At 44.0% G+C, this 144179-nt stretch overlaps 5 protein-coding genes across 5 annotated transcripts; all 5 read left to right on the top strand.

The window, feature by feature from the left end:
- The first annotated feature begins 54154 nt into the window (after positions 1-54154).
- LOC110564365 (C-C motif chemokine 2-like) lies at positions 54155-56029 on the top strand. Its single transcript, XM_021661815.2, has 3 exons — positions 54155-54317; positions 55038-55155; positions 55482-56029. The coding sequence occupies exons 1-3, from the start codon at positions 54242-54244 to the stop codon at positions 55696-55698; spliced, it is 411 nt and encodes a 136-aa protein (XP_021517490.1). The 5' UTR covers positions 54155-54241; the 3' UTR covers positions 55699-56029.
- Positions 56030-65689: 9660 nt separating this feature from the next.
- LOC110564368 (C-C motif chemokine 7-like) lies at positions 65690-67537 on the top strand. The gene is made up of 3 exons (XM_021661817.2): positions 65690-65823; positions 66526-66640; positions 66997-67537. Exons 1-3 carry the CDS (start codon positions 65748-65750, stop codon positions 67100-67102), a joined length of 297 nt encoding a protein of 98 aa, XP_021517492.1. The 5' UTR covers positions 65690-65747; the 3' UTR covers positions 67103-67537.
- Positions 67538-78258: 10721 nt separating this feature from the next.
- LOC110564367 (eotaxin-like) lies at positions 78259-85304 on the top strand. Its single transcript, XM_021661816.2, has 3 exons — positions 78259-78494; positions 83661-83772; positions 84207-85304. Exons 1-3 carry the CDS (start codon positions 78419-78421, stop codon positions 84352-84354), a joined length of 336 nt encoding a protein of 111 aa, XP_021517491.1. The 5' UTR covers positions 78259-78418; the 3' UTR covers positions 84355-85304.
- A 33713-nt stretch (positions 85305-119017) lies between these two features.
- Positions 119018-120636, top strand: LOC110564371 (C-C motif chemokine 12-like). The gene is made up of 3 exons (XM_021661822.2): positions 119018-119185; positions 119834-119948; positions 120333-120636. The coding sequence occupies exons 1-3, from the start codon at positions 119110-119112 to the stop codon at positions 120436-120438; spliced, it is 297 nt and encodes a 98-aa protein (XP_021517497.1). The 5' UTR covers positions 119018-119109; the 3' UTR covers positions 120439-120636.
- Positions 120637-131125: 10489 nt separating this feature from the next.
- Positions 131126-133116, top strand: LOC110564369 (C-C motif chemokine 8-like). The gene is made up of 3 exons (XM_021661818.2): positions 131126-131283; positions 131994-132108; positions 132840-133116. The coding sequence occupies exons 1-3, from the start codon at positions 131208-131210 to the stop codon at positions 132943-132945; spliced, it is 297 nt and encodes a 98-aa protein (XP_021517493.1). The 5' UTR covers positions 131126-131207; the 3' UTR covers positions 132946-133116.
- The last annotated feature ends 11063 nt before the right edge of the window (positions 133117-144179 follow it).

Raw genomic sequence — 144179 nt, 5'->3', positions numbered from 1 at the left:
AATTGCCTTACTAACTCTGAGTTCCCTGAGGACACGGAACGGGCAGTCTTGCATCTAAAAAAATTAGTAATAACTTCATACAGCAGGAGGCTCAAAGTTAAGGAAGGAGAACAGTAGCTTCAAAGCAACAGGGCTGTGGCATGTCACTTGTGTCTTCTCTTCCTTTCTAACACCCTCCTGATCCTCCCCCTGTTCCAGGTCTCAGGTGCACAAGACTGTCATGGTCCTCGAGACCATGTAATGATGGCTTCTGCACAGACAAGCTGCTTATGGCCACATAGTCCCCGACACTCCGAGGTGAACCACAGGCCCTTGAAAACAATAAAACTCAACAACGGCATTCTTTGTGTTTCTTGCCAAAGTGGACGAGGAACTGCCAGTAATTATGCTGGGGCTTTCGCCGAAAAGCCTGCTTCCAGAGCTACAGCTGCGCTCCAGAGAGATCATTAGTCAGTGTGCGCATGCTATTGAGGGCAGTGGTGTCATCGTCAGTTGAAGATGCCCTCAGTCGAGTGTGAGAGCCGGAAATGGAGGTCAAAATAATTAACCTCATGTGATTTTGGCAGAGCTCCTTGCAAAAAAAAATCGCCCACGTGCATCTCATATTTCAGCAAAGAAATATATCTATTTGTTCACAAGTCTCTCTTTTTTCTCTCTCCTTCCCTTGCTCACTTTCAAGCTTTCTGTCTCCCAATCCGTGTCGTTGGCTTGCTTCTCTTTATCCCCTTCCCACCTAGTCACCATCATTACCACACCAACTCTTTGAAGAAGGGCAGAAGGTGTCCATTTGCAAAGGCTTCTCTTGACCCCATTTCAGTGTACCCAGCCTCACCTGCAGCAGGTTCGCTGCAGGAGTCGTGGCCAAAGCATCACAGACTGCTCTGCTGAAGGAAGACTCCTACCTGGCCAATGGCAGCATTGGGAGGGGCCAGCCTGGGGCTGGAAACAGGCTCTGTGTTCAGATGCAGTTTCCTATTTGCTGTTGAAGGTGCATCGCTGAAGGGTTCACACGCAGATAAAAGCTGAGAGTATTTGCCAAGTTTTTAGAAACGCATCGCCTAACACAAGAGGTTCCCTTCAGGGTGTGGGGTTTATGAGTCTTAATTCTGTTCCCTCATACACACAGCCATCCCCTTCATTCAACAATGTGTACTGAATGTTGGCTGCATGGCATAGTGTTCTCTGTTGTGTGCTTTTTGTAACTGGTATGAACCATTTTATTAATTAAAGATGTCATTAACAGCCCCATATCTTTGTTACTATTAACTGGAACACTTGAGGACTGCGTCCTAATTAGCACAAATCCCAGGGTCTCCTTCATTCTTGACCTTAATTTAGTTTTCCTTCTCCTCATCCTCATTGCTTATCCAAGGACTTCCCAGTCGCTCCAGCTTTTGACTATAAAGGCTCTTTACACTCTTAGTACTATGCTCCCCATCACCACCAGAGGCCGCTGTTGAGAATGCTCTCACCTAAGTGTATGGACAGAGGCACCATTGCAGAGCCTGGGCTATTCTGTGGCTGCTAAGATCATTGAAGGGGACAAGGTTCCCCAAGTACACTAATGAGCGTTGTTCCTAGCTCTGTACAGAATGTCAGGGGAACAAGTGAGACACTCTCCGCTACACAGGGTGCTTCAGGCTTTCCTTAACCAACTCACTTGACCTCTCCTATCCTTGAGTCCTGAAGAACCCTCCACTCTGCTCCCCCAGCTCATCTTGTGTCTCTGGGATCAGGGCGGTCCTCTTGTTCTCTTCTTCCTGTAGCTCTGCAGCATCTCTTTGCAGGTTGGTCCACACTTTCCCAGGTCTCCGCAGAGCAGAAAAACAAACAAACAAACAAACAAACAAACAAACAAACACAGCAGCTTCTGCAAGCATACAAAGCCCTCCAGCAATGTGCAAAGTCCTGCCGCCACCGTCACCTGCCACACCTTCACATGGGGGCCATTCCTGAAAAAAATTCTTGTCCAGTCCTCGGTGTGGCTAACTTGTCCTTCCTAGAGACATTTGGAGGGTTTTCCTGAACATGACAGCTGTGTCTGTCTCATGCTTAGTTATTAAAACTATGATGATTTGAAAGCAAGCAAAATGTCTGCCTTATAGAAGCTCGCACTCTAGGGAAGAAGCTCACCCCCATCTACACATACACACACACACACACACACACACACACACTTCAGTCCAGGTACAGTGGAAATTACTCTACTTGAATATCTGGACATCACTCAGTCTGTGCTGCCTGGAGGAACACAGAAACTTCAGGCACCCGAGAAGATGGCCAAGAGGACAGATATAGGGTATAAGGTGACCCTGAGCAGCCAAAGACAGCTTTGAGCCCCCTCTCCTATACACACACACACACACACACACACACACACACACACACACATCACCACTCCACTAACCCATCAGGAATTGTTGATCCTCACTTAGGGAAAGACAAAGACCATGAGATAAGTAGGAGAAGGATCAATTTCGAACATAGTCCCCCTTTCCATCGCTCACACTTTATTTGCAAACCACGGCAGAATTGGGACGTGAAGGCATTGGCACACCAAGGACAAGCACTTCCACTTTCTAGTAAATTTGAATTGAAAACACAAGGTCTGAGGCACTTCCACTGAAACTATGCCGTGTGCCTCGGTTTCCCCTCCAGGGAGCTGTTGCAGGGATGAGGCCGTGACTGGGGTGCTCCCGAAGCAGGGTCACGGGAGGAGAGGAACTCCTGAGCTGTACATAAATACAGTAGCCGGAACTGAGCAACTGTTTAAATATGAGAAAATTGCTTCTAGCAGTTTATACTCTTGGCTTGACTCATAATTTAACCTTGAATACAGTTTTCAAAAATCATTAAGTCTCCAAAGCCTTTACCCCTAGCAAATGATTATCCATGATGTAGTAAGCAGGGAGTTCATATATTTATCTCTGAGGAGGTACACCATGAATGCAGAGAATCCATTCTCTCTGCACTCAGGGAGGAGAGCTCCCCTACAGGCACTGGGCCATACACTGTGGGATTGGATGTTAGACAGGCCCAGACATGTCCCCTCAAGATGCTTCATGTCTAAGGACAGGAGAGGACAAGAATCTTAGCAACCACAGTAGGAAAACAGGAGCCACATTAGGCTGTCTGGTTGCAGAGGACTTTGTACAGGACCGGCTTTGTCCCAAGAGGTTGCCATCCAGATACCTGTGTACTCCCAGAGACAGCCCAGTGAAAGCAGTAGCTGTGTTTTGAACATGAAATGTCTCACACAGGTTCATGCTTTTGAACAGTTGGACCCTAGCTTGTGGTGCTGTTTTGGATGGATCTACAACATTTAGGGGATGGAGCCTCACTGGAGGAAGTGGTTCACTGGGGGTGGGGGTGGGGGCTTAGAGTTTCCACAGCATGTATGGACTTCCTGTCTGCGGTTCTTCTTCCTGACTGCAGAGGTAAGCATCTGCCTCATGCTCCTGCAGCCCAGCCTTCCAAACCACGATAAACAGCTACAGAATGAACTACAGTAAGGTCTTCCGGTACATTGTGTTTATTGGGTATTTTCATTGGCAATGAGGAAAAACAACTATTCCAGACATGGTGATGCCTCTACTTGGCTGATGAAGAACCTGAAGGTCAAAACTGCAGAGCAAGACAGGAGACATCAGTCTGAGTGTGTGTACCTTAGTACTCCTTTCCTCTACTCTCCCTGCCAGTAGCAAAGGAAAAGTATGATTTCTCCCTGATCCTGGCACCCAGTTTGTCCTCTGCCAGGGCCGTGGAGAAAAACTCACAGAGGGTCAGTCGGGAAGGTCAGGAGATCTGTGGGTCCACAAGATTACGGTAGGAAACTGAGACAGAGTCCATCTAGTGCAGATCTCTTTGACACGTCATGAATCTCTGTGACTTGGGGATGGGTACCCACAACCTGGAGGGCACCAGTGAGTAGTTAGCTGTCCCTTACACTGCTGTACCCACTTTCTGGGTGAGCCCATTACATCCTTAGTTAGGGATAAAACTCTGCAGAGCCCTGTATCCCAGCCTCCGCACCTACCTAGCTGGTTCCTCTGTATCTCCACAGGAAATGATTCAATGAAACCCACGAAGCTCCTGGGTTGCCATGGTGATGACAAGGCTGCATCTAACCAGAAGCAAGGAGAGAAGTTGATCATACAACTTCCCTGGGTCATTCGGGAGCACATTCTCCAATTACCCTTCGCATCTGGAGTCAAGGACTGTCCTGGCTCTCCTGAAAAGCCCCAAGGTTTTGAATTTCCTCTGCCTGGCCAACAGGTTACCTCACTCTCACCCAGCTCTGCCACAGGCCCTTTACACGGAGCAAGTCAGTTCCCCTCTCAACCCATTTGTTTTGTAATTCTGCAACACCTGGTGAACAAGAGCAAGAACAGCTTTTCAGTGGTTACAAATAAACCGTTTAGTGTCCTGTAATAAAGTCATACCAGGGCTTTGGTGGGCCAGACATACATCTACCTAGCACCTCCCCACAGGCCAAAGAGCAGAGAGCTGTAACCAGTGTCTGGGGAGTCAGAGTGGTGGCACCCCCTGGTGCTGGGGAGATGGTTCTCTAAATAAGGTGCCTCCTACTCAAGAATCTGAGTTAGGACCCACAGCTTCCATATCAGAAGCCACGTACTGCCTGTACCTCCGTACAGCTGCACGTGTCTGTGAACCCAGCATTAGGAAGGTAGAGACAGATCGGTCCCTGGAGCTCATCGGCCAGCCAACTGGGTCAAACTGACAAGCTGCTGGAGCATCCTGTCTCAAGAACATGGGCAGCTGCCTCCCTTCCTCCACCCTCTAGTTCTTGTCTCTCCCGTTTCTGACCTTCAGAGACATCAAGATGTGGGTTACTGGAAGAAAATTCTAGAAGGTAAAGGAGGTATCCATAGAAAAGCAGCCTCGACTTGAGCTCTGAAAGATAGATACCACAGGGGAACAGTCCTCCCCATATTTTCTTCCAAGGCTCAGAAGTGCTGCTTTCCTGGACTGGGTATTAATCCCAAACTCCCTGATCATACATTTAAACTGTTTGCTTAATTGTCCAGCTCTTAATTAGGTGTGTAATTGGGGAGTCTGAGACAATGTGTAAATGAGCAAACGGTCCCCAAACTTCATTTCTGTTACTGCCTCTGACTTCCTCCCACACATATGGGAGCCAAGCTGGCATCTTCACTCTACAATCATTTCCTTTCCCGTCTCATTTTCTAATCCAAACATTTGAGGGTGAAGTACATGTTTCCTTGTTTAAGCCACCCCTTACCCCCGCCATCCCACCCCCTGCCTCTGCAAAGCACAGGTATAAGTAAAACTCAGAGCAGGCGCCCATGCAGACAGGTCGAAAGCTATCTCTGTGGGAGCTGAATTTGAATTCGATTAAACACTGAACCTGGCAGTCAAGGCTGTGCCTTCATGCTCAAAGCTGTGCCTTTGTCCATTCCTGCTGTGACTGCAAGGAGCCCTGGGCTCTGACTTGGCGAGACTCACATCCCACAGGTGACCCAAGAGGCTTTTGTTTCCCATGCTGCCACAGAAAACAGCCTAGGACCTCCAAAGTCAAGCCTCAGCTCAGAGGTAATTCCAGACTCCCTTAGAAGCGACCCTGTCCTCTGCTGCCTGTCCACTGATGTCCTAAACCAGCCTGTAAGACCAGGATAGACCTCCTTTCTTCTTTCTGACTGCTCCCACAATGTAGTTAGAAAATTCCCTTTGTATATATGCTCGTGAACTGACCTTGCCAAACTTTTGATATCAAGTTAGCAAGATGTTCCTATGTTCTGCAGCAAAGGCCTGATAGGTGAAGGAAGAAGGAATATGGCTAAAATAGCATCACTAACAATCAAACCCGTAATCTCTCTCTCTGTCTCTTCCTGTCTCCGTCTCTCTCTCTCTCTCTCTCTCTCTCTGTGTGTGTGTGTGTGTGTGTGTGTGTGTGCAGGCCAGAGGAGTGTCTTATTTCTCTCCACCTTGTTGCTTTGAGAAAGGGCCTTTCCCTGAATGCAGAGTTCCCTGTTCTGGCTGGCCAGCAAGCCCTAGGGACCATGTCCTCCTTCTGCAGTGCGGGGATTGTTAGAACAGCTCCTGTGTGGCCAGCCTTTCCCATGGCTGCTGGGGATATGAACTCAGGTCTTCTTGTTTCTGAGACATATGCTTGCCTGACAGAACCATCTCCTCAACCCTGTCAGCCCTTCAGAAGAAAGCTGGAGCTTAAGTCTGTGCTCTCTTGTACCCTGTTTCTGGGTTTTCCTGTCTTGACTGGCAGGGGATGGAGGTAGGGAGAAGTGGGTTGGAAATAAAACATATTCCAGACACAGAGACGCTGCTCCCTCGCTGCTGCAGTGTTTGCTTGAGTTCTTGCCTTTCTTGACTGAAAGCATGCATTATTTATCCCTCGCGCAGAGATTTTCTCAGCCATAATGAAGGTCAGGAGGGGAAGAGAGAGAGTTATCTAAAGCCACAGCCATATCCAGGTGCACGGAGAAAGGCAGATTGAGTCTTGAGAAGCCAGTGAAGAACAAGATGAAGACAACGCATGCGCTATTTCTTCTCTCCTCCATACCTCTTCCTTTCCTGTGAGAAAAAAATCACACGGGCGAACTCGAGACCCTTCAAAACTTGTGTCTATCCTCCCCACAACCCATACACCCCTGAGACAACCTCTCCAGTTCTTTTCATGCATAAATTAGGAGCCTGGACCAGGCTTTGCGGCTGTGAAACTCGCTGGCGGAAGTTGGCCTGCCTCTGATCTCTGGCTCCACCCCCTCTTCGGGTAGAGTCAGATTTTGCTTCTGGAACCTCTAGACCTATTCCCTTTTATGAAAACAGTAAGTATGCGAGCCATAGCATTTGGAGACAGTGACTGGGGACCTTAAGAGGGAGAGGCATGCAGATGGAATGCTGCGGTTCCAGCAAAGGCTGGTTCCCGGTTGTTGCTTAGCTGTGAGGAAACTCTATGGAGCAAGTACCATTCCTGGTAGGTCACCTCCCCCGCCCCCTGCCTGGGAGGCAGTGCCTGACCTGACTTTTCGCTGAGGTTCAGCCATAGCAAGCGATCAAGCTGCTCTGTCCACACTGGAACTGGGAGAGCCACTGCTGCTACCAACCACCCCGAGAGGGTAGTGCCCTCTGCGTCTCCATAGTAACCGAGAACACGTGACCCCCAGCAGAAGGGGCCCAGATGCTGCTCTTCTACTTCCAGTACTGGGTTCCAGTAAAAAGTAACTCCAAAGATAGAGTATTGTTTTATCGCTGGAGCAAGAAAATTGTTAAAAATCCTCCAAACGACAGGTGTAAATTATACCAAAGAGCTGTGGAATATTACACAGCCTTAGAAAGTACATCAACTACCGAGCCAGGAAAACATCGATGGGAAGTCACTCATACATCCCTAAGTGGAAGAAGACAATATGAAAAAGCTAAAACTCAGAGACTGTATCATTTCAACTTTCTGACATTTTGGGGAAAGGGAAACTAGATAGACAGCAAGAAGATGAATAGTTGCACGGGATTAGGACTTGAAAATGCTAAACTGCTCAATATGGTTCTAGGGTGGCCTCACTGTATCACATTACACATTTGTGCAAAAACTCTAGAAGGTAAGAGAGAGCCCTAGCCAAGCAGTGCCCTGTGGGTGATAACGATGTGACAATGCCCTGGCTGATATCAGGGTCAGGGGGAGGGACAAGGATGGATGGGAAGAGGGGGATGCCAAAAGTCTCTGCACCTCTCGTCAGATTTCCTGGGAGGAAAACACTGCACTAAAAATTAAAATCTTGTAATACAGCTAAGATCGTTACTAGAGAACAAGGAAGAGAAGACTGAGAAGGAAAGGAAAGAAAGAGGGAGGCTTGGGATTCAGAGAGAGAAAGCTGATGGTGCCCTGGGCCTGAGCCAAGAATTTTGCCACTGTACTTTAACTACATGTATTACCTTTGTTTACTGAGTAATGCACAATAGAAATGGCTTCTCTGTTTTACACGCAAATCAATGGGTATTTGTAGAGGTTAGAGCATTTTAATAAGGACAAAATGGAGCCATAAGCATGCATGCACGCATGCACGCACACACGCATGAGTGTGTGTGTGTGCTTTGAATGCGTGCATCATGGTGCACTTGCACCTGTGTGTGTGCATGTGGAGGGTCACGGTTAATGTCCAGCATCTTCTTTGGTTGCTCTCCACTTTGTAGTCGCCTGCGACCACCAATAGTAAACGCCTGCACAAGGGTTTGGGAATTAAAAGAGACAGAGAACGTGGAGAAGTGACACCAAGACAGTGCTCTGATCAAGGCGCCATCTTTATTACAGAGTAAACCACTTATATAGGTTTCCAAGTAAACATATCCAAACAAAACAGGAAACTTAACCAAACAGAACAGGAGGCTTAAGTAGGCAAAACAGGAGGCTTAACCAAGCAAAACAGGGGGTGTCTGCTGAAAACAAGAATAGCGAGCCAGCATGACTTACACGCACGTGACCGTTTCAGGTCCAATGGAACCTCGCACCTTAATTTTGAGGCAGAGACTCTCACTGAGCCTGGAGCTCAGTGACTCAGTTAGGCTGGCTGGTCAGTGACTTTCAAGGATTCACTCATCTCCATTCCCTACATCTTAAGGCTGTAGTTACAGAAACATGCCTTCACCATCACTGCCATCCTTGTTGTCATCATCATTACTGTCAGAGCCTCTTTATCTTCACTGTCACCAAAACCCAACGAGCACTCAGATGTGATATCACTGTGTGTTTGTGTGTGTGTGTGTGTGTGTGATATCTATTTCTCACAATCCATCTTTGCAGTTAAGAACGCTCATATTTGGAAGTACCAGTACACAACAGAGCCCAGCCCTGCCTGGTGGCTGGTCCTGACTAACTCTGCTCTCCTTCCATTTGCTCCCTTCCCAGCTACAGCCCCAGATTCCACAGACAACCAACACATAACTCTTCCTCGCCTAGACTCGACCCCCTCATCTACAACATGATCAGTTTGTACTAAATGAGTCAAGATTCCTTCCCAGTCTAGTCTGAGGAAATGCTCTCATTTCAGAGCAGAAGCTTGAGGAGGGGAACAGTTCAGGTTCCGGTTTGATTTCCCAAAGTAATTTGTCTTCTTTCATCCCAAGGGAGCAGCAGTAAATATACAGACAGACGGGGAGTGAAAGAAACTCCAAATCCTGCAAAATGAAACCACATGGCCAGACACAGAAACAGTGTAGAAAAAAGTGGTGTATTGTGTGTGGTGCCTTTTCCCCCAGGCTGCCAATCAAAGGTTCATCCTGGGATGCTCAGAGAATAGTTAACCTGTTCAGGGATCCAGAGGGTGTGGTTGGGAGCTTGGCACTGTGGCATCCCATAACTCATACCCAGACATCCAAGAAACCCTCCCACTGATGAATACTCATGAATGCAAGCTCATCAACTCTCGGATGAATTAGAATTTTTATCTCTCTTTCCAGTGCTGTTTGCCCAGGCTCTTACGGTATCTAAGCCAGACCGGCCTTTTCCAGTATGATCAGGCTTAGTCCGTCTTCAGTTGCTATAACAGAGTATCACAAGATGCATAGTTTATAAACAATAGAAGTTTGACATGACACCTGATGAAAGCTTCCATGTTGAGTCATGGAAGGGCAAACATGAAGAAGATGGAGACAGCTGAACTCAGTTTTTTACCAGAAAGCTACTCCTTCTAGAACCAACGTTGGAGGCAGTACCCTCATAATCTAATCACCCCTGGAAAGTATCACCTCTTAATACTACTGCAATGGCAGTTAAATTTCAACGTGGGTTTGGAGAGTTATTTGAAGCACAGCATAGGTAACATTTTTCAAGGACAAATTGGGTCACAGCAGACACGTATACTAACTATTTCAAACAATGAGGTGGAAAGATTGCTGGCATGCATCCAAAAGCCGTACACAGTCTGGTCTAGCCTAGTTGGCTTCATCCTCCTTTTACTCAGCCTCCTAAGCTACTCACACACTCAGGCCCCACTGAGCTTCCCTGCTCTTCTGTCATGTTTTATTCTCTCTCAGAATGCTGCCTTAGCTCCATCACTAACTGCTGGCCTCCACTGCCTGGAGAACTCTTCCTGATAGGTTAAAACTCAACCCAGCTGTGTGTGTGTGTGTGTGTGTGTGTGTTTTCGCTAGACTGTATCAACTTCACAGTGGTGTCTCAGCTGGAATCTGTCACTGCTGTAATTCTAAAGTGTATTTTGGATAGCTGGGATGAAGGTGGGCATTAATTGTCCAACTGACAGGATCCAGAATTACCAAGGAGATGAGATTCTGGGTGTGTCTGCAGGTTTCTAGATTGGGCTGACTGAGGTGGGAAAAGCCGCCCTAACTGTGGGTTGCACCTGGAAGTGGGCTGAGGCAGCAAGCAGGGCACAGACATTCATCTCTCTCTGCTGCTTGGCGGCCAGTGTCACACAACGGGCCCCCTGCCCCTCCCCACCGTGGCGCGTCCCTCCAACTGTGAGCCGAAATAAACCCTCCCCCCTTAAGCTGCCTTTGTCACAGTGAAGGGAAAAGTATCTGACGCTGTGGGGTTTGCATTCGGTGCTTTAACTAGGAGGAAGGGTTCCCAGGAAATAGGAGGAGATGAAGTAACAGGCAGTGGGGATCAGTGCCTGTGTAAGGTTACACTCTGCCAGGAGCCTTGGGGGGCAAAGCAATGAAGCTGAGAATAAAGGAGGACACAGAACCACCGAGGAAGAAAGAAACCCGCAAAGTTGTTTGGCAAGAGTTTGTGAGATCTATTTAAGAAACAGGTATCAGTACTATCTGCCCCGAGCATCTAGAAAACTGTAACCATGCAGAAAATGAAAGGTTATGGTGCCATGGAACTTCTCCGAAAGCAGCTGATAGCCTGGCAGGGAAATAAATATCCACAGCCATGGAATAAATAAAAAAAAAGTAATATAAAAGATTCAACATACCACCAATGAAATTATGGGATTAAAAAAAAAGCCCAAGTCAAAACTCCAAGGGGATATGTTTTAATCCTGACAGAACAAAATTAATTTGGAAGGGCCAAAGCCAGACAAGAGGCGTCTCAATCAAAGCCCAGCTGGGGCTGGCGTGATAGTTGATTATCGGAAGCTAAAACTTACGGAGAAGTAGGGGGTGGACGGGGACAGGGGGGTGCAAGCCACAGAGGCCACTGCAGAGCAGAGCCAAGCTGAGGGCCTACGGCTGCCAGGTGCTTCAAAGGTCTGCTTCAAAGTTTTAGTGACTAAGATGTGGGATCCGTAGGAGAATAAAATGAGCAATGGGACAAAACAGAGAGCCGGTCAACAGTCCTCTGCGTGCAGAGGTGTCTGCTCTATGATGCCAGAAGTCATCTCCAGCTGTGTTTGCAATGCCTCCTTCCACGTGGCTTCATGCTTGTGGGTGTCATCCACATTATGAATATAGTTTTGGATCGCATGTGCCCGCCACCGTATAGCATTTTTTTGTGTGGTATGTCTCGCCAGTGCAGGGCGGGGGAGGAGTCAGTCCTGTCAATAATTACTTCCGGGTCAGCTGTACCCTCACGTTGGTAAGAGCACATGTTGTTCCTCCCTCTACTGCACACGATACACAGAAGTCAATGGCCGTCGGAGCACAGGTGAATGGGAAGATTAAAAGTGTGAGCATCGTCTGAGAAAAACACCCTTGCGGGGGAGACAGAATCCTTGAACAGGCCAGCGAAAGTGAATCGTGAGAGAAAATGCAGAGGCAGCACGTGGCATCAAAGTTCAGGGGGTGCCGCCAAGGCCACGCAGGAGGAAAAATCATCAAAGATGGGAAGTGGTCTGCGACTGAGGTACATGTGAACACAAACCCCAGACGTGGGAAGGCTCTTTCACAATCAGGTGACTAAAAAGTAAGACACGAGCAAAGCACTAAGCAGATGGGGCACAGAAATGACCAATAAGACAGAGATGTGTTTGGTCTCGGGAGACATGGAAAAACAAATCCACAGTTTAGTCCCACAAGGATGGCTAAGCAGATATGTCAGAAAATATGTGTTGGCAGGAGTGCAGGGACCCGGTGCTGCTGGGGGCTTTGTAAATTGACATAGCTGCTCTGGAAAACCATTCAGCAGTGCATACCAGAAGGCAACTTTACGCACAGCGACGTGCAACAATTCTGCTTCTGGGGACAGACTGGACAACACGCTGACGTTTGCCCACTCGTGACTTGCACAGACATGTTCTCATTCGGTACAAAACCGTTCGTGGCAGCGTTATTCATAAACAGCTCCGAACTCGGAGACAACGCAGCCACAGATCGATAGCAGCATGAGGAAGGAAACCACAGTGCATTCACACAGTGGGAGATTACGTGGCGAGGGACAGGAGCAAGAAAGGCTGTAATCAACAGTGCCTCACGGACACACTCCGTGACCTGTGTTTTAACTGTCGGCAGCACCACCTGGGGAAAGTCGTACTTGAAGAGTTATCTAGATCACGGTGGCCGATGGGGGGGCTGAGATGATGGTGAATTGGTGTGGGAGGACTCGGCCTGTTGTGGGTGGCATCGTTTGGTGGGCTGAGCCCTGAGCTGTGTGAGGATGAAGAAGGCTAGCAGCAACTGAGCGACCTACCAAGCAGACACCACAAGTGCACTCGGCTCTCTTTGCTCTTGGCTTTGGGTATCATGCTTAAGTTCCTGCCTCCGTTTGTCTGAAATTATGGGCTGTAACTCGGAATCGTAGGCCAATAAACCCTTTTGGTCAGGATATTTTACCACAGCAGTAAAAATGAAACTAAAACACCATTCAACGTTGGTGAGGATGAGGTGAAATGATGGGGCTGTTAACTGGTCCTTCCTTTCTGGGGAATCAGTTAATCCACACATGCACACACACACACACACACACACACACACACACACACACACTCACAGCCGTAAAATAGCTATACCAGTGAACTAGGAAATTCCACGTCTATGATTTATTTCTGGGGAAATAATCAGATATTCAAAGATCCGGGTAAGGGAAGAGGAGTCACAGTACTGTGTAATAAAAGAAGAAAAGCCAGCCAAAAGTTCACTCTCCCACCCTGGCCTTCTGGAAGGCTTTAGTCAGGAGCTTCACAGACTTGCTCTTCTGTCAGTAACTTCTTCTACCACAAGGTGGCATCAGACAGCATGCAGAGATGCCATGCCTATTCAATCCAGCAGGGGGCAGCAAGGCCCCACCAACCTCAGCTCCAGACGCTGAATTCTCGCTTTGCCTTTTTCCTCCAGTTGCTGCCTGGCAGAAAAGGGAGATTTAAATGAAAGTGAATGGGAGTGCACCCAAGTCCCCCCATACACAACAAACACTGCTCTCCAGGCTTAATAAGCCGTATCTCATTGCCTCTTAACCTCACATCACGGGCTTGATTTCTCATCAAGTTAAACAAGCAGGCCCGGAGGAGGATACCCTCCCCATCACTGAGCTCTAAGTGATGGAGACACGGTTCAAATCCGATCTTTCCACTATAACGCCAACCAGACCTGAAGCCCCAAATGCCCTGTGTGGATGGAGTGTGTGCAGGGCTGTATGCGCAAACAGTTTCTACCACACCTGCCTTTTACTTGGTAATTCTTCACGACTAGATGACGCGTGGAGTGTTTGTGTGCTTTAACGGAAGGCACTGCTGGGAGAAGACTCTACTGCTGGCAGAGCTGGAGCCACTGTTGGAACCAGCGTCCTAGCTCCCAGTCTGGGTGCTTAGCCTGAGAACTGATGTAGGGAGCACGTAGACAAGGCTGTTTTTCACAGCCCCATGCCAGCTTCCAGGGTGGCGCATAATGGCCCCTTTCTTCTCCCTGCCCCTTAGGAATCCCAGCAGTCTCAGGAACTCTGTAATATCCATCAGACGCTCCCAACCCTTTTAAGACCTCTGACTGTCCACTTGTGTAGCCAGGCAGCCCGTATTAAGTATCTCCTAAATGCCAGACTTTATTTACAGAATCGCGTGAGTGAGTAGGCAAAACCAAGCAAAAAGAAAACCACAAGGACAACTCTGTGTGACTAAGTGCCATATGACCAGCACAGAATTTCTGCCAGGGTCAGCGAGGAGTTCTTGGAGTGGGGGAAGGGGCTTCCCCTGTGCTTTAGGAGTAAGTAAGGCTTGAAGCATGGAGAAAGAGATTGGGGTGCAGCTTTGGCATAAGTGGGGTGCTTCTGCGAGAATAGGAAGGTTGCCAAGCTAGATTGAGGGGTCCTGGAGAGGTGGTTTGAACTTGGGCCACAGTTGAGTTGGAACATAGTATGAGATCCTTGCCCCCCTCCTCATTCTGTAAGCAAGTGGCTCCTGATGGCTCCAAGCAATCTCTGAGAAACTACTGTGACAAGCCAGTGCAGAGGAGGATGGTGAATGGAGCCTTGGGGGGGGGGCAGAGAAATGGGTACCTGGGTTGCAAGCAGGGCTTCATGTATAAGAAATGCTGCACAGTAGCCTGTGTGATAGTATCTCTCTCTCCTTCAGACCATGGCAGATCTGTGCAAGGATCACGTCCAGAATGATCTGTAGCAGTGTCAAGCAGTTGAGGATGTAAGGTTCCAGGACCCAGACCAACAGAGCTGGGAATTAGGCTGCCTTGAGGGCAAAGCTTCCTGGAAACAACCACACTATCCGACCCTTGTATCATGGACATATCAGAACCTAGGTTGGCTAAACCTAAGAGGTGTTCAGCATGGGACCAGGCTGAACATGGAGGGCTCCAGGAACCCAGCATCTCTCTAAGCCAACGAGTGGAGAAATACTCCCAGAACTGTAGCAGGAGTGGAGAGATGAGTGCCATGACTGATGGTCAGATTTGGAGAGGACAGGAATTGATTCTCAGTGGCTTTGACCTTTAGTGGTGATAGGAATCTTGGAGGCAGGGAATCTTTGGGTCCACCAGCATCACTAAGGGCCCACTTCACCTGTCACCTGGAAAGGAGGGAGGTTGGGAGGGGTGCCTTAAAAGGCTCAGGAGAAAGGTGGGGAAGAGTCACTTTCCTCGCCCTTGGGAAAAATTTTAAAATTATTTATGTATTCACTTTACATCCTGCTTGCAGCCCTGTCCCTCCTTTCCTCCCAATCCTACCTTCTTCCTTTTACCCATCCCCTTCTCCTCAGAAAAGGGGAACCACCCACCCCATACCAATCTGCCCTGGCACATCAAGTCGAATCAGTTCTAAGCACAGCCTATTGGGAAGAAGAGCTTTTTAAAGAGCCTGGAAATGCTCCCTTCCAGCTCTGTGGGTGTGGCTGGAGGTGCGGACTGCAGAGCCGATGCCCTAGTTTGCCTGTAAAAGGAGTGGCTTACATCCCCTAGGCCATGCTAGACTCTAAAGGCATTCCCCTGAAAACAAGCAGGATCGTGCCTGTCTTAGGCAGAAGTAACAGTGCCTTGATGGTGGCCAGGGGCAGGCATTCATAGAGGCAGCCCAGGCTGGTGGGCAGGTCAGAACCACTGCAGAAGGGAATGAGGGCAGGGACAATAATGGGGTTGTGTGAGGGAGACCTGGAATTGAAATCAGGAGTAAGGCTGCACTGTAGTCATGAGAATTTAGAGAAAATTCTCTCTCTCTCTCTCTCTCTCTCTCTCTCTCTCTCTCGGTGTGTGTGTGTGTGTGTGTGTGTGTGTAGAGAGAGAGAGAGAGAGAGAGAGAGTTCTGTGTTCTCAGGCTTTCTTCCAGATTCCCAGAAGATAAGACTATCTGTGGACTCCAAAACAGGACAGCTTCTAATTGAAAGCTGTGCGGTCTGGGGAGATGACTCCGTAAGTTGCTTGCCATGCAAGCATGAGGACCAGAACTTGATGCCAAGAATCCACATAAAAACCTGCAGCTCTTTAATCCTAGTCCTGGGGAGGCAGAGACAGGCAGAGCCTTGGGCTTGATGGTAAGCCAGCTCAGCTCACTTAGTTCCAACTCAATGACCGCCCCTGTTTCAAAACCAAGAGAGACAGCTCCTGAGGAGTGAGGCCCAGGGTTGAGCTAGAGTTGATACACATGAGTATCTATACATCTGCACACGTGCACACTCATGCAAAGGATCGAGGCCAAGGGGTGGGCAGTGGGGAAGAGATGACATCAGGGCCAAGACTCAGCCTTGCCTAAGTGAGGCTCCATGGCTCTGGCAGGTTTGCATGACTAATGAACACATGGAGACCATCTTCACAAAGCCCAGGAGCTGTGGTCCATTCGCTCAGGTCACATCTGAAGGGAAAAGGGAGCATGGCCTAGTGAGACAACTCAGTTACAGCATGATGAGGGGAGACGCACGGGAAAGGGCTAGGTTGTGCTGCAGTAACAAGTGGTCCCCAGTGTCAGTGGCTGCTCCAACGCTGATTTCTCTCCATTCCCACTGCAGAGTCTTGGCATCCTCCTTAGCAGGTGAGGGAGAAAGGAAGACAAGGTGAGATCGGCTGTGGCCTTCCTGCTGTCGGCTTGTGCTCCAGTCTGGCCAACCTCCAGTCTCAGGAGCTGTAACCTGAGGGCTCTGTCTCCCTGCAGGCGTCCCATCCCTGCCCCATGCTGACCTCCGGGCCTGACAGGCTGACTAGCTCTGAGGAAAGCCTCTGAAGGCAGTGGGCAGAGAAGGCAGCTTCTTTCAGGAGAGGATGGAAGCTCCTAGCCCCTAACCCGAGATCATTCCAAGCCAGCCCCACCACCAGCTTCTCCTCTCCACACCACTGAACTTTCCTCTGACCTCACGAACATCTTGTAGCTCTTCTCTTGGTACTGAGTCCTTGCATTGCTGGCACCAACTTCCAAGTTCTGATCACATGTCCAGCCTCAGGACTCAGTCCTTTCCCACATTTACCGCCAGCACAGAGCATGACTCTGTTTTTTTTTTGTTGTTGTTGTTGTTGTTGTTTTGTTTTTTTAATTGATGGTCAGTCCAGAGCCTGACATTGAGCCACTCAATGATCCCTGATACTCAGCACCACAATTCTGAACTCAGTGCCTTAACGACAATAAGATGCCCCTAATCCTCATCCTCAACCAGTCTCCCTACACATAGCCAGCTTTTGGCTCTGAGCACCTGGCACAATGCCTCACCAGTCCTCTCATTCACTGAAATGATCCCCAGGTGGCCCCTGAGTGTTTTTCAGAATGACCCAGTATCCGCTACTGCCAGGGAGTCCACAGCCTCTAGCCACTGGACTTCCCTCTCTCTGTTAGGCCCTCCCATAGCTCTTCCCCCACCTCTCACCAGCAGGATAGTCCATTTGCCTCTCGGAGACACCTTAGGATTCCCAGGGAGGTCTCTCCTCCTGGTCTCTTTCCCACTTCTCCATCCAAAGTGCTGCTGTTGCATTGACAGCCACTTCTAGCATGCTCATAGCCAGCCGGAGGCTTGGCCATGTCATCTACATGGGAAAAGTCCCCATGCAAGGAGAGAGCCAACTAGACAGTGCTTAGCAGCTTCCACACAAGGGTCCTCTCCTACCTCAGACCCCATCTTGTCCAAGAGTCATCCTCAGAGTTGCACTTCTCCTGCACTACCTTTTCCTTCTTGTTTTCCTGGATGCCCCTCCTTGCACTGTTCCTGCTAATGGAAACTGAAAATACTTCCATGGTGAGTGGAATTTCTGGGCACAGAAATCACCCTTCTGTTTTATTAAATCCAGAAGAGAGCTCTTCTTTCCTGCCCCTTCCCTTCCTCTTGATGTCTTAAGATCTGAAATTGCTGGGCCCCAGGAGTCCTGGCAATTCCAGCCAGCATTACAGCCTGTGAGCTGTACAGTACAGGCAGGCCCGTGTGCAGCCCATGATCTTGCTCCTTTTGAGTCACTTCACAGGCATGTCTCACCACAAAGACCTCAAGGACCTCCCAGCATCCTCCAGACCCTGTCTCCTGGACATGGATGTGGGGAATCAGAAAAATAGGCAGAAAGGCAGACGCAGACAGACATCCAGGGACATTGGCTAAGGGCTCTTAGATCAGGCAGGTTTGTGGGTCTGGGTTTGGTCATAACATCACACCTTTCCTGGACACAGGATAAAGGAAATCAATAGACAGATGAGAATGCATATCAGAGAGGCTTACTGGGGGGAACTGGCAGTCATTTCACCCTTTCTCTTGGTCCAGTATCTTCACATTCGCCAGCAGAAGGATGGAGGCAATCCCCAGGTGGACTCTTGACTTCCAGCTCCAGTGTCCTAGACCTTGGTTCACACGATGGAGGTGAGCCCAAGGCCTGTTCCACTTGACTTTTGAGACCACCAAGATGATATTCCCATTAGAGACGCTTAAAGATGTGGAGGCCAGAATGTCCCTTTAAGGAACAGGCAGAGAAAGGAAGAAAAGGAAGGAAGCCACCAGACATGGTGTGTTACAGGTGTGCCGCTCAACAGCCAGAGATCTGCGTCTCTGACAGAAAAGCTTAGAAGCATAATTCAGCCATCTTTTTCCTTTGATGCTGTGCAAGGCAGCAACCTTAGCATATGCACAGTACAGAGTCAGGCAGCCGTCACCACTGTTAATGAAGATTAACTGAGAGCCCCCATAGCCTTGCACGTCCCTCTCCCTTTCCTAGGGTTTAGAAATCGCCTTGCTTCAGGCCCCCAGACTCCTTCTTCCTGGGGTTTCACCTGAGGCCTGCACTTCTCTGTAAGAAGCACTTGGCGCTTCTTTCGGTGTTTTGTAGTCTTTGTGGCATCAATTCAGTTCCCTCTGAAGCATTTTGGGATGCTGTCACAAACAAAAGTATTTCTTTATTGTCCCTTTAAGTTGATGGCATATAGATATATAACCAATTATTTACTTGTCAATCTTACAAGCCCCACAGCCTTGCTGAGTTCAGTCATTAGCTCTACCAGAAGTTTTGTGGAGACGCCTTAGGATTTTTGTTGTTGTTTAAATAACATTTCACAGTATATCTCAGGCTGGCCTCAAATTCATGGTAATCTTCCTGCCTCAGCCTACCAAGTTTTGGGATTATGTGTGGTGAGCCACCACATTCAGATTCTAGGATTTTCTTTATATAAAATTACATCATCTCAAATGTATTTCACTTCTTTTCAATCGAGACATCTGGTGGTTTTTTTTTTTTTTTTTTTTTTTTGCCTTGATAAAATCTCCTTCACAGTGATAAGCAGGAGTCTCGGGACACTGCCCTTCCGCTGTTCACAATAGACAAGGAATGAGTCAGCCCAGATGCCCTCGGGAGATGAATGGATAAAGAAAATGCACAGTGGAGTTTCAGCCACAGAAAGCAACAATTTTATAGCATTTGTAGGAAAACGGGTGGCATTAGAAAACATCATATTAACTGAAATAAACCAGCTTAGATAAATGTTTTCTCACACATGTGGAACCTAAAACAAACACAGGCACGTACCATATAGCTTCTTATACTGAAAAACACACACCACACAGCACACTCTAAACACACTCCAAATACACACCCACACACTATATTGTAACACACACAAACCAGAAAATACACCCCACCACACATACACAGATATCATATACAACACAACACATATCTCACACATACACTACACACAGACACACAGACACGCACACCACACACACACACACACACACACACACACACACATACACACACACACATACACCAAATAAGTAAATATAATAATAATTAAAAGAAACTTTGCAGAAGAAGCCATGATGGTCTTTTCCCTGGTCTGAGTGGGGTGATTTTCTCTCCCACCTGGATGGGGACACAAGCCGTGAACGCTCCTGCTGATGTCCACCCTGTGTCCTCAGACTCTTCCAGTTCCGGAGGTCAGTGACAATGCCGTCTCTCTTGTCCCTTATGGGAGAGATAGGGGTGGGTTTTTTGTTGTTGTTGTTTGTTTATTATTCATTCTTATTTTATATCTCTGAGTGTGTTGCCTGCTTGCATGTCCGTAAGCTACTTTTATGTTTAGTGCCTCCGGAGGCCAGAAGAAGGCTCTGGGTCTCTTGGAACTGGTGTTAAGAATGATTGCGAGCAACCATATGGGTGCTTGGGAACCAAGCGTGGGTCATCTGGAGAGCGATGGACACTCCCATCGGCTGAGCCCTGCTTCTGGCCCTCTTTTCTTCATTATTTTTATATTTTCTATTTCATGAGGTTTTGTCCTGGTATTTATTATTTTATTCTTTCTTCTAGATTTTGTTTTCACCCAACACCCTTTTTTACCAGTCCTTAAGGTAGAAGTTTGGATAGTTATATTTGAAACCTAATAAATACAAACCCCACAATTCCTCAGGGAAATCTGATGCTGAGTTCTTTTTGTTTTGCTCCATTTTGCCTGTCTTCATACATGCTTTAGTTTATTTTGTTTTTGAAACTACCTTAGGTTTAGTTGGAAAATGGTCATTTTAAACAATATGGTGTAGAACTCGGAAAATCAGAGTCTCGGGGCTGGAGAGATGGCTCAGTGCTCGAGAGGACTGGCTGCTTCTTCAGAAGACCTAGGTTTGGTTCCCAGCACCCATATGCTGGCCAGAAACCAGTAACTCAAATTCCAGAGAATCTAAGGCTCTCTTCCGGCCTCCATAACCCAGGGAGATCCAACTTCCGGATCCTCTCTTCTGGTCTCTGTGGACCCTCAGCACATGGCACACAGACACATATGCAGGCGAAACACCCACATACAAATTAAAAGATTAGTTTCCTCCGGGTTTTCTTGTTTCTTTTCTTTTCTTTTCTTTTCTTTCTTTCTTTCTTTCTTTCTTTCTTTCTTTTCTTTTCTTTTCTTTTCTTTTCTTTTTTAATGTGTGCATTTGTCTTTTCATTCTGTGGACTTTCAGAGGCAATTCTGTAACCGCTGCATTTTTTGGTATATTTGGTATATTTTTGGTATTTTTTTGGCTGGGATCAGGTGCGGCTGCCCCAGTCTTCTCTTGGCTCACTCAGGTCACGATGTCTGCAGTTCTCTGGAAGCGGTAGGTCTCTCAGGAGTTCTGTGTGCGTGTTGGGGCTCATCTCCAGCATCAGCTGTATGCTTCCTAGCTCTGCCGCAGCCTTTTGCACCAGGCACGCACACGATCCTATGTGCCTGCATTAGCTTTCTGGATTCTGCGTCATCCTCAGACCTAGACCAAGTGGTATTAAGTAACTTACTCGGGGGTCTCCTTCAAGCAGTGAGGGTTCCAGATGCAGGTCTGAAGTTACCCCCTTTCTACTCCAAAGAGCAGCCAGCAAGGGTGTGCTTTTGTTTTGTTTTGTTTTGTTTTCCACTTCTGCTTATTGGTAATCCTGGCTTATTTCCAGCATGGAAACTCTCCACAGTGTTATTTGGGAGATTTTCTGGATTGAAGGGTTGGCACCAGGGCTTGCAAGTGCCGGAGGGCAGAGACTTCAAGCTGGCTTCCAGAGACACCAAAGATGGAAAGAGAGCCACACTGGTGTGGGAAGCGCATACACCTCAGGGCTGGGAGTAATGCTGGGGACTCAAGCCACTTTCAGGCACTTTCACTGCCTTCTAGGGGTGAGATTTACAGGTAGCTGGACTTGTGTCAGTCACTTAGACTGTAGAAATGGGATACGATATGGGAGTGGAGCTAAATCAGTGACTGAAGTGAATCTAAGATCTAACTCCTAAGATCAACTAAACTGCTTAAATTCCCCCCTTGAAATCTTTCTCAGATGGACAAGTGCAATGGCAGAACATGCTGTTTTCTCAATTTCTTCTGCTTATTGATGGAGCTGGACACACTGCTGAGGGTTCTCTACTGAGCCCAGGGTTTAGTGCCTGGCTTCACACCTTTGGACCTGTGTGACTTTGCCTTGTTGCCTCTCTTGAGAAAGCTATTTTCACATTTGGAATTGGAGAAAAGAATGGATAATTAGAAGTTTACTGGAAAATTGACATCCATTAAGTACCCCAACATAGCCAGTGGAGAAACATGGGATCATAGTAGCTGCTACGAAGACTTCCATTTAAGGTATGTTAGCCTATATGGCAAGCTTCTACCCAATTTTTTCTTCTTTGGCTCACTTCCCCAACCCATGCTTTGAAATCATCACACACAGCAACGCGTTGCCTCTTTCCACTTCCCATCCTCAAGTCTGTGGTCTTGACTCTCCTCTCTATCCTGTGTCCTCATGTTGAACTATGAGATATACTCTGCTCCTCCCTGCTTACAGTGTGTGAGGGTTTCCAGCCTCCAAGTGAGTCTCTGACGCTCTGATGCCAGAACCCTGCCACACTGTGGGGCCATCCTGGCCCTCGTGTGAGGGAGTGAATGTGTGGAGTATGAGTTCAGTTTCCCCCTCATCCCTGTTAAAAAATACTCTTGTTAGAGCTGTCCCAGTGTCACAGGCTCCTCACTCCCCTTTAACTTCTCAAAGCAAATGGCGTAGGCAACTGAGCCTCTGAGCTGACTTAATAAGAAACAAGAGAAAAGTTAAGCAAATGGGTTACTGGGTAAAACGTCTGCCATACTAGCATGGGGACCTGAGTTTGGAGGCTCAGAACCTATGTTGATGGAATATGTCTGTAACCCCAGCTCTGGGGCGGAGTGGACAGGCAGATTCCCTACGTTCACTGGCCAGTAGCCTAACCAACTCCATGAGTGTTGGGTCCAATGAGAGATTCTGTCTCAAAAAATAAAGATGGAGAGAAAATACACAGTGTTGACTTGTGGCCTCCTCAGTCACATATGCATGCATCCACATGGATACACAACACAACACACACACACACACACACACACACACACACACACACACTTGGTTAAGAGCTCTGACTGTCCTTCCAGAGGATGCAGGTTCACTTCCCAGCACCCACATGATGGCTCACAACTGTCTGTTATCCAGTTCAAGGGGATCCAACATCATCACATGAACAAACATGCAGGCAAAACACCAATGCACATAAAATAAAATAAACCCCAAAGAGTATATATATATATATATATATATATATATATATATACATATGTAATATATATACTTATATGTGTGTGAGATATATGTGTGTAATATATATTATATATGTACATATATGTATATATATATATTATATATATATATGAGAAAAAAGAGCAACAGAATAGATACTCTGAATCTAAACTCACAAGCAGTCTTTAAGCATCTGATACAAAGCAGCCATTTGAATGCCTCCTCTTCTTGGAACTCTCACCCATCATTCTGGGCAGAGTACCCTAAAGCCATCGTACAGATGCAAACCTGTGAGGTCAAGAGACTGGCACACAATCACACAGCTAAAAGGCTATAAGGACGGGGGCCAATCTGGGGGCTCTACCTGACTGCAAAGCACATCTTCTTTCCAGGGTCTGTCACTTTGTTCACGGAGTCTGAATGTGTAATTCTAAGCTTTGAAGGTTATAGGAACCACCAAGAAGAACATATTCAAAATAAATCCCTCCCTCACTCATCAACCCACAATTCAGCAGGTCCAAATCCTACCCAACAATGACAACCTCAACAAACATGTTTATATGGAAGGAGGAAATTCCATGAGGCCCCACAGGCAGGTAACACCTGCTATGAGTGGGAGATAGCACTCTGGGTTTATCCAACACCAAGTGGACAGCCCTGAAATCATACACATACACTAGACACACTCAGCAGCTTCTACTTGCATATTTATGTGTTTATAAATATGCATGCAACTCTTAAAAAGAGGCCATGTGTTTGAGTAAGGACGGGTACATGGGAGGATTTGGAGAGATGAAAAGAAAGAGGGAAAATTATGTAACATTTTAATTAAAAAGATCTTTAAAAAGGAAGTATCAGGTAATGTGGAGGCTGGTCATTGACACAGCGCATCTACCCTGCCACCCCAGATAGCGGACACTGAGTTATAAGGGTCAAACGCAGCCACTGCTCAGCAACATACCGACAGATGGACAGCCTAGGGGCAAAGACTCTCCTCAGTCACTATGCTGTGGTTCTCAGAAGGGACTGCACAGTCTGGAGCCTAAACACTGCTCTCATTAGCCTCTGTTCCTGCTTTTCAGATCTGGCTGGAGGAGACGGGAAACCGCAGCATGGGTGTTGCGACAGCAGGTTACACAATGTCCTGAATCCCTAAATCACTGCCCCTGCCCCCAGAGGAAAGACGGCGTTTCTGGGCTGCTTGCCTGCCCTGCTCTGTCATACAACAAGAGTGTGTCCACTGCAGTTACCAAAGGCAGCACCACAGCCAGAAGACGCCTCTTCCTCCGCAGCCCCATTGCACTAATACTGGAGAAAACTCTGTCACTTAGGAGCTGGCATTGCTGACCTTGTAGCTTTGCCATCTTTACCCACTGTCATGCAAGCCTCTTTCTTAATGTCCTCCCTATTGGTCACAAAAGAAAAAAAAGAGAAAACTGCCTCTTCCTTCCTTTCCAGCTATGAGTAATGATCCAGCCTCTCTTGTGGTTAACACACAGTAACAGGCGTTCTGCAGAAACGGCCTGAAGTTTAATGAGACACTTTTAGACTCAGGCTGCGTGGTGTTTGTTTAGCAGGAGTGAGGGATTCAAAGACCGAGGCAGCCTGTCCCTCCACCTTTGAACACATTTACTCAAAGGGAAGAAATACTACTTCATCATCAGTAAAACAAGGAGAGCGGTCCTAACTGCCTCCTGGTGGCTGAGACTTGAATGCATACAGAAGGTGCAGCAAAGCTGCTACATAGAATAGAGCATCACTGCACGCAATCATCATTCATGTATACACAAGGTACAGCAAAGCATCTGGGTGCAGTAGCATGCACTGTCGTCATTCTCTGCATCTCAGTACACAGTGTGGTCCCCAGACAGGCAGCATCTGTATCACTGGGAGGCTGAAGAAGAATGAAGGACCTCAGATTCACCCAGACCCACAGAGCCCGAACTTACAGCTTTCACATGCTCCCCCTGAGACTGGAATATACTAACACACACACACACACACACACACACACACTCACACACAAATACATGAGTACACACAATCTACAATCTACACCAGGGAAATGGCCACTCCTCTGTCTAGCAGGTGGGAAAAGCTGGGGAGGAGCACTGTTCCATAATCTTTTGTTGCTGCTTGGCATCACAGCCAAATGGACCAAATCCATCCTCCATTTTCCCAAGTGACTGATCGGATCTCTGTTTCCCAGAGCACTAACTTTACAGAGAAGTGCTCAAGGCTATTGCTACCTGGCTACAGCCCACTGCGTCAACACCACTCTGCTCCCACATTCCCCACAGCCAGACTAGACAAGTCATGTCCTTCCCAAAGGAAGCTTTCTCCTCCAGGCTTTAGTTCCTGACCCACAAAATGGTTCCCTGCATGTCCCTCTCCCTCACCCAAGTCTCCAAGCTCCCTCAGGTCTTGTTTCCAGGGATAGTCTCTGTCTCCAGAAACCATTCAGCCTTCAAGGCTGGGCTCCATGGTCACGTGCGTAACAGTACAGAGCAAGGGGGGAAGGCTCATGAGGAATGAGCTACCCAGAGCCCAAGGCTTGTGTTTTTCTGGCCCAATGGTCACTTGTGACCTTGGCTAAGTTAAGCATTTGGGCTTTGGGCATGTCAGCCAGCCACATCTTAATAATGGCTGATAAAAGCCCCGAGCTCAGAGGACCGTTATGAGGGTACCTTGGGAGCTGCTGTACCCAGCACACTGGGACCCACAAGCAGTAAATACTCAATAGAACCCTGCCAAACCCATAGCCATGTAAGTCCCAGGGAGGAAGAGGAAGAGCCTATGTCTGCTTCTTCACCATTGTGACCCTGGAAAATGGCTCAGTTTCTACTGCAGCGTAAACACTGAAGAAATGCACTCAATAGTGCATGGCAAGTGGACAAACGTCTTAAGAACAGCAGGTAAACAGTAAGGGGCTGTTTTGTTTGATTTGTGGTTCTGTTACCAAGGTTTGGATAACAACATAGAGAAATAAAAAGGTATGGAGGGGTGTATTATGCATTTCTCTGAGGTTAACCTGCTGCTGTTTCCTAACCCCACACAGGCAGGATATGACTTTTCAACATACAATCCAAAGATACCTACTATGAACTTTTTTTTTTACGAGACACTATTTCAACATCTTGTTCATTCTGTTTTCAGTTCTCCCGTTGCCATGACAACCTGCACTCCCATAATAACTAGAAAGTGCCACAATCTTTCCTTGAGTCCCTGAAGTGGCCAATTAGGCCCTGAAAGCCCATCACCCTATCCATGTTCAATTACTAGAGGCCTGTGTCCGTTCTTGATCATCCTGAAGCTCTGAAGATTCCAGGAAGGGCTGGACAGGTGGCTCAGTCAATAAAGTGCATGCCTTGCCGGAGTGAAGACCTTCATTTGATCCCCAGAACCCACATTTTAAAAGGCTACTGTGGTGTCAAACATTTTGAAGTCCCAGTACCTTAGAAGAGGAGAAGGGATGATGGATGGGGCTTGGTGGCCAGACAGCTGTACCGGTATGATGAGTTCCAGGCCAATGAGAGACCATGGCTCAAAACATGGTGGGTGGCTCTTGAGGAATGGCACGTGAGGTTGACCTCTGGACTCCACACATATGTGAACCCACACACCTGAACACACACACATATCACGCACACACACATATCATACACATACATATACACACACAATGAAAGGGAGAGGAGAGAGAGATTGATTATTTCCTAAGGAATGCAGAAGGATGGTCTCAGTAGGGTTATGTATCAATTTAATGAGTGACAGAGCGTGAGAAATCCTTTAGTTAGACTGACAAAGACAGAAAAAGAAGCTTATGACAGGAAACGGCACTTCCTTTTTTAATTAATTAATTTAGTTATTCACTTTATATCCTGATCAGAGCCCCCTCCTCCTCTCTTCCCAGGCCTACCCTCCTCCCTCTTCCTCCACTTCTCTGACTCCTCAGAAAGGAGAGCCTCCTCCACCCATTAACCCACCACAGCTCATCAAGTCACATGAGGAATCCTCTTTCCCTGTGGCCTGGCAACGCATCCCCTCCAGGGAGATGTGATCAAAAAGTAGTCAACAAAGTCCATGTCAGAGACAATCATCAGCCCCCCCCCACTTCCTTTTACTAGGGGACTGTGTGAAACCTGAGCTACCCATCGGCTATATGTGTATAGGGGGCCTAGGTCCAGCCCATGCATGTTCCTTGGTTGCTTCTTCAGACTCCACAAGCCCCTCTGGGCCCTGGTGAGTTGACTCTGTTGATCTTCTTGTGAAGCTACAGTCACCTCTGGGTCCTTTTTTCCCTTCCTCCAACTTTTTTCACAAGACTCCCTACATTTCATCCAATGTCTGGCTATAAGTCTCAGCATCTGTTTCAATCCACTGCTGGGTGGAGCCTTTCAGAAGAGCTCATGAAATTAAAACCAACAAAGAAAATAACCCAATTAAAAAAAAATAGGCTACAGAGCTAAACAGAGAATTTTCTACAGAGGGGTCTCAAACGGCTGAGAAATGCTCAATATCCTTAGTCATCAGGGAAATGCAAATCAAAATGACTCTGAGAGTCCATCTTATACCGTTCAGAATAGTTAAGATAAAAAAACTCAAATGATAGCACATGCTGGAGAGGATGTGGAGAAAGGGGAACACTCCTTTGTTGTTGGTGGGAGTGCAAACTTGTACAGCCACTTTGGAAGTCAATCTGGCGCTTTCTCAGAAAATTGGGGATGGTTCTACCTCAAGACCCAGCTATACTACGTCTGGGAATATACCCAAAAGATGCTCTCCCACTTGCTCAGCTATGTTTATGGTGGCTTCATTCATAATAGCCAGAATATAGAAAAAAGTTAGATGTCCCAAAACTGAAGAATGGACAAAGAAACTGTGGTACTTTTACACAATGGAATACTACTCAGCTATTAAAAACGAGGAAATCGTGAAATTTGCAGGAAAATGGATGGAACAAGAAAAGACCATCCTGAGTGAGGTAACCCAAACCCAGAAAGACACACATGATATGTACTCACTTACAAGTGGATTTTAGCCACATAGTGCATACGACAGTTCGAAGACCCAAAGGGGATAAGTAACAGCAAGGACACAAGGAAAGATGCTTAAATCTCATTTAAAGGGAGAAATGGAATAGACAGCAGTAGTTGTTGAAGAGAGCAAGGTGGGGGAGGGAGCACAGAGTGAAATGAGGGTGGAAATGAGACCTGGGGGCGGGGGCAGGGTCAGGTCAAGGGGAGGACAGGGGCCTGCAGAGAGAAGAGAAACCATGGGCAGGGGTATCTCTGTGACAAGCTGGAGACCTAAAATGGAGTAGGCTTCTGAGAAACTATATGGGGGTGACTCCAGCTCAGATTCCTAGTAGCAGGGGTCATGGGGACTTGAGAGACTATCCTCTAACGAGACAGGACTCCTGGTGGAGGGAAGGGAACACCAACCCACCCACAAAAACATCCACCCAGAATTTACTCTGCCTACAGGATGTGCAGGGATAAAGACAGAGCAATAATTGAGGGAATATCCAACCAATGCCTGGCTCAACCTGAGACCCACCCCATGGGAGAGAGCCAACCCCTGACATGATTAACGATACTCTGCTATGCTTGCAGACTGGAGCCTAGCATAGTTGTCTTCTGAGAGGCTCCACTCAAGAGTGGATCAGAAATGCCAGTTACAGTGTCACCCCCAGTCCAATGTCTCTCCCCAGTCCAAGACGCTAGCCCTGTCCTCCCATTCTGCCTTTTGTGTCATCCCAGTAGAAAGACCTGGACCACACAGCCCAAGAGATGGCTTCTGTCGCAGGGAATCTCAAACCTCAATGTGCAGATCACAGCAGAAGATAGAATCCCCGGCAGAGCTTGCCAAAAGCGTGATCTGACTCAGGAGCTCTGAGGTGGGACCAGAGAGCCCAGTTTCTCACAGGCTCCTCATAACCAAAGGTCACAACCATGTATTATAAAGTGTCCACTTTAGAGCAGCCCCACAGCTTTGAATAAGGAGATGCTGAAGCCTGGGTATATTCACCAAGCATGTCATCTGTCAAAACAAGACTCGATGCTCAGCCCTAAGTAGGACATCTACATCATAGCCTTTTCCCCAAGCCTTAGAAAGCACTGTGGAGAAGGGGACAGAAAGAGCGATGGACAGAGGGACTGGAGGATTGCAAAACAGAACAAGTTTTCTGGTTCTATAAGGCCTGCCACACATACCAACTGGCAACGGTTGTGGCTGTCTGCTCAAGACTTGCGTAAGATCAGAGCATTCAACATCACAGCATGGGTAGCAGAGGGTCCCACCAAGCCTCACCCTCAGAGAAGGAGCTGCGGGCAACTGATAGCAGCTGGGGAAGAGAGAGGCAGTATTTTCAGGTATGTGGCCCGTGCGAGTTTGATCATGCTCTTGTCCATGGTCCTGCTCCCATGCACATACCGGAAACACTAATTAGACTAGAAGACTAGGTAGAATTAAAAAAAAAAAAAAAAAAAAGAAGAAGACTATGTGTCATTGGAATAGAGATAGGAGAACACCATCCCAGGTAAACTAAAAAGAAGTCATCGTCTTCTCCACTCTACTGAAGCCAGAAAGTGCTAGGACCTTAATTAACGGCTGTTTCTCTTACAGTGAACTCTCAGTGCAATGAGTCATCTTTTCTCTGGAACTTCCCAAGATTTCAGATGTTTCCTGCAGAGAGGACAGAGGGTAGAGGAAGGATACACCTGGGCTATCTCTGTCATCACCCTTTCAGAAAGTGAGAACAGACTACAGGGTCATGTAGTCCCAAGGGAACTTTGAAAACTAAAGCATTCACTTTCTGAACTTGAAGAGAGTGACCTCTGGCCTTTCTGAAGCCAAAGGAGGTGCCATCAAAGTCCCATTTTTTCACCATCCAGGCTCCCTTCATGCTTCTGGCCAGCACAGGGTATGCCCACCACAAAACACAAAACTCTAAGCAAAGCCAGTGATGGTGTTCTGAAAACTCAGAGCCGGTGTCTGCATCCGTTGAAACAGATCCTACATTCCAGATGAACCCCCTCCAGCAGCAGGTGACACGAGGAACACAGTTTCATGTTTGAGGCTCCTCAGCGTCCAGGACTTGGTCCTTGTCATCACTCTGTCACAAGAACATAGCAAAACCTCAGTGGCGTCTTTGGATGGGTGGATGCAGAGAATCAGGATTTGCTGCCAAACGCTTAGTTTCCAAGGCAGCTCTGAAGAACGGTCTCCAGTGCCTGCAAGGCATGGTGACCAACCATTTGGACAAAAGGGTCTAGACCCTTGTGCTCTTCACTGAATGTCTGAATCATCAAGATAAATAAGCTATGTCCAGTAGCCCCAAAGATTTGATTTGAGGTTAAAGTAGCTCCTATGAGCTCATTATTTTAAGCAGCCTCAGGCAGCTGGAATTAAACAAACCAAACCAGACATGGAAATTCACAAGTGGCAAAGCAAACCAACAGATGTGGGCAGTGAGCCAAACACCAAAATGGCCTTGGCGCTTGCATTGCAAAGCCCGAAGGAATAGAAAACTGCCAGATGCCCAGGATTTCAAGTGAAGTTGCATGTCTGAGCCTAACAGGTAGTACCTAAGGCACAAACAAGGCCCCTGTCCACACCTAGTTGTCTGCTCCAAACTGCATGGTACAACCATTGTTCTCACTCTCTCAGTCTCCACTGTCAGGAGTCAGTGTTGGAGAAATTATCATGGATACTTCTTGGGTTTGAAGATCTCTACAGCAATGGGGCTGAGTGCATAGAAAGTATCACAGTGTGTAGACTGTTCTGGAAGGATAGCTGGCAGAGGAGGAGATCTGTGGACCAGGAGTACCAACCAACACACTCTGAAGCTTGTTAGCATCAGTTCCTTGGACAGGCTGTTTGATGTCCCTGAGTCTTGGGTTCTTTATCTGTAAGATGAGACTAGTGATACCACTGGAATATGGGGCTTTTTAAGATCACATGAAATCTCATGTAAGAACGCTTCGCACCTAACATGATACACCAGCTAATGAATTTGAACCTGTTCCCTTCTAGTTATCTGGACCTCCCATTTCACAATTCTCTTCCTTCATTACCTCTTATTTCACCTTCCTTCCAGAGATCCAAATGATTTTGAATATCACGTAGATGTTCACTGAGGAAACCCTACATGGAAATGCATTCAATCAAATATCCTCTGTGGTCAGTTCTTTCCCATTTGTGATTTGGCTCTGATCTTTTCAGTTCCATTGGATTCAAAGTACCAAAGAGCCCTACTGTGTGCTGGGCACTCTGTGAGCTCTGGGTGTGCCCAGTTCCGACACAGATGCTTACTAACAGGGAAGGGACTTGGGATCAAAGTACCAAAGAGCCCTACTGTGTGCTGGGCACTCTGTGAGCTCTGGGTGTGCCCAGTTCCGACACAGATGCTTACTAACAGGGAAGGGACTTGGGACAGAAAGAGATGGAGATGCAGATCTCTAATTGTGAGCTCTCTTTCTTCTTCCTGAAATGGACATCCTTCCCAGACAGGTGTCATCTTGCTGTCTTGATTGACCATGGTAGATAAACATGAGCCCTCCCTTTAACAATACACAAAGGAGTCAGTATGTCCTCTCCGCTGCTAGTCATCTCCTGCCACAAATGACTTCTGTCATTTTCTTCCTAATGAGTCTATATGCACATACATAAAATGCACATACACACACACATGTACACACATACACACACATGCACACACACACATATACACACACACAGCTCCATAAATGTGCATTTGCTAGACAGACATAAAGGAATCACATGCCTTCTAGTAGGGATGGCCCTGATACCCCCAAAGAATGGGCCAGTTAAATCTAGCCGAATGAATGAGTTTCATTCTGGTTTACAGAGCGGTGGCTGACTCAGGCAGCTGCTCCACTCCTGCCCCCCCTCCCTTTGACTCCGTCTCTCTTTTATCTAGGGCAACAAGCAGGTAGTGAGTGTGATTAATGGTCTTTCCAGGGGAGCAGTTGTTTGTAGCACTGGCATCCCGATTCCAAGGAGGAAGTTGGCAGTCTCTGAGCAATTCTGCCATCGTTTCTGTGTAGAGTATGTTTATCTTTTTGCCTTTGCTGTGGTTCGGGTCTCTGATCATTCATCATGGAAGTTCTTGGTCCTAAATGGCCATTGATCACACACACACACATACACACACACACACACACACACACACACACCACAAAAGTGATGGTGACAACTCTCTGAAGACAGATGTTTCAGCTCGTTCTAACTGTATATATTCTGGACAGCTGTGAAAACCTCAACAATAACAGTGGCAGACATGTTTTCTAAACAAACTTCATTTTCCCACTCTGTCAGTGGGATTTTTCTACAGCATTGTGGGGACCGAAAGTAAAACAAATTGTGCTCATTTTTTCCTGTTCTCTGTGCCTCTGCATCTCTGGGCCAAGCACCAGGCACCGGGAGCTAAGAGCCAGCTCACTCTCTGCACCCTATTGTGTGGCTCTCTGGCCTGAATTGCTCTGTGTGGCAGTCTCTGCACATGGGCCCAGGAATGTGCCTCATTCCTCTTCTGAATCAGAGCCTCTGCAGTTCCCACAGGTTTCCCTTGCTGGAATACACCCCACCCCACCCCTCCACCCCATTCCCACCCCACCACCCCCACCTCCCACCATTGTACGTACACATACATGCCCACCTCCCACATCATGCGTACACATACATAAGCACATACACACAGTATGCACGCATGCACACACATGCATGCACACACGTGCATGCACACTGGGCTTGCCTGGGAACAGCTGGCCTAGTGTGACACTGCCTTATCTTCACAGCCCTCTAGCTTCCTGTGACATCCCTCTGTTGCCTAGCCAGGGTCAACCATGGCTGGTCAGTAGCACTGTCTCAGCAGGGTCTCACTCAGTGTAACCTGAACTTGCTGCCATAAGACCTCGCAGGCATGGGTAGAGGGTCCCTGCTCTCCCTTTCTGACTCTCTCTCTCTCTCTCTCTCTCTCTCTCTCTCTCTCTCACACACACACACATACACACACATAACCCATGCACACACATACACATACACCCGCAATGTTCATACACATACACACACTCACATACAAGCAGATCTACATACTGCCCTGTGACTCCACTTCATCTACAAAGCATCATGGGCTTCCCCTGGAAGGTCTCAGGGATGCTTGCAGCAGGACTTGTCCTTTCAGGCTACTTCTTGCAAGCACCACCTTGGCTCTGTTCTCTGCGTTAGGTGATGAGGCGAGGCCAGGAGATAAAGCGGTACAAGGCAGGGCCAGGAGCATTGATCTCATCACTCCCACTGAACAATGAACACCCACGAAGGCAGGTGACAGGACAGCAACAGTTTACATGTGTGAATCTCCCTGGCACTGTTCTAAGATGCTGGCAAGCATTTGTATCTAACCCACTGGATTCTGGCAGTAACCCGAGGTATCAGGAACTATCACTCCATGGTCTAAATGTTAAAACAGAGGAACCACAAGACCACATTACTTGGCCATGGCCACACTAAATAAGTGACAGAGCTGTGATTCAGACCCAAGGAGTCAAGTTCTAGAGTCTTCTCTCTTACATTCTTTAAACAGATAGGGATCATGCCCAGACAAGCACTCATATATAGTAAATTGGCCTTTAGAACTGGTGGGGTTTGTCTCTCACTATACTTGGCTCTGTCTTACTCGTTGCTCCAAGAGGGTAGACTGATCCCAACACATAGCTGCAGAAGTCCAGGCTCTGGGGCCTCTTGCTTGCCACTTATAACCCCTGGGAACTGGAGCCCAGTGGAGACGTTCTCACACCCTTGAAGATATCTGACCACAGGTCTTAGTCCAGAGAGCCCTCACAGTCTCTGAATGAGCCATTTTCTTAGACCTGGAAGTTTCAGATGATCATGTATAGTTTTCAGGTTGCTTCTGAGGCTCAGATGAAAATGATTTTAAGCACTTAGCACAGGGTCTCCAAGCAGGAGGAGCATGATAAATGGGGGCACTGGAGATGATGGCTGTGCCACTAAAGGAACCTGTAGACAGAATTAATGCCAAGTTGCTCAGACAAGCCTTAGTCTGGAGCCTTCCAGAGCATCATGGTGGCTAGGGGAATGATTCTGGCCAGCTCTACTCAGGCACAAAGACCCAATCCACAGACACCCTGGAGTCCAGGCAGCAGAGAAGAGGACATACCTCTAGGCCAGGGTCTGGAGCAATCCTGACTTCTGGCTCTCTGAGTACCAGGCCCTGGAGAAGCACATCAAGACAACTGTGCTCCTTGAGTCCATATGACATCTCCTACCCACCTCACACTCCATTTCCACCCAGCTGGATCCCCCTTCATGCTCTGAGCCTTGGAAACAATGTGGAGTTTCCTCCCCATCTTGACAATGGGAAAGTCCCAGTCCAGCAAAATATCCCCAAAGGCAGGATGAATTCCATAGAGAGGCCTGAACTCCAAACCCTTAGATTAAGTCACACCCCAGCTGCTTTCCAGACCAACTCGAAACGTCCAGTGGCCACAGGGAAGCTGGGCAGGCAGCCCTCCTCCTCCTAGCCTGGGCCTCATCAGTCTCCAGCAGTCTGGGAATTCCCAGGGAATTCTTAATCACTGAAAGACAGAGAAAACAGAGCCTCCCCCTCCCCCCGCCCACCCCACCACGCTTCAGTGAGTCTGGACACTTGGCAGAGTAGGAGGAAGGTGAAAGTGACTTCAGGATGTGGACACTATCTCTACAACCTCTTGACCTCTTGTTATTTTCACACCCCAAAAGGGAATAGGGGGAAGTTAGTCACTTCACACAGCTATGACTGTACCGGACGTCAGAGGGGCCCGATATTTGGTAAGGCACAAGCCTCACCTGCCCCACACTTCATCCACTCACCAGAGGGGGGTGGGGGGTATGGCCATGTGGGTCACTTGGCATCAATAATCCAGAACACTTCTTAGGTCCACCTCTTTTCTCCTATACATCCTGTATCAGTGCTAAGCCTCTCTGGGCCTCCGTATCACGTCAACTGACTAGTGAGGAAAGATAAACTGAGGCTTAAGGAAGCTCATGTTTATCTGGCACCTGCTTCTATGTATGGCAGTTGGGGTCCTATAGTGTGTGCCAGCTGCTCCCCTCCCAACCCCAAACCCCAGGCCTTGCCCTATTCATTGTTCTTCATTCTTCAGGTCCTTTCAGAGCCTGCTCTGCCCATTCTCACTCAGCACAGCTATGGTCTTTTGAGAAGTGGCTCTCTATATGAAATGGGCTGCAAATGGTGGCTTCCTATAAGAGGAAGTCCTGCAACCCCAGAGCCTTTGACCAATGAGAACAACTGTCCAGCCATGCAGAGGGCAGAGGACCTTTGACAAGGCTTCTCACTGTTTAATGCCTTTAGGGAATAGCAGTCAACTTACCCCTATCCCCCAGATTCTGTTCAGAGCACATATGGGAAGGAGAAGGAGTGAGCCAATCTTTTTCAGGGCTTCCCATCATTGCTTAGCATCATCTTGGCATTCTAGAGATGCCTGACTGGACTCTCCCTGGGCCCTTCACAAATGTGAGTCCTCCATCAGCTTGGTTGCAGGGTATCGCTGCTACAGTGAAGTCCGGTGGGAGTCACTTTGCTCAGTATCCCAGGGTGATGCAGGCTACGGCCTGAGACAAAGACAGGAGTCATGTTAACAGAGGGGCATTCTCTTACATTTCTCATCTGATTTTCCTATTGATCCAGGAGGAAAATGTCAGTGCTCATACTTGTTAATCCCTCCCTACCACAACTCTTCCTTCTATCTCCCTCCTCTTGTTCCTCCTTCTCCTCCCCCTTTTCCTCACCCCAGTTCTCCTTTCCCTTCTTCTTCCCTCCTCCTCCTCCTCTTCCTTCTCCTGTTCATCTTCCTCCTCCTTCCTCCTCTCCCTTCCCTCTAGTAAACTCATGGCTCAACACACTAGAGAAAGCTGCCTCTAGTTCAAACTGAAAAACAAAACTCTTTCTGATTGTACTTATGGCAGATAATATTGATTTGGATTTTACATTGCTTCCAAAATGATTGCTTTCTAAATGAATTTATTTATATTGAAAAAGAATACTTCTCAAGAAAGGCTTTTATATGTACAAGAGAACACTGTGACATAAACTTACTTATTTTAAAATCCCTCCAAATAGCAGGGTGCAGTGGCACACACTTTTAATCCCAGCACTCAGGAGGCAGAGGCAGGCAAATTCCTGTGAGTTCAAGGCCAGCCTGGTCTAAAAAGTGATTTCAGGACAGTCTGGGCTGTGTTACATAGAGAAACCTGTCTCAAAAAAACAAAACAAAACAAAACAAAGACAAATAAACAAACAACAAGAAGAAAAAATAATAAGATGGTGATATTGAGAATAAGTATTAATAGAAAAATACGCCATAGCCCCAAGAATTCCAGACTCCATGACTGGGTAGGTGAACAAGGTATCTGAGACACAGTTTCTTTTCTTTTCTTTTTTTTTTTTTTGAGGTGTAATTCTTTTTTTTTTTCTCTTATGATTTTTTTTTTCAATGCAGTTTATTCAGGAACCTTGAACAATCCTCGGACCCTGGGGAAAGCCAGCCCACAGCTTAAATAGCCTCTGGGTAGCCAACCCAGGCGTGCCACGTGGGCAATGCAGATAGGTCCACATACATGGAAGCAAGCCAGATCCTCAGCCTTAGCCAAATGTGGAATTGTTCGTGACAGAGAGCACTCACCATCGGGAAGGTGGAAGGCAGAAACCAGCTCCATCTTTAAGGCATAGCATTCCGCAGCTCTCTACAGTTCCCCCTTTTTGTTTTAGACGCATCAGGCAAGAGTAGAGGTCTGATCTCTGATATTTGAAATAAATCGGGACTTTGTACCGATGTTCATTTAGGTGTCATCCACCCAAAGAGCATCAGACCCGTCCGATACCTTTTTCTCAGAGGCGGGACCTGGGGCATCAACCCGCATGCAATCAGACATGCTCTTCTCTGGGTCGAAAGCGGCTGACCCTGAGTGCAGTGGTTAGCCTCGCATCCTGAGCGTATCATTTTAGCTTTTTATGGTATCCAACCATGCTTAGGGAGAATGTCCTGCTTCAATGGCTGTAAAGGCCTGAATGATCATGGCTGCATCACACTGTTGTGAGACTCTAATCTTGCATATATACCACAGGCAAACCAAGGAGACCAACACCAGAAGGCCTGCTAACGCTCCCATGCCCACCCATTCCTTCAGATGATTCATGGCTGCAGCAATCCATGTTGATAATCCTGTGGCTAGTCCTGCGTCCACTCTGGTAGAATTTACTGTGACAATGGCCACTCTCAGCTGCTCCATCGTAGTATCGAATTCTGCAGTCCAATTACCTAAAATATAGCTCGACAATTGTTTAGACAGATTTGCAGCACAGGAAAAATTCTCATGTTGTATGCTAGTGACACAAAGTCCAGCATACTTTCATTGACAGCCAGATTGAGCGATTTGCCATAGGGTATCAATTTGCTCCTGCAAGAGGTCAATCCTCTGATTGACCACCATCAAGCTTCCTTTTAGTTGAGCATTAATTCCTTTATGTACAACTAAGGTATGAGCTACATTGGCTAAATGATTATTCAGGGTCTGAGCAGTCTGCCTAGTATGACTCATGGCTAATGCCCTGGTGGTAGCTCCAACAGCCACCAATGAGATGGTAGTAACAATGGTGGCTGTAGCTCCAAGATCCCTTTTCTGTCTGAAGAAAGTCATAGCGTGAGGGGCATCAATGGGCACAGGCACCCAGTGAGGCATGCGAGTAACCAGGGCATACCTAAATTTACTAACATTCCAGCATTGGGCAAAAAAGCAAGTATCATTACCACAATTACTTGGCTCTATCTGGCTAATAATGAATAAAAATGGGGGATATAGACAAACAGGTGTGGGCTTATAGGAAATATTATGAGAAGCCTTAACCCCTCGTTGGAACATCCTGTGTCAGTTCTAGAACTAGCAGGAGACACAGTTTCTTAACAGTCTCTCAAACTTCAGCTCCAAGGCTACCCTGCAGTGAGGGGACCAAATCTACCTCTTTCTGCTCTGTCTATGCAAAGCAGGGATTTTTTTTTTAATTTGAAGGACTTTAAAAGCAGTGTGTGTGTGCATGTATGTGTGTGCATGTGTGTGTGTGTGCATGTGTGTGCCCCTGTGTGTGTGCATGTGTGTGTCCCTGTGTGTGTGTGCATGTGTGTGTGTGTGTGCTTGTGTGGTAGGGGGAGGGTGTAGTACGTCAGTAAACCTGGGCCCAGGGAGACAAAACTGGAAAAAGGGTAATGAGGTTGGTGTCAGCATCGCCTCTGGTTTCTAGCTGGCAGAACCAGAGTCATTGCAGACTGTGATAGCTCTGTGAGCTTCTGAGAGAACTGCGCAAAGGGAAGATAATGGACAAGGAGCAAGACACACACCTCATCGGTCTTCACCTGTCTGTGTAATGTCCTTTGTCCACACCTCAGTTTTCCCATCTGCACAAGGGAAGAGTTGGAAACACCCCTGGGCTCACAGGATTATTGCGAGAATCAAGAGAGCCTTAGCAGAGCAGGAGCCCTGTGTGTAGCGTGTGCTCACCACAGCCTCTGTATTTGTCCCACAAAAGGCTCCCAATTATTTTGATAAATTGGTATATGAAAGTATCTAACAGAAAGTCTTTTGGAAGTGGCAGCCATCAACAGAGGTATCTGCACTCCAGGAATAGGTGATGAACCCAGAGCTGGATGACAGTGGGGATGAACCCAGGGCAGGATGGCAGTGACAGCAGTGGAGAAGAGCCCAGGGCAAGATGACAGAGGTATGAGCCCATGGCAAGGTAGCAGTTAGGAAGCTTGTTGTGGTGTCCAGGAGAACCCAAGAGCAGACAGGTGGAGAGACTCCAGCTTTCAAGTCCAGTATATCAACTGTGCATAGGGTTGATCCCCTAATTTTCCAAGCCCCAGTTTTTCCAGTTTAAGTGAGACTAGCAGAGATTTTTGGGTTAGAACCTTGGCCTTAAAGCAGAGACAAATTCTGGAAGGGGTTCAGGGGAGAGACAGAGAGCAAGGCCAATAGATTTTTTTCCTTCTGGAAACTTGTACAGGAGCCTGTGTCATAAGTCTAGTCTCAGGAATGTGTGTGGACTTTCCCTGCTGCGGTGACTAAGCTGACCCTTCATCCACAGCATCTGCAGGTTTTATGGAAGCCCCTTTGCTACCCCAGGCAGCCAAGGACATTTCCTCACCAGAGCCCCAGCTGCCCGTCACTGCAGGCTAAAGTGAGCTGTATTTTTCAGGCTGCTTTAGATCAGACAGCACAGTAGCTTCTTGCAGACTTTCTCTTGTGCTTGCTAAACAGAATATTGTTAGTGAGCACCATCATGGACCAGGCATCTCCCCAGGCCAGAAGAAACAGAGATGCCAAGAGAATGCAGCATCCTGACAAGCTGTAGACATCTAGAAGGATGCATCTATCAGGGTTCTTCAGAGAAACAAAAAGAAAAGGCTACTTACAGATGCACAGGAAGAGAATACTTATAATGTTTGGCTTGTGTATGAAAGCTGAAAAGTCCCATCTGCAAACTGGAGGCCCCGGACAGCTGGTCGAGTAGTTGTGGCCTAAGTATACAGTCACAGGACCAGTGTTGGCAAGTCTCAAAGGCTTAAGGACCAAGTGTTGATGTCTGAGGTCAGTAAAATATGGATCTCCCAGCTCTAACACAGAAAGAAATTGGCCTTTCTTCTTCCTCTTTGTCTGGTTTAAGACCTAAGTGGACTGGAAGATGCCCACCTATTGGAAAGGGAAGCATTCTTCATTCGGGCTACTCATTTAAATGCTAGTTCTTCTGGAACTTCCCTGACAGACACACACCTAGAAAGAATGTTTGTCCAGCTATCTATGCATCTTTTTGTTTGGTCTAGTTGATATATAAATCCAACCATCAGAGAATAAGTCATCTGTTACTGTCATGGCTCCCAGGCGATACAGACTGTTGCTATGTGCCCTGTGAGATCAGGAGAAATTGGCCTCATGGCAGAGGGCTGCAGACCTGTCATGGAAAGGCAGCAGCAGCTTGCACAAAGACCCAGAAGCCTGGCTTGTGTAGAAGGAAATGGAGATCCTTGTAAACCGGACTGGCTTTTGAGGAGCCAGAGTCCTCAGACAAAGAGGGAAGAGATGGAGGTAGGTACCACATCATGTCTGATCTCTCAGTGTTGTGGTGACCATGCTGAGGACAGAGGCAAGTCACTGAAGCATTCTCAGCAGAGAGAGCACACAGCAGCCTGCCTGGCCTTTCTGGGCATGTTGGCAGCACAGTGGAGGTTAGATTGGGGGTATGAGGTTGCAGGCAGAAAGCCCACTGAGGAGCCTGGCAGAACCTAAAAGAAGAGCATTAAGAACTCTGAAGATTAGTTTTATTGACAGCCTGATGGGATCTAGAATAACCCAGGAGACAAGCCTCTGGTATGTCTTCGAAGGACTTTCTAGATAGGGCTAACCGAGGTGGTAAGACCCATCTTGAATGTGGGAAGTACCTTTTCGTGGGCTAGGGTCCTAGACTGAGGAAAAGGAGGAAGTGAGCTGAGCACCAGCGTTTGCCTCTTCCTGCTTCCTGACTGCAGAGGAAGTGTGCCAGCTGCCTTCAGCTCCTGCTGCCATGACGGCTCTGCCGTAATGGGCTGTAGCCTCAAACTACGAGTCCAAACAAACCCCTTTACCTTAAGTTCAGTCACAGCAACAGGAAATAGAGCGAATGCAAGGAGACGAGGGAAGAGTACTGTTAACTGGGATGGGGAAACGGGGCTGATCTTGTAGCACAAGGCAGACAGAAGTGGCCGGGTTTAAACATTCAGTTCCTTCTGCTGATCAGAGGCTCAGCTTCTAAAAGCTATAAACTATGCTAATCAGTCCCCCAGCATTCCAGGCACCTAGAGGAATGCTTGACACGGAATGTGCTTTCGATAAAACTCTAGTGAAAGGCCAGCGGGAGAACACGTGAGTGAATGAGTAACTAGATAACTGTCTTCCTCTGAGACTGGTCAGGGCACTGTCGCTATCTTACTGATTTTGTTTATCAAGTTCCAGCTTCCTTCTAGATACAAGATGAGACCCACAGAAACCTTTCATCTACTCAGAGTCCCCCTCTTCCACCACGGGGACCTAGCTGAGGTCACTTTCTGAATAGGAAGCAGGGTACTGGCCACTGCCCTGACCTTGGCTTCCTGGGCCCACAGCTTGGGATTTTCCCTGGAGGCCAGGGACTGGGGCCCAGGAAGCATGTCAGGAGAATAGAAAGTACTTGGAAGCTGTGGTACTACTGAGTCAGCTCGCTTAATGGTTTTCTAACCTCAGCTTCCCCTCTGAAAGACGAGCTTCGGGCCAGAAGCTCGTAAGAATGTAAAAAGGCAAGGGTCTGAGGTGCTCATTTCAAATGATTTTAATTAGGGTGAGTATGTGAGAGTAAAACCTCCCGCCAACCAGAAACTCGGGGTTTGTTTGTGTGTGTGTTTGTTTGTTTGTTTTCTGTCTGTATGTCCTTGCCACGCATTTCACTCCTCTGAACAGAAGATTTCAATGTAACCTTCCTTTACAGCAGGCCATCATAAACATTGGATCTGAGAGAATGTATGCAAATGAGCTTGGTTAACTGTAAAACACATGACAAATCCCTCAGGACTGCTGACTGTTGTGACAATGATCAGCATGGGAAGGGGTCTGCTTTAAGAACAGGTGGTTTGGTGGCCTTGGAATGGTTAGTGAGCACAGCCAGTGTCCCTGCAGCTTTGGGATAAATACATTAACATGCCCAGTGCTTCAGTTTCCATCATCAATGCATCAGACATGCTCAGCCTTAGCTCTAAAGAGCTTTGCATCTGGCTGTAAGTAAGGGCATTCTTCCTTGAGGGTTAGAGATATAAAGTAAAAGTGACTGCAAGAGTTATCAAAAACCCACAATTAGAGATTTTGCAAAGAACTTATCAGGGATCCCCGGTGTTCTCCACACACCCCGTAATAGAAGAAAGACCCCTTCCTAAAAGAAGAACCACACTGCAGCCCAAGGCCAGGTCACTCTCTGTGTACTCTATGCTTTCAGATGCTCAGGTTTGGAACAGTGTCGTGGGTTGCTCATACGTGAAACCTGCACCTGCAGGGGAAGGTTTCAAGTCCCCTGGTCTGGAGGATGTTAGAATCCTGAACTCTACTCAGTGAGAAGAAAAGGCCACCCACAGTGGGTAAGGCTTAACAGGGAAAACACATGAACCTAGAGTTGCTGGGTTTCTCCAAAGGCCTCCCTTAGGACCAACACTCCATCACGCCGGGAGACCAGTTTATTTCGCAAGACACAAATATCAAGGGTGGGGCAGACAAGAGTCAGATTTTCTGACATTTTTTTCCTAGAAGACCCAGAAGCTGCCATTGCCCTGGAAAAAAAAATCCGTATCATCTCTCAAAATGGGACATCTGATGTCACCAAAACTGCATGTATGGTCTATGACAATTTCCGAAAAGGTGAAAATCAAGTGAGAAATAGCATAAAATGGGGAAATGGAAACAATAGTGCTAAGCAAAACCAAGCAACAGAAGTTGATGAGTGGAAAGGGAACCAGACTCTTGTGGTTTTGCCTGAGGAAGTGAAGATTAAAGAATTTTATTGTAAAACACATCCGGGAGATAGGGAGGAGAAGAAGGAATCTGTTTGGGCTGAGGTGAGGGTACATCCTACGGTGGACAACACCAGTCTGTGTGTAGCCTTGCTTTCCTGCAAGGTTCCTACCACAGCAGAGCTGGAGCATGTGCACTGTGCCAATTGGAGATAAAGAAGACATATTTCCTAATCTTTGCTCCACTACATTTTTGCCCAGAGACCTGTGGAAGGTCATCTGACCTCTCTGTATAATGGCACAGTCAACAAGAATGTCAGAGGATGGAGTAAAATGCAGTTAAACAGTATGCCTGGGGAGGATTTGAAAGGATCTTTTAGAGGGGGAAAGGACTAAATATATTGTATGATGTGAAAATTTTAATTAAAAAAAAAGAGCATGCCTGGACACTAAGCCTCACATCCTGTTTTACAGGGAACTCTCCAGAAGTGAAGCATTTTACCCCTTTGACATCTACTTTGGAAGTGAAAAAAGGACATAAAAAATATGCAGGAAGAATTTGAGAATGTATCATTTCCCTTCTACAGAGAATGGCCTGAGATAACTGTCCTCTTGCCCAAGGTCAGGCAATGATTCAGTGGAGGGCTGAGTCTCGTGAGTCTGTCTTCTCTGTGGCCAGACTCAGCCAGAAATTATTTCCATATTTCACCCTTTTTTAGCTGAGGTCTAACCATTCCTAACTCATTCATCCATTCATTTGTTCATTCATTCATTCATCAAACACATATCTGGTATCCAGCACAGAACAGACATTTATTTACCACTTATTCAACGAATGAATAAATAAACTGTAGATAAATGAATGCTGAGCACTGCCCTAAGTCCTGAGATAAATTTCAAAGGGAAATTAGTAGTCCTATCTATCCTAGCACGTGTGTGATAGAGAAGCTGCACACACCAAGCCTATTTCAAGTACACACAAAATGAAGTGCTGTTAAATGGAAAGGAAAGCATGCTAACAGGATGTGAAGGTCTGTGTGGTGAAAAGCAATGGAAAGATATCCCAGAAAAGGACATCTGCCCCCCAAGGCAAGGCAACCAATATGTGAAGGGTGCTGTTCTAGGAGAGATGGACAAATGAGTGTCACTATACTTTCAAGGGGCATTTAAATAGCTGTGGCTGTTAACATGACTGAATATTCCATGATCTTCTTAAGATGGCCACACTCAACAGTTGAATTTTGGATCTGCGAGATGGCTCAGTGGGTAAAGGCCTTTGCCATCAAGCTTGACAACTTGAGTTCAGTCTCTAGGACCCTCATTGTTGAAGGAGAGCAGACTCCTGCAGGTTGTCCTCTGACCTCCACACCTGCACTGTGGTACACACACATACACACACAGGGAGAGAGAGAGGTGATTCGGGAAAGAAAAATCAGCCTATCATGCAAAGGATGGACTGGGTTGTTGAGCTTCTTTTGGCAAGAAGTATTCAGAAGTTATTTTAACAGAACTCAGGCTGAGGCAGGACCTTCTGGGATGGAAAAGAAAAAAAAATGAATACAAGAGATAGTCTAGATATAAATGGGTGAAGATCAGTGACCATTAGATTTAGAAGAAAGCAAGGCAAGATTGAAAACTGGTTCTAATGATCTTTGGTTGAGTGTCCATCTCAGAAAAGAAAAACCTAGAACCTCTGCTCTGACCTGTGATAGCTCAGTAATCAATTGGTCTCCTATAGTAAGGGGAACAAGGACTATTTCTAACAGGAACTCAATGACTGGCTCTTTGACCTCCCCACCCCACAAGGAAGGAGCAGTACTGTTAGGCCACAGAGGAGGACTTTGCAGCCAGTCCTGAAAATACCGGACAAAACGGAGTCATATGAAAGGGGAGGAGGTCCTCCCTTATCAGTGAACTTGGAAAGGGGCAGGGAAGAGATGAGGGAGTGAGGGTGGGACTGGGGAGGGAATGAGGGAGCAGGATACAGCTGGGATACAAAATTTAACAAAATGTAACTAATAAAAAAAATAAAATTAAAAAAATTAAATTAAATTAATTAAAAAAAAAAAAGAAAAGAAAACTGATTCTCTGCTTTCTACCTGAGCTGTCTTGAGTACACGAGTGTCGATCTGGCATAAGCCAGGCTTCGAGGCCATGGTAACTGCTTTTCACAGACTCAGCATTGTGCCTGGCATTTGCAGTGATGCCATTGAAGTGTAGCTTGGACAGCACTAAGATGCATTCCAAAAGTTATCCACAAACTACCTCCCAAGATACCCCAAAACAATATATAGAGTAACAGGGGAAATGTGGGGTCATAATCCCAGACCCAGATCACATCTTCCAGCCACATCAATTCCCCCAGACTTTGTCAAGCAGACGTTTTATACCATTCCTGGAGGCATACTCCATTTTGGTTGAAGAAAGAAAACAAAGAGAGAGGGAAGACATAAATCAGGAAGAAAGGGTGAACTCACTCAAGTTGACAGACATTCAAGTGTCTGTCAACACCCAGAGAGCAGATCAAACCAAAATCCTTAGCTCATCTTGAATCTCTGCCTGAATTATGGAAAATGTGATCATTGTAGTGGGAAGACCCTAAACTTGACAACATCAGGGAATAGACATGTAAGCACATGAAATGGATCATGCAGAAGGTGGCAGAGAAGCAAGGCAGGGGAGCAGGCAGTCTTTTTGCCCTGTGACTATGTGGTTCAGAGATTGTCCACTGTCTCTCTAACTTCATGAGGACTCAGTGCTACCGATATGGCTTTATCAAGGGAACCAGAAACCCAAATTTTTAAATGAGAAATTTCCTAATTAGAAGTACTGAAAATTAATTATCTTTGTGTTAAGCATGGAAGATTATTATGACCACAGGCCAGAATGGAATATGGGCCACCATCTTGAAAACTCTTCTTGGGAAGAGGGAGGACCAGTACTTAAGGATGAATGGAGACAGCAGGAAGAGGAGGCGGACAGTGATGTGAGGAGAGAGCAAAGACAAACAAAAAGGACGGTGAGCAAGGTTGATGGGGACTGTGGATTCAAGTTGGGTCAGAGCTATGAAGAATCCTTCAAATCAGATGAGGAAGATACCTCTGAGACTCTAAGAAGTTCAGTTGAATGATGGATGTAGAAGATAAATGGCAATTGGCTAGGGAACAATTGGAGGAGAAAAAGTAGAGATAATTGTTCAAAAGCATTTTTCATAAAAGACAGCAAGCCACTGGAGAAATGCAAGGGAATGTAAGATTAAGAAAAATGCATTTTTAAAACAATGAGGGAAATATAACATATGGGATGAAAGAAAAGAGACAGAAAAGGCCTATCACTACAAAAGAGTGCCAATGTCTAAAGGAAGCAACTGGAAACCAGAGATACAGATGGAGGTGTGATCCTCACCAGGAGCAAGCATCTCTCCATCTTAGACCCAGGAGATAGACTAACATGAAGACAGAAGTTTCTACTTGGATGCTGGGAAATTCTTTGCTTGGAAATTCTTATCTCATGGTCTCTGTTTTCACTGGGAAAGATAAGATTTATGGGAGTTCCAATGTCCAATGTTATGGCACTGTCTGGAAGAATAGTGAAGGACAGGAGCAACTTCATGGAACATGGCAGAAAAGATCCCTCCAGACTCTACAGTACAGAAGAAGCCACGGATCACTGCAAAGTCTTCCAACTCTCTAAACCATTTGCCATCAAGGAGATAGAATGCCCCCAAGAAAGACAACAACCTACAGTGGTCAGAGGCAGAGGAGGATCACAGCAGATGACCTAGGTTTGGGCACCAGCATATAGGGAGACAGAAGCCTAGAGATGGTGGTGTGACTGTGCTGGTGAGAGAATGCCTGATACTGGATAGGCTACAAGGAAAGGAGGCCAGGCAGTCACCGAGGGACCTGACAGAGCTCATGCAGTAGATGCAGAAGGAGGTGCTCAGGTGGAAGGGTCAGGCTGCTGCTGTGCATTGTGGAACTGGGAGATTCGAAACAGTAATTTGTTGGATGGAGGTGTGGACTTGGTGGGTGGACCAGAAGTCCTGACAGATTCTCCTGAAGAGGGATACACAGGAAATGTGAGAGCTGCCTTCCCTCAAATCCCCTGCCTCCTCCACCCTCTTACCAAGCCAACCAAGCCAACATTGCAGGATGTGAGGACATGCTGTTGAGAGACAAGTCTTAGGATGAAGAAAAAGATAAACTAGAAGGAGAGGAAGGGGTTGAAGGAGAAAAGCCATGATAATAGCGTTGTAGGGCAGAGAGAAGACTGGCTCAGGAGTACACAGCCCTGGAGTCGAATCTCAGAATCTCAGCTCCTCCTCTCCTCGGCTCTCTTTTACTTTGGGCATGTCAGCCTGGAAGCCTCAATTTCTGCATCATAAAACAGAGGTAGGAGTTAGACATAGTGGTGTATGCCTGTAATCCTAGCCAGCAGGGCGCTGAGACAGGAAAATCATGAGTTTGGGGGCAGTCTGGGCTTTTTCGTGAGCTCCAACCAGCCAAGGCCACATATCAAGGTCCTGTGTCAGAAAACAAAACAGAAAATGAACAAAATCCCAGGCCAACAATACTAGCTCACTTAGACCTTGGCAAGAGTTCCACAGTCTAACAAATCATCAAGGACATTAATTGGATTATGTTTTGGGGCATCTTGCTGTTTTGAAACTTTTCCTAAACTGCATAGATGTTCTAAAAGCAAATACTCAAAATTTTTCTGTTTAAAATTGTCATTAAATCAGGATCGCATAATGACAAGTCTCCTGATAAGAGATTGGCTTACGAGCGTATTCTAACTTTTCTGGGAGTAAATAAGGGGAATCAAGATGCTGTGGTTCTGGACCAGGTCGGCCACAGTGAGAGCAATAGTGTGTATTATAGCGCAGTCCTCATCACTTCAGAGTCCAAACAGTTCAGGTCACCTCACACCGTCATCTGAGGAGAAAAGGGTCCCATCCAGCTCTCTCACCATGTCCAAGAACCATGAAGAACCTATTCAGTCAAGCTGTAAGTCCTACTGATGTTTCTGGCGAAGCAGGCGTTGGGCCACCTGACCCACTTTTCAGTGGCCAAAACTCACGGCTGCTGTTGCTTCCATGGCTGCCAGGTTTGGACACTGCCCTCAAAGCAGGGTGACTGTCGCATCATGGAAGAGCAAGTCTAGATACACTCCACCCCACTCACTCCCCAGTCTTGGCGTTGAAGTGGGATGACCAATCCATCTGGAAAGTCCACAAACTCTCAGTGTCTAACAATGTTGGACTTGGAAGAAAGAGCTTTTATTCACCTCCTCTTGGGAAGGCGCTGGGTTATCGAGTGCATGAGTCCATCTTCTGCCTGCCTCCGGCCCTCCCTAGGACCTGGAGGTGGGGGGGGGTAGTAATTTTGGCTACTAACACACTGCTTCCAAAAACCCATTTCCAAGCGTCTGCTTCTATTTGATTAGGGCTTTACCAAAAAAAAAGATGTGATTTCATAGTGGAAAAAAAGTGTAGCTAGCCATCTTGCTGGCAAATGTTAAGATCTGTATCAACTGGCATTTTCCCCAGCACACACTATACACACTCACATATATGTATACACAGCTTGTCTGCATGCTAAAACTGGCACTGACACAATCATCCCAGGCACTCTATATACTCACACATATATCTTTCAATCAAGCAATACAGGAGTCAAATTGCAGGACCTCCATGACATTTTTTCAGCTGTATTAATAAATATCTTTTCTTTTCCTATTTTTTTTTTTAGTCAGAGTCTGGCTTTATATGGCCCAGGTTGGTCTCAAACTCAAAAAATTCTCTTGCCTCAACTTTTCTAGTCCTGGGGATTTTAGATGTGTACCTCCATACCTGGCTCATCCTTCACATTCTTATTGAGATCTCAGTGCTAGGTGCTAATGATAAGGTGCAAGAGTGAGCTAGACCTAAGGTCCTGCCTTCCTATGTACCTAACACCCCTACAGCTAGCCTGTTGTTTGCAGCCCATACCACTCACTAAAGCCCATGTGTTGTAAAGCCTCCTTGCTACTGCTATATTCTTGAGTACTGAATATGCCGAAGTGTTAATTTGTTCAGGGTTTTGAAGCCTGAAGAAAAAATGTGCTTTCAAAACTGCCTCTGGTGACTACCTTTCTGGACAGGACCAATGACATTCTCATCTCCTTTCAGAGTGTCTCTGCTGAGTTACAGGAAAGGCAGGATAGAAGGCTTTAGAATGGAATGAGTGCTTTAGCTCTCTGGGTAACACAGTCCACTGCCCAGACAGCTACAGGCACGAACCATTTAGTCTCTTTCTGTAGGCAGATAAAACTTTTCTCCTCAGCACGCAACATTTACAACCTGTAAATGGGGGAACCAGACAACCCCACCCAAGAGATTCATGTGGCCCCAAAAGTCACTTTCTCTGCCACAGCTTCTCACCTTTCAACTTTGTCTATTGCTCTCTCCCAAACAAATGAAAAGAAAAACCAAAAGTCCCATTTTTTCCCCAATTCTCTTGCCTAGTGTTGAACTGTTCTAGTGCTGCTTTGAACAATGGCATTGTTGCAGGGCTGAGAGCCAGTGTGGAGACAAGCTTTGAGGTGGGCTGGAACACAGAATGTTCCAGAAGTGGAAAGTAAGCTGTGGGGAGAGGGGTGACTTGCGGGTGCAAAGCAGACAAGAGCAAGTCAAGACCAGGCTTTGTTGGAGAGCTTTGTAAGCTGACTTCTTTGCTGGGGTCCTGACTTGATTCTGGGATTGCTCTCCCTGACGTTCAGCTATTTTGTTAATCTCCAAAGGCTTTCTGCCTCTGGGCAGATAGGACAGAAGGGGTGAGAGAATGTTTAGTAAAATGGAACCTTACCATCACTCTCCAATAAGACAGCAAGAATCAGGCATAGGGTACAGGCCTGCAATTCAAGCACTCCAAAAGCTGAAGCCAGAGGATGTTACTAGTTTCAGGACATCCTGGGCTACATAGTAATCTCAAGGCCAGGAGCATGAGTTGTCATGTATCTCTAGATGTCCGCAGGTCCATGTCCATCCTCCCTTAGAATGACACAGCCCTTTACGGGATGCTTACAAAGTGACTTGGTTTATTTCTTCATACAAGTCACATGATGAGGTTAGAAACAACTGTTTACTCATCACCGTCTACACAAGAAGTTCAGAGAGGTCAAGGGACTTGCTCAAGGCCACATAGCTGGACAGAGGTAGAGACAGGCCACTGGCTGTGGTGGCTATAATATAACCAAAGGTTCTTTCCATCTGTCCAGCCTCCCCTGTCTGACCCCTTTCTTTCTTGCCCTCCTCTCATTTCTTCTTCTTTCCTTCTATACCTAAAGGTTGCCTGGCCTAGTCAGCACAGGCCATACCTGACATATTCCAGGCTTTAGCCTTGCAGCTCTCAAACACAGACCATCAACCATACCAGAGAAGAGGAGAGAACTTAGGGAAAATATATGTAATTGTGACTGAGGAAATCTTCAGTGAAGCACAGAATTCTTTATTTCAATAGTTCAATGGTTCTTGAGTTTTAAGAGGTTGTAGATGCCACTGACTCCTGGACCATTTCTCTAAAAAAAGATGCAATTGCTATGGACAACATTACACACTAGTCCTTGAAGTTTATGTAGGTACCATAGTCATGAAGCTGGTGAGAGATGAGCAGTTTATGGTGTCCCATCCTTAAGCATCTTGTTCTATCCTTTGCTCTTCCCAGGTGGTTCTAGCAGAGCTGGACACTTGAAGCATCAGGACAACCTATCTGGTTGAAAATGCATACCTCAGCCCTCAGTTGCACTGAATCAGCATCTGATCTTCAATAAGATGCTAAGGGCTACACAAGCATTCTAAAATGTGCAGTGTCCAGAGATTTTGTCCAACACATGCTTTTCCTCCACCCAGTAACAATTCAAGCGAAAAACTTGCCCAACCCTTGAACCCCCATAAATGTCCCTCCTCAGCCTTCTCTGTATCCGCACAAGTACTTTCATGATGCTGTATGTCTAGTTACTGTAATTATACTATATGTCACTTGAGTTTCCCTTGGGTGAGCAAAACACAAATGTTCAAGGGCTCTACTAAAGACTACTAAAACAATGTCTCTGTCTCCGCTTGGCTGATCCACAGGCTCTTTCCCTAAGACTCTCACTCCACCTAAGGCTGCTCGGAGCTCAGAACCTTCACAGGACAAGTTTCATCTTACAAATACCATAAGTTCCTTCATGAAAACGGAGCTGGAGCACAGCCACAACAGAACCCAGGAAAATCTTGGGTGCCAGAGGCATGGAGAAAGCAATGCTCAGGTTTCTTCTGAAGCTCAGTCCTATCTTTGTTGTGCTGATGGCAGCTCTTTGTTGAGTCTAACCCACTCTCCCCAACAGCCCTTCCTCTGTGGCTTGCCCAAGGTGGACGCTGACCACACGATCATTGTGACCAGATGGTAGAGAACACGGAGAAAGCTCAGAGCCAAGCCATCATGAATACTTGCTTTAGCCTTCTCTATCACCCTGGGCATATCATAGCCTTATTCTTGGCCTCAGTACCTCCATCTGAGAAATAAGCACTTCCTCCCAGAGGTCCCATTCCACTAGATATTCTGTGAAGGAATAATGGAAAGTCATGGTCCTTGAAAAGATGGCAGGTCCAAAGTCCTAGGAACACAGGCCACTTGGACCTGAGAGCTCACTTGGAAAGAGTAGAGGGCAGCTGCTGGAGGGTGAATGTGGACACGAGCCAACTATGCACCCAGAGGCTTGAGGTGTGGGGAGGCCATCTGGAAGCATAGGCCAGAAGACCATGAGCTACACGGGCAGGAGTTAGCTAGCAAGAGAACTGTGGAAGTGGCCAGCTGAAGGACTAGGAAGTGCTTCTGATCTTTCTAGAAAGCTCAGTGTCACTTCTTCTTTCTTCTGCTCTGACAAAAAGTGAGTGGGTGGGTGTGGCATGGAGCAGGGTACATGTGGAAGATGAGGTTTTTCTCTCAGAGAATCTTTCCATTGCTCATCTGGGTGGTAAGAAAGAGAAGGCCCAGGCCTCCTGGGATGCTGGGGACCAGCAGAACTTTGATCCTCACCCCTTTGCATCTCTTCCCCGGCTTTTCCCTGACTGTTCCCAAGCCAGAGCTCAGCCCAGGCCTTTTCTGAGCCATTCCAGATTCCCAGGCCCATGTGAGAACTGCCTGGCTGTAAGCCCAGCATCTGGAACGCATACTTCAGCCAAATGTCTCTCCCAAAGGACCTGGGAACTTCCACTACTGCCTCAGAATGGACTTTCCACCCTCTTATCCCATTCTGCCTCTGACCTACCAGCTGTAAAGAGCATCCTTTGTTGACAGAATGAAGTGAGAGAGCGATGGACAATTACTTTCCTTTCTTTGGACTGTGATTTTCACATCATATTGCCTCCTCGTGTTAACTACGGCTTGTAAAAGCCAACTTACTTTCCAGTGGTGACCACCCAGGCTCAGAATCCTGCCACAGTGCTTTTCACTGTGACCATGGGCCACATGAATCTGGGTATCTCAGGCAGGAATAGGCTTCTTTGCATAGAAAGAGAAGGTGATACTATACAATTTCTCGGGGGCTTTTAGGTCTCTAATTCTTAGGGCTAATAGTAGCATCTTTCAACTTGTTAATGCTACAGAAAGTCCAATGAATGACTTGATTTCATAGATGGCATATTCATAAATGAGACATGGGCTTCTATGAACATGAGGGAAATAGCTTGGATGTTACAACAAGATACGCTGGGTAGAAATGACTATGCAAAACTACTGTCTCCAGTCCTGAAATAATTCACATATTTGAGGTGAATAGAATGAGGAAAAGGGCTGAGCCAAACTCAGAGCAATTTGGACTCTAGTCGGGAGGACAATGACTAGCAAGATTATGGCATAGGTAGGGCAAAAAGAAGGTCCCAAGAGCTACAGCAAAGCAACAGCACATAAGTGTCATGCCCTGCCTTTTCTTTCCTTCTTTCTTTCTTTCTTTCTTTCTTTCGTTCTTTCTTTCTTTCTTTCTTTCTTTCTTTCTTCCTTCCTTCCTTCCTTCCTTCCTTCCTTCCTTCCTTCCTTCTTCCTTCCTTCCTTCCTTTCCCCTGAGACATGGTTTCTTAGTGAAGCCTTGGTTGTCTGAGACCAGGCTGGCCTCGAACTCACAGAGATCCACCTGCCTCTGCCTCCCTGAGTGCTGGGATTACAGACATGTGCCACCATGTCCAGCTTGTTCTATTTCTAATTCTGCCCAACAGTCTAGAATCTCTGCTCTAGATTCTCTATGAAATTAATGTCCACCATGAGGCATTAAATCTCATGTCCAGGAACAGGGATTCTGAAACCACTGTGTCCCAGTGTCACCTGTGTTACCTAAGTGTAACTAGGTTTTTGGCAACCTATTATGCCTGGCTCCCAATAAGCCATCACAATGCTGCTAATGACCACTTACTATGGATTAAATACAGTTGCTTTTTTTATACTGTTCATTTCCTATCACAAATATAGTAACTGGCAAACTGCTTTCTTCTAAGAATCCCCTCCCTATTCCTTTATAGTCATTGTCTTCGTGACCCTCTATGAAAGTCCTAGGTCCATCCTTACCCATCAGGAAAGACTCAGAAGGATCCTCCAGTGGGATGAAGAAATCAAGACACCTGAGTGGTAGACCGCTCAGCCTCTGGCATGCCTATCATTTTTGTGAAAGAGTCTGCTGAAATTAGTTCTAACGACTTTCAGATTATTGCCCTGATCCCATTATTTCTGGAGAAATCTAAGCCTGGAAAGCTGTTAAGCCAGACATTCTAGCTGGCTCAGTAATGGTCCCTGGAAATCAAGAAGGGAGCAAAGAGGAGAGCAGGAGCAGTAAGCGTTGGCCACAGGTTCCTACTTCAAAGTGACTTAACCACAAGGAATATTTCTCAATGGCCAGTTAGCTGCCTATTTGTTTAAGGGAGCTAGCACAGAGAGAATAAGTAACATGATGATAGTGTGGACAGGAACTACTTGGGTTCCATTTCAGGGGATCTCAAGGCAGTTTCCTTCATAACCCTTCTGGGCCTCAGCTGCCTGATCTATAGAATGGGTACTAACACTACTTACGGGAGCTGGGGAATTTAGGAACTGCATTGTGAATGGTTCCAAACATTCCTGGCACAGACCAAGCACTGTATGGAAATCTCTTCTGCACCATGAGCTGACTTGTATGGCTTTCCAGGTCTATAGTCGCACAACTCAGACAGGTCACACCAATGTTACAAAGCTCTTCAGTTCTGCAATGTATCTGGGAGCCACCCAATGGAGCGAATGCCCTATCCAACACGGCCCGTTAGAAAACAAGTTGGTGGACTTATCGGGGTCCTTTCCCAGCTCCAGCTCCAAGATCTCTTGGGCCAGGAGCAAGCTGGAATATGCTTCTAGCATCTTTCTTAGGGTCTTAGGGGTTTTTCAGTGGAAAGCAGAATCAATTTGGGCACACTTGTGGTCAGTCTGGGATGACTGTTCCCCATCCCTTCCCTCTCCCTCCCTGCTCAGCTTCATTTGCTTGAAGCAGTGGTTGGAAAAAGTACCAAAGCCCAATCCAAAGCTTCTCTATTTCACTTCCTGGAAACCTCCTAGGGCTGGTCTGCACTTACTCAGCAAAGTCATCCTTCCACTTTTCACCACTCATTGAGGATGATGCTGCCCCTTGGAACCAGGCCCCCTGCCTGACTCCACCCCCTGGCTTACAATAAAAAGCCGAGGCAGAGCAGCCAGAAGAGCAGAGAGAAGGGAGGCCAACCCAGAACCTGCCAGCTGTCACTGAAGCCAGCTCTTCCTTCCTCCTCCACCATGCAGATCTCTTCCACGATTCTGTGTCTGCTGCTCATAGCTGCTGCCTGTAGCATCCATGTGCTGGCTCAGCCAGGTGAGACCCCAGCTTCATTCTCCTCACAGCATATTATTCCACTTTGGATTGTCATGGGCCATCATAGTCACACCTGGAATACTTTTTTTTTCCGAGGAAAGGCAGGTGAGAGAAGGACAAAGGAGCTTACCCAATTACACAATTGCTCCTGGGGAGAGCCTGAACTAGAGTTTTAATCCTAAAATCTAAATTTGGAATCACACGTCAATACAGTTCTTGCTCCAGCTACTTTCCTCAGTATTTGAGAACCTGATTGATAAAGGGTGGGCCTGGGTAGGTGCGTTTCTCCATATAGAGGAGCGAAGGGGAAGAGAGCAGAGATCTGCGCTGTGTTTCACTCAGCCCAGCTTCCAGAGATAGCAGCTTAGCAGAGGTGGTTGGTATCAGAGATCCTCAGGACCATTTAGATTTTGGGGGCCTGGAATAAGGTACTCAGGTAATCTTCTTAAGCCCTGGTAATTCTTAGCTCTTCCAATGACAATTCCCAGAATCACACCTAGTTCTAACGGCATCCCGTTACCCAAGATTGCTCACTTACTTTAGGACACAAATGACAGAGCCAGTCAGTGTACCAGGAGTCACATCCCGGCTCTGATATGTGCGTGTCTACCTCCCATCCTGCTGAAACTGCCTTCTTCTTGTGGTCCTTCTCTTCTCTAAGGTCATCAGTATCTATCCTGCATTAATGTGTCCCTCCCCCTTCTATTTTTTTTTCTCCAGAGGGAGTTACCTCCCCACTCACCTGCTGCTACTCATTCACCAGCAGAAAGATCCCAGAGAAGAGGCTGGAGAGCTACAAGAGAATCACCAGCAGCAAATGTCCCAAAGAGGCAATAGTGTGAGTTGCACAGCCAAGCCCTCTCTGGTCCAAAGTTCTTCCTCAAGAGTGAAGGATAGTCATCATATACTTACAGTCAGTCATATTGGCTGATATTGGCTCAGATCCAATATCAAGTGGCTCCCAACGGGGAAACTGAGGCAAGAAGGAAAAGGCAGTTCCCAACAGCACTGTCTCTATGGATGCTGTCCAGTCCTTTCCAATGCCAGGAGCTTATCCTGGCAACCCTGCAGGAGCAGCAAGTCACTCTGAGTTCCCTTTTCTACTGCCCCCTCCATGCACACCAGGCTGAACTCCATCTAACTGTGTCTTCTCTTTTCCCACAGTTTTGTCACCAAGCTCAAGAGAGAGATCTGTGCTAACCCCAATGAGAAGTGGGTCCAGTCATACATTCAGAATCTGGACCAGAACCAAATGAGATCAGAAACTACAGCTGCACTTAAAGTTGCATCTACCCTCGGATCTTCAGCACCTTTGAATGCTAACTTGACCCACGAACCTGCAGCTAGTGCATCCACTATTTCCTTTTCCACAGCAACCTAAAGCGCTTCTGTAGGAGTGACCACTATGGCAGTGAACTAGTGTAACTTGGAATGTGATGCCTTAAGTAATGTTAAACTTATTTAACTTATTGATGTTGTAATATTCCCTTCCGTGAACACTAGGAATTCTTAGATGCAAGTTGTGGATCTGTTTCCCCCCCCCCCCGCATCTGTGAATCCTGATTCTATACTTTAAATGTAATGAGAGGTGAATCTTGTAAAGATGAATGGAAAAACTTTGTGTTTGTGATTCCAAGGCATTGTTTAAAATATTATTATGGAAATGGAGATTTCTAATTATTAAGAGAAATATATTATTTTTGTACACAGTCTGGCTTTGGGTGTTTTCTTGAGGGAAATTTCTTTTTTTCCATTTTTTATTTTAATTTTTATTAATTACGCTTTATTTTGTATCCCCCCACGAGCGGTCCCCTCCCTCCTCCCCTCTCCATCCTAACCTCCCTCCCCCTTCTCCACGCATGCCCCTTCCCCGGAAATTTCAAAGCTGAGAATATCTAAGCTTGGCGGACAGTGCGGGGTGGGAAGCCTATTGTGGAGGAATGGTAGAATTTTTTAATTGAATGGTCTCGTCTCATCTTAAAGACAGAACCCAGTCATGTACATTAGTACCACTGTTCCAGTCCCCAGTATTGATTCTCAGGCACATGCTCGACCCAGCCCTTCCCCGGTCATGTGTTCCAATTGCCCTTTGGTGAGGATACATCACTTCCGTCTGTAACTCTCCAGTTAACTCTCCACTGGGGAGGCAGTGCAGGCAGGCAGTGGAAAATGAATGAGAGACGTCACTGTCTTCTATAAGAAGGTTATGTTAACACTTCATAGAGAGAGAGGAAGACACAAGCTTAGCCTTGATTGTGGTTAGAGCTTTTATAGAAAAACACAGAAACATTAAGAAAACAAAAAGGCAGGTATGGGAAATTACCTGAAGGTAGAAATGAGAGTGGAAAGAGAGAGGGATGGGGCCATGTACATGTCAAGTTACATCAAAGGGAGAAGGGAGAGAGAAACAATCAGATAGGGTCACATGTATGTCAAGGGATGGGGATTTTTCTTTTCAAAGGAAGGCTGAATACAGGGTTTTGAATGTGAAGGTGAGGACATGGTACTGCCTCCGACCTGTAGTTTAAAAGATAAGCTGAAATGCTTTGGTCCCACTGAGATGCTCAGAGGCGAGCTTCAGAGAATGCATCCTAGTGGCTTCATGCAAATAGGAAGAAAGGGAGACAAGTGATAGACTATGGCTCAGTTGGGATCATACGGGTGTGCAAGAGGGCACTGGGAAGTGGCTTAAGGTATAGACCTTTCCTGAACTTGTTAATGAGGCAACTTCTCTGAAACGGGAATGCAATTTTTTTCATCACCACCCTAACTCCACGCTGAGAAGCCTAGGGTGCCCATGCATATGGATAGATTCTCTCTCTCTAAATGTCCAGGTGAGGTCTATGGCATGGGACCCATCGCATCTTAGGAGCATTTAAACCACACGAACAGACAGCCTCTCCCAAAGGAGAGTGAGCGTCTTTCTCTAGGGAATAAACTCCCATGGTGTTCAGCTTCCCCATCTAGTGGGGAGAAAGATACTGTCCAGCTGGACTGCAGAACCTTTGGCAACAGGAGGTGCTCGGGAGAACTCTGCCTGGCAGGCAGGACCCCTGAGCTGACACTGACTCTGTCACATAGAACCAAGTGACATCTAATTCAGTGGAGGAGGCCAGGAGTTGCAGAGATGAACATGGACCAATGCTCCCTTCCTGATTTAAGAGCATGGCTCCTGGAAAATTTCCATTGCTGCAGCTCAGAGTTGGCATGTTCCTGAGCCAGCGCAGCTCCCTGGCTGAGGCTGAGGGCTTTCTTCAGAGTTCCAAGGGCCCCCATTACATCAGATAGCAAACAGTTTGTAAGCAGCTGTGTGCAGAATTCACGGACCCTACATTCTAGGCTCAATGGTCCTCAGTGCTGATTACTGGTCAGAAAAGAAATCTTAAATCATAGTGGGTGCAAAGAGGCAAATGAGTCGGTTTCTACTTTGCAGCTTATAGAACAGGGGGTCTCGGATGCCGGGCTGACTGACTACAAAGGGCCCGAGGAGGAAAGGGAAAGGGGAGGGTGATACATGTACTTAAGCCTGCAGACAGCCTGCTCCCACTGAGACTGCGAGTCCCAATTGCTCATTCTTGTAAATGTGGACTAGGTTTCTTTTTCTTGAAACAGGCCTGGGTTCCTCGGTCCTTGCAACACAATGAAACAGCACAAAGCACTAGCAATGCTTAGGGAGCCCAGGAGGATACATTCGTTTTCCCATCACTGCCAGCACTTTATTCCAGCATGCCTCATCCTTTCCCATCACTCTCAGGAATTTGGCCTCTGTTTATTGCCCAATTCTAAAGCCATTTCTATGATTTATTACAACAGCACCCTGCCCCAGGTACCACACTCTGTTTTAGTCTCTGATTGTTGCTAACAAATCAGCATAAACCTAATGGCTTAAAACTACCAAATGCATTAGCGTACAGTTGGATTGTTAAGGCTGCAAGTCTACACTGGGTCAGTCTAGCTACAGTCCCTTAAAGGACTTGCCTTTTCCAACGTCTAGGGACCACTTCTATATTCCACCTCCTCTCTTTCTCTGTCTCCTCTTTCTTCCCTCTTTCCACCTTCTGTTTGCGTATTCTCTACTTCTCTAACCACATTTTCATTTGCTTGTTTGTTTTTGGCTTTTTGAGATAGGGCTTCACACTGTAGCCTTGAACCTACCATGTAGCACAGGTTAGCTCTGAACTCACAGCAATCCTCCTGCCTCAGGCTCTACAGTGCTAGGGTTATAGGCATGCACCTTCAAACCCAGTCATGTCATGTCATGTTTTTGTTTTTTTTTTTTTTTTTTCTCTCTAACTCTGGCCTTCCTGCTTTATGTTCAGGGGACCTTTGTGATTGTCCTGAGCATGTCTTCACAGTCTGAGATCTCCTATCTCAGGGTCTTCATATAAGGTATATCCACAAACCCCTTTGCAAAGTCAGGTAGTACCCACACAGGCTCCAGGTTTTAGGTTCATGTACCGGCACTTAGAAAACTCAGCTGCCCTTCAGACTGCAAGCGGAGAGACCAGGCAAAGTAGTTGGGCACAGACTTTGGAAGTTTTGTCTGGTTTGCTGAGAAGATGGCCAAATAAACTTGTGGGTGTCACCTTTTGTCTAGGACTGTGTAGGTAAAGGCCTTACTCTGTACCACAGGTGCTTTCTAAGCGGCCCGCACATGATGACTTATCTTCATTGTCTATGTGGCATGTCCGAGTGATATTTAGGAGATTAGTGAAAAACACTGCAGGTTGTGCCTATGAAAGTGCATAGATGGTTGGAACATGGAACAGCAGCCAGCAGAGACCCTCCCAAAAGATGGCGGCAGCAGCCAACCAGCCAGGGCTCCAGACAGTCCAGAAGAGAAGTAAAAGCAGGGGGAGCAAAGAGCATGAACAAACTCCACCCCAGTGGGTCTCAGACTCCACCTTCTCCAGCCTTTGACACAGGCTCACTGCACCGATTATCCATGGAGCTGGCAGGCCTTCAGCCTCAGACTGAAGCTGCATCATTGGCCTCTGTTTTGTCCAGGGTGTCCAGCTTCATGAACTGAATAGCTCCTGGATTGTTGGCTTTCCAGTGTGCAGATGCTCATTGGGGAATTACTCAGCTGACAGTTATGAAACCCAGTGTAATCAATTCTCTTTTATAATTATACACACACTATGTGTATACACACACACACACACACACACACACACACATATATATATATGTGAGTGGATATATAACTAATATATAATATACACATGGAGAGAACCCTAGATAATACATTGTGCTAATACTCCCGAGTCCCTTATAAAATGGGAGCACATGGGCCAGCCAGATGGCTCAACAGATAAAGGCACTTTGCCACCAGGACTCACAACCTGAATTCAATACCTGAGACCCATATGGTAGAAAGAGAGAACCGACTCTTGCAAGTTGTCCTCTGACTTCCAGTCATAAGCCATGGCACATGTGTGTGAGGACACTCAAGTAAACAAACAAACAGATAGAGTTTTAAATCTAATTTCATTTTAAATTGTGTGTGTGTTTGTCTGCATGTGGGTTTGTTTACATTGATGCAAACATCTGAGGTGTCCATGGGCCTTGGATCCCCCTGGAGCTGGAGTCACAAGCAGTTGTAAGCCATCTGACATAAGTGCTGGGAACCAAAGTTAGGTCCTCTTAAAGAGCAGTGGTCCTCTTAGCCATGGAGCCATTCCTCCAGCCACTAAATGTAAATTAAAAAAAAAAAAACACCCCTTAAGTAAACAACTTTCCAAAAGCTTCTGCGCTGGGGTGTTGAAATGGGGGAAGCTCTCCTTCCCATTGGTAGGTTTTAGGGGTGTCTCAGAAGACCCTTGGTGGTACATAGGGTTTGGGACATATGCTTCTTGGTCTTGTTAGGCAGGCTAAGGGACTCTCAGCAGTTGCTGAAGCCTCTAGCATGGGCTTTCATGGTGTCTTTTATTCTGATCTGAACTTGATCAACTTCCAATTAAAAGTGAAAGGAATAAGAATTCAGGAAAGAAATTCAGCATATTATGGAATCAGGTGGCATAGCTGGTGCTCCAAATCAAGCTCTGACACGAATGCCTAAAGTTTTTAAGAAATTATAACCAATGCAGGAAAAAAAATCACATATATTTATGACATCATCACCATCATCACAGTGTGTGAGTGTTTGTGTGTGTGTGTGTGTGTGTGTGTGTGTGTGTGTGTACAGGTACATGAGAGCCACAGAGCATGTATGGTGGCCAGAGGACAACTTTTGAGAGCTGTTTCTCTCTTCTACCTTGTTGAGGAAGTATCTCTCTGGTTTCTGTAGTGTGCACTCTACGCTAGTTAACACAGGAGCTTCTGGGTGACTCTTCTGCCTCCACTTTCTACCTCACCACAGGAATGCCCAGATGGCCAATGAGTACTGCTGCATCCTACTTTTTATATGATTCCGAGGATAGACATTAGTTTTCTAATATATAAAATAAATACTTTTGCCCACTGAACCGTTACTCCAGTCTTTCATGTGATGTTTTGGTGCATGTATATGTTGTGAAATGTTCAAATAAGAGTAAACATACACTCATACATATATTCTGAAATAATTATCATCTTTAAAGTGGAAACACTTAGAGTCCTTTCTTCTGGCCTTTTAAATATACACAGAATTAATTAATTATAAATTATTAGCATATTATACAATCCCCAGAACTCCTTTTTCCAATCTAACTGTAACTTGGTGTCTGTTCATTGACTTCATTCAGTCTGCCCATCCCTGCCTCACCCCGTCTTCTGTAACTACCATTCTATTCTCAACTTTCATGAGGCCAACCTTCATGGTTCTCACATGAGGAAGATCACATGTGATCACCTGGTTTTCCTGCGTCTGGATTATTTCACGTAAACCCATCTGGTTTCAACCATGTTGCCAAAAGTGACAGGCTTCCATCCTTTGGTGTCAGCTAGTCCACTCATTTACTTATTACCTAACACTTAGCTGTTTCCATCTCTTAGCTGTTGTGGACAGTATTGGGAAAAGCATGCAGTGCAGATGTCTCTTGACGTACTGATTCCTATTCCTTTGGCTGCATGCCCAGGAATGAGATTGCTAGATCACATGCCAATTCTAGTTTTTTTATATTTTTGAGGAACTTCCATACTATTCCTGACAATGACTGCACTGATTTACATTTCCATTAACAGTTTCAAGGGGCCCCTTTCCTCCACATCTATACCAGCATTATTATTTTTTTTTCACAATAGCCCTTCTGCCTGGAGCAAGGTGGTGTTCCACTATGGTTTTGATTTCTCTTTCCCTGATGTCTTCATTTCTTTTTGTGTTCCTGTGGAAAAAAAAATACTCTTATTTTAAGAGAAAGGGGTTCTTAGTTTCATCATGGCAGGGAAATCAAGGCAGCAAGAACTTGAAGCAGTTTACCACACCCCATCCAAAACAGGAAATCAGAGTGACAAACGCAGGCTGCTGATGGTCTCCCTGTCTCTACTCATACAGCCCAAGATCCCAGCTAGGGAATGGTGCCTCCCACAGTGGACAAGTCAGTCAGCGTAAACACAGTCAAGCGCATTCCCCCAGGCACACACAAGCCCTTCTCCCAGGTAGTTCTGCATTCTGTTCTGTTCAGTAGAGTTGAGTATTACTTTATTTGCCTATGCCTTCATGTAGGAAGTGGCTTTTGAGATATACTGTTTATACTTTTGGTGATGGTATGAAGATGAGATGTAGTTTCATGAAGTCCAGGCTGATTCTAAATATATTATGAAGGCAAAGATGGCTTTCAACTCCTGATCCTCCTTCCTCCACCTCCCAAGTTCTGAGATTACAAGCATGGGCCACCACATATGGCTCTTATGGACCATTTCTGATTAGCTTATTTATGAGAGTTCTTTCTCTTTTGTTTGTTCGTTTTGTTTTGTTCATCACTACAAAGTTGACTGAGTTTCTTATACATTCTTGTTATTAACTCTTTGTCAGTTGTGATATTTTCTTCCCTTCTATGGGTTAATTTGTTAACCCTGCTGATTGCTTGTTTTCTGGTGCCTTTTGTTTGATAAAATATAATTGGCTGATTTTTGCTTTTGTTCCCTATGCTTTGGGGCCTTAGTCGTAAACTCTGTGCTTTTTCCCACTTCATAAAGAATCTCCTGTATGTTTTCTTCTAGTCACTTCATGACTTCAGGCCTCACATTTTACATCTCTAACCCATTTTAGTTGACTTTCACGTACCATGAGATCTGGGGTTTACTCTTAGTTTTCTGAATGTAGGTTTCTGGCTTTCCCAGTACCATTTGTTGTAGACCATCTTTTCTAGAGCTCGTGCCCTCCAAAACTCTACTGGAAATCATTTGGGTATAAAGGCATGGGGATGAATTTTTTTTAAGTGTTGAACAATAAAGCATCTGTAAAGACTCTCACTTGAATAAAGTTGTTTAAAGAAGGGAATTGGTTAGAAATGTGGAGTTCCCATTTAAACCTGGGAGTTTTGCTTTAAAAGTTGTGGATCAGGTGTAGATGAAGCAAGGAAGCCAGTCAGAAACACACATAAGGAGAAATGTGACATGTCTATATCAGTAGACCAGAACAGCAACAATAGGTGTTTTGTTTTGAAGGAATCATGGATAATCAGAAGTCCAGGGTCTGTACCAGCTATAAGCCAGCTTCAGGCTTCTGTGAGCCAGCAAACAGAAGTGATGACTACTTAAGATAAGCATATCCACCTATCTCCAGCCTCAATGTAGCCACTGGGTGAAAATGGACAAGCCAAAAGCCTATAGATGATGCATCTTGAAGTCATGATCAAGGATGCCCATCCTATTCCAGGAGCATCTTTCCTGGTGCCTATCTAGAAGTACAAGAACTGCTGAATGCCATCTCCCACTGCTGGGCTCCTCTGTGTGGGGGCCAGAGATCCAGATATTGTTCCTTAAGCACTGTCCACATTTTCTTTGGAACAAGATCTCTCATTGAATGCACACTCACTCATTAGATCAGGCTGGCTGGCCACAGCACCCCAGAAATAGTCCTGTCCCTGCCTCCCTAACACTGGGGTTACAGGTGTGTACCACTTTGCTCTTGGGGATCAAACTTGGGTCCTCATGTTTACATGGGAAGTGTTTTTCCAACTGAGCCCCCTCCACAGCCCCAGTGCTTGAGTTTCTCTAAGTTTTGCTTTCCTATTAAGTATCTAGTGTGTCTTGTCCATAGTCCCTGTTGCATTCAGTGAGTCAGGACCAGACAAATGAGTCTTTTTTTTTTTTGAGCAATCACCAGTTTTCACTGAAAACTATAAAATTTGTATTTTAAAGATTTCATTCTCTCTTAAACTTTTATAATAGTGGCAAAATCACAAACCACAAAATTCACCATATTTCCATCTTTAAGCATAGTTTATAGAATTAATGTTGACTTACCTAACATCATTGAACAACACAACCGTAGGCCAAATTCACCTTTTAAAACACAAAGTACATACTCACTAAACAAGTCCCAGTTTCCTTCTTTGCCTGCTAATTTTTTTTTTATAGTGCTAAGATTGGAACCCAGAGCCTTGTAGGTGCTAGACAAACACTCTGCTACCGAGCTTATAAGCACCAGTTCTTACTTTGAGATTTTGGCGAAAGTAACATAAGGGGGTGAAATGATGATACCGCATTGATGGGTTTGATTTGAATTTTCCTTTTTGCTCTTATTTATTTATATACAGGGACTTGACGTTGAACTCAGGGCCCCACACAAGCCTCTAATGGTTAGCAATGTGGATATTTTGTTTTGCTTTTTTGTTTGTCTTTTTTATGTTTGCTGTTTATCATCCTTAAGGAACATCAGTTGATACTCTTTGACCAGTTTCAATTCAGTTTTTGTTTTGTTTTGCTTTGTTTTTGCTACAGAGTTGTGGGAGTTCTTTAAATTATCTGGATGATAATCCCCAACCAGTTGTCAGAGATGCCATCAGTGAATGTGTTCTCTTAATCCAAAGGTTGGATTGTTACAATGCTGCTTTTTTAATGTTTAAGTTTGCGTCTCCGTTATGAACACTTGTCATGCTCAGGCATAACAAGTTCCCCAGAGCATAGTTTTTGACATGATGTCTCACTATGGAATGTAGATTGGCCCCAAGCTCACCGTACTCCTGCACTAGCCTCTCACATGCTGAGGGCTGAGACTGAAGAGATATGACGCTACACTCAGCTTGACTTCTCTGTATTCTATTACTTAGAAAAGATATTTTCATAGTTAATCAGATATTTTGAAAACCACAAGATTCCAAGATCCCTATGTGCTGTGTCAGTCTCTAACTCCTCCAGATAGTGTTTCCGGGAATGGAAGTCAGTCCTTTTGCTAAATACTCTCTCTGCTATTGAGACTTGGTTCTATACACTGGTTTAAAAACATGGCTGATAAACTAAGATCAGATGGATGGGGAGGAGGACCTCCCCTATCAGTGGATTTAGAGAGGGGCAGGGAGGAGATAAGGGAGGGAGAGTGGGATTGGGAGGGATTGAGGGAGGGGGCTACAGCTGGGATACAAAGTAAATAAGCTAATTAATATAAAAAAATAAAAATTAAAAAAATGAAACCATGGCTGAAGGTTCCTTTTACACTCAGTTGCTAAGAGCTGTCATCCATGCTCCTGGAGACTCTAAGGCATCATGTAAAATATAGGGCCTTCACCATGAGATACAGAGAAACAGGGAGAGGGAGGACGCCAAAGAACAATATCCAAAATACAACTATTTAAGTTCTTCTAGACACCAGGCTTGGAGTGAAGATGTTGGGATGATCCTCAAATGATCTAGTACCTAAAACAATGGGAAAGACCCTAAGCAAGTACTACCCAACTCTAGAGGCCAGCCAACCTTCCTATCTGAAACCCAAATAATGAGTTGTTTTGTTCAAAGTCATCAGTTTCAGATATTTTGTTACATAGTAATTAAAAACTCTATTAGACACAGGGTTTCAGAAATGATTTTGTTGTTGTTGTTGTTGTCAACTTTATATTACTCTCCTCTCCTCTGAGATTTGAAAAGCTACCGGGACTGTCAGTTATTGGGTGCATTTTTAAAAACCAGCCAAAGTTTTGGTGCTTGTTTCTGGACTTGAGAGTCCTAAGGTTGTTGCTTGAAGTAGGAATCCTTTGACTTTGCCATCTCTGTTTCCTTCTTCATTCTTCAGAATGTATTTCCCTTCAATAAGAGCTGAGCTAGTAGGAACAGCCGGAGTTCACAATACACCATTCTAACTAGTTAGAGCTACCACTTCATTTTCTATTCCGGGTATTAAATGGAAATAAGCCAGCCTCAAATTAAACCCTCCTGTGATTCATTCCGAAGGAAGATCCCTCCCATTCTGCTGCCTATAAAAGAGGAGGTAGAGCTGCCAGAAGAACAGAGAGGCAAGGCCAGCACAGAGTCTTCCAAATCTCACCGACGTCAGCTCTCCTTTTCTCCACTATGCAGGTCTCTGCCATTCTTCTCTGTCTCCTGCTCACAGCTGCTACCTTCAGCATCCACATATGGGCCCAACCAGGTAAGACTGACCCAGCCTTCTTCTCCCTAGAGTATGCTGGCCTTTCTCTCTGGGTTCTCACGGGCCATTACAGAATGAGGTTTACTCTTAGTCTCACCTTACTGGTTTTGCCTAAGAAAGGCAATGGAAAGAAGGACAAGAAGGCAGTCTAAGTGACAGAGCCTGAACTTGAATCTGATCCCTTCAGGACTCATTTGTGGAAACAAGATAGCTCCTGCTCCAGCTGCTTCTGCAGCGATGAGGCCTTGAGTCATCACAGATGGACCTGGAGTTGGGTGTACTCTCAGGTAGAAGAGCAAGGGGAAAGAGCTCCAGAGTCTAGTGCGTGCATCAACAGCCCAGCTTCCAGAGACAGCGGTTCTGTAGAGGCTGTGTCTACAAGAGACTCACAGCTAAACACCGTGTTGTTTTCTGATCCAAAGAGGGGACTCGTCACTAGTGGCTCTTTACCCTAAAGAACTGAGTTATTAATGTGATACCCAGAGTTGTCAGCTTTTCTTGCCCCTGTTGACTGGCATAAAACCCATACCAGTGAGAAAAGAGTTTTGGAACATCTTAAAGGGGAAGAGACATGAAACCAGAGGTGGGCAACTTCTGTTTTCACTTTTTCTTCCCTCTTGATGGCTTCCTATCATTCCATTAACCATAAACGAAAGACCCAGATTCTACCACAAAGAACCTTTTCTTGTTCTTTCATTGTAGATGGGATCGTTCAGCCCACATGCTGCTATGTAGCCAAGAAACAAAAGCTCCCCATGAAGAACCTCAAGAGCTACATAAAGATCACCAGTAGTCGCTGTCCCTGGGAGGCTGTTATGTGAGTCCATACCCCCTGCCTTTGCCCCTCAGCACTAAGGCCATTCCCCGAGGCAGTAAACAGAACTACACACTCAATGCAGGAGACTATCTCTAACGCAAACTCACACAACCTTCCATGGGAAAACTGAAGCCCACCACTCTTCAGAGCCACCAGTTCAGAGCTTCCCTCTCCATCTAAGAACCAAGCAGTCTTATCTTTGGCCAGTGAGGACTACATCTTCCCCTTAGGCCCATCCTTTGTTTTACCTTCTTCCTCCTCCATCCCTGGGGCAATTTCACCAACCTGGGGTACTGCACCAGACAGGAACTCACAAAATAAGTTACGTACTCTCTAACCGAGCACTCTTCTTTCAGCTTCAGGACAAAGAAGGGCATGGAAGTCTGTACTGAAGCCCAGCAGGATTGGGTCCAGAAGGCCATGAAATACTTAGACAAGAAATCCCAAACTCCAAACCCTTGAAGATGTGTGCCTGAACAGAAGCCAACCTAGAAGCCAAGAATCAAACAAACAAACAAATGTGCATCCTTTCCCTTTCTGAGAACTTTGCCGAGATAGGTTGATTATATTTCTAAGGGAGAGGAGCTGTCTGTAGGAATGTGAAAGGATTGTGCTTAAGGAATGATCTTTAAGTTATTAATATTTTTATTTAATTTTCCATGTACTTTTGTGTGATTTGAATGTAAAGCCCTCGACACTTCGTGTCTCTTTAATGTTGTTCTGTCTGTAGAAAGCTTCCTCCATTTACTTTGTTCCTGTATTATGAAGGGGATATGCAAAAATCAGTGCAAAGATTTTATTTAAATACTTTTAGTATAAAAATCATAATTTATGATACTGTGGGATGTTATGTGTATGACTACTGAGTTTTTATATAAAATATATTTTTTCACAAAAGCCAATCTTTGATGTTGTCTTTTAAAGGAATGAAAAAAAACTGAAGGGGTAAACAGAGTGGCAAGAAGCAGGCCATGGGTACAGAGGGAGGGGGAAGTAAATGAGCAGGCCATGAGTGTGGAGGGAGGCAAGGGGGTCAGACGTGGTAACCCTGTGTCTTTAGCTTGGGCTAAGCTTAGTTGGGAAAGCAGGACAGGCTGGAGCAAGAAAAAGCCAAGTCCACAGTTTTGCCTCTGACAGCTGTCATTTCGGTACCCAAAGCTGTGGCTTTTCACGCAATCTCTTATTGCACCAGAACCCTATATGTCTGGTCTCCCCACAGTCCTCCAACCCTTCCAGCCCAGAATATTTAAAACGGCTCTGGCTTTGAGACTGGAGGTATCAGACCAACATGACCTCGCCAATTCCCTTCCACATCTGGCTGTCACAAGTCTTCAGTTCTGTCCCTTCCAGTCAGAAAGGGTGGGGAAGCTGTAGATTGTGCAATCAGGACAAGATTCAACAGATCCCTGGACCTTCTAGCTGGGCCTCCATTAATGCCCCAGGTAGAAACATAAGGTGTCAGGAGAGAGCTGACATTTTAGTAGCAAACAAACAATGCACCAGTGACCATGCGTGCTCCAGCCAGACCTAGCAGAACTTTCTGCCTCTCCTGCAGCCTCCCGTCAGCCCTCCTCTCAACTCACCAAAATGCAGCCTTTCCAGTCCTAACAGAGCCACCAGGAGGCAGACTAGCATCACCCATGCTATCATCTTCATGTCTCATCCTTCATCTTACAGCTATGAAAGTGCTGCCGGAGAGGAAGGAATACATGTCATACAGGTCAATGTTAAGCAGAAAAATCAGTGAATGCACAGTTCAGAGAGGAGGAGTCCCCCGTGCCCAGGGGGGGCTTTATTCTCTTTGTTTCTTTCTGGCTTACTGTTTGTTTCCTTGCTTTTCTTCTTTCTGGTTTTTGGTTTTGTTTTGGTTTGTTTGTTTGTTTCAGTCAAAATGTGTTTTTGGTTTTTTTTTTTTTCTTAAGTCAAGTGTCATGTAGCCCAGGTTGGCCAAAAATTCAATGTGTAGCAATGAATGATCTTAAATTCTGGCCCTCCAACCTCTACCTTCAGAGGTTGGGGACAGGTGTGTGCCCTTATACAGTTTTTGAAGTGCTGGGGATCAAGTTGAAGACTCCGCATGCCAGGCAAACATTCTACCAAGCTAGTGAGATCTACCACAAGTCTAATTCTCCAATTTTAGGAACTTAAATTTTGTCTTCATCTATGCCTGGGGTCCTTTGTCTCCTTTAGGCATGAATAATGACAGAAAAGTCCCATACTATGACAGGAAACAGAGGGTGATCCATAGCTGGAAGCCAAGGTCAATGGGATTCAAAGAACAGATGAGTTATACCACTAGTATTCTTGGGTAGTTACTAACCTGACAGGTCTCTGTAAGTAAGAGTGTGTAGTAGAACCATGGCCCTCAACCTGGCACCAGAATCATGTAGACACTAAAAATAAAAACAAAATGAGCACTTTTTTTTTCACATCCATGAGCATATCCATCACAGATGCCCAAGTACCACCACCAAATATAGTAATCAGGAGTGGTGGGTGGGAAGATGTCTTTTTGGCCTTTTAGGGAGGTATCCTACAGGTGTAGGGGTTATTGAAAGGAAATATTTTGAGAGTCTCTTATATTCACTCTTTCTGTATTATAGGGCATCTCCTGTAATCTCTGGTTGGAAGTCCCCACTATTTAAGGACCCAGCCTACCATGTCCAGAGAGCTCTCACAAGCCCTTTGAGCTCTTTACAGAAAGGAGGACACCCTTTCTCAGCAGGGGCTTCTTTCTCTCTGCCTGAATTGATCTGGAGAGTGTCTCTAATAAGGACCTCCACCTTTGAGAGAGGTCACATAGCCCATGGACAAAATTCAGGTTCAACGTCCTTTCTCTTGATTAGAACCTGCCCAACAAATATCTGCAATTCTTGGAATGTAAAGCATTCCTGCCACCTCCAATCCCAGCCAATAGCATACGCCTACCCTGGGAATTCTCCACACACATACACACACCCCATGCACCTATATATAGCTCTTGTTCACTCCAAATAAAGCTGAGCAGCCTCCCTGAAGCTGGTCCAGAGAGTTTTTCTGTCATACTCATGGGCCATCTGAACCTTCTGTCATCTTTGCTCTGTTTTGTCCTCTGGAACCAATATCAACCAATGATCGGGGGGGGGGGGGGGCTAAGGTTCTGGAAAAGGGTCACAGTCTCTGGCTTAGATATAAAAGGTGTCGTTTGGTTAACAGACAGAGAGTGGCAATGACCACGTGTCACCGTTTAGAACCTAAAACAGTGGATGATGATGATGATGCACAACTATGATCCAGCATTTAGGAGGCTGACTCAGGAAGTTTGCTGTAACTTCATGGCCAGTTGGGTTACACAGTGAGTTCAGGATTAGCATTTGGGGTACATAGCAAAACCCTGTCTCCCAAAAGGAAAATAAATTAAATAAAAAACTGTGATAAGTAACATTCAGCAGGCTGCTGACAGCAGGTGGAACAAGCTGATGCTTCGGGTTGGAAAGACCCATGATCCAAAGCTGTCAGGTCCTGTCTACAGAAATCTTAGATCCAACAGGAAACGTTCCAAAAATGTGTATTGATAGTGTGATGGCTGCTTCTGTCTGCATCTGTCACGTTACCGCTGTAAGAAAAACAATTTAGGAAAGAACTGGCTGTCATTGTGCTAAATGCAAGAGAATAAAGTCCAAAAATCCAAAATTTATACTGCAGGAAATGCAATCTCTGTGTAGATACAAGCCTCTCTCTCTCTCTCTCTCTCTCTCTCTCTCTCTCTGTCTCTCTCTCTCTCTCTCTCTCTGTCTCTCTCTCTCTCTCATAGAAAAGCCTTTTAGTTGGATGAAGAAACAGAGAAAATAAGATTAAAATGTAGCTTAATTATGCAAGCATAATGTCTCACTAAGAGGTGGGTGATGAGAAACTGGTTGAGTGCCAAGAGGAGAAACCCCCAAAGTTATTGACAAAATCATATTAAATTATCAATAAAACCATTCGTGAGCTTAGAGCCAGTAAAAGCCACAGCCAATTGAAAATGAACATGGTCCCCAAAGCTGCAGAGCACCCCCAGGATAGATAGCATTTATCTGAGTGCTTTCTGAATGAATGCTGACTAACGGAGTGAGGGACCAAATGGTGTAAGCCACTTTCAGACCTAAGTCCCTACAAACACCCCATATGTCACCCTCCCACTGTGGTGAACTTAAGGGTAACAGGACTCAAAGTTTAGACTGTGCCTCATCGCCCTAAGCCTCTACAAATGGAGATTTGTAAACTATGAATAGCTCTCAGACTAACATCAACATCACTTAGACACATAAACAAAATGTAGATATGAAAGTGCTACCAACAAAGATTCCAACAGGGAGTGTTGGGCAGAGACGTTGACATTGCTTTAATGAAGATATATGAACAGTAGGGGCTGATTCTTTGGGGGGCTTGAGCGCAGGTTTTCTTCAACACCTTATTCAGAAATTAAAAAGAAAGAACATGAAGGATCTCACCAGGGTGATCAGAAACAAAGATTTTAAAAAAAGAGCATTCCCAGAGGGGAGATCCAAGCCATGAAGGATCTGCTGGAAGGATAGCTGCTGAGCCCTGCCAATGAGGGAGCTGGATACAGCTATGCTTTCCTTCTCAAACCTGATGTAACATACCGTGTACACACGATTTGTATTTTTGTCACCCAGGGCACTGGACAGGTAGATATGAATTCTCATCTGACAGAGAAGCTCAACCATCACCAGGAGACCCTGCACATTCAAGACTGTGCTATGTGACCATAGGAACTGGTCCATTTCTCTTAGGGATGGGTTGATTGTGATGTGGTTGACATTAATCGTCAGCTTGACAGGCTCTAGAACCACTTAGGAGACGAACTTCTGCACGTGTCTGTGAGGGGACTGAGATGAGAAGGCTCGCCCTAAATGTGGAGGTACCACGCCACGGGCTGGGGCTCTGGACAGAACAAAAAGAAAAATGTGAAATGAAGGCCAGTATTCATCTCTCTCTACTCAGTGAGCACAGACACAATGTGACCAGTTGCCTCACATGCCTTCCACAGTTGCTCAGCTACCATGATGCATTGAGCCTTTACACTGTGACCCAAAATAAACCTTTCTTTCCAGAAGTTTTTTTAATCAGTTACATTGCTTCATCAATGAGAAAAATGGGCTACCATGGCTATGTTCTGTTTTCGAGACATGAAGGAAGGACAGACTGATAAAAACTTACTCCTCAACAGACATTCATGTGTGCTCCTTAATTCCTTAGTCCAGAGACACAGCAGAGTCACAGGAGGAGTGAAGGTCAGTGGTAATGCAGGTCGATGCGGGCAGGAGTGTTGCGAGCTGCATCCGTGCCTGGTTCTGTAAACTATGTCTCAGTAAGTGTAGAGGCTCTCTGTTCCAGGTGATTGCTGTGGTTTTTATTCATCCAAAATCTGAAGCAATATTTTGCAGAAAGTTGATTGAGCATCATCTGGCTGCAATGCAACCATAAGCAGGTGTTGTTGAGATCCGGCAAACATGGTACTATTGTTATTGAAGGACTGGCCAGTATTAATGTGACCAAAGGGGCTAGGGATCTAGCTGCCATGCAGTTCAGTACCCCACCTTTATATAAAAGGAATTGATAGCCCCTAAAGAGATGTGTGAGATTATGTAACAAGGAGAGCATTTTAAATAAAGACATTTGGGGATAGAGGGATGGCTACGTGGTTAAAGTCACTTGTGCAGTCATGAGGACTGGGTTTGGATCTCAACACTGGAATAACAAGTCAGGCACCAATGCTTGCCCCCTAAGCTTCATGACGGGATGAGTGCGGAGACAGAAGAATTGGGAAATTACAGGAGAGAGAACATGGACTTTATGCTCAAGGAGAGACTAATTCTGCCTCAAAGAAATAGGTGAGGAGTTATAGAGGAGAACACCTGAAACCTACTTCTGACATCTGTATTCCCACAAGTGCACACAACACATGCATACAAACACACAGATACACCACACACAACATACAAACACACCACACACACACACCACACATGACCTGGGACCCCTGGGAAAATGGCGTCCCTTTCATAAATGGTTTTACAGAAAAGGAAGATAATTTGATTTCTCTAGGTCTGTATTTCCCTCCTTTAAAGTGATCTTAGTTAGAAAACCTGCTGCCTGAATTGGCCTATACTATACAGGTTAGTGTTGTAACAGCTTTCTATTCCCTAGACACAATGTTAGCCTTTGCTAACATAGACATTGGGCTCATTTTACTTAAAAAAAAAAATAGCAGAAAACGTCAGGATGACCTTGGAGACCATTGAGAACAGAGGTTCGTCTTTGCATTGAGAACAGAGGTTCGTCTTTGCTCCTTTTTTGTACAAGGTTAAACTGAACATTCTGGTTTGTTTTCTGTTCCTATGATAAACTTCATGACCCAAAAAACAAAAATTCATAAAGAAGGGAACATTTAAGTTAGATTATATTTCACGGTCACAACCCATCATTGAGGGAATTCAGAACAGAAACTCAAGTAGGAACTGAAGCAGAGACCATGGAGGAATCCTGGTTACTGATTCTCTCTATTTTCCATTCTGCTATCTTTCATATATAGCCCGGGACTGTTTAGACCAGGAAGATACTATTCACGGTGGGCGAAGCTCTCCTACATTGATCATCACCCAAGACAATGCCTCACTATCATGACTACATGCCAACCTTACAGAAACCATTTTTCAGTTGGAAGTCCCTCTTCCCAGGTGCTTCTAGTTTCTATCCATTTGACAACAAAACTAGCCAGCACACAAAGGCAAGCTTTTATAGTACAGTCGAGGTTTCATAGTATAGGAAAGGAATCAAAAGTCAGGCATGTAGATCCATCTGTCTCTATAGTGCATAGAAGAACCTTTGATTTTTTATTTCTGGTCCCAGGCCCCAGCTCTCAATTCTTTCTCTATTTTTCTTTCTTTTAAAGAAAGAGATGAAATAAAAGACACATCTATGTTTCTTTTCAGGCTATCATGGGATGGACTAGGATCTTGCTTTCCTTCTTTGTTGATGATTGAATCTAGGGTCTTGTGTGCATGAGGCAAGCTTTCTACTGCTGAGCTGCAACCCGCCCTGTGACTTGGACACAGTAGACACAATCTGTATCTGAGAAAAATCAAAGCCAAGAGCCCAGATTCCAATGACCCCTCCCTTCTCTGTTCGCCACATTCCTCAGAAAACCACTGAAGAATCCAAGTTAGTGTGTTCCTACCAGGGACCCACTGCCTGTCCTTCTTGAATGAAACCCTTCCACCCCTGTTCACCAGACACAGAATCACATCATAGGTGAGTGAGGTGTCCTTTTCCGGTGACTCCTGGGAAGCAGAGAAAAGGGAACACCAGGGGCGCTCTACTTCTTACCCTCCCACTTGTCTGGAACATCCAGGCAATTAGATGAAACAGCTGCTGAACTTGGAAGTTTCAATATTTGTTTTATTTATTCCTGTTGAGGTTTCTGGATTGCTGTCAAAACCCAGACCTCAATGTGAAAAGTAGAGAAACAAGTCACTCTATATCCCCAACTGAACTATAAAATTATTCCTGCTAAGTGCGCATGATTAATTAATGATGTCATCCAGGCGCCTCTGATGTTAGGAATGTTCTAAATATTTTCCATTGCCACAATTTCTGGAACTCCAGGCCTCCCCATGTGCAATACAGGAAATTCTAAAACCATCTCTAGGGTATACTTTCTTCCTTGGAAGTAGCGGGAAATCTGGGAAGGCAAGCGGAGGAAGCCATCTGCCCAGACACAGTCTCTTTCTAGCAACCTTGATCCACAAAATCCACTCCACTTTCTAATACCAAATGTTTAACTGCCACACACTTAGAGCCTACAGAGAGCTGGTCACTTTTTCAAGTACTTTTTATATTAATGGGCTTAATCCTCATAGCAACCCTTTGAGGTAAGCTTGATTATCCTTCCCATCTTAGCCTAGTAGAGGGAGCATAGATAAGCTGCCCACAGCATGAAGCTTATCGGTGATAGAGTCATGCTCCAGTTCAGACATCCTGGATCCACTGTCCTCACAATGCTGGGTCACCTGAGCAGCAAGGAAAGGAAGATGGAGTGTTCTGGCTTCTATTTGGTCCTCTTTTAGGTGATTGCTGACTAATTGCAGATGCTGCTTGTGGGCAAGCGAGAGTACTAGAGTCCAGTCCTTAGTACAGACATCACTAGTTGACTGCAGAACTCCCTTTTTCTAACCCAGGTCCCTCTTAACACACCATCTGATGTGGAACTATTCCAGAAAAGGCAGAAGCCAACCATGTGATGCCCTGTGCTCACATCCAACACAATACTTTACTGTGGCTGCTGTATTTAAGGCAATGCTTCTCCTCACAGCTGCTCCTGCATAGGAGTGTAGCGTTTCTCATAGATGAACATAAGCTTCTTGTGTTCCTTGTCTTTGATGTCCTGACGCCATTAAACATCTTGTCTGATGAGGGTAAACTAGAAGGCTGGCTTTGTATGTGCTCCTTGAGTTCCTAGGGTATGAGGACATCAAGCATCTATTCTGTTACACACAGACCAGTTCCAGGGAAGCGTATTTGAAATACAGAAGTTTGTTTTAATTTGATTTGGTAAAGGGCTTTAGTAGCTAAGCAAATAGCTTTAAAATGCTAAAGAAACCAAGGTCAAAGGAAGAAGTAATGGGGTGGATATAATCAAAATCCATCATAGGCATAAATGAAATTCTCAAAGGATTAAAAAAAATGTTTCATAAAATGTGCTTTCTTTTGATTTGGTGGCTGTGGTGGCTTGAATAAGAACGCCTCCCATGGGCTCATATATTTAAATAGTTAGTCATCAGGAAGTGATACTACTTCTGAAGGATTAAAAGGTGTAGGCTTGTTGGAGGAAGCCCACTGGGAGTGGGCTTTGGGGTTTCAAAAGTTCAGGCCAGGCCCAAGTCTGTATGTTCCTAATGCCTGCAGAGCTTCATGTAGCTCTCTCAGCTGCCTCCCCGGCACCATGTGACCGTGCTCCCCGCCATGATGATAATGGCCTCAGCCTCTGAAACCGAAAGCCAGCCCCACCTGAATGCTTTTTTAAAATAAAAAGTTGTTGTGGTCATGGTGCCTCTTTATAGCAATAGGACGATGATTAAGACAGTAACTGAAATAAACATTTTTTTTTCATAAGAAGAAATGTCACTAAATTAAAAACATACTGATCTGGAATGTTTTTTTTCTGAGATTTTTTTATTCTATCATAATTTTGTTAATTTTCTCATTTATGAATGATTTATGGTTTTTGATAATTGTAAACACTTGTTAATTTTTTTTTAATTTTAAGTGTTTTTCTCTGACTTCCAAATGAGTGTCTAACTCTTGTTTCTTAACATCAGTCATCCTAGTTTAACTGTGTGAGTCAACTGCCAACTTTTTTGTTGTTAATACTGAGTCCTAAATCTGAAATGTAATAAATGTCAAGATGTTTTCTGCAGCTAATACTATTTTTGATATTTTCAGAGGTCTTTGGACAGCAATGACTTACTATTTTAGGTATCAAATGAAGTTTTTTAAATGATTAGATTCCATTGATGCTCCCATTTGTGATTACACAGGAAATGGCAAATCAAACAGGTGGTTATTATTACCTATATTAAATTTGTATAAATATTTTTGAAATTCTGTTATTGTGCAAGGTGCCTTAAAGGTATAGAGGGATCTTGGTGTCTTTGTTTTCCTGATATTTCTATTTATCTGAGCGCTGGAGGGGCTTTGCCTGAGGACACCAGGCAATCATAACGTTACTATCCACTGGTATTTTGATTTTAAATATTTTAAATATTTACTCAGTCCTGACCTTTTTTCCTCATTTTAATCTACCATCTTCTAGATCAGTAGTTTTCAGTTAGGTGTGACCATCAATTTTCTTAAGATGTTTTTATTGAAATAAATATTTTAGAGGCCCTGATTTGGGGATGGGGAATCAAGTTTAGTAGGAATTAGTTTTTTTTTTTTTCTGATAGTTCCCTGTCAGTGTTGGTTGCTGTCTGAGTCAGGGGTTTCAGGGCTCTTGGAGTACTGTTCTAAGGGTTGAGGAAGAGCAGAACAGCAAGAGATTTTGTACAAAAGGGCAAAATAGACAACACACAGAGTAGATACAGCATGAAAGCACTGCAAGGCAGCAGTGGGCTCTGAGACTGCTTAGTTGTGAGATGGGTGACGGATGCTCATAAATGTTTGTAGTCCTTAAAAGAGGCTTGGTTCCAAACTGTTATGATCTTGATCAGGGAGAAAATGAAGGATAGGAGTTAGGCTCAGGGATCTCTCTCTTTCCTCTTCTTTTCTCTCTCCTTTCTTAGGTAAGGTAAAAGGGATTGAGAGGAAGAAGGGGGGAATATAAGGATAACATATAGTAATAATATTTGGATAAAAGGATAGATTATTGAATCTATTCAACCGTAGAGCTACTTTTATTCTCAAATATTTTACATAGATATGGATTATTGTATTTTGTGACAGGTTTAAACTGTTCATTGGTTTAGATTATTATATATTGATACAATTTTAAAGTTATTTTTGATACACATAATGTATTTATGTTTCAACTCTCGTATAGGCTGTTATGCCTATGCAACTCATTTAAAATTGCAATATGAAATTCTAGCCCTTTTAGCTGCCACTGTTACAAACTGTTTAGGATAATTAAGTACTGCAGATTAACAGTCAGACGATCACACTCATGGTCATGTCAGATTCTAGTCTAGTTTATCAAAGAGTCTCATGTTATAGTGGTCCCTGGGTTTCCTTCCGAGGGTATAGCAAATGGAGCTGACTGACTGGGCAAAGGCCATTGAGTAGCTTCCTGTTTTGATTTCCTAAGCCTTTGCTTGCTTCACATTGTCCTTCCCCATAAGGCACCTGATTTTTATCCTATGCACACCAAATCATGCATAGGATGGTAGAGAGAATTTTCCCAAAAAATTCATTTTGGGAACATGGATTGCCCATCCAGGACAGATGCGCTGCTGCTCCTAATTTTAGGATGTATACTGGGATGTATTTGAAGAATTTCTAACCAGTGAAAGGGGCTGGGTGGGGGTGCTAAGGAATTTCCAGGTATTATCAGCACAGAGGAACCTGTTGTTTTCTTTGGAAGATGTATACATAGCTTGGTACAGGTGGTGGTCCTGAGTTGCTAACCACTCAGGGTGTGTGTCTGTGTCTATGTCTGTATGTGTGTGTGTGTGTGTGTGTGTGTTTGTGTGTGTAGCTCAAGCCAAGTGTAATCCTAGTTTTCTAAGCTGTCCCTATACTTGCTCCTTCCCATGATGCTAAGTTTCTGGACACTAAGATTTAAGATTTTATAGCTGCTGAATTACCTATAAAGGACAAGCAACACTATCATGCCCTGCTTTCTGAAGGGGGTCCTTCTGGGCCACCTTCAGGCCATCAGGTAAACACAGGAACCAAGTAGGGCTCTTAAATCCACTGGCTTTCCCTCGTCATTCCCTGGCTTCTCTTCCACTGCCCAATGATTAGTATATTTCATAATCACATAATCTCTTCATTTTTCACTCTCATCCCCTAACAGATGCCAAGTCCCACCCACAGGATTGTATTTCTTCTGTCTTGCTGTTTTTTCAGGAGCTGGCCTGTGCTCCACTGCTCAAGACCCCTCCTTCATGACCTTGTGCAGGCAGAGTCTTCTCTGGAAGCTTCCACCCACTCTGCTCTCTATAAAGGTAGACAAAGTAGCCAGCAGAGTACAGAGGCTGAGATCAACACAGAAACCTCCAACTCTCTCATTTCACCATGCAGATCTCCACAGTGCTTCTGTGCCTGCTGCTCATGACCACTGCCTTCACCTCCGAGGTGCTGGCTCACCCGGGTAAGTCTCCTGGTAATCCTTTGAGGGAAGTCAGCCATTTCTGTAGCCATACACCAGGACTCTTCAGAGTCTTGCTGCTAACCCTGCAATTCAAAGACGGGACATGAAACACCAGACAGTCAATAACTGGAACTGATACCATCCCACTTTCATATTTCACTTTAGTGTGTGTGTGTGTGTGTGTGTGTGTCTTTCTGGGTTTCTTTCTCTGTCTTCCTATGTCTCTGTGTCTCTCTGTCTTTATGTCCCTGTCTGTCTGTCTGTCTGTCTCTCCCTCCATCTCTGACATGAGTAGGTAAGTGTCAAGTGCGTCTACACACAGTCAGTTTCCCTCACAGTGTCTGGGTGTGGGTCTGTGTATGGCACAGTGAGCATTTGGATATTGGTGAAATGGAAGGACCTGTTTTGGGGGTAAGAGTTTCTGCAGGATTCTAAGCTAGCAATAGTGGCGAAAACAAAAGGTCCTGAGACACCTCTCAAGCTGGTTCCTTTCGACTCTGTTTAGGAACCTGCTGTAGGTGTTTGTTTCTTACCCCGTTTTACTATCTTTCGATGTCTTACTTTTACTGAGTGTGTAAACTAATGCATGCTACAGTGACAGCTAATCCCAGTCAAATCAACAAGGGCCAACTCCTTGCCTATAACAAGCAATAATAATGCACGAGTTCTGCTTCTGCTATATTCTTGGGTTCCCAGACTGATTAGTGGAGCAAAGGAAAAGAATGCTCAAAGGTTCCATTGGTAGCCCTTGCAAGCTCAGAAGTGTCATATTTTTTTCTCCCTTACTGATCAAACTGGTTAATATCATCAGCCAACTAAAATGGCCAAGAAAGCAGACAATGGAGAGTGTTGGATGACTGGGTCTGAGACAATCACACTGTTGTGTGCTCCTCTTAATGTCAGCAAAAAGGGTACCAGAGTGATGGGGCCTTTTCGTTTTCTTTGTTCTGGCTGGGAAAGAATGATATTTGACAGCTATGTTTGAATGAGTGAGTTTATTAAGTACAGAGCAAGCCAAAGTGTAAAAAAAAAAAAAAAAAAAAATGATGGAGAGAGATAGAGAAAGGCACAAAATATCAACTCTACTGTGCAAAATCTTCAGCAGAAACTGACTAAGGAAGCCTTTTTAAGGCAGTCATCTGGGATTCCCAATGGATAGGGTCCCCGCCCAGGTGAGGCTTCAAAACCAAGGAGCAAGGAAAACAGAAAAGCACATCACTAAATTTGGGCTCATAACTTCCACCTGAAACTGGCTGAAAGTTGGGGAACAGGGAGTTCCTTTTTGAGCTTTCTTCCATGGATATGCTTCCCATGGCTGGATATGTGGCTTCTCTTTCCCAAAGCAAGCACTGTTATATCATAGGATAAATGACAATAACCTCTGTGGGCAATAGTTCACATTTTAACCATTCTGGAGGGGATAACACTTTTACTTTTGGATGTCTGGTTGTCCCCTCTTTGTTGTCTCAGAGTTGGAGGCCTAGTCCACCCCCAAGCAAGAGCTCTTGAAGAACTCTGTGAGACAGACACGTTTGGATTTGAAATTGAGATGGGGGAGCAAGCCCGCTTCCAAAGACAGCATCTAAGAGAGCCCAAACAACATATAACAACTTAGCAATATAATGTACATTGTGTTCAGCCCTTAAATTGCCTGTCTGCAGTTATTTGGCACTGCCATCTCTATTATTTGGGAACAAATAAAGTAGATTGATTTAATACATTGTGGGATGAGATGGACATAACCAAAAGTTAGTTAACTGTAGACTTTGTTGATGAGTTTTTGTTTGTTTGTGTTTGTTTGTTTTTTATGCTGTTGTTGCTCTCAGAGTTCTGGGTATGGTTTTTGGTTTTGTTTTTTTCTTTAATTATTATTTTCTTAGTTTGCTTATTTTATGGCCAGCTGTCATAGCAGGGTAGCAATGGTGAGTGTGAGTCGTTCCTCAGATGTGGGCTTTTAAAGGATTAAACTTTGAGATAAACGTACTTAGGTCTGAAACAGGGAAGGAGCAAACTGGCTTCCAGGGTCAGTTTCTCAGTGAGCTCAAAACAACACATTTTAATAGTTTTAACATATTTAATGTTTACATTTGTTTTTAGCATAAGAGTCCCTCCTAGTGGATTTGGGATCCAGTCTTTGGGGATTGGGTGGCGATTGATCCTGGTTCCTTCAAAGCTGGCCAGGGATATTAATGAAAAGGCTGGATGAGTCCCTCGCTGGGCTAACACACTGAGGATGGCTGGGATGTATGGCATTACTCTGGGTGAGCCACCAGCCCTCAGGAGAAGGAGGTGAGCATGTGTTCAGGAGTCAGCTGCTTTTGTCTGCGTTATCTGAAGTTTTAGGGCTTAGAAACTGGACAATCTCAATCATAAGTGATGGACCAAAGAGACAAAGTAGAATCAAAAACAGTAAGATCTTCAAGGGTTTGATGTCTTATGAATGATTTGTTAAATTCTGGGAGAAACACACCTGTGTAGCAATTTAAGGAGGAAGGGCGTAATCAAGGAAGGCTGTGCAGGCAAATAAATAAATCTGTGGTGTGCATGTGTATTTATCTGGAGTTGACTTTGGGGGTGTCTCTTAAAGAGAAAGTGTTAAGTTCTCAGCTGCCTTGTTTTATACTGTGTCTTTCTCCTTTTATATTTCTGACTGTCTTACGGAAAATAAGGCTTAAAGGCTTAGCATTGGGCAAGTGAAGCCAGTTAGTAATGTTATAGAATTTGACATATTACTCCCTTTTAAACTGACAAAAGCTGGCCTTTGTTGTAGTTATACTTTTAGGGGTATGACATCTATATAAAGATAAAACAAAACAAAATTTGAATAAATACTGATGCTCCTAAAATGCTGTTTCTCCCAAGTATGAACCAGCCTAACAAAGTTGGCACAATAACTACCTCAATTAGACATGCATTTTTTGGTTTTGAATTAGTTTTTATAAATGTTGCCATGAGAAGATCAGTGCCTTGAGAATTTTTTTTTTTTTTTTTTGTGGCTTGCTCTCATGTACTATTCTGGCCTCTGTTTTTGTCTCTGTCTCCCACAATCTTTTTTTTTCTCTTTCATAGAGTTCTTTTTTTTTATTTTTTTATTAATTACACTTTATTCATTTTGTATCCCCCCATAAGCCCCTCCCTCCTCCCCTCCTAATCCCACCCTCCCTCCCCTTTCTGCATGCATGCCACTCCCCAAGTCCACTGATAGGGGAGGTTCTCCTCTCCTTTCTGATCTTAGTCTATCAGTTCTCATCAAAAGTGGTTGCATTGTCCTCTACTGTGGCCTGGTATGGCTGCTCCTCCCTCAGGGGGAGGTGATCAAAGAGCAGGCCAATCAGATTATGTCAGAGGCAGTCCCTCTTCCCATTACTGTGTAACCCACTTGGACACTGAACTGCCATGGGCTACATCTGTGCAGGGGTTCTAGGTTATCTCCATGAATAGTCCTTGGTTGGAGTATGAGTCTCTGGGAAGTTCCCTGTGTTCAAATTTTCTTGTTCTGTTGCTCTCCTTGAGGAATTTTAAAGGCCTTCAGTCATCAAACATACATGGTCTTTAAGTCCTATCCTCCATGCACCTTGCACAACTTACTCAGACTTCTTGTGACTTGGATTTAAGCTTTTTATTTTGTCTTACCACACAAAATTTATATTTATTTTTAAAAACTTACCTGTTTAATAAAAATATAATCTCATCTTTACATTTTTAAACCCCTCTCATCTAATTACTTAAACAATTCACTTCTGTAAATAAGAGTTGAATGCAAATTATATACAGGCTACTGTGTAGCAAATTAACATTACCTGACATATTATTAAACTGTCAAGTTTTTTTTTTAAGTTTTTTAGTTGTTTGTTTGTTTGTTTCTGTTGTTTTTAGACAACCCTTCTTAGCACTTGAATTTCTACCTTTCTCCCTTCTGGTCTCAAAGTCTTGAGAAAGTTCTTGCACTGTTTCAAAAGCCTGAAGGGAAATTAATGACCTTGATCAGAAAACACTCTTTGCAAATTAAGAAGAGGCCAAAGAAAATATTCACAGAGAGACAAAAAAAAAATCTTTGCATGTTAATCCTGCAACTGTAGTTTTAGGTACAAAAGATGGATATTCCTTTGTTCTAGTGGTGACACAGGGGAAGCCAAATGTCTATGGGTGTGTCATTGCTCCCTTCATCACTTGTCTGTCAATGTGTACACCCCCTTTCACTTTTTATGAGAGTCCACTCCTTTAACCAGAAATGGTGATTCGTAGCCTGTTGGTGATGCTAATTATATTCTCTATGGTCTGGGGAAGAGATTGTATAGCCACACTCGAAGTTTTGAATGAGTAAGTGTATTTATTAATTACATATAAAGCCAAAGCAATAGTGAAAACAACACACACACACACACACACACACACACACACATACACACATACAGAGGATTGGAGGATGCCATCAGATCTTATGCTCAAAACACCCAGTAAAAATCTACTGGGGAAACCTTGTTGAAGCAGTCAATTCGAGTTCCCTCTCGAAGGAATTCTGGACAGAAAAGAGTACCCTTCCTGGAGAGCAAATTAATAAGAGTAAGGTAACATCATCAAATTGGGGGCTTAAAACCAACAGAAACAGGCTGAGGAAGCCCTTGAGGCAGTCAGCTGGAGTTCCTCCACTGAGTACTTGTCCATGGCAACAGCTTCTCTGTGTCCTGTTAGTGACAGTTCCCTTTGCAGCTGCTCTCTGGGACACGGTACTGTTGTTCATAGTCTGTTCTTATGTTCTCTCCTCTCTGTCACAGAGTTGGACACTCATCCCCTTGCCATACAAATCCTGGGGGAAACTTGACACAAATATGCTCAGGTCTCAAATGGAGGGGAGGGTAAACCTGCTCCCTGAGCCAGCCTCTCAGTGAGCTCAGCAATGTATCACACGTTACCTGTGTCATGTACACTGCATCTTGTCAGAGACAATGGGTCCCCACTGTGTAGAGGACCATGGGGAAGGGGTGTGCGCCTCATCATAGATACAGGAATGCAGGATTCTACATCCACCCCTGATGCACCCTTACCTTCTCCTGACTTTCTTCCTACAGATTTCAGTATATATATATATATATATATATATAAAAAAATACCCATGGATTACAGGCTATTTATTCTTCCTGTCCATTTCCTTCTCCCTAAATGTAGGCTCTATCCCAGCTTCCTGCTGTTTCATCATGACCAGTAAGAAGATCCCCAACTCGCTACTGAAGAGCTACAGGAGAATCACCAACAGCAGGTGCACCCTGAAAGCCGTAGTGTGAGTAGACACCCCCCAACTGCACTCCCACCCCCCACTGCACCCCATCCCCATCCTCCGACACACCACAACACACATACACCTCAGGCCCCAAACTCATTCCCAAGGTGCACAGTCAAAGGCTGTGTCCTAATTAAAGAATCAGACAGTTTGACACCTGAAATGCAACCCATGAGTTTTCACAGCACAAGTTTCCTCCCAGCTCTCTGCATAGGAGCTGGTTCCTGACCACATTAGACCTTTCAGGTCCAAGGGCAAAAGTGTCTTTACTAGGCCATCAAGAGCAAGAGCAGAGCCTGAAGTCCCATCCCTACTCTGACCACCATTTTGTACCACAGTGATCTCTGTGCCCCATATCAAATGATTCCGGAGGGTTCGGGAGGAAAGGGGAGGACTTGCAGAGCATCCTTCTGATTGTTTGCTCTCTTCTGCAGCTTCATGACCAAGTTGGGCAAAGAGATCTGTGCTGACCCCAATCGAAAGTGGGTCAAGGATGCCACAAAACACCTGGACCGAAAATTCACAGCTCCCAAACTGCTACAAGAACCTCGCCTTTTGAGACTAAACCAGAGCCTTTCTTAGGTTCCTTCTTTTTCCTAAGATGTGCTCTGAGGTAATCTCTGCACCATTCCCAAGGACTTGGCTTCATGTGGTTATAGAGGGAACTGGAACTCATTATGTTTGGTGAAATAGGCCAGACTCGAACGATTGTGCAATTTCTTGCATATGCAGAATCTGAAGATGGGAGCATGAAATTGGATGTGGGATTAGTGAGGAATAAGATGGAAAGGGGTGGAGAGGGCAGTTGAGGATAAAAGGGGTAAATATGACCAAAATACCTTATGGATATATTTGGAAATGTCATAATATGATCCATTGTTTTGCACAATTAATATACACTATTAAAATGTTAATATTTTAAAACATGTTACATTTAAATAATTAAAGTTTAAAGCACATTTTTCATGAATATCTGTTTGTTTGTTTGTTTGTTTGAAACAGAGTCTCACTATATCACCCTGACTGACCTGGAACTCAATATGTAGACCAGGCTGACCTCAAACTCATAGAGACTCTGCTTCTAAAGTGCTGGAATTAAGGGCATGTGCCACCATGCCAAGCCTCAATGTTTTTTATTGTTATATACCAATAATAAATAATACAACATTTTACCACAACATTTTTCCACATGTCATTTTTAAGATCTAAAGCTTTGAGAAACCTGTCTCTCTATTAGTCCTGATTAAGTCTTCCTGTGATCTTCTCTCCATTTACCATGGAAAGGTCATGGAAGTGTTTTGTATTTCCAGGAGGATATTGTTATTGTGGCTATACGGTGTGTGGTATTAAATGAAAGTGAATTGGTTTGGGCATTCATGAAATCCATGCATATCTTATTACCACTGCAGTTGTGTTTGTTTGTTTGTTTGCTTGCTTTGGGGGGGGAGGTTGTTCGTCTTTTTTTTTGGAGGTTGTTTGTATGTTTACTTGTTTGTTTTGTGAGAAAGCCCATTCATCTGGGGTGGAATAAAGATGGCAGTTGGAAAAGAACAATTTGTGAAGTGGTGCTCTGTTCCATACAAAATGACTCTAATGCTTATCACAATTCAGATATTTCATTCTGTCCCCAGGATTCCTGTTCCCACCAGCAAGGTCCCAACTACACACACACACACACACACACACACACACACCTGAGCCAGTCACTCTGCAGGAATTCCCACTACACCAGTGCTCAGCTCTGGATTTCCTGTTTCTATCAGCAAGGTCCCAACTCCACAGTCTTCAGTCATTCTGCTGGAGCCCTCCGCCATGATGTAACACCACGCTTGCTCCAAGTCTTCCCTGGAACCTATTGCAACTGCATGTTATAGTCTCTCACTTTGACCTTACTGTTCTATCTTGCAACAAAGACCCACACAGACCCTGCAGACATGGAAAAGCCCAGGAAGCCAGGTGACCCTGGAGAACTGGCTTAGATGAAGGCTTCAAAGGTATATTACCTGACAAGAGTCATCTTAAGGAGCGAAGGGTCTAACTCAGCTTGGAGTTTGAAGGTGCAGTCTATTGTGGTAGGCAAAGTAGCAAGAGCACATTTATCTGCAGCAACAGGCAGCACAGGCAGCACAGACAGCAGGCAGGTCTCATTGACTCTGCAGTCAAGATGCAAGACTGAGCCAGAGTGGCATTCCACACACCTTCTCCTGTTCGGGCACCCTGGCTCAGGGATAGTGTTGTCCACCCCAGGGGTAGGATCTTCCTTCCTCATTTTAAGCTTTATGAAAACCACTTTGCAGACAAGACCAGAGGCATCCCTTCTGGATGATTCTAGATTTTGTCTGTATTAAAAGATGAACGATCTCAACATTAAGGTATGTGTAGATGGAGGCTCAAGGGGGGATCTCAGTCCAGGTAAAGAAGAGCCATTTCTTCCTCCAGTGCCTAGGTGTGAGGATGAGTGACATCTGTCAAATTCGCTGGGCGCCTCCTCTAGGAGTATATGCCCTATATGTTGGGAAAAGAGCGTGAAGGCCAAGCTATCAAGAGGAGGACCTCAGATAGTGATAAGTGGGGTGAGCATAAAGTTTTATCACCCAATTTGGAATGTTTTTCATAGTGAATGGGAGCTATGATTCATTCCTCTTAGAAAACAGGTATGTTAGTAAAACATCTCCCTGGTTATAAGACACATTGATTCCAGTTAGTGAGAAAAGAAGGTTCGTGGCTCGAGAAACTTCAGGAAACACAGGTGTCTATGGGCAGGATGGCTGAGAGGAAAAAGGAGACTCAGTTTACCTACTATTACCTTAGGTGGGCAAGAAGCAGTCTGTGTAGGCAAAGACTGCTGTGTGGAGGTCTTGATCACTGCCAGATAAACAGGGGTGGGTAACCCCAAGAATTGTCCAATGCCAGATGAAACACTGCATGTTGGGAAGCTGGTGATGGAAACCTCCCAAGCTCCATAAAAGCTGCGTTTAAAGCAGTTCTCTAACATCAGACTAAGAGCAGCAGCATTAGACGCCAACTTTATACTTTTGAAAGAACCCAGATGCCAGGAGATAAGACTTTACTTTCTGTATGAGCAGCTCAAATCTGCATTCTCCTTCAGCATCTCCAGATGGACCAGCATCTCTGCACTCACATGACTCATACCTACCTACAGAACACAGTTCTGTCCCCAAGGTCGAAAAAGGATCATGGTTGCTTACCTGTGTAACTCTATCACCTGAAGCTGAAGTCCTGGGTCATAAGCTTTCTGGGTTAGGCTGTGTGAAAGTAGGGTTGCTACACTGCATAGCTCTAAGAGGTGCCATCACACCTAGCCCTCCTGCGACCATAATCACTATGGCACAAGACGATAAAGAAGTCAGCATGAGGCATTCAGAAGAATGCTCTTCTAGGCGGTGAATGATTTCAGTATACAACTATTAAGCGATCTCTCTTACTGTTATGTTGTGTCTTTATAGTGTTCATGTGATACTATCTTTTAGATAAAAAAAATTTGAGGCCTCTGTCCAATGACCCCATAAGATCATGCATGCTGAGAGCAGTCTCTTCACTATATCACAGTCTCCATTCACAGGGACAAGATAAGGCTGGCAGAGGACACTACACACTGAGTAACTGGAATTCCTATTCTATCTTATACTGAAATTTTCTGGAAGTTTCTCTAGGAGACAGCTTCTAGGAGCAACTACATAATGGTTCCCATTAAGGGATGTCATGACTCTGACTTCAAGTAAAAGTCCTTTATCTCTTCTATAGTCTGGCAGACAAGCTCTGAACACCAATCAGGGATGAGATGCATGCCCAGGAGGCACATATCAGACATGAAGCAGCCATAAGGCAGCCCACTGGGATCAACAGACCAACAGACCCTCCAGAGTAAGTCAAATACCAGGGAGATGTCAGAAAAGAGGAGAAAACGGGAAAGACCCCGTCTTATTTATTTATTTGTTTGTTTGTTCACTTATTTCAATTTATTCACTTTATATCCCTATTGTAGCCCCCTCCCTCATCTCCTCCCAGTCCCACCCTCCCTCCTTCTTCTCCAGTTCCCCTCTCCTAGTCCACTGAAAGGGGGAGTCCTCCTCCCCTACTTTCTGACCCTAGCTTACCAATTGTCATCAAGACAGCCTGCATCCTCTTCCTCTGTAGACTGGCAAGGTTGTCCCTCCAGGAAAAAGGGATCAAAGAGCAAGCAACTGAGTTTATCTCAGAGATAGGCTCTTCTTCCCTTACTAGGGAACCCACATGGATCCTGAGATACCTATGGGCTATATCTGAGCAGAGGGTCTAAGTCCTCTCTTTGCATGGTCCTTGGTTGATGCATCAGTCTCTGCAGGGCTCCCTGGGCTCAGATTTTTTGGCTTTGTTGGTCTCCTTCTAGAGCTCCTCTACTCACTTAAAACTGGATATTAGATATAATATAGAATAAACATACTAGAATCTACAGACCTAAAAAGACTAAACAACAAGGAGGACCCTAGGGAGGATGCTTAATTCTCATTCAGAAGGCAAATAGAATAGACACCAGAAGTGGCAGAAGAGAGGGAAAAGGACAGGAGCCTACCATAGATGTTCCCTGAAAGACTGCACCCAGCAGGGGATGAAAGATGCAGAGACTCACAGTCAAACTTTGGGTAGAGAACAGAGAGTCTTATGAAAGAAAAAGGGGAGAGACCATCTCTTGATGTGAAAGACTGAATAGAACTTGGCCACACCCCCCAGGCCAAGCTTTCTCTCCTATCTTTTGAAGCATCTTGAATTCAATTTACCTCCAACAGATCATAGCATGACTTGTCCCTAGAATAGAAAGTCTGGTGTTCAAAGCACCATGTATGTAGAAGCCTTCTACAGCTATACATACTCTAACCAAGACCTGGGATGTCACTGGTTTCTCTGGAAAGGAAATTCCTACATGATAATAGTAAAGTAGAGTGCTGGAAACTGAGGAAAATAGAGGGGTTTTTTTTGTCATGATGTAGTCACAGCCAGCTAACCCTACATAGAGTACCAGAATGAGGCTAACCCAAAGGGTAGGACCTGACTCTTATGTACCCCCTTTCTTTTCATGGCTGAAGGCTTTAGTGGAGGGTTCTATGGTGGAGACTTAGCTGGGAACTGTTGGCAGCTCACACTCTGAAGGAGAGCTTCAATCCTGGAGCAGAAAAAGATCTGGACAGAACACCACACTCCATCAGGCCCCTCCCTTCTCTCTGTTCAAATTCCTTTTACTCATATGAGATCTAGGAACTTCCAGAAGTCTTTCAAGCCTTCTTTCCACCCCACCCCCCCCACCCTTCCCCACACAGAAAACTTTCAAGAGAAAGGTCAATAGGGTGAACTTCAACCTCTTTCCAACTGCTGTGGATCCTCTTGAGAGTGTAAATGGTGCTTATTCCTTGAATCCTCATTCTACAGTTCCCCAGCCAGGCTGGGCTGCACTGTTGACTAAGTCCTCAATGCATGAGGGCTGAACCTTCAGTTATCTTGTTCTTCTGAAGGCCAGCCTGTATCAGTTGCTCTTATCCACTGCCAGCTCTGGGTGAATGAACATCAAGAAATAGGTGTATATGTCACCTGAATACCAAAAATGCTCAATGAGAAGGATCTGCTCCATCTCCTGCTGGTGAACAGGGCCCAGCCTCTGTCCAGGTGGGGATGCATTCTGCTTGCCTCTGTTGACTTGCATGTGACAAGTCATAGCATAGCTATAGCCCGATTACATGAGAAGCTCTAGACTATATGAATGTATTCTTTCTCTGTGAGTCAAGGCTTCTCAGCCACAGCTCCTTGATGGGTAGAAACAGAAAACATTTGTGGTGGATCATAAGGAAGGATGGAAAGTGAAGCCACTGTTATTTCCAACCTTAATTCTTGTTTTGTAGATTTTACCTACCAGGAATCCAACATCATATTGTCATGCCTTTGGGGATACGTATTGATTTTCAAAGATGGATTCCATCTTCACAAGGCATTCTCTCCAAGCTAGTAGCTAAACTATACCTTCCACAGTCCAGCCACTATACTTCCTCGCTGGAAGCTTCTAGAAAAATGTAAGTACTTCCTAGGGGAGCAGCCCAATAACGCACCTCATTTGTTGCATGGCACCTGGTATTCTGCAGTGATGTGATGTGGAGCATTGTGCTGAGGACAAACACTCTGTGCAGTCTCAGGAAATGGTGTTGGCTGAGGCACTGGAGCCAAAAAAACATCAAATTCACACCTGGAGAGTGTTTGTTCCAGTTAAAATGAATCATTGCCATTTTCAGGGTAGAACCTGTATGCATTAATCATATGCATAGTTTCTGCTATCTCTGTTTATGTTCCTGGATGGATGGTCCCACAGCAGGGCTCAGCATTAGCCTCAGTTACTAGCCTGCTGTACCGTCAGCTCCATTAATCTTGGTGGGCAGGAGCTCTTGCCATGGGGCCCATGCATTACATAAACCTGCTCCTACGACTAATTTAATCATGTTCTCACTGTCCCAGTGCTGTGATAACAAATGCCAGAGGTTGGTCGGTGTCAATGACTGGCCCATTCTCTTTCCCTGAGGTCAGCATGTCTTCGTGTCTTATGCGCTGTCTTGTAGATACATCCACTATGCCTCTTATTCCAAAAAAGGTTTTGCTTCTCTTCTATGAGGCCCCTTACAAATCATCCAGACCAGTAATAATTATTTATTAGCAGGAGTATAGTCACATGCCACATAAAGATGTCAATTGCAGACAGCACACAGGATGGGAGAGCCCAGGAGATGGTGCACAGGGAGACACGCTTAGGGCTGGCCGCATCGTAGCTCCTTTAAATGTATCAGCTTCCAGAGCAGATGCTGTGAACATTGTTGAAATGATGATGACAGAGGAGGATTTGGGATCTCACATAAATTTCACTGACAACACGGCACAGGATTTACAAGGGTTTGGTTTTAAAAAGATTTTTTTAAAGAAGACCTGCCGTGTTTAAGGAAACATTGAGGAGCATCGCCCTGCAGAGAAATCCTCATGAAAGAAAAAGTCAACGCAGGCTCCAGGAGGCCAGAGAGATGGCTCAGCGGTAAAGACTGCTGGCTGCTCTTCCAGAGGATCCGCGTTCAGTTTCCAGCACCCACATGGTGGTTTACAACTGCCTGTAACTCCTATCCTAGGAGACCTGATGTCCTCTTCTGATCTCTAAGGGCACTGCAGGTATGTGGTGCCCAGACATGCCTGCAGGCAAAATACCCACACACATGAAATAAGAATAAAAAAATCTTTAAAAATAAAAACTGTCCCTGTCACTCCAACATTCAGTGGTCAGTCTAATTTGTTCAGCCGCCGTTGATACTCATCCAAAAAAAAAAAAAAAAAAAAAAAAACAAAAAAAACAAAAAAACAAAAAAACCCTCCGCAGGCAAGGAAAGGTTATGACTCAGTGACAGCAAAGATAATAATTAGCGGTTTTCCAGCAATAAAATGTTATAACTAAGGTATGCACAATGATTCCAGACACAGTTCCATTGCTCATTTAATGGACTACAGCAGATTCTAAAGCTAAATTTTATATGCGTCGAGAAACAACAACAAAATTCATGTGGCTCTCTTCTCTAGGATATCGTTTTATTATAAGGGTTTGGAAATGGATCCTTGATTTCTCGGGTGTGTGTATCATATCATGTCACAGTGATAGTAAATCACTCTTTACTACCTTATGTGTTTATTTGCTATGCTATACTTTTAGCCATTCTTCGAGAGTATGCTACCTTCAGTTACGCTTTTTTTTTTTAAGTGGATTGTAAAATGGTACGCTGTGTTCCACTCTCAGCAGCCTCATGCAACTCATGGTTACTGCACCATTATGACTGTACCATTTTCTCTGCTGCTTGATTCAGTCTGATAGCATCCTGTTTGTTATGGCCTGTTAGCATATCAGATGGTCTCAATAAGTGGCCCCATCAAATGACCGACCTGAAAATGAAATTAAAAGTGATTAAGGATTATAAAGGTGGAAAACCAGAGGCTGTTATCACTCTCCAACCAGGTCCCATTTTATCACGGCAGCCACCTCTAAGAACAAAAGCAGAGCAAAGGAGGCTATTAAAGTTTCTGCTCCATTAAAGCCTATGAGACTAACATAAGTAAAAGAATGGCGTGCATCAGAGAAAATTCTGATGACCTGAGTTGGAGGTACACAGAAACATGTGCCATGATGTTCTATGGAGATCTTGGCTAAAACATAATAGTTTTCCATATTGGGGGTGGGGGGAGCTGGACCTGATTATGATGTTGGATTTTGAGTTAACTCCAGGTGAACCTCACACAGTTCAAGTACTGGTGTTCACGATGATATATAAAATTGAGCATCGAACCTCTGAGTGTTTCTATGAAGACAATTCAAGAAAGCCAATTATAGAGGAAAATGGTTCACCAGAGGAAATCTCATAGAACTATAGACAGTACCACACAGCTTGAGTGTTCAGAAGCGGCACCAATAGGCTCATTTTGAGTACCTCATGGTGTCCACACAGTGACCAAATCCAATGGCACTTATCTTAAGACACTGTCACTGTCCTTAAGTGTCCTTCAGTGATTACATTCTAACCTTAGGCCTCCTCTCTTTCTATACAGGCAAGTGGGCAGAAAATCTCCCCAAACTGTATCCACTAAGAGGACATCCCTGCTACTTCTGTCCTTTGTGGCTGTTCTGAGGTGGGGGATAGACTGATTGATAGCCATGTTTGCCTTGTATCCACACATGTGAGGCTAAACCTTCCAGCAACCAAGCTTGGCCTTGCTCTGCTATCACTTTTCATTAAGTGACTGATCTGGTAGCCATGGTGGGGGAAGAGTGATTGTCGAGGCAGAGTGGCTGAGGTGGAGAACTGAGCCACCTGTTCATCTGGCTCACTGCATCTTGTTTGTGTCAATCCCAGTAGACCAACAGCTTCATCTTCCAGGGGACTGCCTCTGTGCCATTGCACATGACACCACAATTTAGTGGCTTTCCTAAGCCCAGTTCATGGTGGGCTGTGCTGCAGCAAAATCATTCTATTTTCCACAGCAATTCATAAGGGGACACCTAGTAGAGATTCACAGGCCGCCAGTGCCACCAAAGCTAGGGAATGTCTCCCCTCGTCTCAGTAGAACTCTAGGCAGAGCAACAAGGTATCCAAGACAAGTGGTATCCCAGAAATGAGGCAAGGTTGGGAGTCATACTTCCTCACTCACATTTCCTCTCTGGGTTATAGTTTCTCTCATTACAAATAGGGTACATGTTTAAGAACTATATACCTTATTAATATTCTTCTTTCTATTAATCTCTTAATTAAATAGCCAGGAATGTGTCCAAAAGCACAGTGTGTATGTGCGTGTGTGTGAGTGTAAAAGTGTGTGTGCATAAAGTGTGTGTATGTCCATTCTTGCCCATATATTTGCATATATGCCATAGCTTTTGTGAAGAAGTCAGAGGACAACAAAAGGATCATTTTCCCCCTGTCACTATGTGGGATGCAAGGACTGAACTCAGATCATCAGGCGTGTACGCAAGCATCTCTACCCACTAAGCTGTCTCACCAACCCAAGCACAGACTCTAAAGCACTTTCCCCAAATACTCTTCTTTTCTGTGCCACAGCAAAGCTCTGCTATATCCCTTGGGCTTCCCAAAGCTCTGACACCTCACACTTAGTCACACTGAAAAAGAAGGGATAAAGACGCCGCCACCAAAAGACTTTATGAATAAAAAGCAAGCAGTTCTGTATGTTTAGGCACTTGGTCTTTTCTCTACAAGCACACAGCTTCCCTAGGCCTTCGTACTAAGAGCTTTATTATAACCACCGGAGAAGCAGAGTCTACGCCAGAGATTTGTCTCCAGGATTAAACTACTTAACACACAAACTCTAAAGTCTTCACAGAAAGAAGACATTTAATAAGAGTAGCCATTACTAAGGACCTGCTGCATAGACTTCTGTATTAAAATTTGGTTTGTGGAAACATTTCTTCTGTGGGGTGCTAAGCAACTTTGGGCAAGGCTGCTAGCAAATCCCACAGTGTTCTCTTTAGCGGGTAGCTAAACTGGAGCCCAGGCATCAGCGAAAACTCACAGGCTCAGGAGATGGACACAGGACAGCTGTGTGAGACAGGGAGACTTCCTGTCCTTGTTTCTGTTTCTGTCCTAAGCCCTCAGTTTTCCACTCTGGGGAAGGACAGGGTGGAACAGAGTCAGCTCTGGGGCCCTAGTCAACTGTTCCTCTAATTGTATGGCCCTGAAGGAAAATCTAAGACAACTACAGGGCAAAGCTGGGAGTCAGCTCTCTAGTGTCCCTCATCACCTGTATTCTCTGGAGACCAGGTCAGGAAACCGGGGAATCTCTTCTGCATCAGGTGATTTGTTCCCAGCTCCCGTCAGAGTTATTTCTGACCATGGGTTCTCTTCCCATTCTCCAGTAATGGAGAAGATGACTTACACTCACATTAACCAGATGCAACACAAAGCCACTACGGAAGAGAAATACGCAAACAAGCCAGGCAGCCACTGCTTCCCCCTGAGGGAAACTGTGCTGGGCAGAGTAGCTGCCAGAGGCAAAGCTAAAGTGTTGGCCTGACATGACTCACTGAAGCTGTATAGATGGTAGCGAGTTACAGACTGGATTAAAAGCCAAGAATAACAATAGCAACCCAACTGCCCTACATCACTGACCATCAGCCAGTCACCCAGTCTGTCAGGCTCTGGCCCATATCAGTCACATATTCCTCAGGTCCAGAGAGGTCTAGTACTTGGCAAGAGACCTTGAGCCTCTTTCCTCTATCTGTCATTCCTTATCTGTCTTTTCTGGAACACATCCATTCCTTGGAAAATCAAGCCTACTGCTATGCCCAATTCAAAAGCATGAGTCACTCTTTGGGAGGAATTTTGAGAACTGCTGTCTCATACTTGGCCTTCCCACGATCCCAGGTTTCCTCTGACGTCCCTGATCACACTGACTATTAAATTTACTGAAAACTTAGGTACTAGTCACTGATGAAACACTTCAGGTCTGGGGAAGATGGCTTAGTCAATAAAGTTCCTTTGTAAGTGCAAGGACGTGAATTCAGATCCCAAGCACTTCCATGCAAGGCTGGGTGCAGCAGTGTGCACCTGCAATTCAAGTGCCTGTGTGGGCAGAGACAGGAGGATTTCTACGGATGTTGAACATCTGGCCTAGTTGAATCATTAATCTGCAAGTTCCGGAGGAAACCTCATCTGATATAATATATATATAATATATAATATATAATATATAATATATAATATATAGTAGAGAAGAAATAGAGAAAGACTAGCCTTCACAGATATATGTACACATGGGTACACACACACAAATACCCATACCCCCCCCAAAACACACACAGAGTTAAACACTTTTCATGTGTCAACCAAATGACCCTTCTGGCAGTACTAGCCACTGAGTTTAGAAGCAGAAACTGAGTTACAGCTTTGTCTCCTTCACCCTTTTCCATACCCCATGGCTGGTGAGCACAGACCATCTACCCAGTAGACACAAGTGAGCATCCTGCCTGGTCTCAGGACAGCTTGTGCTCTGAGGAAGGGTGTGTCTACTGGTTGGGTTCCCTGTGCTCACCAGCCATTGGGGTATGGCCCCAGACCACCAAAACTCTGCTATGTAATAAGAAATCAGAGCAGTGTTGTGTGATGTGTGGAGGAGGGAGAAGGGGTGTCAAGTCACAAACCCTTTCTGGAATTTTGGAATAATGGTGGGGGAGGCGACAATTCAAGAAGTTGATGATGAGGGCCAGAAAAGGAGCAGAAAGCACAGGGATTCATGGAGCACAGGCAAAGTTGGACAGACAGCTACTCCATTCTGGTAGCTGATGTCGCTTTTCTCTGTGCTTCTGGTGTAGAATTTTCCATACCACACTGACTGCCCACTGGATCCTCCATTCTCCAGCCTACTGCCCTTGCCCCCACTTTGGGATCCCTGTTACTTTTCATTCTGGGAAGACTCTGACAACTTGACATGGGCTTGTAAAACCACAGCACCCCACAACCTCCCAATGCCTTCAGCTCTGATAGCCTTTGATAATCAGACCCTAGAACTTTCTCCTGGTAAGACTCCTATAGTCCTCCATTCCGCCAACATCCTCGTTTAACGAGGCATAGAGATTAGAATGCTGATGGGTCCAATGCTAGAAGGACCTAGTCTGCTCACCTCCTTGAAGACCACAACTTCCTTTTCTCCTCATTTTTTTCACAAGAAAAAAAAATTCAAAGCAGAGGAAATGGAACCAGCAGGGTGATCCAACTCAGAGTTCTTCCTGTTCTTAGACCAAGCCTGGCAGCTCTTCCTTTCCCTGTCTCACCCTGTGAGCCTCACAAGTGAGGGAAGAGTCTGTGCAGCCCCAAACCCACAGGTTCCCTCTTTCACTTCCTAGACATTTCCCCCAAAGCCCAGTGCCTACTCTGCAGATTGTAGATCTCATTTCATCATTCCTAGACCATGATCTGCCAAGGAATCCTTTTCATCTCCTGAACTTCCATCTGATAGCAAGGAGCAGGATCTAAGTCTATAAAACCTGGTAAAGCGCTCAGCAGAGGGGCCAAGAGAAACCTAGACTCCTCCAACATGAAGATACCCACAGTGCTTCTGCACATGATCCCTGCAGTAGCTCCCAGAACTTGCTCAGCATAGAAGGAACCCTTCATTCCTGTAGATATATTAAGCATCTTTGGAACAATCAGATCACTAAAAAAATGATGTGTATTTGTGTGTGTGTGTGTGTGTGTGTGTGTGTGTGTGTAAGAGAGAAATCCTCAGACGTCATTCCTCAGTTACTGTCCACCTTGATTTTGTTTGACAAAGGGTCTCTTATCTTATGTGCTATGTGTGAAAGTCAGAGGACAGTCACAGACACCATTCCTTAGACTTGACCATCCACACAGCTTTTTGTCACAGAGTCTCTCACTGGTGTGGAACTCACCAAATAGGTTAAGTATCTGGCAGAAGCCCCAGGAATCTGCCAGTCTCTGCCTCCTCGGCACTAGCATTGCAAGTATGTGCCACCATGGATGACTTTTTCATGTGGATTCTGGGGATCCAACTCAGGTCATCATGCTTCTAAGCCACTGACTAAACGGCCATGCTAGCCCAGAGACCTGCCTTCTGTAAGTGGGAACTATGTTTCAAGTTGGACCAAGAATGGCTTCACTGATTCAGGACTGCAAGTCGGGTTACCAATGTGAAAGTCTGGCTGTTTCCTCCATATCAGCTTTGAGAAGAGGCCTACGCTGTATTGTATGGCTCTGTATTCAAGGCTGCTCTGATATGGTGGTTCTTAATGCCCTGGATCAGCTTCCTGGAAGCTGAGATTATGATTGCTGTCCATCCATCTTGTGGCCACTCCTTCCTTCTCCTGCTCACTGGACCCCCTCCCACCACTGGGAAAAGTGCCTCCCCAATGCATTGAAATACCTTCTAGGATAATTCTCCCCAACTTTTCATCTCCATCTGATCTAGTCTTAGCCTAGAGAATGACTCATCATCTGTGAAGAGAGAGACCCCAGGGAAAGAGGCAGCAATGGCCATAGTGACCATGTTTCTCTTTCCAGCGGACAGGATGGAGTGAGAGAAAGGGCAGACAGGAAAGGGCAGACAAGAGATGGAAATCCTAACGGGCAGACTTTGTGTCTTGCTCTAGGTGAAAAAAAATCAGAATTTTCATGAGACCAAGCCTGGAACCACATTTGGGAGTACCTTAAGGTGCCAAGATGTACAACATTCCAAAGGTTAGAAAGAATTTGTCACAAAGGGTGTTTGAACTAGCCAGAAAAAGAGGAGACCTAATCAGTAGTGTGCTTCTGGTGGCCATGCAAGAATGGTATGTGGAAAGGAACAGGTCTCTATGGGAACCCGGGGTGGGGGAGGGGTAGCTGGAGGAAAGCCAGCAGCTCATAGCAATAGCAGTAGCAATGTGGCTTATGTAAGATATATAGGCCAAAGGACAGACGGTAGGAGCTGAGGCCCAGGGTCCTAGAACCAGCTCCTCAAATACCACACAAGGCTAATCAGTCTTAACTGCTCTATTAATTTCCTGTGCAGAGGTATTCCAAGATTCCACCTCCAAGCACCAGTCAGGATTAAAGCTCCAGCCTACTGTGGGAGCACAGACTACTCTGGAATAAAGATAACAGATGTCCCCACACGTTCTGCCACTCAGAAAAGCCTGTGGTAGTAGAGAGGTCTTGACAGATGGAGAGGAAAGACGACAGGCAGAGAGCTGTGACATGGACACCATGTACCCAGCTCCAGATCAAGATTTCTTCACATCTTACGGGATGCTCTGTCTCTTTACGGTGTAGAGGTCCTCATGGGATGATGACACCACTGAGCGCTGCAGCTCCGATGCCTCTTCAGGCTGTGAATCTGCACTGAGCTGCCAGGGGAATCTGCGAACATCTTGTTCACCTTTGAACTGGACCGATGGCTTCTGAACTAGATACTAATCAAAATCACTGGGACTGCTTTTGAAAACATGGGTATCCAGGTGTTGTATAAGCAGTTTCCTTCGAATTAAAACCTTGCCCCCAGGAGGGAGCCAGGAAGATCATGAGACTCGGGAGGTAAAGAAATGTTTCTGGGGAAATTGAGAGTTGCAAGACTCTAAAAGGCCCCTCTTCAGTGTTGAGAAACAGTAAACAGTACCTGGGGAAAAGAGACTGACCAGCCTAGCCGTGAAGAGGAGATTTCTCACTTGTGCACAGAAAGCTGTCATGAAGCTGTGGGCTGAGCTTTCTGGTGACACAGCTGCTCTGAGTTGTGCTTGTTCTTTTTAGTAACCCCTCAGCCACACTTCTGTTATTACCTCTGATAAAAATTCTCTGGTTTTATAAGTTGGACTTGAGAGCAATTGATACATCGGTCTGTTGTGGGTTCCCTTGCCCTGATACTCTCTGGGCTTCCTCTGCGTTCTCATTGTCGGGTTCCAGCCCACTGTCTTGAACTTACATGTAGTCTGTACAATTACGTGCCCAAGCACTACAATTGCTGTTGATTACCCTCCAGGCCTCCCTCACCACTGTTCAGCTGTGTGTCTCTTTCTGTTGGTCCCTGTGTAGGGCTTTCATCTATGCGGTTGCCGGCAGCGCCACTGCAGCAGCGAAGAGAGCCTGACAGAGGGAGCCATCACTGAGACTGACGGCCGCTGCAGCAGAGCCTTGATCTTTCATGGTGTCCCACTGCCTCAGCAGCAGCTCACAGTAGCAACCCCCAAGTAGTCCCTTTGTCCCCAAGCTGTGGTGACCACTGCTGCTCACTGCCTCCCCCTAACTCTGCAGATATACCCCCCCAAGAGCTATGTCTAGCCCTTGAGCATTGGCCCGCTAAAACTTAAAGCGGCAAGCTGCCAGACTCTCCTTCCAGTTTCAAGGCAGTCAGCCCCTCCTTCCAGCCCTCGGGCTGTGGAGACAGGAGACAAAATGATGACTCGATGGAGCTGTCCATGTTAACGATTCCTGCCTCAGCTTACTGCTGTGGGAACTGACAACTTTCCTGCCTCAAAATGCTTACAGCCACTGTCCTGGGAGCTGTCCATGATGACGACAACTTTTTTCTGATTCAGCTTACTGCCTTCACAGTGGACTCTGCAAATTTTGAACTCTTTGTATACTTTATAACCTGTTAAGGCAGAAAAGTGGCCAGACCCCTGTCTGAGGAAGCTCCAGCAGCCCAGCTCCTCCCTTCAGACCTTTGTAACTGTTATCTCCAGCCCCTCAGTAGGACTCATCCCAGATTATGCTAATTTGAGAGAAAGGGTCTGGACAAAAACCAGCCAATCCCTAAGCAGGAAAACTGAACAATCCCTGAACAGGAAAGCCCACCAATCCCTGAGCTCTCCAAGCTCAGGACTTGAAATCCCACTAATCCACACACTGGAAATCTCTGCTCTAGAAATCCCTGCCCCTAAGAAGCCCTATATAAAGGCTGTGTCTGCTTCGTCCCCTAATGTCTTCTCCTGGGAGCAGAGGTAGCCACTCCTGGTTTCGTGTATCAGGATACCCTTGGTACAATGATCCTCCTCAGAGCTGGGATACCTTCCTAGCCCTTAGAGTTGTGAGTTTCCTGGACACCTTCTTCCCAGACCAGGCCACCAGAACAACAAACAACACTATGATTTTTGGAGACCTTGAATACATCTATGAAAAGGCCAAGGGTGTTCCAAGAACATGTGACACTAGGGGTATGTCACACCTGCCTCTGCCCCGTTGCCTCAGACTCTACTAAGACAGAAGGCAGATTTCATTTCAAGAAACTTGGCTCTCTTCCAATGCACGATCATCTCCATCCATTACTAACGTGTCCAGACCATGGTCATCACCCCGTTCATCAGCTTCTAAATTACCAACAGGTTGTCTGATCTGCTTTGCATAACTATGAAGTAAGAAACCACCAAAAAGATCAAGTGACAGAAAAGCCCCATCCTGGAGAATGTGGCCAGCATCTGGCTGGAATAACTTTAGAACTTGGGCAGTCTAAAGTCTCATCCTGGTTTTGCTCATTGAGGTTCCTCAAACACTGATTGAAACCAAAGCCAAAGGAAAGGAAATTACACAGTGAAAGAGACTTGCTGATTGTGGTCCCTGAATTCCCCACAGAAACTAGGCACAGTGTAGTTTACTGTCACATATCTGGTATCTTTTTCCCAGTCTCTCAGAGCCTGGAGCACAGTGCACCTCTGGTCCATGTGAGTGTGCTGAGATTTCACAGCCCTCTGTTTCCAGGAGACATTTTCCTGATTTATAAAGACTTTTGAGCTTTATTTTCCCTTGTCTGTAGCACAAAAATACTGCAGGTCCATCTCTGTCTCTATGGTCCACATATTGAGCCTCTTCCTGACATCCTTTCAATGCTACATTCCTGTCAGCATCCATCCATAGTCAGAAGAGCTAACTGCTTAAACACTCGACCATGTGATAGCAGCTCCCTGTTGCTTCTTGTGAACTCGTTTAATTCACATGCATTTTAGGAAAACTGAGGCCCAGAGAGCTGTGATAAACATCTGAACTTGGGAATCCAATTTCTGCTCTAACTCCAGAATATGTTATCTTTACCCTGTCCTACCCACCCCAACACTAAGCTTTCAAAATCTCTTTCATGACTTTCTCTCTTTTGCTTCTTTGGGGCTCAAATACTCCAGTCCATTGTAAAAATAGAAAAATCATCAATCATGGAAGAATAGAAGAAAGGAGAACAAAGTTATGCTCAACATGTCAAGAATTACACTCATCCCTAATTCTGTGCCTGATGAGGTATCAGTAAAGAGCTCTATGCCTTTTTCTTATGTCTTACATGCTGTACAGCAGTTTTCCTTTTATATTAAAACCTCCCATCTTGAAGGGAAGGTCATCATGACACAGATATTAAAAGGAAGGTGAAACAACAGAATATTTATTAAAAGAGGTGAAATATTCCACCCTGCAGCAACTTAAGCACAAGAAATAACTCAGGAAGTTCCTGAAACTGACCGGATTCACTTGGTTTCTCTCTTCCCTAAGGTATGTAAGCTGTAAGGACTGATGAGAGACACGTTCAGCTTAGTTGCCTGAGAAGGCACAGATGGTCTAAAAAGAAGCAGAAATGAGCCAATCTGCCTAAGCCTGAGGCTAAGCGAATTATCTGCAGGCTGTGCAATGCTTGCAAAGTTTTTAAGTTTCATGAGCCGTCAAACATGCTGGGTGGGCTTTGGTGACACAGCTACCGTTAAGTCATTTTTTTTGCTCCTATAAGTAAACCCTCATCCATATTCTTATAAATAACCCTAATAAAACTCACTGCTTCACCAGGTTGAACTTTGGTGGTATCCTTACTTTGGTTTGTCATTGGTTTCCTACCTGTGATGAGTAGATATTGGTTTGTATCTCCCCGAGAATAGTGTCACACAACCATGTAAAGCATGTAGCAGCTAACTGTGGTTGCCAGCTTAGCACAGCTGGAAAGAGGGAACACCAGCTGTGGAGCCGATTGGCTGTGAGCATGTCTGTAAAGCATTTTCTGATCAATGCAGCCTACTGAGGATGGTGCTGTCCCTTGGGAGGCAGGCCTGGACTGTAGAAGAGAGGCATCGGAGGAAGCCAGGAGAAGAGGCCAGTAAGCAATGTTACTCTAACTCAGTGGTTCTCGGCCTTCCTAATATTGTGACCTTTAATACATACAGTTCCTCATGTTGTGGTGACCCCCTCAACCATAAAGTTATTTCCACTGCTACTCCACAACAGTGATTATGCTATTGTTCTGAATCATAACATAAATATCTGTGTTTTCTGATGGTGTTAGGTGGCCCCTGTGAAAGAGTCATTTTACTCCCAAAGAGGTTGAGGCCCACAAGTTGAAAAGTGCTGCTCTGTGGGTCTCTTCTTTCATTCCTGCCTCCATGTTCTTGCCTTTAATTCCTACTCTGACTTTCCTTGATCATGGATTGTAACCTGGAAACCAATAAACCCTTTGCTACCCGAGCTGGCCATTGTTAGCACTTTATTACAACAGGAAATCAAACTAGGACAAAATATCAACCTCCTTTTCCACAAACCTCTTGGGATGACCGTTGCTTTGAGATCTCCTTCTCATAACTAAACATATGCCTTATTGTAGTATACATGAAGTAGGTGTCTAACAAGCTTTACTTGGACCAGACAGTTAGCAAGTGAGTCAAGACTGCCTGAGTGCTTGACAGAGATCCTTACATCTCAAATCCTTGCTCCATTATAACTGACTCTAAATATTCCCATGTTCCTCTTCTAGGACAGTGAAAGTATTCTGGTCTGACTGGGCATGTATATACACTTGATTCCTCACAAGATGACTTGGGGTACTGTGATGCAATTAGCAGGGGAAGGTCCCACATGATTTATTTTTTAAATTTCTAAGTTCTTTCTGGCCAGAGGAAATCTGGAGGTTGAGGATATGCCTCAACTCTTCTCACTTCTACATTGTTTTAAAGTGACATGATGTTCACACACACACACACACACACACAACATAAATAAGAGATAAAAGCTCTTTATAAATAAATAAGAAAAATGTCAGAGCTCCTAAGATAGGAGACAATTCATAAGATAAAAACATGCACATATGAAGAGAAAACTTAGCAGTTAGGAGCACTTGCTGCTTTCAATGAGGACTCAAGTTCCCTTCCTACACCAGACACCACAAAACCACTTTTAACTCCAGGTCCAGAAGATCTGATGTCCCTTTCTGACCTCTATTAATGACTGTTAATGCACACACATGCGTGTGAACATGCACAAAGAGAGAGAATAAAGTATTTTCAAATTAAAACATTATTAATATATGCTACTTTGGGAAGTGGCTTCAGATGGGTATTTACTTTGGCTCACATGTCTACTGGAAATGGCAGCTACCTGGCAATGACAGTGTGTGGCAAGCTCCTCCCACATCAGCTGAAGCAAGAAGCAGGAAACATTAACCACAAGCAGACACACAAGACCTGCTCCCAAGTGACACATTGCTGTCCCAAAGAGCCCAGGTCCCAAAGGTTCCACAAATTCCCCCCAAAATGCCAACACATGAGGAGCTGATGACCAAACACTTGCACCTATGAGGAATGCTTCACATTCAAACCATAACAAAGACACACTATTATTAGGTCAAATAATCTACTGCATTTGGTCTCACTAAAAAGAAAAAAAAATAGTGACAAATACATAATAAGAATGACTATATATGATGTAAAACTTGAGTAGCCAATAAATCCTTCATAATATCTGACAGATACTAAGGTGTTTGCCTTAGAAGTTTGTTTGTTTGTTTGTTTGGTGGATTTTATTTTCTTTAGCAGGGTCTCATGCTGGCCTGGAGCTTGCTCTCTTGCTATGTAGCTGAGGATGACCATGAACTTCTGATTTTCCTGCATCCACCTCACAAGTGCTACGATTACACTCAGCACACCGCACCTGCTTTACATAGGAATTGATGTGGAATCCAGAGCATCGTGCATGCTAAGCAGTCACCAAGGTATATTTCCAACCCTCATAAGTCTGTGATTTTCATAAATAATTAAATAAAACATCACCCTGAGTACCAATTAACACCTGTGCCCACTGAGAGCTTTATCGTCATCTCCACTTTACTAAGCTAATGTGGATAACCTGATATCATAAGCATTAGCATAATAGCCTGGCATTTAGATAAAAGTCAATTGCAAGATTATGGGATTGTTACGGGTTCTTTTTCTGTCTCGACAAAAATAACAAAAATATGTTTTATTTAGAATGCTGCTAAGAGCACTAAATGTTATGAAGCTATTTAGATGCAACATTCTGCCTCACATTAAAATTTAACAAAATCTAAATGAGCAGGCCTTTGAATGTGAAGTATTAGAAAGTGTTCAGCCTGAACGCATCACCTGGCATACTTCTGAACACTACCAAGCAATGCTCAACAGCCACTCAGCTGATGTGCTAACATTGAACAACTGGACATAATGAGGGGTAGTTCCTAACAGTGCCAAATCTCACTGTGCCCATTTGGACTCCCATGCCAAAGATAAGAATTCATGGCTTACTTCAGTCAATAAAAAGCCATCTGAACTGACATATGCCACTCTGGGCAGGGATCATTAAGAACCGCAACAAATATTTCTGTGTCATTCACGTGCTATGGTGTCTGGGAATCAGTGACAGCCATGGAATGCTGTGCCATGTCAATCATGCTTCACCCTTCTTCCACTACAGGCATAGCCTCACCAGGACGATCAGAAATCTAGGTGCTCTGCTATATGACACCCACACCCCATGAGCACATTAACTCTTTGTTCTTTTCCTCAACTTCCTTACGATGGCTTTTCTTGGTTGTCAGCTTGACGACATCCGTAATTAACTAAAACCCAAATGGTTTGGCATATCTGTGAGGGACTTTTTCTTAATGAAATCATTTAATGTGGGAAGAACCACTTCCAACCTAGATTTTTAAGGCAAGAAGATCCACCTTTAAGCTGAGCCACGTCTTCTGCAGGCAGCCTACATGGAAGAAAGAAGCGAGCTCTGTCTTTACCTTCTTGCTTTCATCCTCACTAGCAAGTCTATGCCTTCACTAGCATTAAAGTCTACTTTTTCAGGATTCTGGAGTGTACTGAAGACCAACTTAGACAAACAGCCTCACGGACTAAACAGCTACTGGATTCTTGGACTTCCCATTGATAGATGGCCATTGCCAAACTAGCTAGACCACAGCCTATATGACATTATAATAAATCTCATATATTCATTTTATAAGTTCTGCTCCTCTAGAGAACCCTGACTAATATATGCCCCATCAGAAAACAATGTTCATTTAGAAAGTGAATTGCTTGAACAGACAATCTCCTTTTCACCCTAAGTTGGATCCATGTTTCAGATTATATTGCTATTAAAGATGGATGGGACATGATACCTGGAATTCACGTTGACAAGGAATTTAGGAATCCATTAATACGCAACCCCTAATAATGTTCAAGAGCTGCTCAGTGGACACCCATGTACATCCCACAACGTGTGAAAAGACCCAGAAGCGACTAGACACTCATTGACACCCAGATAACCCCTTCGTTGTCACAATAAAACAGTCTGTGCACCTCTCATGTTCAGCTCTTATCCAAAATATCATTCAGGGTTACATCTCATTGATGCCACAGAGTAACAAATGATGAGACATCCCCATGTGTGCAATACATGTGCTGAGAGGCTCCTGGCTACCCCCACTGTAGTGTTCTCCCTGGTTCTTGTCCTTTAACTGGAATCACATGGTAGCTGTTTTTCCAGTATGCCCACTTCATGGCCATGGTGCAGCTGGGCAAGCCAAGACAAGTCATCCGAGGCTTCCTTCTGCTGGGAAAGATCAAAATCGAGTAGCTGACAAAACAAGGAATGGGTGTTTTCTAAGTCCAGTTGGATCTGTTCATGTCTCTCTTGCTAAGACATGTCAAGCAAGCTTCCTTCAAAGCACTTATTTTCCAGTGGGACCCAGAATTGCTTGTCCTTGTCACGTGAATGGATAGCTATAAATTATTCCACAAGAACAAAGACTTTACCAGGAATCAGAGAACACCGTGGGAGGCCCAATGCCCAGTTGGTCTTACTAATCCACCCCTGAGTCTGGGTTTCAGTTTTTCACTCAATTGTCACAGTGATTTTGAGGAAATTGTTTTCCTATCCGTTGCTTCCATCTATTGGTAAATGAGACTTTGAACTAGCTCAGTAGCTCCAAAATTGGTCTTGATTAAAAGTCACCTAGTCACACAGAGCACTTCAAAACCAGAAAATCCCAGATACCGTCTGCAATTGGTATGACTAATCAATCGTACCACATGATCAATACTTGCCCGGGGGGACCTCATGTCACAGGCAGGTGTAGGCACTAGTGACTGATAGTCTATTAGTTTCCTGGGCACTTTATTGTCATTTTCTGGCTATGTCTTCTTCTCTAACTGGTGTTGCATGTTTTGAGATGGTCGCATGCTTGTCGTGATGCAGCTGTACAAATCGTTTCATCTGCCTACTTCTTCCTCTCATTTGTAAAGACAAAGAGTTGAATAAAGGGAAGTGCCTTCTTCCGCTCACTCTGTCACACTGTGACCACTAAGAATGGAGAATGGGGAAGGAACTGAAAAACAAAGCAGAAAGCTCGATTTCTAGGAGATCCGAGTCAGAATCTGGCTTAGTGTCTGTTCATGCCCATCTCCTGCCCTCTTTTTTTTTTTTCAGATAATTGTTTCTGATCTCTTTCATTAACCATGGGGCCACAGTTTGGGTTTTCAATAGAAAATGGCTCACTGGGAAGCCGCCTAAAAGAAGGAATAACCTAAAGAGGCAGAACAACTGGACAGAACAGCCCCTCAGCTTGCATGGCTTAAGTTTTGTTTCAACTTCTTACATTAAAATTCATTTAGTTCTGTTTAAAAGGAAAACAAGAGAGGGAAGTTGCATAATCAAAGGAGTCCAAGGGCTGACATATACAAACTCACCAAAGAACTAGAATCCTGGTGTCTCATGATGTCCATCAACCTTGGGATAAATATCCCGTTTCTTACAAATCCCCAGCCTGTTCTGCCTCTGGATTGTGGGGTAGCACCTCAAGACCTCACTTGTTTGCCTCTAGGAGACATTTCGTTTCTATCCATCTGCAGTATGTGATTGGGCTCTCTCTTCTAATACATCTATGTATACTTACCTTACCAGATTATGGGTTACAGCTAGCATACTGATCACTCACCATACACTATCCAGTTTTCAATGCAAGTTTTGACATCATACAATCTAACAGTCACAGTGGGTCCAACTTTTGTGCAAGAAGGTTAAATGTATTAAGTATAAAGAAGTTGCATGCCTTCTCTGACACAGATAATATAACTGTACTGATAGGAAAGAAAACATTCTAAAGGATACTCTAAAGAGCTCTACCCTTTGGTTATCAGATTACTGAAACAGTAAATCACTAGAAAGAGAAAATTCTCCAGGTACCTCATGCCAGGCAAAGGAAAAGGCTGATGTTCTCGGTCCATCCAGAAGGGTGCTTGTCTCCTTAAAAAAATGATTTACAATGTGTCTGGTTACCTGCAGACAATATTGGAGTTGACACAAAAGTCACAGGTAGTTTTCCACATTGGCCTGGTCTGTTGTCTAGATGCATACCTCTGGCTTTCTATTTATACCTAAATCATATATTAAAACCCAAAAGGTGGGCTTATATAGGCCCCTTTCCGATGACTGAATTGCTCAATGAGTAAACCTCCTTGTTCTGCTTGTCACTATTAATTGTGTTGTTAAAATTGGACTACTGAAGGTTTGTGCCTAAATATGGCTTATTAGAGGGCTATCAAGGCCCAGGCTCTGACCCTAATTTCAGTAATAATTTTAACCTGTTTTTCTAGTAACTTAATCCGGACGTTGAGCCCCATGTTATTCTGTTTGTCTTGGGACTGATAAAAGCACTGCTCTGCAAATGCCCAGGGTCTTATGTTAACCTTTGCCTCCAATCATAGATAAATCAAGCCAAGAAGACCTTGAAAACTACTCAGTCCAGGAATGGCAGCTATACAGGCATCATCATTGTTTAATGTGCCCACTATGGACCTGAATATGTCTGTCAGTCACAGCATCCTAATCATTAACTCAAGTCAAGACTTCATTGTTGTTCGTCTGTTCATTTTTATACAGCACTTTCTGGTCATCCACTACCAGACTCTAAGGCTTACACACAATTGATGAATCTCTGTCATCACTAAACTTCTCAGAATTCTGTCTGTTCTGGACATATCAAAAAGTCGGGAGGACTTCTTTATAGTCATACTGGGCAAGTTATTGGTTATATCATGACTCATCTCAAAAAGGGTGACATTGCTTAACAGCGAATCCCTTTTCATTTCACCAGCACTTTTTCTTTCACTGTAGCTATGATTTTTATACCTATTAATGTTGTCTGATTATGGCAGCTCAGAGGAGAGACTGGCAAAGCTCTGGTGGCATTATGCAAACAAGTGGCAATGTTAAAACACACACACACAAATCCAATCTGTAAGTCAACACACCTCCACAGAATCAGACACACAGGACACACCTGGAATCCGCACAGACTAGAAGGCAGTCTCCTACAATACCCCCAATTCCTCTCTGGCTAGAAGAATTACTGATTACATTCCTGTGGACAAGGCTGTCGAGATGGATTAGCAGCTAAGGGCAAGTACATAGTTATATAGGATGTATGTAGTGTTGTATAGGATCTGAATTTGTTTCTCAGTACACACTCTAGCTCCAGAGGATACAACACCCTCACCCTCTTCTGGTCTTCTTGGGCACCTGAACACACACTTGTACACACACACACACACACACACACACACACACACACACACTTTAAATAAATAAATAAATAGATCTTTATTTTAAATGAGACAAGTAAAATCTATGCAAAATTATCTGGGCTATTTCCCACTGTGTATGTCAAAGTACCAGTGACATATGGCAAAGTTGAGGTATTTTAAAGGCACTGTTTTATGCATTTCTCACACATAAGCAACTAGTTTCACCATCACTCAGGTCACAACATAATTACAAACAATCTTTCTAATAAAATTGATGTAGTCTCATCATTACTGTCTCCACTTAATTGGATAGCTAGGAGATTAATACATCAAAATGCAAAATGTTCCAGGCTCCCTTCTATCAGTGCCCACAACAGAGCCCACCATTCTAACATCTATTATCATAGGTTAACGTCACCTTTTAACCAATAAATGTCTGCTTCTTCCCGGCTGCCCAACATCTTTAAGACTAATTGACTCATATCTTAGTGACGGGGCATGCTTTCCAACAAGGTAATCATTTTAATAAGAGGTTTTACAATATTCACACATTTGATTTATTAATCCCTTAGCTGTGGAATTAAATGGAGACATGAATGATAATGTTATATCAGCTTTGTCATGCATACTATTTATAACTGTAAAAAGAAAATCTCATAACTCGTGACTACGGAAAATGAATAAATTAAACTGTAGTATGCTGATGTATATAGACCTTTACAGAGCATTTAAAGTTCACGATTATTGGAGCATACTTAATGGCTTGTCAGAAGTCTCAATGTGTCAACTGAGAAGCAATATGAGATCCTGAATCCGAAATTATGCAAAAAGCAAGAGCAATGTCGGAGAAATTTGATAAAATGAACTTCAGAGCTGTAGAAAAGTTCTGCTTGGTGAAAGGCATTGTTAAAAAGAAACTCCACAGACTGGAAAAAGGCATTTGTGATGCCCAGTCTAATAAAGAAATTTCAAAGTCCAAAAAGAACTCGTAAGCCCAGCAGTAAGAAAATGACCAGTCAAATCTTTAAAATGGCAAACGATTTGAATAGATAACCCACCAAGGAACCCATAAGAAAGGAAAACAACATATGAAATGATTTCCTGTGATGTCTAGCTTCTCTAACTTGGGCATGGAAAGAAGCTGGAGGGATCAATCTTATCTGACAAGAAGAAGATTGCTGATAATTTGAAGATTGGCAATTTTTCTTAGACCTGCTGGACTTCTTCAAGGCATGCAGAGCAGGAGATGGACCCAGAGAACCACAGCTTGCCAGAGGCAGGAATCCAAGGACCAAAAAGACCTGTTAGGAGATGAAGCTTTAGCTGGGAAACCACTAGGTCTTGAAAATGGAACTGTACAGGAGATAATTCCCCACATGGTGGGGAGGGGGTCCAAACCCTTGCATAAATTTTATTTCTAGGGGTTCTAGGGATCTTTACAGGGTAAAGATCACACAAGTATTCTGGTATGTCTCTAGTAAGGACCATATTGAAATATAGTCAAAAGAAATGCTGTCATTCTGGAAAAAAAAATGTAGTGCTAAAAAATCTATTCACACTCTCAGAGGGAGACGTAATCAGCAGCCTTGCTCAAATGTGAACCTAGCACACTGCAATAATGATGGCTGGTCTGACCAGATGTCCCCACACCTATTCATACACAGTAGGGGTCCAAATATTATGGGAATAACCAACCTCCTTCTGACTGAATTTAAGATCTGCTCCACAAGGCAGAAGTTATTTCTGGCACTGTTAACAGGGACAAAAACACGAGACTAGGGAAAAAAAAATCATGAAACTAGGACTTAGTGGAGAACTCACTTCCAAGTGGACAAATGGACATGAAATTAAACCAATTCCTAAAGTCTTATCATGTATTGACAGATAAGCACACCTCTGAGCTTTTTGTAGCAGACGATGAGTAACACAAAACCCCACAAATTGTCAATGTGCAGAGAATAAGACTGTGGAGTGCTCAGCCCTAAATATGACATCTGCATCACACCCCTCACTCCAAAGTTTCAAGGTTCCCTGCAGAAAAGGATCAGAATGGCAGGAGCCAAAGGCAGTGGGTAATTACAGAGATACAAGAGGGCATTTGCCCTTATGAATAACATTGGCAGTGACCACATGCACAAGATCAAGTCAGTCTGGAAGTTCTACCTCCTGCTGAGGAACTATTGGCAACTGATGGCTTCTTGAAGAAGGAGAGTCAGTGTCCTTTGGGGTTGCCATCCATGAGTGGCTACCCATGTTCCAATAGCTGGCTCTACACACATTCGTATACTGATAATACTAAGAGGACTTGATTTTTTTTTAAGTGAAAACATGAAACAGGGAGGGAATCATGGTAGTGGAGACAGGAAATTGGAAGGAAGAGCATGGGGGCAGACTTAATTAAAACACATTGTATGCATATATAGAATTCTCAATCAATAAAAAGTGTGCATTGAGTGATTAAAGCAAAACAAAACAAAACATGCTCAGAGCTTTGTGGTCTTGACTAGTCCCAAAGGAAAGTTCCTTTCCAGAACCTAATCTACACAGGGAATAGAAAATAACCCAGTCAGAACAATTGGCAAGTAGAACAAGGGCAAGCATCAGTGGCTGAGACCTAAACATCCTTGCCACCACATGTACAGATGCCAGAAGATTACAGTTACAAGAGCAGCAATATCCAGATAGTCACACAAGGAAGACTTTCTGGAGAAACCCTGTCTACCCTTAAATAAACAAAAATTCTTAACTCTAAAGACTGACTTACCTTGGTTCCTAATCACCCAATGCACTGTGCTCACAAAGCATCACAAACATACCAAAAGGCAAGCAATACAGATTCTAGAGGAAAAAGCAAGCCAGGGAACCTGATAAAGACTAGAAAGCTCTGAAGAACCTACAATAACTAGAAACAACATTGTAAGAGCTTAAGCTGCAAAAGGCAAGAAAATGTCAGCAGAGATATGGAAACACTAATAAAAAAACAAAAAAGATGTCCTAGGCATCAAAATACCCTGACAGAAAGTAACAACATCATTCAGGGACTCCCCAGCAGAGTGAGCAGAGCCAAGAAAAGAGTCAGTAAGCACAGGGATGAGTCCATAGAAATCTCCGGAACTGAGATGCAAAGAGGAAATAACATAGGATATTTCAGAACTCTGAAAGACAAATACTGAAAGTGAATGTGCATAGTGTTTCTATTGAAGGGGAGGAAGAAGAAAGGAGAAGGAAAATATGTGAAGCATTAGCAGTTGAGAATTTTCCAGAATCAAACACAGGTGCCAACCATATGGCAGGTGAAGACTTCAATGCACCTCCTCAATAACTCACAGATCTGGGAGGACAGTCATCAGGGCTAGATGACCTGAACAACATCACTGATCATCTGGATTTAATGTGATCCTAACTGACATTTAAAGTAGATTTTATTCAATAAAAACTGAAAATAAAATACACATTCCTTTCAACAAGTGTGCAACAGTTACAAGGGGACCTGTGTTTTGTAAATGTAAAAGAAAATAAACTGCATAACACATGCTTCCCAACCATAATAAAATTAAACTAAAAGTAAAAAAAAAAGAAAAAAAAGAAAGACGGAAACTCTCCAAATATTTGGAGATTGAACTTCATAGTTCTAAATAACACATAAATATAGCAAAAGATCACAAGAGAAAGCTGAAAATATCTTGTACAAAGTAGAACTAAAATACAAAGTAGCAAAACTTGTTAGATGAAGCAAAGGCAGTGATAGCAAAGAAATGTATGCTATTGAATGAAAATAAAAATAAAGAACAATCTAAAATGAACAACTTAGGATTCCACATGACGAAAGCAGAAAAAGAAAAATAACTATAAAGCCCGAGGAGGTAGAGGAAGAGAAAGAAAGACAAAAGAAGAAAATAGAAAATCAATGAAACCAAAATCCCAGTATTTAAAAAGAACAACAACAAAAAAAAATCAATAAATCTTCAACTAGGACAACCACAAGGGAAAAAAAATGGCACAAGTTGCTACTCTCAGAAACACAAAAAAGGCCATCACCACCACTCTTCTGGATATTGTGAACAATAAAAACATAGGTGTAAGAAACAATTCACCAAATTTTGGGAGCTTAGCGAAAAAGTCAGTTTCTTGAAACACACACTACCGAAGCTCACACAAGGGGAAAGAGATCACCAGAAATCCCTATAGCACTTACAGAGTTGGATAAATGATAAATCTCCAACCCAGAGAGAACCAAGACCTCCAAAGTGGGTGCACTAGTGAACTCTACTGGATATTTAAATAACAGATGATTGCTCGACTCCCTGTTCCAAAACCTAAAAACAGACAGAGTGCTTGAAAATTCACTGTCTGAGGCCAGGAAGATCTGAATAGGATCTGCTCTGGGCTTTCAAGGCAGGAAGAGTCGATACTGCCACCTGTCTATGGCTCTCTACCTAACATAAGCTGGTGACAAATCACAACAGAAGAGAAGCACAGGCCAGCAGGAAACAAGACATGAGACCCATGAACATAAATGCAGACTGCCTCAGCAAAACTTTAGAAAACAGAAGCCAACAGCATAGTCTAACTTATTCCATGTAGGAAAGGCTGTTGAGAAGGCTGAGTGGACACGTGCTTGCTGCCCAAGCGTGAGAAACAGAGCTGGGATCTCCAGCACCGACATAAGAAGCAAAGCATGATGCATGGCTCCGTAGATGCAGGGGGAGAGGAGAGACAGGTGGTTTCTGGGTCTTTGATGGCCAGCTGAAATGGATAGTTCCAAATTCAGTGAAGAGACCTTATCTCAAAACGTAAGGTGGAAACGTGATGGAGGTTATCACCAAGTCAATTTTCAACCTTCACAATACTTGCACAAGTGAATGCACTCACATATGCATCATGCATGAATCACATACACACACACACACACTATACATATATATAAAATATATCTTTAATTTGTTAATTATTACCCTAATCTATCACATCAATATCAAGACACTCAGAATAGAAGGAAGCTTCTCAACCTAACAAAAGTTTACAAAGATCTGCAGCTCACTCCACACTCCACACTCACTGCTCATAATGTTCTCATAGACTGAGACCAGCAGAGCAAGGATGTTCTCTCTCACCACCATAGGATCACATCACTGGAAGTCCTGGGTGACTCATTAGCACAAATAAGAACACAAAAAGTTGCACAGATGGGAAGAAAGAAGTTAAGCTGCATTTAGGAAAAACCTGATTGACTTTACAGAAAATCACAAAGACTCAACAATATGTATAACAACCCCCCCTTTTTTTTAACTGATAGAGGAGCTAACTTTAATGAAATATAACTATAAACAGAATGTTGGATGATGTTCATAGTTCCAGAAAAATCATTAGCATATCTGAAATCAAGCTTCTTTTCATATTTGTTGGTTACAAGTTGAATAATCTGCCAAATGGTTCTTGAATATGGCTGTTTGCATATGAGCATCACTTAGACTGGCTTTGAGATGGTGTCCATTATGGATATTACCTATGTACATGAGACATTTGAATGTGATATTTATATGTGATACCCAAATATACTTGGATTTTCCTGAAGAGCAAATACTTTCCTACTCTGGGTTCAGAAGTTGGTTCAACAACTTATAGTTAATTTGTGATCATAGAAACATTGCATAATATAAGGTTATGATGTAAGATTCAATAGCCTTCCAAAATATCAGTGATAAACTGGAAATTAGTAATAGCATATCACTTATAGTACCACTAAAAATCATGTACATAGCACTTAATCAAAGAAAAGGTGTGCTGTATACATGAGAAAAGCCAAAAACCTCTGTGAAAGAAGAAGAAACTGAGCCAATGGAGAGATCTTTGTGTTCACAGGAGGGAGACTCAATCAATACTGTCAGCCTCCGAGGTCTTCCCCAGTTGACCTCATCATTCAACACAATTTCAACCAAAAATTCCACCAAGTTCTTTCATGGATATTGACAAACAGGTTCTAAAATTTATAAGAGAAGCAAAATACCAAGATGAGTTAACACAACACTGAAAAATAAACTCAGAGGACTCACATTACCTGACTTTGAGACTTACCACACTGCTACAGTCATCAAAAAATCCTGGGACTGAAAATATAATAGAAAATAAATCAATGGGACAGAAATAGATCCACACAAATTACCTTTGAAATGCAGCAGAGGCAATTCAATGGAGACTTTTCAGCAAATGGCTCTGTAATAACTGGGTGAATACACAAAATGAAAATGGATCCAAACATAGATCACATGGCTCTCATAGAAATTAATGTGAAATGAATTATAGACGTGTCACTCTGCCATTTAAAATTCAAACTATACAGCACTATGTAGATTCCATGAGTTTTAAAAGACAGAACATATGAAATTAGGAGGAAACAGTGATGGGGGGGTGGGAAGGATACTTGGAAAGTAGGAAATACTTGATCAAAACAAATTATATGCATGTGTGAAATTCTTACTCAATAAAGACATAACTTTTAGAAGATGAAATAGGAGAAAATAGGTGACTGTGTTTGATGTTAACTTTATAGACACAACATCAAAAACACTCACTGCACACAAAAAAAAACAACCGATTCATTAGATTTCATGAAAACAACAACAAAAAATCTTCTACACTATAAAAGAAACTGTTGAGCAACTGACAAGCCACAGATTAGAAGAAGTTATTTATAAAACATTTACCTGAAAAAGGACTTGTATGCAAAATATGCAAAGTCTTGTCCTTAAAAGTCACCTAGAGATTCCACACATACAGAAAGGTTGGATTTTGTACAATAAAAACAATAATGTGCAAGATCCAAAGATAGCACACTTATATCAACTGCATTTTTTACAGTAGCAATAAAGCAATTACATTAATAATAGTCTCAAAAAGAGAGAGAAGTAAGAATGAAGCAAGAAGGAGGAAGGATTGTAGAGCAAAGTGTGGAAATAAAGCTAAAATAAAATAAAGAGGACATAAAGAAAGAAAAACACATTCTAAGTTCATGGGTTAGAGAACAATTTTGTTAAGATGTAAATACTTCCTAAAGCCATCTACAGACTCAAATCCCTGTCCAAATCCCAAGGGCATGTTCAGCAGAAACAGAGGGCCACATCCTAAAATTCACTTAGCATATCAATGAACCCTAAATGGTGCCTATAATCTTGAATAACAAAATCTGCTACTAATTCACAGTGACCAAAATGCTGTAGTGTTGACATAACAATAGACACAGAACAGTGAAACAGGACAGAGCTCCCAGAAATAAATCCTAGCACATATGGTCCAATCATTTTTTAAAAAGAAGGTCAAGAGTTTTCCCAAGACATGGTTCTGGGAAAATTGGATATTCTCATGCAGAAGAAGGAACTTGGGCCCTTTCCCAGAACCACATGAAAACTTAACTCAAGATGTATCAAAGACCTAATTTGAAATCTAAAGCAAAAAAACTCTTAGAAGGCAACACACGACAACTCTTCACGTTGTTGGACTTAACAAGGACTTTGTGAGTATGGCTCCCAGGTAACAGGTGACAAGAAGAAAAGAAAAGAAGAGAAGAGAAGAGAAGAGAAGAGAAGAGAAGAGAAGAGAAGAGAAGAGAAGAGAAGAGAAGAGAAGAGAAGAGAAGAGAAGAGAGAGAAGAGAAGAGAAGAGAAGAGAAGAGAAGAGAAGAGAAGAGAAGAGAAGAGAAGAGAAGAGAAGAGAAGAGAAGAGAAGAGAAGAGAAGAGAGAGAAGAAGAGAAGAGAAGAGAAGAGAAGAAAATAGACAATTTAGATTTTGTGTTAACTAACAAGGTCTCAGCATCAAAGGACAGCATCAACCACATGAAAAGGCAATCCGGAAAAAGGGAAGACGTCCTTGCATATCATAATGGACTTGTATCCAGAAGAAAGAACATCTGCAACTCAACAGCAAAAATTAATGACCCAATTCAAGCGTGGACAAAACATTTCTCCATTGAACACATACAGACAGCTAATAAGCTCGTGGGAATATATTCTTCACCAGTAAACGTTAGAGAAACAGAAACAAATGTCACGATGAGAGAGTACTTCTCATCTACTAAGATGTCTCCTAGAGAAGACTGTAATAAGTGTCCCAAGGATGCATTGGGAATGGAGCCATGTGTGCGGCTGCTGAGAATGTAAAATACAACAGCCCAGTGGGGGTGGGGGTGGGGAATAAGGCTACTTGGCTCCTAAAAATAAACAAATAACACGATTGCCATAGAGTTCGGCAATTCCACTTCTGAATATTTACCCAAAGAAACGTAAAGTGAATATTGGTAAGAGACTTGCAGACCCATGCACATTGAAGTATTGTTTACAACTGAAGTATGGGAGCTAGCTAGGTGTTCACGAATGTCATATACCTGGTGTGGAATCTCGTGGGGCCTAAAAAAAAAGAGAGAGAGAGAGAAGTTGTGATAATGTACAACAACATAGAAGTCCCTTGAGGAAATTATGATAAGTAAATCAGTTGAAGAAAATTTAAATGCATTCTATGTCCGCATGCATGAAGTGGAAAAGTCGAAATCACAGAAGGGATAAGGAACAGTGGTTGCTACTGAGGGATACTGTGATGGGTGAGATTATTCTGTAAGTGGAATCATGGTGGTTCCCCAGGATCAGGGAGCAGGTAGGGACAGGGCTGGCTCACTGAACATAGAATTTGGTTCACAAAATAAAATTATAGAGTGTGAACTGCATACTTCGCGGTGAAGGCTATAATTTCATGGTGTGCACCTTGTGCCATGAGAAAACATAAATTAATTTTCCAAAAGTGGTGAGGGAGCTATTAAACTAAAAATGGCATCACAGAGGGACCCTACACGCAGTATTGCTTAGTGAAAGGAGCCAGCCTGGAGGTGCTGGTGATGGTGTGGAAATAGTGAGAGACAGGTGAGGTCAGAATTTGCAACCTGACTTCCCTTCACACATTCCAATGACCTCTCTTCCATTGTGTGTAGTGACGGGCTTTGGGAGGACATTAGCCAAGAGACCCAAACTTCCAGACTCTTCATAAAAATCCTGGGCTTCTCGAAATGATTTCACTTGAGAAAAACCACCTATTGAAGAATCAACTCCACCGCAGATTTCCCTCCATGACAGGATCTCTCTCCACGCAGGCTCCCCCCACTGCAGGATCTCTTCACTGTAAGAGCATCCCCATCCCACCACAGGACCTCACCTACTGAGTTGTATCACCCATTGCAGGATTCGCACTATTGAAGGTGTTCACCCACTTCAGGATCTTATACTCACTATGGGATCCTCTTCATTGCAGGATTCTACACACTACAGAGTCAACTCCACTGTGGAACCCTTCCATTAGATGATCTCCCTCACTGCAGGATTCCGCTCACAGCAGGATCCAACCCACTGTGTGGTCTTCCTCCATTGCAAGATCCCACACACAATAGCATCCCTCCATACTGTGAGATCCACTCTTTGCAGGGTCACACCCACTATAGGACCCCCCTCCCATTACAGGATCCCATGCGCTGAAAGATCCCACCCACTTAAAATCACACTGACTAAAGAATCAACATGTGTCACCCAGACCTCAAAGACGCCAGGACTTTGGGACTTTCAGACAGTGAGCCAAGAATAATGACGTAGTTTTATAAACCCAGCTATTTGGAAAATCAGGGTAGTAGGATCACAAGTCCAAGATCAGCCTGTTCTACCAAATTATTTCAAGGCTTGTTAGGCAACTAAGTGAACACTATCTCAAAAAAGAAAGGGGAGAGAGGAAGAAAACAAGGAAGGGAAGGAGGAAAGAAAGGAAGGAAGGAGAGAAAGAAGGAGAGAGAAAAAGAGAGAGGAAGAAGTGCAGGTCATATAGCTGTAGCATAGTGATAGAGTACATGCCTCGCGTGCACAAGGCTAAGCTTAGCATGTATAATGTGGTAACTTATATAATATGTATAACAAAAGGAAGGAAGAGACAAATGAGGAAAAGAGATGGCTTGTGTACTCAGGATCCTGTCATTCCTCCAAGGTTATTAGGAGCCTAACTGGGTTCTGAGAAGCTCACCTGCTTTAGGCTTGCAGAGGCAAACCCTTGGCCTATCTCCAGCCTCCTGGCACCCTCCAAGAGGCAGATCTTGGCCTGTCTTTACTCCACTGTGACTTCTAGTTTCTGTTCTTTCTTCCATACAGATGTTTTTCCATTTCAAAGAAATGAGAACCCTTGTCCAGTGAGATCACTTCCTCCATGTTGCTGGGCTCAGCTGAATACCTCTGTGCCTCTGTTTCACTGTCTAATCTGGCAGTAGACAGAAAGTGCACAGCTTCCTCCTGGAGGTGAGGAAACCACCATGGGATCTTGATGCCTACTCAGCACAGTCTGGAGGATCTTACTTCATCCTTCCTCTGACAGGATTCTGCCAGGCTCCCTGCTTCTTATAAAAGACTGATGGAGCCTCCAGAGGAGCAGAGAAGGTGACACTAACTCCTGAAGCCTCCAGAACTCCTTTCACTCCAAAGCCTTTGACCTCAACATGAAGATCTCTACAGCGCTTCTGTGCCTACTTCTTATGGCTGCCACCATTGGCCCACAGGTGTTGGCTAGGCCAGGTAAGGCTTCTCCTTTAATCTCTCAGCACATTCCAGAGCTGCTGCATGGTCTGCAGTTTTAAGATGGAGAGACTAAGGTGACAAGAGGAGTTAAAAAAGAGTCATTATGTCACAGCGGGTCTGAGAGCCAGAAGCAAGTGTTCAGAGCACTGAGGCCAGGCCTCCTGATGCCCCATGACACCAGCTCTGGAGCAAGATGCTGCAGGTAGCCACTACAGATACCGTTCTCTCCTTGTTCAGGGATTTTTCCCCAAAGTAGTCCTGCGAGTGAGAAGGACATCTCAAGCAATAGAAGAGTGCCAAGAATGATGGCCTAAAGAAGTCCTTTGGGGTTATGGTCCAGAGTGGCTTCTGAAACAGCAGCCACATGTGGATATAGAGAGGCTTATTAGACTAAAAGTGGGTTGACTCACAGCAGCAGGCTGATGGACAGCAAGTTCTTACAACTTACTTTCCTATGTCAGAAACTGATGAGATTTTCTACGCATAGTCAACAGCAAGGGCATATTCTGCTATATTCTGTGACTGGGCACCTGATACAGACCTTGGGGGCTGTGACTCTTAGGTACAAGCCAGAATTCTCCTTTGCTTGTGAGAGCACCCTGCAATGTCTCCTAACTGTCTCATTCTTTGCAAAATCCTTTTCAGATTCAGTGTGCATCCCTGTCACCTGCTGTTATAAAATGGTTAATAAGTTCCGTATGCAAAGGCTGAAGAGCTACAGGAGAATCACCAGCACCCAGTGTCCCCAGGAGGCTGTGATGTAAGCTCGCGATGCCCAGTACCCTATACTAGTTGCTATCTGAGGAGCAGGGGAGAAGTCCGAACTCATGGCTATAAGTCAAACAGATACAGTATCTTACCTGTCTGGTTCCCTCCCCAACTAGGAAAACTAAGCCCATTAGAGAACCATATTTTTCCATCAGCTCGGAGAGGTTGTACCCAATTGATTCAGCCAGGAGACTGGAGAGATTCAGCTAGGAGAGCAAGAACAGGGCTTCTCCCTGAGTCTTCTTTCTTTCACCTCTCCCAGTCTTCTCTCCTGCCACTTCATCTATGGAGGAGAAGAAGAGGCCTGATGGCTAATAGACCATGTCCTGAACAGAATGCCCAGAGCCCTTGGTCTAATCATGTCCTCTCCCCACAGCTTCAGGACCATACTGGATAAGGAGATCTGTGCTGACCCCAAGAAGAAGTGGGTTAAGAACTCCATAAAGTACCTGGATCAGAATTCTATAACTCGGCATCCTTGAACCTCCCTGTCTAGGCTGAGAGTCCCAGGAAAAGCTTATGTACTTTCCCCCAACCTTCCCCGTGGGCAGTGTGATAGTAATTTATTATGATATCTAAAGAGAGGTGCCTTTAATAATTTAAAGCGCAGACCTGTTTAAGAAATATTTAATGATGTTTAACTTATATTTTGGCCAAATGAATGTAATTTAATGTACAAACTGTGTGGGTGTTTTTCTATGGACTCCGTTACATCCCTGGAAAAAAGCCAGTGTTCTCTCTCCCGCCTGCCTGTGGGATAGTGAGAATCATCCATGACACACTAACATACAAAGCTGTTGTGCTCTTAGAGAACCAGAGTTTCTTCGAGTGAAGTGTGTGCTTCCTACTGCTCTGTTCGGTGTTGTTCTAAGGACTGGCACTTTCAAAGAGAAATACATGTGTTCTTTTTTAAAATATTTTTTATTTAATCACTTAGCACCCTGATACCAGTCTGCCCCCTCCTCACCTCCCTGTCCCACCCTCATTCCCCTATTCCCCCTCCTCTCCTTCTTTACTATAAGTCTGGGTCATGTTAATCTGGAAGGGAAACTCTGCAGCAGTGGCTAACAGTGCAAAGGACTGCCCTGCGGAAATGTCTTTCAGCTGGCCGGAACTCTGCTGAGGCTCAGGAAGAACATGGTAGCACGTGACAGGCCTCTCCAGGCCTCTAGCTCCAGTCCTCCCATTCTCTGCTGTTAGTCATTAGCTTCTCTAAGGCTATTTCTTTTCTCACCATGCTTCTCTTTTCACAGAATCCCATGACCCCTCCTAGATGTCCAGAGATTTTTCTCTCTAACCCCAGAGTTTTCCCTGTAATAAAATCTGAAGCCAAGAGTAGTAACATGTTAGGAGTGAAACAAGTCCTACAAGGAAAACTAAACATCTGTGTTCCACATCTATTTGGGATTTTTTAAAATGAGGATGGCTCTCCAATGCATCTGCTGTGGAAGGGTGGTGGGTATGATAGACTGAAAATGCAGAGTACACTGAGCTTTCCAAGAAAGAGGAGAGGGTACTGAGCCAGAAAAAGGGATCCAGCCATGCTCTCATACAGCAGCTATTTAACAGGGCTAGTAGTTCTTAGACTCAGGCTAATTTATTTAAGTTATGATCTTAAATGTCTGTGCTCCTTCAAGATTCATACTGGAATCTAGTCTGGCCCTTTGTGCTGTGTGTGTGTTTTGTACGAAGACAGTAAGGTAACTTGCTTTAGAAGTCTAGCTAGAGGGCTCAAATAACACAGCATGGCCATTGGTGAGGCAACCTGGCTACATGCCAATATAGCAGAGAGTCGAAAAGGAAACATGCTGTGTGCTGAAGAGGCTGGGCACATAGAATGACCACGATGATTCATCTCTGTACCTTCAAACCAGCCCTAGCGTTAATCCATTCTCAAGATCCCAACACCAAAGTTTCCTTCGACTCAGCCCCAATATGTAAAGGCTCCTCCACCATTTCACCACCGCCATGCTAGGGGACAAGCTTCCAGCATGTATCAGTTGAAGGACCGTCACATACAAACCATAGCATGCATTGTGGTGGGAGTAAGAGGCGGGTCCTTTGGCAGATAACTGTGTCAGGAGATGTCTGCCTCCGTAAGTGGTATCAATGTTAATAACAGAGGCTTGGGAGAATTGTCTTGCCCTCTCACTGTGGGAGAACACACAAAGGGTGTGCAGAATAAATGCAGAGCAATCAATGCCAGACACTGAGTCTACCAGTATCTTGATCATCACCATATTTAAATACAAAATTTGAGCAATGGATCTCTCTTCTTATAAGTTATTATGACCAAGGCATTATGTTTTGATAATAGGAATGGACTAATATAATCGTTATGTTATGGAGTGAAATGTCCCTCCTAGATTCATGTGCTTGAATGTTTGGTTCCCCAGCGAGTGGCATATTTGAGGGAGATGGTACAACCTTTAGGGAAGGAAGAAAATGTTTTTGGAGGTGAGTGACATGGACCAGGTCCTTGGAGGTTATAGCCCGCCTTGTTTCCTATCTGCTGCTGAAATATATTCAGCCACAAGCTCCTGAGAATATAGACCAAAGTGTTCATAACACAGTGCCATCCAAATGCTATGATGGACTGTGAGCCAAAATAAACCCACCCTCCCTTCAGCTGTTCTGTCAGGTATTATTGGGAGGTTTCAGAATGGAGAGATAGATCAATGGGTAAAGTGCTTGGTCCATGGTGAGGATCTGAGTTCAGATCCCCCAGCTCTTATATGAAGAACCAGCTGTGGCAACACCAACCTGCAACTTCAGTGACAAGGAGACTCACTAATAGAGGTAACCTTTGTCATCCTGTCAGTCCCAAGGCCAATTTCTAAGAGCTCTTTAGCATCCACTTAAAGGCAAGGACTCCTCTTCCTGGCAGTCTCTTTTTTCTACTTATTTGTGTATATGTGAGGTGTATATGTTTGTGTGTGCAACATAAACCTAATCAGGAAAAGGATGAAAGAAAAACAAGAAGAGTGTAAGTAAACAGTAGAGGAAATCAATAAGACCAAAGTTGGATCTTTGGAAATATCAATAAAAGCAATAATCCCTCATCTACTACAATCACACAAAAAGAACAAAGGCACAAATTGCTACTGTCAAAAATGCAAAAAGAGCATCTTTACTACTGCCCTAGAAAAGACAGGATCACAGGGAATAAAGATTGTTAAGAACTCTTGGTCCAAAACTTGAAAGCGTAGAAAAAACAATTCAGTTTCTTGTTATACATTCTGACAAAACTCACACGGGGAAATAGGAATAATCAAGATATGTCTTTATCTATTACATAAGTTGGATAAATAATAATCTTCCAACTCTGAAAGTACAAGGATCTCCCAAAAGGTTATACCAATGAATTCTATGGAACACTGAAGTTACAAATAATGCCCATGCTCAAAAACTTGATTCAAAACAGAAAAACAGAGTGAACACTTGCGAATTCACTCTTTGAGGCCAGGAAGATACACATAGACAGAGACATTCTGTGCTGTGCTGAGGTTACAAGTAAGAAGAGACAATATGATCAACTTCTTGTTCTTTCCAAACCAGCAGAATGCTACATCAAACAAAGGAAAATCATGGGCCAGGAGCATCCTGGGTCATTCCCAGCTACTGAGTCTAACTGTAAAAGACCATCTCCAAGCTCATGGAAGATACTCTGCCACAAAGAATGAGATGGGAAGTGATTGAGGAAGACATCCTAATGTCAATCTCAAACCACATACAAACCCACAGACGAGCACACCCACACTAGCAAGCACCAGTGTAACACACACACACACACACACACACACACACACACACACATATGAATAAGACCTTAAAACTTAAAATCTATTAAAAATTGACCTATCCCATCAATTAGCTGAAAGATGAAAGGTTACATGACGTTACCAATAGACACCAAAAAGCATTGAACAGAAGGGCATTCCCAATCAAGACTCTAAAACCAAAGCTACTCGTCAATACACTTGGAGCAGAAGGATGCTTCTTTAACCTAACTAAGCACCTACAATGCCCTGTAGCAAATTTGGCACTCACCGCTGCTAAAGTAGATGTTGTTCTCCTAAGATTGAGACTAGCAGAGCAAGGATACTCCCTCTCACCACTGCAGTGTCATTGTGGACTGTCAATGTCATATCAGTCCTGGCCGACTCATTAAGACAGAAAATTAATTAATTAATTAATTAATTAATTAATTGCCAAAAGCTACAAAGATGGAAGAAGGAAGTTAAGCTGCTTTTAAGAAAAACATGATTAACGCCTACAAAAAAAAAATCACAAAGAACCAACGACAGCTATAAAACCCAAACTTTCATAATTAGTTTATAACCACAAAAGGATTTCAGAATGGACAAAGGATATAGATTGGCAGGAAAAGAACCTGGTGCTCAAACACGAGGCCTCAAATTTGGATGCCAAAGCGCCCACATTAAACAAACAAACAAAAAGAAAAAAAAGAAGAAAAGAAAGACAGGCACATTGGCATCCATCTGCAATGCCAATGCAGAGTTGGGAAACAACAAGCAGATTACGGAGTCTTGCTGGCTAGCTAGCCTACAGAAACAGCAAGATGCAGGTTCAGGGAGACCATGTCTACAACAATAAGATAGGAAATGAAGATGATACCCAATTCCAACCTCTGGCCTTCATACAGGTGTCCAACCACTGCCTTCCTACATACATACTCATACATACACACCTCAGCTGCACGCATGTGAGTGTCCACACACGCAGTTTCACATAAACAAATACTGTAGGGCACAAAGCTTAATGTCTAAGGGTCAAATAACCTTTCTGTAATCAGTAATAAATATTTCAAACTGAAATTAATGGCACTATAACTATTAGCACCAAAACTCAACCATATAGGAGTCAGTCTAAGGAGACATGTTTATGAGAACAACTACAAACTTCTATGAAAGAAGAAAGAACTGAACAAATGAAGAGATCTCTGTGTTCACAGGAGGGAAACTTAGTCAATACTGTCAGCCCTCAAGCTCTTCTCCAGATGACCTCATCATTCAACACAATTTCAATCAAAAATCCCACCAAGTTCTTTCATGAATATTGAACCCACTGGTTCTAAAGTTTATACAGAGAGGCAAAATACCCAGAGGAGTTACCACAACACTGAAAATAAAGTCAGAGAAATTCCCTGAATTCAAGACTTACCACATGGTTACAGTCATCAAGAAGCCGTGGGACTGATGATATAATAGAAAATAAATCAATAGGAAAGAGCAGTTGTCCCACAATAGATTGACACAAATTACCTTTGAAAAGCAGCAGGGACAATTCAAGGAAGAAAGGATAGTGTTTTCAACTAGTGGTGCTGTAACAAATGTGAAAATTGTAGAAAAGAAAATAAACTTATATACAGATCATTCTTTCACACACAAAAAAAAATGATATTAAATGCATGGTGGATATAAGTGTATCTATTGCTTAAAATTCAAATCTACACAGCTTCTACAAGGTAAAATGGAAGAAGGCATTGGTGACTGTCTTAGTTTCTTTGTTGGGACAAAAATACCCTGAGATAAGTGCTGTACACACATGGGCATTGACAAATGCATCTTAAGAGATAAAGGGCAATTTTTTGTTGTTATAGAGTTTCAGGGCATATACAGTTCATCATTATGAAGCAGACATAGTCGGAGGGTGATGAGGCTAGCTGGCATGTGCACTGCCAGCCTGGAAGCAGAGAGTGAAGAGGAAATGGACCTAGCTACAAAGTTCCAAAGTTTGCCCTCAGTCTTGTACTTCCACAAGCAAGACTCAGTCTCCTAAAGTTTCCAAACAAAGACATAACAAAAGTTTGGCCCAGACGATGTAAGGAAAGGCATGGTGTACATGTTCTTACTTGCTTTCTGTTACCGTGATAAGCATTGACCAAAAGCAACTTGGAGGTAGAAATGGTTTATTTGGCTCATGGGTTACAGTCCATCACTGAGACAAGCCAATGCAGGAACTCAAGACAGGAACTGAAGCATAAACAAAGGGGAACACATTTTACTTGTTTGCTCATCCTGGCTACCTCAGTTACTTTTCTTATACAGCCCAAGCCATGTGCCTAGAGATTACACCACCTACAGTAGGTTGAATCTTTCTATATCACTAAGCAATCAAAAAGGGCCTCTTAGACATGCCGACAAGCTAATCTGAATGAAGCAATGTCTTATTTGACATTGCTTCCTTCTTGCCAAGTGTGTCAAACCGACACTAATTATGCTATTCCACCCTTTGTCGACTTTGACATCATCTGTCCTTTCTTGTTTGTCTCAAGTATTTCATGTTAAAACCATAATACAAAACATGGTATAACTGTAAAGGTTGTATAATCTTTTTTAAAATTCCAAAAATATATCTTTAAAAGTTAAGTCCCTTAAATATAAGCTAATTTAAAATTGATACTAAGTTATCTATTTTCTTGTTCCAAGAGGGAAGAATCACTGCACCTTTCCAAACAAATCAAAGTAAACCAAAATTCAACCCTCTAACTTGTTCAGTGTCTGACACATAGACTCACTCAAGATCTTTTGAGAACCAAAGGATTTGGGTAGCTCCAGTTCTCCAACTCTGCCATCTGCAGCATACACAGAACGTGTGGTAGGCTCAGGTTGTTTCCATTCCTCAGCTTCTGCCATCTTTAGTGGTGCTTCCCTGATCCTGGAATCTCTAATATGTGGGAGTCTACACTGAAACTGAGGCTTCTCCTCTACCAGTTGTCTCTCTTCTGACCTCTTCCAGGCCAACAAATGTGACACCTGGGACTAAGCATTAGCTTCTCGCTGCAGCTCCTTCATGCCTGGTGGTTCCAGGAGACTCCAACCCTGCCACTCAGTGCCTAGCCACAGCTGCTCTCCAAGGCCCATGCTTTCACACTTTGACTTGGACTCCTTGGATAGATGTTGGTGAAATCTGTTTGGTCTTGGACTTCTTTTGATACAGTTCGTGGTCCACTGGTTTAATATAAGTTGACTATTAAAATTCTGTTTGTTTGGACGTCCTTTTTTTTTTCTTTCAACACATTCTGTTTATACTTTTTTCCCACATCATTGAGTCTGTTTATTTATTAGCATTGAGTTTTCTTCACTGCCACTCTTCGGTCAAAACCATAACTATCACTTCAAAGGGAAGAATTATTCTGGGGCTAAATATGAGTGACATATGGATTTTATGTTACCTCAAAGTTCATTTCCCAAGGTGGTAACAGTTTGATGAAGTTTTTATAGCAGCAGAGTAAAGAAACTCATAAATAAAGACACTTTTTAAATACGCAGACAGAAACATTAAGTAAACATTAAGCAAAACAGCCAAGTGGAGAAGCTTCTACTATGGGCCCAAGATACTGTCTGATGGTATGCATATTTTTTTGGTTGGTGGCAATTAGAGCTCCGGTAAGTTAATACATTATAAATGGTTTCAATCTGTCAGTCACGGGATGTTAGGTCCCACACAGATATGGGCAAGCAATGGTTATTTAGGATGCTAAAGACAGTTCAAGGTAACTTGTAATTAGGCTATAGACTTGCAGCATTCCAACCTCTCTACAGTCATTAAGTCTAACAAGTTAACCTGCTTTACAGAGAGTTTAGTTCGAGAAAAGAGACATATTTTAAACATAGCATTTAGCATTCCAGGTGGTCTTGTGATTAATTATATTAACTCAAACTTGAAAGCGTTGATAATATTTTAAAATCCAAGCAGAGAATCTTGTCCTTTTTTTATGCTAAACTAAGTCTTGGGCAACAGAACAATCATGTTGGGTTTTGATTTTTTTTCTTTGTTTTGTTTTTGTTTATGGAACAAAGTCAATTTGCCACTAGAATCTCTAAAAATAACTGAATAATAAAATCTGTAGTTAATTTGCAAGGTTACTGTTTTTGCAATGGCAACTGTGGGACTCCAAACAACTCCAAAGCAAGGAACCCATCCTCACATTGGATTTTTTTTTATCAGCCTGTGACACCTATTAGAGGCACTGACCCTGTGTTATAGAGTGACCCCATTGAAAATATTTTGTTTATGTATAATCATATATTTTGGGGCTGTTCTACAGGAATACATTTCAATATGACTTTTTCAACAAAGCTTTACTGTTATTAGCTCTTCCCCATTCTCCCTTCTCTACCCTGTCCTTCCATCTCCCACTCCATTTGACCATTCCTTTTCCATTATTCTACTTCCCCCCTTTATATAACTTCAGTCTATTTCCCCTACTTGAAAGCCCCCTTCCTAGCTTCTGGATATCTATGTTTATTCCAAATAAAACAACATATATCTAAATATTCAAAACTAGTATCCACATGTCAGAGAGAGTGATGTTTAAGCCTGGGTTACCTCACACAAAATGATTGCTTCCAACTCCATCTATTTGCCTATTAATTTCATTTAGTTTTATTTTTCATAAGGGTTGAATAATATTCTGTTATGCAAATATGCCACATTTTTAGTAACCACTCACAGCTGATGGACAATTAGGTTGTTTCCAATTCCTGAATAAAGTGAATAGAGCATCACTGAATATAGATGAGCAAGTAGTTCCATAGTAGGATACATAGTCCTTTGGGTAGATGCCTAAGAGAAGTATAGTTTAGGTCATTTGGTGGATCAATTTCTAGGTCTCCACACTGATTTCCGTAGTGACTGCACCAGTTTGCATTCCCATCAGGAGTTCCTTTTCCTCATATGCAGTCCAGCACTTGTTACTATTGGATTTTTTTTTCTTAGCCATTCTTATTGAGATAATAAAAATCTCAAAGTCGTTCTGATTTGAATTTCCCTGATGCCTACAGCTGTTGAACACTTGAAAGAGAGAGAGAGTCCTTTGCACTTCATCTTTGAGAACTTCGTTTGTACCTTACTCTAACTTTTAACTTGGTGTCTTCTTGAAGTTTAATTTTTTGAGTTCTTTTTGTATCCTTGATGCTAACCCTCTCTCAGGTGTACAGTTGGTAAATATTTTCCTGTTCTGTGGGCTGCTGTTTCACTTGAGTGGCTATGTTCTTTGCTCTACAGAAACAAAACAAAAAAATTATGTGGCCCCTTTTGTTAACTGTGATCTTAATATCTATGCTATCAGGTAAGAAAGTCTTTTTCTGTGCCTATGGGTTCAAAGATCCTTCTTACTTTCTCTTCTCTCAGTTTCATGGTGTCAGGTCTTAATGTTGAAGCCCTTGATCCATTTGGAGTTATATACAAGCTGAGGGACAAGAATCTAGCTTGATTCTTCTATATGTCACTATCCAGTTTGACCGGCACTATTTGCTGAAAACCATGTCTTTTTTTCAAGTGTGTATTTATGGCCTCTTAGTAAAAAATTGGTAGTAGGTGGCAGTACATGTGTGGGCTTATATCTGGGTCCTCATTTCTATACATCAATCAATGTGTCTGTTTTTATGCCATAACTATTAAGATGACAAATTCTAAGATTCATTTATTACTAAAGGTGATAAACACTTTGGTTCAAAAATTTTACCTATTTCTTCATCTACAAAGACAATTGAGCATCCCAAGTAACTAACTTCAAGATTCCAACAATATCCCCAATTCTCAGTTTCTCTATTTCTTACATTATTTTTCATGCTTAGATATTTTGAAAACTGTCCAAAGCATTTGGAATTTTTTTTTTGTATTTTCTAAATGACAAACAGTGATAAATCATTATTTTAGTGATGATTCAAATGAAGATATTTTGTCCTTATTTCATCATGCTTTGTTATGTCTGTTTGCCTACTCAAACTTCAAACCTTACTTGAAATAAGTCTTCATTTCGGGAAAAGATTTTGTAGACACAGGAAAAATGTGCAGTCTGATTAAAGAATATGACTCATGGCATGCTGGGGAGTTTTGGCTAAGCTGCTTTTTCAGTCGTGGTGTCTTCTTGATTATTGAAACTTTAAATGCAATGTGCTACTATGTGTTGCATTTAAATGTTTTGTCTGACAGAGAACAAAACCCAGAAAATCGTGAAATATTAGCCATTATCTCATGATGGCTAATATATTGGATACAATCGAGAGATTTCTTCCTGAGTGGCTTTACCAACTATGTTTCTCACTTGAAGATTCTCTTCCTGTCTTTCTTTCCTTGCTTTCTTCCTTCCTTTCAAGTAGGAAGTCTTGCCTATACTCGCTCCTAGGAATGGGCTTCCTGGCACTGTTGGGAATAACACTGTTTGGCCTCCACACACATGGAACAGGGTGCATGGCCAACAGGGTTATTGTGGATTGAAGTTGCAGACAAAAAGGCACACATGTATCAAGGATTCTGCCAGGAAACATAAACTTGTGTGATGTAGAGAGCTGTGCCCCTTCGGGATACCACCTGCCACAGGATGCCCTCTACTTCAGGATCAGCACATGCCTCCCGGTTCTCCAGAACTTTCAGGCTGAGCCAGACATAGTGAAGTGATTCTGCAATGCCAGCATTTGTCAGACGGATATGGGAGAATTACAGAACAAGGACAGACTGGGGACAACCTAAGTTCTGAGCTAGCCAGATCTGCTAAGTGAGTCCTCACCTCAACAACATACAAACAAAAATCTTAAAAGAAAGGGCTGGGGTATAGCTTCAGTTGAGTGCTAAAATATTTACCTACCTAACCATGTACAAGGCCCTGGCTAACTCGTAAAATTCCTAGTAACAAAAGGGAAGGGAAGAGGCAGAAAAGGAGGAGACTTGCAGACTTGAGATTTGGGTCTACTACACCACTGCTACACTTTCCCAGGGTTCTTTGCAGCCCATCTGGGTTCTGAGGAACACCCTTGCTTTAGGGTTGCATTAGCCCAGTGTGAAAAGGGTAAGAGGCAAAGACTTGGCCCTGTCTCTGGCCTCCTAAAACCCTCCAAAATGAAGACTCTGGCCTTTCCTTACTACACGGTAACTTTAGTTTCTCTTCTTTCTTCAATACAGATGTTTATCCATTCCAAGAATATCAGAATTCCCCATCCAATGGGGCCACTTCCTACATGTTGCTGAGCTCCGATGCTTACCTTTCAGTTTCTATTTCATAGTCTAAGTTAGCAAAAAGATGATAAATGCTGATTTTCCTTCCAGCTTCCAGAAAATCACCCTATGGTCTGATGTTTGCTCAATACAACACAGATCTTACTTTCATCTTTCAGTGGGTGTGACCCTCTCGGCCAGGCTCCCTGCAGATAAAAGGCAGCTGAAGCCTCAGAGTTAGAGCAGCCCAGAAGTCTCCAGCCTTCACTCCAATGCCCTGGCCCTCAACATGAAGTTCTCCATAGCTCTTCTGTGCCTGCTGCTCACAGCTGTCATTGTCAGCCCAGAAGAGCAGGCTGGGCCAGGTATGGCATCTTCTTTCCTAAGGTTAATTGTTTAGCTGGCACTAAGATCTGAACACAATGCATCGCAGAGCCGCTGGATGGTCTTCAGTTTTAAGGCGGAGAGACTAAAACTGTGAGAGAAGTTAGCAAGAGCCAGTGTGTCACAGCTAGTTGGAGAGCTAAAACGAAGGGCTTAGATCACTGTGATGTCTCATGACACCAGCTCTGGAACAAGATGCTACATGCAGCCATTATAGGTACTGCTCTCTCCGTGTTCAGGGAGGTGGCCCAGACGTGGCCCTGTGGATGAGAAAGACATCTCAAACAGTAAAGGAGTGACAGGAATGGTGGCTTGAAGAAGCGCTTTGTGGTCATGGGCCAGAGAGGCTTCCAGAACAGCACTCACATACGGATCCTGGAGAGGCTTCTTAGATTAAATATAGGCTGACTCTGAGCCTGCAGCAGCCAGGTGATGGAGAGCAAGTTCTCAGAACTTACTTTCCTGTGTCAGAAATACGGCATCAGTCAATGAGATTCCATTATAAACAGTCAACAGTGAGGAATCTTGTAGTTCAACCGAAGACACAGATTCCTAGATCATATTCTGTCACTAAAATCTAGATACAGAACTAGGGAGCTGTGAGTGCTAGGTGCAGCGCAGACTTCGCTTCTCCTGTGAGAGCGCCCTGAAACGTTCCCCAACCCTCTTTCTTTACAAAAATTGCTTCCAGATAAGGCATCCGTCCCAGTCTCCTGCTGCTTTGTTGGAATAAAAAGGAGGATCCCCTTTAAGATGGTGCAGAGCTACAGAAGAACCAGTATCCAGTGTCCCTGGGAAGCTGTGGTGTAAGTAATCCCCACCCAGAGCAACCAGGCAAAGAGTCAAGGGAGAGTGGTCAGGATGCACCGGCAAATAAGTCAAACGAATCCAGCCCCTTATCTGAATGACTCCTTACTCACATAGGGAAACTCACTTGACGAGAAGGAATCCATAATTTTCCAGGTGCTCAGAGGGATTTTACCCACTTCCTTTACCCAGTAGATGAGACAGCTTCAATTAGGAGAGTAAGATCAGGGCTTCGTCCTCAGGGTTTTTCCTTCCACACTTCCTCATCCTCCCCTCCTGCCAAGCAACTCCTTCATCTCTAGAGCAAGAGTAGATGAGGTCTGTCGACCTGTTGCTCAGTCCTTGAGCAGAGCCCTAGAGCCCTACTTCATTTATTTACTTATTTATTTGCTCGTTTACTTACTTACTTATTCACTTTATGTCCTGATTTCAGCCTTCCCCCTCTCCTCCCAGCCCTCCCCCTCACACTCCTCTCCCATGCTCTCCTCCCCTCCGCAGAGAAAGGGAAGGTCCCCATGGATACCAACCCACCCTGACACATTGCTGCAAGACTAGGAGCATCCTCTCCCACCGAGGCCCGACAAAGCAGCTCAGTTAGGGGAAATGGGATCCAAAAGCAGGCGTTAGAGTCAGAGAGGGCCCTCCCTCCGGTTGTTGGAGAACTCACATGAAGATCAAGCTGCGCATCTGCTTGTAGAACAGGAATTCTAAGCATGCCATCTCTCCACAGCTTCAAGACCAAGAACGGTAGACTTATCTGTGCAGACCCCACAGAGAACTGGGTCAATAGTTATGTGGTGCTGCTTGACCAGAAGTCTCAATCTCTGCAGCCTTGAACCTTCAACACTTGGGCTGAGAGACGACAGCCTGACGCTCTCCCCTAACCTTCTCCATGCACAGAGTTGTTACAAGCAGAGTTGTTGGAGGTGCCTGCCCTGTGTGTTTCCTCATCCTTGTCTCTTACAGGAATAACTGAAATAAAAGCTCTCCCTGATTTGCAAACGTAACATGGAAATTTTAATTCAAAGTGAAGTGATGGGAAGGTCTGATCACTGCCAAAGAGCAACAGGCCACACGAGTGGAAATTTTCAAGGGTTCCAATTTCTTGCCTAGGGTTTCATTTTATGGGGCTCAAGGGAAGGAAGAGCTTGGTTACTAGAGACATAATTTGGGTGGTTCTTTATTTTGGTCAACAGGCTTAGATTACATAAACTTTGGTCATTGCTCGTAATGTAGTATGATTTACTTTGTGTGCTTGGCCCTTTAAAGGATCCCCCAGTTGACCCTATGACCTTCAGTGGCAGTTACCTCTTGGACTTCTGGGAACAGGAGAGTATATAAAAAGCCAGTAGAGAGGTAGTAGGGTCCAGCTAGCAGAAGACTAGGGTCAGAGAAGACAATTGGTGGCAGTTGAGCCAGGAGAAGCTAAGCTGAGCAGATAGACTAGAACAGTGTCTCAGTTTGGAGCTGCTAGTATTGGGAAAACTGAAAGAAGGCACTGTTTAAGCACACTGTTGGTTAACTGAGAGAGGAACGTTGGGAGAAACATTTTAAGAAGCTGGGCTGGAAACTGGGAGGAGGGCTAGCAGGGAGTTAAGAAAACTTGTTACTGTTTGTAGGGAAAGAAAACATTGAAAAAGAAGAAACATTAAAAACACATTTTGCATTCTCTATTTTGGTTAACAGATTTACATAGACCTTTGGTCATTGCTCATATATCTTCCCATAATGCAGCTGCTTTGTTATCATATGCATGTCCAGTTGTGCAAAAGCACAGAATGGTAAACAGGGATTCTTTCTGAAAGTTCACTTCAGTATACATTTTGCCTCATTGCACATGCACCACAAACTGGTCTCAATCAGCCCCAGACTGTTTTCCAGATTGTGTTTGACTATAAACAAGGCTTATCAAGTGGTTACTAAGCAGAGCAATTTATTTCATGGTTTGAAGCTTTTTTCGGTTGAGGGTGCTAGGTATTGCTATAGGATAACAGCTTGCTTGGTATTGTCTTCGCCACTCAGATGGAAAGGGTTCCATGGGCCTCTGAAGCCCAGAAATCACACAGCACTGAGGGGAAAAGGTATTCCCAAAGAAAGTGTTAAAGCCCTGGGGAAAGGTATCCTAGGACTAAAGAGCCCAGAAACCAACCATCTCCTCAAATAGCTCCAGGGGATGATATTCCCAGCTGAGCTGAGGATTTCAGGAGCCTCAGTCCCACTCCCTCTTTGGAATCTTCTCTTCTTTGCTGTTTCTGATGAGAGTCACACCAGGCAGTAAATCTCTTAAGGGAGATTTATTGGAGGGATGAATCTAGGAGAGGAGGGACAAATCCAGGAGAAGGCAGCTAGGAACTGGGCAGACACAGCCTTTACAAATAGGATATTTTTTGGGGCAGAGCTTTCTAGGGCAGGGATTTCAAGAGCAAGGGCTGGTCCTGAGTTTGGGGAGATCAGGGATTGGTGGGCTTTCCTGTTCAGGTACTAGTCGGTTCTCCTGCTTAGGGATAGGTTTTGTCCAGACTTTTCACCTCAAATTAGCATAATCTGGGATGAGTGTTATTGAGGGGCTAGAGATGACAGTTACAGAGGTCTGGGGGAGGGGCTGGGCAACTGGAGCTTCCTTAGGCAGGGATCTGGCCACTTTCCTGCCTTGAGAGTTTACAAAGTTTACAAAGGGAGTCTATGGCAGGAAAGCCTTTCCCTGCAGCATGACTAACAGGCTGAGGCAGGAAAGGTTGTTATCATCGCGAATAGCTCCCATGATGGCAGTAGGCTGAAGCAGCATTCGAAGCTCCCTCTGCTCCTGTCTCAGCATCCTTGGGCGGAAAGGAGGAAGTCTGACAGCCCCGGCAGCGCACCATTTAAAAGCTTTTGTGTTGGACTGCTCAGAGATTACACCGACAGCTGATGTGGGGCTGGGGGGAGGGTGGCAAGGATGGGGGACAGTGGACAACTCTTTGACCTCATTCACCTCGGCTACCATTTTGATTGCCACCACAGTGGTGGCAGAGGGACTTACTGGTACACTCCTCTTCAGAGAAGGAGTGTGTACATAGTCCAAATGAATCAGAGTCCTGAGCTGCTAAGACATTCCCTATGCTTAACTGTCTTACCTTCCCCCGAAAGACTTTTCTTCCTAATTCATAGAGAGCTAGACATTATCAGTGTTAGCCATGGTTCTCTAGAGGACCAGAGCCAACAGAATGAATACATATTAAAAGGAGATGCACTTATATGTGGTCTGAGTAGGTTTTCAATGGCTGTCTCCCACCAGGGAGATCAAGAAAACACTAGTTTCTCACCCTTGAGGCTAGGTGCCTTGGCAGTTCCAATATAATGCCAAAGCCTAGAGGATTCCTGGAGAACCAATGACCTTCCTTCCATGTTGGAAGCCCAAAGAGGCTAGTTCTAATATTTGTAAAGGAATCAACATCAGGAGCAACAGCACAGATGAACTTACCAATGAGAGTGAAGAAAAAAAAGTTCCCTTCTTCCATATTCCTTTATGGAACAGCCATTTCCAGTAATTACTTAGGGTGAGTCTTCCAATGTTAATCAGTGAAAACAATTCCCAACAGACATGTTCTCAGGCCAATCCAATATAGACATGCTTCACTGAGGCTTCCCTCTTGGATCATTCTAGGTTGTGTCAAGTTGACCAAAACTAGTATCACAATATCTAAAGTTCAAATAATCAAGAACACATCATGGACTAAAGAAGTAAAGATACTCCAATAAAGGAAATCAGCATCTTAATCAACCAAAACTTCTATGTATATGTCATTGTCTTAACTAGTTTTGTAAGAGTCCCAAAACCTTGGCAAAACTAACACCAGGTTAGAAGCCCCATTCAGGCCTTGAAACACAGTAAGCTGCAATTTCTGACAAAACAGGAACAAGGGTCTAGCCAACTTGCCAAAGGCAGGAACAAAGACCAAGTCCATGATTTCCCAGAAAGTCTCTGAATAAAACATCCCTGAATGTAATAACCTTGCTTTTTTGGCTTCCACAGTTCTGCTTCTTGCTAATTGAAATATGTCAACCATGGCGTGAGTTCTCTGTATGAAAGCCGAAGACCTGTGAGGCTCAGGGCTTTATGATTTGGGCAAGTTCTCTGTGCAATCATCAGCCAGCAACAAAGACTTTCTTTTTGGCTTTAAGATTATCAGTGTGGTAGCCTCTGGGTGGACTTACCTCGCAGCAGGTTTATCTCAGTACGACACAAGCTAACGTCACTTAGAAAGACAGAACCTCTACTGAGACTGGCCTGTGGGAAGTCTGTGGGGCATTTGATGATCGATATGGGAGGTCCCATTTCACTGTGGGTGAGAACACCCCTGGACTGATGAACCTGGGTGCCATCAAGCCAAGGAGAGTAAGCCCATAAGCAGCACTCCTCCCTGGCCTGCATCAGCTCTCACCTCCAGATCCCTGTCCTGGCTTCCCCCAATAATAAAATGTGACTTGGAAATGTAAGATGGAACAAACCCTTTCCTCCCTAACTTGCCTTTTGATCAATGGTGTTTTCAAGACCCTAAAATATAGCAGTCATCATGGTCCTTAACCAGACTAACCCCATGTTTCCCCCCGAGTCACAGAATCTTTTCTGACATAATGACTTGGTTCAAGTAAGGTTTGAAGCTCAGGTAGGCAAATAGACATAATAAAAGAGTGATGAAATAAAGATGCAGTATCTTCATTTGGATTTTAAGTCAAGACTGGCAATACATTTGTCATTTAGATAATTTTTTTTAAATCCTAATGCCTTGGACAATTTTTAAAGCATTTAAACATAAAAATATTTAAGAAATAGAAAAAATGAGAATTAGAATTTTTGTCAGCAGAGTTTTCAACCTAATTCTTTGGGGTACCCAACTGTCATTGTAGTTGAAAATAAATATCACCCAGCTTTTCCGAAGTCCAGAAGGATGTGTCTTTAGCAGAACTGGTACAAGTTTGAGTTGAGAAATACAAAGCTAAATTTTTTCCTCCTCACACTCGATAGAACAAAAAATGGGTAGGCCTACCTGACAGTCCTTTCTCTCCACATGGGAGTTCTTGATGCAATGTCTTTTCCCAGTTGATGTAATCAGCTGATTTTTCCTTTTATTCACTTAGCTTTACATGTTTGGGAGCTCATTGTAGAAACCAATTCTGATTTTTAGTAGCAGCAGTATGTTTTTGTTTGTTTGTTTGTTTAATAGACATGGTTCATCTGGATGCTTAGCATTTTTTGAAGTCGACAGTAGATATCTGTTAAAAATAGTTTCTATTGGACTTAGAAGAACTGACAAATCCCCATCCTAAAAGGCAAAGAGGTTGGACATCAGAAGAAGAAGAAAACAGGAAACAACCTAGGAGCCTTCCACAGAAGGCCTCTGAAAGCCTCTGCCCTGCAGACTATCAAAGCAGATGCTGAGACTTATGGCCAACTGTTCGGTAGAGTGCATGGAATCTTATGTAAGAAGTGGGAAATAGTAAGACCTGGAGAGGACAGGAACCCCACAAGGAGAGCCACAGAACCAGAAAATTTGAACACAGGGAACTTCCCAGAGACTTATACTCCAACCAAGAACTATTCATGGAGATAACCTAGAACCCCTGCACAGATGTAGCACATGACAGTTCAGTGTCCAAGTGGGTTACATAGTAATAGGAAGAGGGACCGCCTCTGACATAATCTGATTGGCCTGCTCTTTGATCACCTCCCCCTGAGGGGGAAGCAGCCCTACCAGGCAACAGAAGATGACAATGCAGCCACTCCTGATGTGATCTGATAGACTAAAATCAGAAGGAAGGAGAAGAGGACCTCCCATATCAGTGGACTTGGGGAGGGGCATGCATGAAGAAAGGGGAGAAAGGGTGGGATAGGGAGGGGAGGAGGGAGGGGTTTATGGGGGGATACAAAGTGAATAAAGTATAATTAATAATAAAAAAAGAACTGACAAATTTCATGAACTAAAACTGCTGAAATATTTAGCTGATTTTGACAGCTGATACCATTGATCTATTTAATCACCAACCTAGAAGATCAGCTATACAGTGAAAGATAAAAAACCAGCCCAGCTACATTTTGTTCCTAGGAGCCATTTTGAATCTGCAATCAAGTTTCTGTTTACCATAAAACTTGAGTTTCTGTTTCTCAGAGCTAAGCTGCACCATATCCCAGTGACTATGGAATGTGCTGTAAACCAACTGACAGGAGCCACCTGTGCTCAGAAATATTCTGTACCCATTTTTCCATGACCTACCCTCCTTAACTGCTTGGTCTCACTTCTGTAACCATGATTATGTGCAAAATATCCCAAACCTATGGTTTTGTTCTATAAAAGGGGATTTAGAAATTGGCTCCAGACTGATCTTATAAGGCCCATCTTAATGAAGGACAGCTGCTGATTTGGCTGTGATGTATACACAAATAAAGCTTGCTTTAAAATTGGCCATAATTTTGGTTGATGATCTTTCTTCTCACGTCTGTATCTCACAGACAAAAGTTTTGTATAATGTACTGAATTTTATAAATAGATCTAAATATTGGTAATTTAGCAGAAAGGTGTCAAATCAAACAGTAACAATTCTCTATAATAGAATTTCTTGTCTTATTCTGGCAGCAGTCCTGTGACAAGAAAAGACTTTAGGCCAGTGGAAAAATATAAACTACTTAGAAAAGATCACCAAGAATACATCTTATATCTACAATCTTTGTATTTTGATTTTGTTATTTGATGGTAACTTTGCCTTTTTTTTCCTTTAAAATGGAAATCACAGAGACTAGTCTCAAATATGCTGTAAAAAAAATTATGTTGTAATGGAACACCTTGCTTTTTGACGTGTGTTTCAAATGACCATTTTCTTTCTTTGTTTCAGATCATTAGGGTTCCGTTGTCAGCTAGGCTTGGGCAAAGTAAGACTTTGAGAAGCCTGTTTTTTTAAAGGAGTCAATAGGAGTCAAAACTTGAACTCAAAATAGTTACAATTATATACCTCTCTATACACAGAGACACATATCTATACCTATCATATCTATAGGTATATATATATATATTATCATATTTATCTCTATATAAATGGCATATATATGTATATATATATATATACACTTATGTTTATATAGATTTACCTATAAATAAATGGCAGAAAGAGAGAGAGCCATTAAGGAACCTGCCACTAAAAGCTCCTGGAAATGGATAAATTAGACCCATTCTAGAACAAAACAAATCTGCCAGGGCAGTGTTTGTACAGCCAATGAAATGCTTCCTACCCTGTTCTCTGTGACTGTTAGTTCTCTTTTTCTGTCATGTGGGTTCCTGGACTGGAACTCAGATCTTGAGACTTAGCAGCAAGAGCCTTTACCGGCTGAGCAACCCTACCAACCTGCATGTGTGTCCTGTGGTCAGATTTAACTGGGACGGAGAACCCAGAAGCAGTGGAGAACTATGTAACAGGCTGTGCTTCGGGGATGTCTTGTCGCTTGGTTCCACTGAACTTTGGGAAATGTGTGGTCCCAGATTATTTTTTCATTATAACTATTTTTACACAAAGTTTCTCCCATGGTTTCTTGCAACCCTCTGTAACTTTTTCTCTCTAACCCCAGTTTTTTTCCCCCATGTAATGAGTTCTCAAGCCCATATTTTCTTAGGAGATAAAACAGACTTCTGAGGAAAACTAGACACCCGCCCGGTTCTCACATCCATTTGGAGCATTTTCTGAGGGTAACTCTCTGACACATCTACCCTGGGAGGGTAATGAGTGTCATGAAAAGCAAATAGACAGGACTCTTACGAGCTTCCCAGAAAGAAAAGAGGTCAGGAGGGCCCGGGTGTGCAGCCCCAGCCAGCTGGACACTGAAAAGACAGAGGAACTGAGATTGGAAATTAGGAATGAAAGGTTGTATCCTGGCTTTAGGGAGTCTTTGAAAATCAGAGTGGGAAACATGCAGGTCCCACAGCACCAGAAAGCGTTCTGCATACACACTATGCAGGACGCTAACACACTTAGAGGAACAGTAGGAAGAGCTGCCCAGTCTGAGCATAGGGCTAGAGTGGTGCATGGAGATCACTAGCGCTTGAGCATGAAGCCGGCACAATTAGGACGATAGTAACAGGCCAGATAGAGCAACCACATGTGGAGTGCTGGAGAAGGGTTACAGCAAACTCTGGGCACGGACTCAACATTGTAAAATGGCATACAGGAAGCATTTAAAGAATTGGTGGGTTTGAGACTCAAAGTAAATTTGTCTTCATTGTGGTCTAAAAGTCTTTACTCCTGCCAGGTTCATGCTGGAATCCAACTCTGCTACCTTGTTCTGAGTGTGTAGGAAGCACTTTATCCACTAGACCGACTCCTCAGCCCTCATGGCAGACTCTTAAGGCCAAGATTACCCTGTACTTCCTGAATTCAGCTGGTGTGGAGACAGCAGACCTCATTCACAGGCAAAATTTTCAATATCTGTAAAGAACTGCATTGGAGTTTTGATGGGGATTTCACTGTAGATCTGTAGATAGCTCTGGGGAGGACGGCCATTTTTTACTATGTTAATCCTACCAGTCCTTGCGCATGGAGGTTTTCATGTTCTGATAGCTTCTTCGGTGTCTTAAAGTTTTTAACATACGAGTCTTTGCTTAGAGTTGTCCCAAGAGATTTTATATTTTTGAAGCTATTTATGAAGTGTTTCTCTTATTTCTTTCTCAGTCCATTTGTGAATTGTCTATAGGAGGGCTGCTGATTTTTGTGAGCTAATTTTGTATCCAGCTACTTTGCTGCAAGAGTTTATCATCTATAGGAGTTTGCTGGTGGAAAATTTAAGGCCACTTATGTATACTATCATATCAGTAAGGAAAAGCATTTTCACTTATTTCTCCTTGATTTCCTTCACTGGCCTATTGCTATAGCTAAGACCTCAAGTACTATATTGACTAGGTATGGAGGGAGTGGACAACATTTCCTGTTCCCAATTTTAGTGGAATTGCTTTGACAATTTGCAGCTTCATATGAAAACACACACACACACACACACACACACAACCATGATATCTGAAACAATACTGAATACTAAGAGAGCTGTTGGCAATCTTACCATCCTCAACCTCAAAATGTATTATAAAGATATAGTGGCACAAAAAACAGACACATTGATCAATGGAATAAAGTTAAAGACCCAGACATAAATCCACAAACCTATAGACACTGAGGTTTTTAAATCCAGGAATAAACACTGAAAAAAAAGCATCTTCCACAAATGTTGATGGGAAAACTGAATGGCCTCATACAGAATCCAGATAGATCCATCCTTATCACCCTCATTCCTAACCTAGAAGCTATCTCCAACTGATAAACATTTTCAAACAAAAATTTATTTTTCTACAAGGAGGTCTCATGGGGAAAACAAAGTACTCTTAAGGGTAGGCCTCATACCCAGCAGTTCATAACCAACAGAAAACAAATGCAATGGCATCTTTGGAGGTTCCTTATCTCATAATATCATGTTAGGACTTTTCTTCTTTTTTTAATATTTGTTTTTATTTTTTATTTATTCTCTTTTACTTTATGGGTCTTTTGCATATATACTATGACTTTCAGTTTTGTATTTTTATGGGATTCCTTTATATGAGAATGAGTAGGTCTCTGTGTGTATAACTGTTTCTTATACCTTTTTTGGGGGGATCTTTGCTTTCTATTTTGTCCTATTTCAATGTGTTTGCTTTTGTTTATATTATATTATTACCCATCAGGAGCTCATTTGTTTTCTAACAAGAGACAGAAAGGGGATGGGTCTGAATGGGGGGGTAGAGGAAAGGGAAACCATAATCAGTATTTTTTTTTAAGAAAAGAAAACATACAGTGTTGGGAGTTGGTCTGATGATTGTATGATGATGCTGATTATTGGCCCTCAAGATCTGCTTACTGCCTGGGTATACCTATCCTTGTTGTGTAAACCTACCTGGTTGGCCTATGCCTGGGCAGGGTAAAATGGGGTAGGTATGGCTAAGGTTCCCAGGCTTTTGAGGACAGGAGAATCACCAAGGGAAAGAGATGGGTGGGAAGAGAGGAGGAAGGAAGATGCCACAATGGGTTGCATGAAAAACACCATGTGGGCATGGAGGAAGGACTCCAAGAATGGTGTGGAAAGGCTCAAATGAGGAATAAGATAATGGATGAAGGTAGCCCAGATAAGGATGGTTAAGGCAGATGGCATTGAATGGGGGCTGGGAGACAGATGGTGAGGTTATTGAGACAGCATAGGTAGAAATATCTGCCCAGCCAAAGGTAATAAGGCAATTATAAAATCTTAACAGGTGGCTGTATCTTATTATTTGTGATAGTGGGTCAAATAATAGAACCACAATAATTACAGGGCTCATAATAAACATTATATAGTCCAACACTCATTTATATTTTCTACAACAATAAAATAAATAAAGGAAACTTTTTTGCTTATGCAACCAGCTCCCTGGAGTTCTTATTTTCATGGCCATGTGGAGAGCTGGAACAATTCCAGCCCATACAGAAGCACACAATACAGAGTAAGCACTGGTGCATAAACTGAGCTAATTCATTAGGGCAAGACACTTTCGCCTACCTTACCTAGAAGTGGAAATAGCACTCCCATAGGGTGGGGGTATCTGGCTAATGACCTCACACAAACCCCTACCCCACTTGATAGTCATGTCTCTTGGTCATCATATCTGCTGACTGGTTTGGAAGAAGCATGTAAAGCCCCTGGTAGTAAAACCATTGACCCACCCAGGAACACAGCTTATTGGAAACACATCTAAATCAGGGATGACCTAATCGGAGAGGAGTTTTCACTAAAATTCACCCTCAGAGCCCTCAAGCAATAAAGCAACTAAATATCAGCAGGTCACCAAAGGGAGAGCATACAAACTGGTTCCAAGCACAGTTAGCCTCTCCTTTCCACAGCCTCAAGGTCAAACTGGACATAGAGATGTGAGTCCAGGATTCATGAAATATTGTATCACAATTCCCAAATGCTCAAAGCATGAAGACTCAGCCTGACCTGACACCAGGCTACAGCAAAGGACACAACCCAAAATTTCAACAGCTGCATTCTAAAATATGTTATCTTACATCAAATAAAACTGACTTTTGTGCAAATAAATAACTATAATAGGATGTGCTTCGTGGTCTTATTTAATTGATTGGTGATTCACGTGCCTGGGCTTAAGTGTTTTAAACCCTACATCCTTATATAAACTGGTTCATATCTGTGTGTTGCAATGTACAAACAGAAGACAGACTTCATAGAACCACAGAGGTCACTAAGCCAACATATCCTCTTGGGAATGTTGTTATTTCACCTTGGATTTGGGCCTGCAGTATGTTGTAAGCTATGACTCATTTTACTCTCTCAACATCTGTTTTCAGTGCCTCTTACTTCTTGTATTTTCCCACATAGGCCCATTCTGAGTGACCTTCTGGATCAAGAGCATCCTGGGCTATACTCTTGGCTTAAGCTCAGAAGAGTGGTGGGGAAGGTCCCTGGATAGCAGCTTTCCAAAGGATGCCATTGAGACAGACGTTTAAATACCTCTGACTTTCTCTTTCCTGTGTCTGATCCTGGGACCCATCCTATTGGCTTCAATGAGACCCAAAACCATTGCTCACAGGGTTGGAAAGGTATCAAGTGACTTCTGTGTCCCCATCTATGCACCGTTGCCTCCTCAGTCTGACCACTAAGGTACCTTTCCAAGTGAACTTTCTGCACACAAGGCCTCAACTAAGTTTTGTTTTCATGATCTATTGTTTACACAGTCAACATTTTCCCTTCCCCTTGGTAAGTGCCTGTATCTCAGTCAGCAATTAACTTGGTCCAGGTCCACAGAATCATCTGGGTTTGTTTACCAGAGCTGAAGCTGTAACCAAGATTGGGGGACTTAACAGCATGTTCTCCAGAGTCAAGGCAGCTCACAAATTAGGGCTAATAAGGATGAAGCTACATTAGCTACTTGACTATGTAAAAAGGGTTGAATAAACACACAGATTTATCAAAGACAATGGGAAATAGACACTTGTGTTTGGAAAATGACATAGACATAAGAACTTGGAAGGC

The sequence above is a fragment of the Meriones unguiculatus genome, chromosome 7 (assembly GCF_030254825.1).
Source record: "Meriones unguiculatus strain TT.TT164.6M chromosome 7, Bangor_MerUng_6.1, whole genome shotgun sequence".
Taxonomy (NCBI): domain Eukaryota; kingdom Metazoa; phylum Chordata; class Mammalia; order Rodentia; family Muridae; genus Meriones; species Meriones unguiculatus.
This window is presented reverse-complemented; position numbering and strand designations above follow the sequence as displayed.

Excerpts from the sequence above, each read along its gene's own strand:
- LOC110564365 (XM_021661815.2), top strand. The coding sequence starts at position 54,242 with ATGCAGATCTCTTCCACGATTCTGTGTCTGCTGCTCATAGCTGCTGCC. Across the intron at positions 54,318-55,037 it reads CCATGTGCTGGCTCAGCCAG|AGGGAGTTACCTCCCCACTC; the intron begins GTGAGACCCCAG and ends TTTTTTCTCCAG. Across the intron at positions 55,156-55,481 it reads TGTCCCAAAGAGGCAATAGT|TTTTGTCACCAAGCTCAAGA; the intron begins GTGAGTTGCACA and ends CTTTTCCCACAG.
- LOC110564368 (XM_021661817.2), top strand. The coding sequence starts at position 65,748 with ATGCAGGTCTCTGCCATTCTTCTCTGTCTCCTGCTCACAGCTGCTACC. Across the intron at positions 65,824-66,525 it reads CCACATATGGGCCCAACCAG|ATGGGATCGTTCAGCCCACA; the intron begins GTAAGACTGACC and ends CTTTCATTGTAG. Across the intron at positions 66,641-66,996 it reads TGTCCCTGGGAGGCTGTTAT|CTTCAGGACAAAGAAGGGCA; the intron begins GTGAGTCCATAC and ends CTCTTCTTTCAG.
- LOC110564367 (XM_021661816.2), top strand. The coding sequence starts at position 78,419 with ATGCAGATCTCCACAGTGCTTCTGTGCCTGCTGCTCATGACCACTGCC. Across the intron at positions 78,495-83,660 it reads CGAGGTGCTGGCTCACCCGG|GCTCTATCCCAGCTTCCTGC; the intron begins GTAAGTCTCCTG and ends CCCTAAATGTAG. Across the intron at positions 83,773-84,206 it reads TGCACCCTGAAAGCCGTAGT|CTTCATGACCAAGTTGGGCA; the intron begins GTGAGTAGACAC and ends TCTCTTCTGCAG.
- LOC110564371 (XM_021661822.2), top strand. The coding sequence starts at position 119,110 with ATGAAGATCTCTACAGCGCTTCTGTGCCTACTTCTTATGGCTGCCACC. Across the intron at positions 119,186-119,833 it reads ACAGGTGTTGGCTAGGCCAG|ATTCAGTGTGCATCCCTGTC; the intron begins GTAAGGCTTCTC and ends AATCCTTTTCAG. Across the intron at positions 119,949-120,332 it reads TGTCCCCAGGAGGCTGTGAT|CTTCAGGACCATACTGGATA; the intron begins GTAAGCTCGCGA and ends CTCTCCCCACAG.
- LOC110564369 (XM_021661818.2), top strand. The coding sequence starts at position 131,208 with ATGAAGTTCTCCATAGCTCTTCTGTGCCTGCTGCTCACAGCTGTCATT. Across the intron at positions 131,284-131,993 it reads AGAAGAGCAGGCTGGGCCAG|ATAAGGCATCCGTCCCAGTC; the intron begins GTATGGCATCTT and ends AATTGCTTCCAG. Across the intron at positions 132,109-132,839 it reads TGTCCCTGGGAAGCTGTGGT|CTTCAAGACCAAGAACGGTA; the intron begins GTAAGTAATCCC and ends ATCTCTCCACAG.